Below are 144,179 nucleotides of genomic sequence, written 5' to 3' on the forward strand. Positions count from 1 at the left end.
AAGTGACAGTGATATGGGAGGTGGTACAATCTTGTAAGCCTGCCTGCAAGACCTTGAGAGTCTGCCCCAGTTCCCTTGTTTGTACCTATTGTGTCAAATACTTAAACAAAAGGGGATTGTGTTGTGTGCACCATAGATGGTGATGTGTTGATTCCAGCCCTTTGAAAGGTCTTTAAATCCTGCTGCTGGGAGCTCTCCCTGGCAGTTTCATCCTGTCTATGCTCACACCCCTATTTCGGCCTTTTTCTTTGCTTTTGTCTTAACATTGCTACATTTATTTATTTATGTATTACACACACACACACACACACACACACACACACACACACACACATGGACAGCAGACAAGTTGTGGAAGATGGTTTTCTCTTTCCACCACATGGGTCCTGGAGATCAATCTCAGATAGTCAAGCTTGGTGGCAAGTACCATCGCCCCTGAGCCATCTCACCAGACCGGCTTCTTTCTTTTTGTTATTGGCCCCACACCCTTCAATAAATTGTGGTGGCTTTCCCAAATGGACATATCGTATGTGCCCCAACATTCAGGTTTTCCTTTCTCCTTTCTCCTCTGTTCTTCCAAAGACAGATACTAATGCACAAAGCAGGCACACACAGATGAGGACATGCCTACTCCCACTTGAGATCTAACACACAACAATTTGATTTAAGCAAGATGCTTCCAACATCTGCTTGACTTAATGCTTAGAAAATGCTATTTCTGAAAATGATGTTTTTGTTTGTGTAAGACTATTATGCCACAGCTATTTTATTGTTATTGAAGTTGAGGAATTATGAAGAAAATATATTTTTAGGAGAAGGGAAAAAAAAGAGAGTCATAAAGCAAGCTTTGGCTTGAGTTTTCAATTAAAATAAACGATGCCCGTATCTCTCATCCTAATGTTTCTCTTGTGGACAAATAAGTGGCTGTCAGATCCCTGTGGCTGCCATCTCTGTGGTCTACTTGTTTGCATGCTGTTCCTCTGGCTGGGATGTGGGGCCTCCCCAGGCTGATGTCTTCTATCCCCAGCGTCACCCCTGAGTACAAGCAGAGCTTTCCTGGCGTGACTAATTGCAGCCACACTGGTCTATCCACAGGCCCACGAATCTCTCTCCCCTCAGCGTCTGTAATGTCTCGTCATTCTTCTCTGCCGGTCTGGATGCTCCCGGCTTGTGATGACCTCTGTTCTGAGGCCATGCTCTCCTCGCAACTGTCCTGCTAGGTCTAGAGGTTTCTTTCTCCTGTGACTGCCCAGGGCTGCTCAGGTCACCTGGAGTCCTAGTCCTGCTTTGTCGACAGCCGTCTGTGTGTTTTCCAGGTAGATAGTTCACAAAGTAGTATTCTATCTTCTTAAGTGTTTCCGGGTTCCTGAAGGCTACATTTCCAATCTTGTTTTATTCCCCAAGATTTATTTAGCATGGTATCTTTTCAGAGAGACGATCATTTTCAATTGTACTCTTAGGGCTTTGCTCTTGATTAGTTTACTTTGGTTTTGGTGCCAGGGATGCTATCCAGGGCCTTACCCACAATCACCAGGCAAGTGCTTGCCCACTGAACTACAACCACAGCCCCTGCACGTTAAGTGTAGCCCAAAAGCCCGTGTGTGAAAGGTTTGACTCCCAGCATGCAGCCACTGGAAGGCGGTCGAGTCTTTAAGAGGTAGAAGGAAGTTAGGTCACCGGCGGCATGCTCCTGAAGGAGGTTGTAAGAGCCAACCCAGTCTGTCAGTCCATCTGTCTGACTATCTTTCCATGTGAAATGGGGCACAGTGAGATATGGACTGGAGCCTCAGAAAACTGTGAGCCCAATGAGCTTTCATCTTTGCAGTTGATTGCCTCGAGAGCGAAGGAACACTGACTTACACTGCTTGGCAGGGAGAGAAGACATGGGTGTTTGGCAGTGTCGTGTTTACCAGCAGCAGGCTTCCCCATGCGACTCTGGGCTATTGGCAGCGCCTTCTCATTCTTCAAGACAACGGAGTCTGAAGTGACTATGGCATTCTCACTGGTAGCTTTTGATTGTTGAGGCTTGGTTCTTCAGTATCTCTTTCCACGCTGCAGTGATAGCAAAAGACACAGCTGACATGGCCGTCAGCCTGGTCCCTAACAACGGTGATGGTTGGCTAGAAGGTCACCATGGCAGCCGACTTAGCATTACTGAGACAGCTTCTGTTATGTGGGATTGTTATCTCGGTATAACTTTGCCCATTTAACTTAACTCTGTAGTGACTGGGACTTTAACTGAGTGGCCATGAGCCAAAGTAAGTTTGTGGGAACCACGTCCCTCAAACACAACAGATCTGAAACTGAGTGTGGTGTAGCCCAGTTCCACGAGGAAGAGAAAGGACTTGGAGTGGATCTAGATCCACTTCATCAACTTCTAAACTATGCCTCCTGAATTGGCCCTTCCAGATAAAGAAGGTTTTCACCTCAAAACCCTCTTTATATTCTGAAACAAACAAACAAACAAACAAACAAACAAACCTGAGGATCCTAAAGGGAGTTTGCTTAAGTGTTCTGTTTCTGGGAATATTTACTGTTAGATGCAAAACTCAGAAATTTAAATATGTTCATCAAATCACCCAAAGTTAAATAAACAAATGCATCGTATAAGTACATTTTATTTTTATGAAAAATAGTCTTTCAAGAGGCAAAGTTAGTGAGATAGTGTAGTGTGAATTCTAATTGGTCTTAGTAATAAGAACCGGGAGTCAGATATTACGGGTGAAAGCTGAAAGATTACAGAGTAGCCAGCTACTAGTTCTTACCTCTACAAAATCCTCAGACCAAAAAGGGGCCAAGTTCCTGTCTTCTCCCACCTATATTTCCCTCTCTGCCCAGTATATCACTTCCTGTCTCCTCCTCCCTAGTGCTGGGATTAAAGGCAAGTACTTCCCAAGTACTGGGATCAAAGGCATGAGATCCCAAGTGCTGGCATCAAAGGTGTGTGCCACCACTGCCTGGCCTCTATGGTTATGTCGGTTATGGTTATGGCTAGTTCTACTGTCTGATCATCAGGCAAGCTTTATTTGTTAGAGTACAAACAAGATATCACCACAAGAAAGTCCATTGATTTATAGTTTGTAACTCTCTTCAGTGTCTGATTTACTAGACATTCTCAAACTGGTCTTTCACCTGCTGAGCTATATTATTTTAGATGAAGTAAACGAAGAAAAAGTCCTGCTTCATGCAGACATGCAGTTGAGAGAAGTTGAACGTTTTATCAATCTTTTCTATGGTGATGAGTATTCTTTGATTTGACATCCAAACTTGAGACAATTGAAAATTTCAGGTTTATTACAATGTATACTATGAAACTGTTATTATTTCTTGTTGTTTATCTTACAGTCCATTTATCTCTCTTATAACTGAATCTAAATCTTATCTGTGCATGCTTTTATAGCTCATTTGGATATTAGCATCTCACCAAGTGTTTTGAGAAATTTCCCTTGAGAAACTTTCCATTTTAGAGGGAATCTTGTAAAGTCTGGGAAGTAAACAACTTAAAGGTTTCAGGAAGTTCCTGAAACTGACCAGATTCACAGGGCTCCTCCACAAGTCCATAGAAGCAGTACATACTGCTGCAAAGACACTCTTAGACCAGCAGAGGGCTACCTAGAAAACCCTTAGATAAGCCAGACTGCCTAGAGCAGTGGTTCTCAACCTGTGGGTCACAATCCCTTTGGGGGTAGAATAACCCTTTCACAAGGGTCTCCTAAGACCACAGAAAACACAGCTATTAGGGGGCTGGAGAGATGATTCAGAGGTTCAGAGCATTGGCTATTTTTTCAGAGAACCTGGGTTCAGTTCCCAGCATCCATATGGTAGTTCACAATTATCTCTAACTCCAGTTCTAGGGGATCTGACACCCTCATACAGACACACATGAAAGCAAAACGCCGATGCACATAAAATAAGAATAAACAAATCATTAAAATGCTTTTTAAAAAGAAAGCAGATATTTATGATTCATAACAGTAGCAAAATTACAGTTATGACGTAGCAACAAAAATAATTGAATTAGTTGGGGTCACCTCAACATGAGGAACTGTATAAAAGGGTCACAGCCTTAGGAAGGATGACAATTACTGGCCTAGCAGCTCAGATCAGCAGAATTAACGGAAAGGGACAGAGAGAGCCAAGCAGCTTGCAAGAGCCTCAGGCCACCTGAGCCACCTGAAAGAGACTCCCCACCCAAGGAGCTGCCTGCAGGCTGTGCAGTGCTTTCCAGGTTTCCTGTTGTTATCTGTCTTTGGCTGGGCTGTGGTGATACAGCTGTCTTGAGCTGTTTCTGTTCCTGTAAGGAACACCTCACCTGTATCCTGTAAGTAACCCCAATAAAACTCATTGGTTCACCGAGTTGGGCTTTGGTGGTATGGGTACTCTGATTTGCCATGAGTTTCCTATATGGGGTGAGTAGGTGTGTGTTCACACCTCCCTAGGAGCAGAGTCACACAGCGCTGAAGCATGGTGTTTGTTCAGATGTTGATGCTTTTCACAGTGTGATATGAAGAGTTCAGTTTTTTTTTTTTTTTTAACTCAGCCACTGGTCCCATTACAAGGTCTTTAAGGATTGGGAAGGTTTTGCATTCTCAGCAGCAGATATACAAGTTTCTCAGAACTCTAATTTTGCACCAAGACTTGTGTTTTATCACTGGCAACAAATTTTACCAAGAGTTTTCCTTGCAATGACAGGCTCGCTTTATTTGTTGAGCATGTAAATGTTTGGCTAGGCCCTAACCCCAAGCAACTTCTGTTTTCGGTCTTTCTCTCAGTCATACCCAACTTTCCCAGAAATAAGCAGCTAGCTGAGCTTGTAATTCAAGGAGGCGTGCAAGTGTTTCTTCAAGGGACCTCATGTTATCTGTGACATGCGAGGACTTTCATGTTTACCTCTCAACTTGTCGCACAAACTACAAGGGAAAAATGTGTATTCAAGGGTGTAATTTAATAAACCAGGTAGTTTCCACTGCTTGTCAAGGACCTACAACTTGGCTCCTCAGCCCTTTCATGGTCCAGTCTGGTGTCACTCTGGTCAAAATGCTTTTATTTGTGGTTGCTTCTGTGCCGTTACTAGAAAAGTCTGCATCGAACAAGCTAATATTTTTGCATTGATATAAAAAAAAATAGTAAACCCAGATACTCTGAGGTGATTTCAGGAATCCCCTTAGGAAATTATTCAACCATCCCAGGTGTGTTTCTGTTGCTGTGATAAAACACCCTGACAAAAAGCAGCTTAGGAAGAAAGAGTTTATTTGGCTGACAGGTTATGGTCCACTACTGTGGGGACGTCAAGCAGGACTGTGGTATTACAACCACAGTCAAAAGAAGAGAGAACGTACGCATGCATACTAGCGTTTAAAGCCCCTTCCTGTTCTTACACAGTCCATGACCCACACTCTGAGGATGGTGCTGCCCACAGAGAACTGGGTCCCCACCTCAATTAATGTAATCAAGGCAGTCACTTGCTGTTGGTTGTTTTCACTCTTTACTCTTTGGCGGTCTGCCACCCAGATCCCAAATAATTACATGGAGTCTTATTCTTAGTTATGATTGCCCAGCCTTAGTTTGACTTGTTTCTAGCCAGCTTTTCTTAACTTAAATTATTTCATCTCTCTTTTTCTCTGGGCTTTTACCTTTCTCTATTTCTGCCTATCTTTATTTCTTTCTAACTCTGTTGCTGGCTGTGTAGCTGGGTGGCCAGCCCCTGATGTCCACCTCTCCTTCTCCTTTTCTTGCTCCTTACCTCCTCCCAAATTTCTCTGCCCGACAGCCCTGCCTGTCCTTTCTCCTGCCTTGCTTTTGGCTCTTCAGCTCTTCATTAGACCATCAGGTGTTTTAGATAGGCAAAGTAACACAACTTCACAGAGCTAAACAAAAGCAATTTTATAAAACGCAATATATCTTTGCATCATTAAACACATGTTCCATGACATAAACAAATGTAAAACATTTAAAATAATATTCCACAACAGTAACTCGCAGGCTTGTCCACAGGCCAGCCTGACCTGGATACTTCCTCAGAGACTCTCCTCCCTGGTGAGTCTGGATTTCTTTAACAATGAAAACCAACCACCACACTACCCACCTTAGACAACCTGACAATAGTAATAAAACTGTTTGGAGAATTGAATGGCAGCTTAGTAAAAGAACACATAACACGCTTAGGCTGCTGCCTGGCATAGAGAAGCCCCCAGAGCATCACCATACACCAACTGGTGCTGGGAAGGCATCCTGTTCGTGTGCTGGTGTTGATTGTAACCTTTCATTCTTCTCCATAAACTCATCCTTCTGGCAGATACCCACTTTAATTAATTGCTCCGTCGGTCCCCTTCTGTGTGCTCTTTCTTAGCGCCAGTCAGTATCCTCTCACAAGTACAATTGGTCTGACCTCTGTCACACTGTCAGTGATGTCTTCCTTCCATTTCACAGCTGCAGTCACAGGCAGCTCTGGCTTCTGTTGTTAGACCCTCTTGAGATTCATTTACTAATCTAGAGAATGGACGTCTGTCTGAGGTAGATGGACTGAGAGTTCCCAGCAGGCCTGGGACACATACATAATAAGACCCCATCTCAAAGGAAAACTTGAGAAAAAAAAGAATAATCATTTTATGTCTTTGGGATTTTCATTGGAGGAGGTAAAGGTTAAATGAAATAATATACTTAAAAGTAACTTCCAGAGTGCTTACCTGTGGCATTTATTTCTCATATGTATCAGGCTTTTTTTCTCTTCAGCTCTGTCTCGTCCCCCATAACATCACCACCGAATTGATTTTCTCATATATTGTTCATTCACATGGGCATCATCTGTGACTTCATCACCTCATCGCTTCTGTGAGAGAGGCTGCGCTTAGGAGACAAAACAGGCATCAAGAGCTATGGACCACGTTGGAAGGTGTGTTCTTGTTGGCAGCCAATATAGCTTTTCCGACAGCCTTCGTGCCCTTCCATGAAGGTCAGCCTCCTTGGCAAGACAGCCAGGATGTGGCCCTAGCCAGCTTCCCTTTGATGTTCCTTATGAGATCACTCAACTCCTGTCTCTGGATGGTTCCAGTGTCCAGCATACAGCCAATGCCTGCCTGTCCCCTCTGTTTGGAATGCCTTTCTTTATCTGCCACAGCTTGCTGGTAACTGTGCCATCCATGAAAGCCCTTCCCCGACCCTTGCTCCATGACTTCCCTTCTCTCTTGCCCTTCCATCTCATTCTGTGTCCAGGCTTCTCAAAAGATGTGTGCTCAAACATGAGCTCATGGTCACTCTGTGTGTCTTGGTCCTCCTGATAGGGTATGATACACCAGGACAGAACTTCCCCCTCCCACTGTCATGCCATAGGAGAGTCTGGAACATGTAGTTCCTCCGTGAGTGTTTGTCTCTGGATGCGTGGAAATACTTCCCACTAATTTTGGCCAGATTATTTAGTCAAAATCCTACATCTGCAAGCAGTTGATATAAATGACCAACTAGTTTCTAGCAATAGCATCGAATTTCACACTGACTGTGGAATAAGTGGACCACACACCTCACTTGCTGATGCTCCTGCCTTTCATGATGGATTCTTGGTCTTTATATTCATGGGAATGGGGAGGAGGTCTGACTCTGGGAAGGAGAACAACATAGCAAAGTGGATCATTTAAGTGATCATGAGAAGGCCTAGGAGGTAGCTCCTCTGTGGACAGACAACTTTATACTTCTGGGATATCAAGAGACTAGAGAATCAGATGTCAAATAACTTCATATTTCTGGGGCTTGTTTGGAATGTCTCTAGAGGTAAGATGGTGACCTGGGTTGTATTTCTTGGCTCTGGGTTTGGAGTTGGTAGGCTGTGAATATACTTTGGTGAAACCTCTTTGGGTGAAACTCTTGGCTGAGTGTTTGGTTTGGCAAAAGGTGTCTGCCTATGAATTTTAAATGACGTTTGAAGTAAAGGGAGATAAGACTCTTGTGCTTGGAGACATCATTTAGGTCATCCAAGTAATTTTCATGAGCACTTGCTGTGGGCTGTGCTCACAGGATGAAACATTTTGTTGGCAAAGTTAGCCACTGGGCAAGAAATTGCCCTTGCCTTGACTGCTGACAGTATGTTGTACAAACTGGACAAACAGGACACAAAAGAAGGTGACTGCCAAACTTTGCCAAGACAAGGTCAGATAGTCCTTCAAAATTCCTGCTTCACAGAAAAGTTTGTCAGATATTCTAGGCCTGTAGGCTGAAGATAGATGCCCCAACAATGCAGAAGAGCCTTGGGTGACTGTCCAGGCAGCTAGCTGTTTCTGTCATTTCTGTCAGTTTTGGAAATTTCTTGCTCTGCACTTTCTGTTTACTGAGACAATATTATCTCGTTCTTGGGTCTTTGATGGGGTTGAAGACTAGATAGTTATAGTTACAGTTTTCCTTGTTACCAAATTCAGTAAAGAAACTCACAAAAGAGGTGTAAAGTTTATAAGGTTGAGAGACATAAAAGCTTAAGTTGTTTATTTAAGAAAGTGTTTTAAGGTCTAAAAAGATATTTTTAGGATGGTAATACAAGTTATGATAAAAATAGCTTAGGTATTAGTTTAGGTATAAAACTTTAGACTCATCAAGATAGGATAGATAATAAGGTAACTTCTCTAAATTTGTCAAATACGAATGAACCAGACATTGTGAATGTAATTCTTACTTGATAATTGTTCTTATTGTATATAGTGTTGCTGTGTTAGAGTTCAAACCGTTTCTTTTTATTTAGTCAAAAGGGGAAAACTGTATATTTTTGCACATATTTGTACACTGCGTGAAGATGCATTGCTGTGATTGGTGTAATACAAAGCTGAAAGCCAAAGCTAGGTAGGGAGGATGGGCGGGACTTCGGGAAGAGAGAGAACTCTGGGAAGAAGAAAGGTGGAGTCACCAGCCAGACATGAAGAGGAAACAGGAGGTGCAAGATGGAAGAGAGATAATGAGCCCCATGGCATAACGTTGATTAGTATAAATGGGTCAATTTAAGCTATAAGAGCTCATGGAGACAAGTCTAAGCTAAAGGCCAAACTTTAATTATCAGTGTCTCCACATCATTATCTGAGGGCTGGCAGTCCCGGTGGAAAGTACTGCACTCGTCAGTGGTTAAGGTATTACAGTATGGGTCTGACTTAATGATCTGAAGTCCTAAAGAACTACTTCTTGCCTTGTCAGTCCTCCGTCAGATTCCAGGCCTGGTTTTAGTTTGGGAAACAACACCTCATAATTCAGAAAGGCACTTCCTGGTCTGGGAAAGGAATGGACCTCCCGGAATGTGCTGGTTACTAATTTGTTGCAGGCCTGAAACTAGGCCTGGAGGGAACAGCAAGAATCTGAACCTGTCCAGTAACCTTCGCCAAACAGGAATGGGAGGCCTGAGGGCCCATCAGATTCATGGCAGAGAGAGGCGGCACTGGAGGGAGCCCAGCCGGAAGTCTTTCCCCTCGTCCATCATATGGCTGTTGATTGATCAGCCACATGCATGCCATACCTCTGCCTAGGACCAAATCCCCCAGTCCCTCGGCTTGGAGACTTGCTATTTATCCTTTAAGAAGTTACTCAAAAGTCATTTCTGTTTTTATGATCAGTTCCAAAGGGCTTGATAGACGTCATCTACTCCTCTGTGTTCCAGCATGTTCCTGCCATCTGCCTGGGCTGCAGCATCTCCTGCATAGCAGGTTACGGACATTCTGTCTCCCTAACTGGACTAGGGAGTGCTTGGGCTCAGTGCCAAGTACATGTCTCAGGGCTTAGCAAAGGCCCATCAGCCAATAGTACACTCTCATTTGAACGAAGAGTATTGCCTTAGGAGCCTGGCATTGCTCTGCGATCAACCATCCAGAGAGAATCAGTAATTTACAGTTTAATTAAACTTTGATTACCAATGACTTTATGAATATGTATTTACATTATTTTCCTTAGGTATTTATACAGGTTGCTTTAAATTACTTCAATTTTAATGATTTTACAAACCATCATTCTTTTCCAATCATGTGTCTGTAGGGCCCTCGAGAAGAAATGGCCTGTGCTAGCTTGTGTTTCTCACCCTGTCCTCCAACAAGGGCAGCGGGACAATCCCAGAAGCCAGCGTGGAGGTGACAGCAGAAGGAGGTGAGAGAATCCCAAGCCAACAGAGCTATGGCCCGCTCTTCTCCAGGTCACTATATTGGAGTTCAGGAGATTTACTTTTTTTCCCTGTGGAGAACTGTCCCCTCACAGTGTCTGTTACCAGCAAGCCTCATCATGTGTCTGTTGGTACCAATGTGAGCAGGTTTCCTCTGGGAGTCTTTCTGTTAGTGATCAGGAGACAACTTCCAGGGAGTCTATTTATCACATGACCAGAGTCCCTGAAAGGTAATCCTTTTCCAAACGTGAGTTATGGAGCTGTGCATCAGGCCATTTATCAGAAGATGGGCAAGTTCATGTCTTGAAGGATGTTCTCTTGTTCTCATGGCCCAATTCCCCACGCTTGTCCTGGAATGCAATAATGTTGTATCACGATTAGGTTTTTAAATTAAAATTCTGCATTTTCTTGATTTTAGTTACATGAACCTGTGTGAGTCTGTAGGCATGTGTGTATGAGCGTGCGGGTGGAGCCAGAGGTATCAGATCATCCCGGAGTTTGACTGACAGGCAGTTAGGAGCCAACAGATGTGGGTGTTGGGAAGAGAGCTCAGGTACTCTGGGAGAATAGTACATGCTCTTAAACACTGGGCCACGTTATGAGATACTTGTTCACGGTGTGGAGCTATATTGCTGTGACCGGCATCATAAAAGCTGAACGGCCACTAGATAGAAAGACATTAGGTGGAAATTCTGGGGGCAGAGAGGATTCTGGGAAGAAGGGTGGAGTGGCCAAGTCGATGGAGAAGTGACAGGAGGTGCAAGATGAAAGAGGCACGTGACAGAATGGAGATGACTATAAATGGGTTAATTTAAGTTATAGGAGCTAGTTGAGACAAACCTAAGCTAAAAGCCCAACTTTCATAATTAACAGGAAGTCTCCACGTGGCTGGTGGTGCGAGAGGAAGTCCATCCACAGAGCAATCTCTCCAGCCTCTCAGGTTCAGTTTCGATGGCCACTCTGATCCACTAAGCTCCCAAAGTTGTCTGCCACCAAAGCAGAGTCTTCAGTCGAGTTACTCAGCTGCTAGACTCTTCTCTCAATTTACATCTTCTTTATATCATGTGGTGTCTAACATAGGGATGGAATATTTGCTGTGGAGAAAGCCAGGCGACTTTGGAAATGGGAAACAATCTAGAAGTTTTAGAACTTTCCAGGAAGGGTCAAGGAGTCAAAACAAGTCAGTCAAGAATTTAGAAAAAAAGTCTACAGCTGGTCTTCTTTAAATGTAAGCTCTCAGTCAAGAGATTGGCATTGGGCACCAAGAGTTGAGTTGCAGACACTTCGAAACTAAAAAAATGTGCTGTTAAAGTCCTTATGAGGAGGCGTCCTCTGAGACTCTACCTGTGATTGGACGAGAATGTCCACTGGTCATCTGTCCTATGATCAGACTCTGAAAGGCCACCCTGGCCTGCCTCCAGACCTGCACGGTCTAAACTCAAGCCGGGGAGGCACACTTGGTCGTATTCACGTCCTTAGACACTCAAGGGAAAACCTGTGTTTCTGGGAAGGGTTCGACCTTCTTCAGTCCAGTACAATGTGATTGGCGAAGCCTGTAACGCAGCAACACTTCCTACATGGGAAGGAGACTCTTCATGGTTCTGTGCTAGAAGGGACTCTGTCTAGGGAGCCTTTCCCACATCGCTACACTTCTGTATTTTTAATTGACTTATTTTCATCAGGTATTTTGAATCAAAGTGTACCCTCCCCCCTTCCATCATGGTGAACACTCAAAATTACATTTATAAAAAATTAGCTTTACATCAACATCTATTAAGAGCAAAACTCCGGGCCAAAGCTATTGATCAAATTCCACTTAAAAGGAGGATATTAAGTAAATTAGTTGAGCTGATTAAAAACACCTTCATCAAAGTGGAACATCGGTGCCAACGATATTAAGAGTTGAATTATCGATTTTGCTTTTTATAAAAACAGAATATAGTCCATTAACAGGGAGGACAAACGATCCTTCCTCCTTCACTTTGAGCACAATAAGGGGAGTGAGAGATCTGTTGCTGGGGATGGGGAAGGAAGTACGGGGGAGGGAAGTGTATGAAGGCAGAAAGGAGGCCCTGAGGTCAGAAGCCCAGAGGAGGGCGCGGTCCAGCTGGGCAGCAGGACCACCTACAACCACAGCTGCTGCGAGCGCACACTGGGGCGCTCCCGCTCCCGGCCGCCAGAGGGCGCAGCCCGAGCCGGCGCCGTGCCGGGAAGGAGGAGGGGAGCGCGAGAAGGGTCAGGCGCGCAGGGCGTCCGCGCAGCTCTGCTCCGGGAAGGGCGCGCAGCTTCCACTGCCGGGATGCGGCCGCCCGCGCTGCTGGCGCTGCTCAGCTGCTCCGCGGGTAAGTAGCGCGCGGTCGGGGCGCGGCGTGGGGAGGGAGTCCGGGGCTGCCGGCCGCCCCCGCGCAGTTCCGGCTGCCGCCCGCCCCGTCCCGCCCCGTCCCGGCCGCAGCGCCCTCTAGCGGCGCCACCCCTGGCCCGCGCCCTCTCCGTCTCCGCCTTCTTCCGCCGGGCCAAGCGGGCTGGTGGGGAGGGCGCGGCCGGGTCGGGAGGCTGCTTCGCGCAACTGCTAGAAACTTTGCAAGAGGTCGCGCGGTGCCCGCCCCTGCCGGCTTCCTGCACGCCTTGCCGTGCACACCCTGCGCCCCACTGTGTGCACCCCGCCCCGTGCGTCCCCACCGCCCCGGCGTGTGCACCGCGCGTCCCTCTGAGTGCCCCACTCCGCACCCCACCGTATCTACCTTGAGTTCCACCGCTTGCATGCCACAGCCCGCTGTGGGCACTCTGCGCCCCACTACGTGCACCTACTCCTCACCTTGTGCGCCCCATTCTCTACCTTGTGCACCTCCCGTTCCTCACAGCTATTCACTCATGGGCCCTCCTAGATGTGCACCCCTTCGCTCAACCACATCCCGTGTATTCCTGGTACCCCCGCCGTGCATATCCCGGGTCCTACCTTGTTCTACCCCTCCCGATCCTATGCATCCCGCCCCCCACCCCCCGCCAACGCCTCATGGTGCACACCCCGCATTCCACTGTGTGCACCTTGTTCACCCCCTGCGTCCGGCCCTGTGCACCCCGTTCCTCCGGTTGTGTGCAATCTGAGCACGGCCATGGGCATCCCTCTTCCCATGCTCAACTGTGTGCACCCTGGATTCCCAGCTGTGCATGACCTGTGTCCCACTATGTTCCTACCAAGTCCCCAGTCATCACATTCTGTCCTGCCTTGAGTACCCCACACGCCCCCCCCCGTGTGTTCCTTGCGACCCCACCCAACCTTATACAACCTTCATCCAGCCCTTAGCACACTCTGTACCCTACTGTGACCCCTGTGTCCCTTGTTCCCCCCACCCTATATCCCTAATACTCCTAGCCCTTTTAATTTCCTGGGACTCTACCCCCCCCCCCCCCCCCCCCCCCCCGCCACCGGCCTTCTTTCTAATACATTTGGGCGAGGAGGGGAGGGGAGAGCCCTGCTGAGCCTTGGGGCTTGGGGAGGATTCCCTGGGAAAATCAGAGAACTGATCTGAGGCAGTCCCGCTGCTGCCCATTCCTTCTTTTCCGTTTTCCTGAAGGCGTTTCCTCCCCCCCCCCCCGTTAGCTCAGATGATGTGAGAAAAAGTTAAAAAGTCACTGGGAATGACTTTTTATGATATTTGTTCAAGTTTGAAAGCGTGGGTAAAAAAGAAAAAGCACTCCTCAGCTTGTCATTATAATACTTTCTCTAACCCCGACTTGCCTGTGCTTCCCGTTTCTGAAAAGGCAGAATTTCAGATTTTTAGAAATGGCAGAACAGTGCAGTTTAGGGAAAGACGGTCCACGAGAGCCTTGGCAGCTTGTTTTTATTTGGATTTATGCTTTCCGAATAGGGACATTTTTTTGTTTTGCTTCTGAATACCCCTGGCATTTCTTCAGGTGCTCACTAAGTGTGCGAAAATTGAGCTAGATTAGCTCATAATTAATTGTTCACTCACATGATTAACTTGGCAACACTGTAATTTAAAATGCTGGGGCACCTTGGACCCAGAAAGTGACAATTGACCATGGGGAATTTGGCCAGAGATCATTAACTGAAGAAACTATTGTGGAGCCTGGCAGAGGGCAGGCAGGAGGGTGGGAAGCTGGGTGACTGTGGCCGTCTGCCTTATCGCCTGAAGGTTTCACAGCTAACCGAATGGGTGGGTGGTGACTGAAATTAGCCTTCTATTTGCGGCATGTATTTAATAGTAATATTTGTATCTCACAGATGCAGTATATAGGCTGAAAGCTGGGCTAGTTATTTTTGCATCTACTTTTTAATACCTGTAAGGGGAGATTTGGTTTGATAATACAGGAAAGGATATTTCGAATGAACTAAAATGTCAACACATTTTTAGAGATGCCGCCGAACCTCGTGAAGTTGTTAGATAAGCACGGTAAAGGAAACAGGAAATTCCTTAAAAGGTTTCTATGGGAGGCTGGAGAGGTGGCTCAGTGGTTAGAGCACTGGCTGCTCCTGCAGAGGACTTGAGTTCAGTTCTCAGACCCACATGGCAGCTCACCACCGTCTGTAACACCAGTTCCTGGCTTTCTGATGCCTCCATGGGTACCAGACACACATGCGATACCCATACATACCACATGCAGGCAAATTATTTATATGTGTGTAATAAAAATAAAGTAACCTTAAAACAATCCAAGTCCCTGTGAGACTCTTGGGTCTTGTGAGCTGGCTCCTGTGAGCTGGTACAGGAACGAAAATTCTTTCTTTCAGGCCTGGTGTTTATTGTTTGATTCTTTGATATCAGGGGAGGGACATCGAAATGTCTAAAGATGTGCCCCCACCCCAGTTAGGAATCTGTTGAAAGAGAAAAATGTGACATGCGCCTGGAGTCATTGAATAATTCTGGTAGTTTAGAAGTATATTGTATCCCACCCCCACCCCTTTTTGATTTTCTTGATTGGGTTTCTCTGTGTAATACTTGCTGTCCTGGAACTCCCTGTATAGACCATGCTGGCCTCGAACTCAGAGAGATCCGCCTGCCTCTGCCTCCTGAGTGCTGTGATTAAAGGTGTGCGCCACCACCTTCTGGTTTACACACCCCCTTTTAGAAGTGGTCCGACAGGCAGTTTTCTCGCACACTACCAGAGTTTTTTCTTTTTGAGGAAAGTCCATATAGAGATTTTGTTTTCATCCTCTGTGTATGCAGACAGTTCACGGCTGATTCAGTTCTAGGGTCTGGAATGAGTTCCAGAGTGAGATTTACAACCTCTTGGTTGCCATTCATTAGCTGTATGGCTTTTAGTGGCTTTGAACCTTCATTATTTTATATAGAACTTGAGTCACGGACTTGGCAGACCCCTGGAAATTTTGCTGTCTCCTACAGTTTGAACATACAGAATCCATCATAGAAGAGGCGACTGTCTACCTTGTAGACGTTGGCTCATCTTTCTCTAGCCAGGTTTATTTGTATTACATAGGATTTAAAAGGATGGCGGGGAGGGGGTGGTGATGATGTTGCTATGGGATATTTCTCAGTGGCTTTTGTAAATGGGGTAATCAAGGAGCTCTCTGTGAGGATTATGGGGACATTCACTTAAAGTGGCCGGGGAAGCCAGGGTATAGCGCTTTGGGGCTTGTATTTTTTTGTCTTTCTCATTGATTTTTTTTTTTTTTCGAGACAGGGTTTCTCCGTAGCTTTTGGTTCCTGTCCTGGAACTAGCTCTTGTAGACCAGGCTGGCCTCGAACTCACAGAGATCCGCCTGCCTCTGCCTCCCGAGTGCTGGGATTAAAGGCGTGCGCCACCACTGCCCGGCGTTTCTCATTGATTTTGAGTGGACCTGATGGCTTGAACTCTGGAGGTCACGTTGTGGCCATGAGGTTACCTTAAACATGGGGGGCAGGTAGAGGGAAGGAAGCAGCTGGATACCAGATGGACGCAGAGCGCTACGCCGGCCCTGTCTGTCACCCACTTGCAGCCTTGCATCGCTGGAGATGATATGCAGCCAAGCCCACTCTTAATTGATACCTCTGCGGAGAAGACGATCTGAACCAATGGTGAAATAATAGCTATTAGCGTTTTTCTTTCACATCCCTGTCTGTTCTCTGAGGGAGCCAAGATTCTATTTCTTAGCACCTGCCAAATTGGAATGATTTTTTTTTTTCTTCTGAGCCAAGTCTTGCTCAGATTCTTCTCATTATGGTGAGTCAGAAATTTTAAGACAGAGTCAAACCTAACTCTGAGTTGTTTTCTGTGTGGGCTTTTTTTTTTCTTTTTGATTTTGCAAATTCCCCTGTTGTTTCTTAAGGCCGCGTGTAGCTATTGATGACAGTGGTTTTAATTCTCCAGATAGATTTGTCGTCATTTGGGACCCACCCCTAGCAAGTTGGCATAATCTACTTGGTCATGAACTTGACCCTGTAGCTCAGTCAAATCCTATAACCATGATGTCAAAGTTCTTCCCAACCCCCCAACGAAACCACATTCACTGGAGGAATACATTTGAATTGCTAGATAGAGTTGATTTCAAAATCATTAAAAAAAATTATTAAACTGAAAGACTATTTGGATTCATTATTCAAAGGTAACTTTTGAGGACCTACTATGTGTTGGGTACTGAGCTGTCCCCAGGAACAAGACCGCTAGCTCCACCCTTGTGGAGGTGGCTGTGTAGGAGGGAAAGCAACATTCAGTAATTAAACCAGAACCCAGCTGCATCCTGCTAAGTTCCGGACACTTTGAGAAGGTGTGGCAGGGAGGTCCTTGCCTCTGTCTGCTCAGGTACAGCAACACTTGTTAAAGATGCCACTAGGTCACCCATGTAGCATTGATAGCCAGGGATATTGTGAAGTAGTGGTTCTCAAACTTTCTAATGCTGTGACCCTTTAATACAGTTCCTCATGTGTGGTGACCACCCCCCTCCCCCACACACCATAAAGTTATTTTAGTTGCTACTTCATAGCTGTAATTTGCTACTGTTGCGAATCGTAACGTGTGTGTGTGTGTGTGTGTGTGTGTGTGTGTGTGTGTGTGTGTTCTGATGCTCTTAGGTAATGCCTGTGAAGGGGTCTTTTGACCCCTGGGGGTCGCCACCCAAGGGCTGAGCACTGCTTTTATAAAGCATCCTACAAGCCATAGACATAGGACCGCCCTGCTGCCATTAGACAGCTTAGTTATCGGGCTCCAAATGTCAGTAGTGTTGCGCTTTGAGAAACTGGTAGATCCATGAAGGCTTCCTGGAGGAAGTGGTGGCCGCTGTAAGCTCAACCCTGAAGGGAAAGGAGAAACCAGACAACTGGGAGGGAGAAGCAAGCATGCCAGTGGGAGGAGAGCGGGGGAGGAGGATTCAAGTAGAGAAATAGCAACCTGGAGAGTTTAAGAAAAGAGGCAGAAAGGTGTCGGGGCCAGGTGAGGTGGGCCCTGCATATAAGGTCGCAGACTCGTGAGTGGCCTTGTGGAAGGGCTTGTCGTGCGTGATGCTCGTTCTGGCTGTTCTGTGAGACAGGGATTCCAAGGTTCGTGTAGACCTGGGGAAAAGTAAGCAGAGAGCAGCGTAATGACACATGGGTATGAAGACGCCATAATGAGACACATTGCTTCGTATGGTAATTTTAAAAACTCCTTTTAAACAACGAGAGAAGCTTCCAGACTCCATGATTGATTGGGACAGTGGGCTGAGAGTGGAGCGGGGTAAGAACGAATCCTTGTTTCATCTTTTTGTTTTTGTTTTTCACCTGGAGATCAGACCTGGGGGGCTTCACACTGGAGAGATGGCTCAGGGTTTAAGAGCACTTGCTGCTCTTCCAGGGGACCAGAGTGCGGTTCCCAGCACCCATGTCAGCCAGCTCACTACCATCTGTAACCAGCCTCCCCACCTCCAATCTTTTCAAACAAAAATCCAGGGTCTTTGTGCACGGTAGGCGTGTGCGCTGTCGCTGAGCTACACCCACGCTCTGAAATAAATACCGCTCTCTGTAAGAAACGGGCCAGAGGCTAGTGTCTGGGTTCTGATGTGGGTGTTTAGAGGAGGGCCAGAATTAATTTTTTTTATTATGGTTAAGTATGTATGATAGAAAATCCATTAAGTATATTTTGAGTATATATATAGTACCTATATATATGTTTATATATCTATGTATATATACACACACACATATATATATATACCTATTGAGGTATATAGTTCTGTGGGGTTACATAGCTTGACTTTTAATTTTCAGGGGGCTGGGAGGTGAGGGTGATGAGTTCTGGACAAGTTGAATTTAGGGTGCATGTAAATTTTTCAAATCTGGTTAGAAATCTGGGTCAGAGCAGGGCATGGTGGCACATGCCTTTAATCCCAGCACTCTGGAGGCAGAGGCAGGTGGTCTCTGTGAGTTCCAGGACAGCCAGGGCTGTTACACAGAGAAACCCCATCTCCAAACAAACAAACAATAAACACAAATGTAAATTAAAAAATAATTTGGGTCAGGAGCTTACCTACTTGACAAACTTGAGGGGCTGTTTTTGTAGGTGGCATTTTGAGCAGTTTGTGCATATATATATATATATATATATATATATGTTATATATATTACTTTTTTAAGGAAGAAAGGCTTTGGCAAAATAATTCTTTTGTGCTTCGCTTCAACTGTATGCATGCTAGAGACGTTTCGACTTTTGGGAAGACAGCCGTCTTTGTAAATATGAAACTGTGGGTTTAGGTGAAAGAGTAGAAGTCTCATTAGAGGGAATTTGCATATATCAGATATGACAGCACCGGTTTCTCCGAGGGGTGTGGCTTATCTGCACTTCTAATAGAATCTGCTGGCAAAGGGAAAAGGTGATCTATTGCTGTTTGCATTATTGCTTGCTGTGAGAAGCTCAAGGCTTCTCATACTTCACGTTGAATTTATCTTCTGTAGATCCTTGAGGGTGGTTATGCATGAGTTTGTGTATCGTTTATGAAATGAATGAAGGGAAGAGTTTGAAAAGGACAAGGTCGTTATGGAAATCCCCCATGTAGCTCGCTAGCTCCCTTGAGTTCTTGGGTAGCTGTCTGTCCCGATGTGTGTCAGGCTTTAGTATACGTGATAGTCATATCAACATTCCCAAACTCCTCCGTCTGTTCAAATGGAGATTCCAGGTAACTTAGTCTGTAGGATAATGCAGTCTACATGAAGCTGGGGTTAAGACAGCTCTTGAAGCTGAACAATGGTGGCGGGTGGTGGGTGTGGAAGGAGTGCGCACAGGCATGTAGGGAAGGGGCACATGGGGTTGCCTGTTATGTCACAACCCAGATCCAGTACCTAGAGGCCTGGGCTGCTTCCAAGTGAGGAGTACTGACCCCTTCTTCGGTGAGTGCCTCCTGACTTACCATCTCTCACTAGGCCTCGCCAGTCTTCAGTGCTCGAGTATAAGCAACTGTACACTGTTGTAGGAGAGGCTGCTTGTTTGTCCTGGCCACCCGGCTAGCTTAGCCCCGAAATAACCACACAGAAATTGTATTAATTAAAACACTGCTTGGCCCATTTGCTTTAGCCTCTTATTGGCTAGCTCTCACATCTTGACTTAACCCGTTTCTATTAATTTGTATATCGCCACATGGCAGTGGCTTACTGGGAGAGATTCCAACCGGCGTCTGTCTCAGGCAGAAGATCCATGGCTTCTCTGACTCTGCCGTTCTTCCTCCCAGCATTCAGTTCTGTTTTCTCCGCCTACCTATGTTCCACCCTATCAACTAGGCCAAGGCAGTTTCTTTATTCATCAACCAATGAAAGCAACACACAAACAGAAGGACCTCCTACACCAGTACATGCTAGTAGTTTTTTGTCCACCTGATACAAGCCAAGTCATTTGGGAGGAGGGAGCCTTGGTTAAGAAAGGGCCCCCAGCAGATGAGTTTATGAGCAAGCCTGTGGGGCATTTTCTTGGTGATGGATGTGGGAGGGCTCAGGTGACTGTGGGTGGTGCCACCCTGGGCGCCGCGGTAAGAAAGCAGGCCGAGCAAGCCACGAGGAACAAGCCAGTAAGCAGTGTGTTCCTCCATGGCCTCTGCATCAGCTCCTGGTTGATGGACTATAAGCTGAAATAAACCCTTTCCTCCCCAAGTTGCTTTTGGTCATGGGTGTTTTATTACAGCAGTAGAAACCGAACGGGCAGCAACCAAACCTCCAGTGTATTAGCCTTGGAGGCCAACCTTCTCCAAACCTCCCTTCTAGAAAGCTGATTTTTTGAGCTCTATTTGAAGTGAGCCTTGCATATGTGTATTTTTAACAAGGGGCCCAGGTTATCTGTGTGCACAACCAGGTATGGGAATGCCGTGGATCAGTCCTTTTCTACACTAGGAATATGTCTTACTCTCCTTGGTTAATAAAAAGCTACCGGTAGCTGAACAGGAAGTTAGTTGGGAAAGCCAAACTGAGAATGATGAGAAGGAGGGCGGAGTCAGAAGAGGCACCACCCAGCCACCCCAGGAGCCAGACATGCTAGAGGACGGGTAAAGCCAAGAGTCATGTGGCGATACATAGATGAATAGAAATGGGTTAATTTAAGTGTAAGAGATAGCCCGAGCTATTGGCCAAGCATTTATAATTCATATAAACCTCTGTGTGGTAATTTGGGAAGCAGCAGCTGGGTATTTGGAAACGGGTGGTCAGAGAAAGTGTCCATTTACATGGGAGCTCTTCCTGGTCCACCTAGGCTCAGGTACCAACTGTGACCATTACTGGGTGACTTTCATGAACATCTGTAAAATGTGGAGATGCCTCGGAACTGCCCTGCCTTGAAGATGAGCTGGGTAAATTTTATGGAACAGAACCCCAGCTCGTATCGGTCAAGGGGGTTTCTCTATTTAGGAAAGAAGTAGAAACCCCAGAACTCAGACCAAGAAGTCTTTCTCTGGTTCCAGCACCATGTCCTAGTTGGCTTCCTATTGCCATGATAAGCACCATGACCAAAATCAACTTGGGGAGGGGAGGGTTTGGCTCACAGGTTATTGTCCATTATGGAGTCGGGGCAGGAACTCAAGGCAGGAACTGCAGCAGAAAGCACGAAGGAGTGCTGCTTACAGACTTGCTCAGCCTGCTTTCTTATACCACCCAGGACTGCCTGCCGGGGGTGGCCCCACCCACAGTGAGCTGGGCCCTCCTACATCAGTCATAGCCCCATCAGCTGACCGGATGGAGGCATTTTCTCATTTGAGGTTCCTTCTTCCCAAATGACTCCAGCTCGGGTCAAGCAGACAGAAATATAACCAGTGTATATAATTTGGCAGATTTTTGTATCCTTCTGAAGAGACTGCTGTGATTTTAAAAAGCACTAGAGCCGTGAGTTGTTCTAGCGAAGCCTTGTAGAGCAGGCACAAGGAAGTCTCTGGGCTTAGACTCTCTCAGATTGTATACAGCATGGATTGCTGCTGGTGGGGACTTTCCATCTGCTTTTTCTTGTGAGGGACAAGCTGCCCGTCAGTTAATTGCCCATTGTGTTTTTCTAGAGTAAGCCTGGCAGTTATCATTCAACAATATGATTGCTATTTAAAGGCGTTTTACGAAGAGCTAATTTCCTTGTGTTTGCATATTTGCTTTGTGTTCTACTGCAGTGTGTTTTGGAGAGGGCTGTGTGAGCAGGGTTTTTTTTTTTTTTTTTTCCGATTCTGTTTCAGACCATGGACATCCTTATAAAGATAGGTTTTGAATCTCAAACTGTTGGAGTGAAATTTTTGCTTTTTCCCCCCATCTTGACTGACTTCTTTAATCAAGATGTAAATCAGAGAGGCGAATTCTCTTGCTTTGTAAATGTATGTGGTTATTCCCATTTCTGTCCCATGTGCTGTGCTTGTAAATTTAATTATCTTCCAGCTCACAGGGTCTCTGGGCCAGGCTGTCTTTCTTCCTTGTCTCATGCTACTTTTTATAGTCACGCAATGCTGGGGCCTCAGGTCTCCTCTACCACAGCTCCTTTCTCTTGTCAATTCGAAGGACATGGATCTTTTAAAGAACTCTGTAAAAATTTCTCTTAAAGGGTACTAGAGAGACGGCTCCATGGTTAAGAGTACTTACTGCTCTTGCAGAGGGCCTGAGTTCAATTCCCGGCATCCGTGTCCAGAGACCCACAATTGCCTATAACATCAACTCAAGAGATTCTGATGCCCTCTTTGGGTCTCCTTGGGCACTACACGTGCGTGCGTGCGTGCGTGCGTAAGTGCGTGCGTGCGTGTGTTCCAGGGGTTGCCTGGAAGGGCCCAGAGTCTTGACCGCATGTCCAGTACTGAGTGGGCAGGCTGTGGCTTCAGTCTTCTTGCACTATGGAGACCCCAGCAGTGCCGGTCTCTCTGACTCCACGCTATGTACTGTTCCGTGCAGAGGAAGCTGCTTTCGGAGTCTTGTGCTTAATTCATTCAGTGTCCAGGAGCTGGCTTCCCTCGTATCTGCTCACCCCATGGCCTATTCTTCCTGCCAAGTCCCGAAGGTGGGGGTCATGTGCTCTGTTCTTCTGCACGGCCTTTTGACTTGTCCCTCCCAACTGTAGCCGCTTGCATATCTGCCTCTAAGGTTATCTTCGGCAGATATCTTCTGTCCCCTCAGCCTGACAGCCTAAGGTGCTGCCTTGCAGTTCCCCTATCCTGACTGAGGCCCAGAGATAGTCGTGCGCCAGTAGCCTCCCAGCTGGCACGTGTGTGCCCGTTCTTATCCCCTGAACAGTCGTTCTGTTCACTGTCTTGAGAAGTCTATCTAGAAAACACAGCTCCATTTTGCATTTCCTTCCTCAAGATGCTTTCATGCCCAAGGGTGGAGGGGGAAAGACTAGGTTCTTAAGGCTCCCCTTCATTGTATTCACCTGCCCCATAACTCCTGCCCTCCAGGTGCTCCCCCATCAGACTTCACTCTTCCCAGCCATTAACCCCTAAGTGCCCCTACTCCATCAACTCTACCCTCTCAGGTATGCCCACCCCAGTCATCCTCCCAGGTGTCTCTGCCTTGGCTGCCCCCTTAAGCCAAGTGTCCCCTCTCCAGCTAATGCCTAGTCACCCCCTCAGGTGTTACCACCTCAATCAATCACACCCCAAGTTCCTCACCCAGTCAGTTCCCCTGCATAGGTGATTCCTCCGCATTCACCAGGTATCCCCAACACAGGTACTTCCCCTACCAGTCACCCCCTCTCACAAGTTTGTTTCAGCTGCTGTTACCCCTTCTCCTTGGTGTGCTAGCCCTCTCATTCCCCCCTCAGTGCCCCTGCCCATCCTCTCTCCTGCACTTTCTGTCATCCCTTGGGTGTCCAGGCACTAGGCGCCTGGGCCTGTGTGTGTGGGAAGTCTGTTTCTAGGCCTCTGTGGTACCTTACCACGTGCCCTCTGGGCGAGGGCCACCTCCAAGCTTCAGGACTCTTGACAGACTCAGCTGGAGACTGTGGGCTCCTCTAGGGGGCAGGGCCTTCATCTTTAGCATAACCTGGCACAGACAGACAGACTTCTTGTCTTTTGAACAAAGGAAAGTCTGAGCGAGTGAGGTTGAAGAAGATGGCCCTGCACACATGCCAGGGCCTTTTGCAGAAGATGACCTCCTCAGTCCCTCAGGGGCCACTGGTTCAGGCCCTTCACCCTGTAGGTTGGCAGTGCCGGCTAGAGCTGCTTCCCAATGTGTCAGCGACTGGGGTTGATGCATCTGTCCAGGGACGGTAAGGAAGAGGAGGGTTCTGTGCTTACGGCCTTTCCCTGGGCCGAGTCTGCTGGACTCGGGATTGCTTTTGCTTCTCTGCCCTCAGTGGAGTGGGTTACCCTTAAAGCTTTCATTAGAACAAACCCCAAATGGGCCTTGAGCTGTGGTCCTGAGGTGAAAGGCTCCCTCCCTCCTGGGACCTGCAGGGAAATTCAGAAAGCTCAGGGAAAGGAAGGGTCAGCCCCTAGAGGCCAGAGCTGCCTGGGGAAAGGAAATGTTTGGTAAGTCGGGGCACAGGGAAGAAAGAAAGAAAGCCACAAGGCTTTTTCTCCCACAGGGTGGTAGAAGCCAACAACCCAGGTGGGTTGGTGATTGCATCAGATTTTCTGCCTCCCTCCTGGCTTCTCGGCAGGACTTGCACCCACCTGACAGATAGATGGACAGTCTGCATTGTCTTGATTAGTGACATAACTTGCACATTGCAGGATGTTTTTGTTTGTGTTGTTTTGGAGACCGTGTCTCTGTAGCCCAAGCTAACCTTGAACGCATGACCTTCCTGCCTCCAGCACCCGAGTGCTGCGAGTACGGGTGTGTGCCACCACGTTTAGCTTCCCTGAGGTGGGAAACTGGATGCAGAGCGTGTTACTGTTTTCTGTGGTTTTCAGTTTTGTTGGGTTTCTCTGATGGACGTTTCTGGAAAACTTGGGAATTAGGGGGCACGAGCGCATTCCCTGCACGGAGGCAGGGTCCTCCATCCACTCCCAGGACCCAGGCCAGCCAGGTGGTGCATACTACACACACTGCAGTTAACTCCTTCGGGTTTCTTCAGCATTGGGGCTTCATCTAGCCTGTAAAACTGCATCCCAGGCTACTTGTAAGATCTCGATTTTTCTTTCCGCTATAGGTGTGCTCACACATCAGTTGGCCTGAATTATTTAACGTTATCGTGGAAAAGGCCTGATTTCTATCGCCTGCCCTGATTTGCACTTTAAATATAGTTCCCTGTCTCAGTTCACCAGAACTCGTGTTGAAAATAGAAGAGAGAAAATGACTCTTAAACAGCAGTATGGCACGTAAAAGCGTGATTTACCTTGGAATACTTCTCCAACTCCACGTTAAGGCACTAACGCCACATTTTCAGAAATGCTTTCCCCTGCCAAACCTAGGAGTCATGACGCCTGAAAGGAAAACAGTGGCCAGTGAGCCCCAGGTGGCCATTCCTGGCGCTCCTTTGGCCGGCAGGGTATGTGTTGGAGAGGGTCCCTCATCTCCTTCTCCCTCTCAGTCCTCCCCACCTCTGAGATCGCCAGACCTTAATATTAAATCAAAAGCAATTCAACCATGAACATTAGAAATACAGGACATCTCATGTAGATCCAAAGCCCGACGGCAACTTGGGGGACTTCGCGTCAGTACAGCACACTCCTCGTGCAGTGCGCAGAGCCCGTCATTTTCCACTGAGAATTATTCAGCCTCTGTTTATATTTGTGTTTTCTATATTCTGCTTGCTTTTCTGATTAGCATACCCCAAATCTGCAGTGCGTCAAAATGCTGAAATTAAAAATAAAAAAGAAAAGGAAAAACAAAAGCAAACATTGACCTGTCTCCTCTCACTTGTGAAAATGAGACGCTGGGTTCTATTAATATCGAGATCTAATTTAAGACAAAAAGTAGTTTAAGAGTTTTACACTTAAGCTATTGGGAAATTATCTTTGCTTCGGTAATACAAAGTCAGTGTTTGTTAGAACTGCTGGAGTAAATGGACAGATTTTTAAGCCTTATTTACTCTGTTTTCTCACTCTTTTAACCCATTTACACCCCTCTTTCATCATCTTTTCCCAAGAAAGCTGGGTTTTGTTGGGAGGAATTCTGCAAATGACTCATCATTCTTTGCTTTGATTTATTATGTGCCTATGGAATACATTTGGTGCCTGCATGGTTTTGTTTGTTCAGTTTAGGTGATAGAAGACAGTCAGGGTGAGGGAGAGATGGAGAGCGATGGCCATACTCACGGTGTCGCTTTAAATATTATGTCATCTTTGCTGTGGAAAAAGATTTTAATTTCACAATAGAGTGATGGAGACGATGACAGGGTTTTTATTTTTAAAGGATTTTTTTTAAATGTCTAGATCTGTGTATTTTGGGATAGAGATAGATGCGAACAGTAAGCCTTGTCTGCATGAAGGCCTGGCATCTCCTTCTTAACAGGCAGCATCTTTGGGGCTCGCTTGACTTATTGGTGGTGTGTTCCTTGGTGTGTAGATCTTATTTACACAGCGACACTGGGAAGTAGTAGCTGCCTTTTAAAAGGAGAGGCTGCACCTTGGTGCCTCCTGGAGCCCATGCAGAAAGGGACCCCCTTCTTAGCAGGCACAGCCCCACGAGTCATAGCCCTTCAGCTTTGCAGGCAAGTCAGCTGAAAGAAAATTCCAGATGTTAGATGGTGCCATTGGACCTTTTAAACGAGAAAGGTACTTTATTTAATAACAGAGGAAATGATAACCAAGAGACCTTAGATGATCTAGGTTTGAAATAAGAACTGACTGGAAGGAAGGGAGTTTTTTTTTTTTTCTTCCAGTGCTGGGGATCAGCCGAGTTCTGCATGTTAGGCAAATATTCTGTCACTGAGCTCCATCCTCAGCAAGATGGATCTCTGAATGGAAAAGCACGTTGGCATTGCTCCTCGGATGTGAGGCCATACTGCTCGGAGACAGACATTCATGGGTGGAAACAGGCTTGTTCAAAACCCATCCTAAAGAAGACAGAGGCAACTCTCAGCCTCAGATGTCCATCTCTAGGTGTTTAAGGGGGCAGAGAGCTTTTATGGGGTGAAGACGGGGAGTTATGAATAGATAGTGGGCAAGAGAGCTTGTGTGCTGGCTAGTGTCTAGTGTCTTTTCTCTTCTTTGGGATGACTTTTCTTCCTTCCACAAAAGGATTAAGGGGAGGGAAGGTAAAAGAAGAAGAGGAGCACTGGATTATTTATTAATTTTTAAAGATTATTTTGTTTTATGTGTGTGAGTGTTTGCCTTCATGTATGTATGTGCTCCATTTGTGTGCAGTACTTGCAGAGGCCAGAAGAGGGTGATGGGTCACCCTGGAATTGGAGTTACAGATGATTGTGAACTGCCAAGTGGGTGCTGGGAACTCAACCTGGGTCCTCTGCAAGAGCAGCCAGTGCTATTAACTGCTGAGCTAGCTTTCCACCTCTCCCATACTATATGTCAGTCCATCCATCCATCCACCCATCCATCCATCCATCCATCCATCCAGGATCTCCCTATGTAGCCCTGGCTGGCCTAAAACTCTATATAGATCATATTGACCTCAATCTGCCGAGATCTACCTTACTCTTCCCCTTGAATCCTGAGATCAAAGGTGTATGTCATCATACCCCAGCAAAGGACAATTTAAAATAAACTGCTATAGCTTGACCACAGTTTTATAGCCTGTAAGTTCTCAGCATGTTTATTTTCCAGAATCCAGTGCTGCCAACTGATGTTAACATGTCACCATGATGTTTATTTCTTCCCTATTTTAGGTTAAACTCATAACTTTGTACATACAAAACACATACTCTCCACTGTGCTGTAATCCCAGCATCTATATTTAATTAGTAATTCTGGTTTTGGTATCTCCTTGAGAATTTAATTAATTAATTAAACTATTTAATTTTTCTTCTAATTATGTGTATATGTTTGTGTCTGTGTGTGGGTTTGTGCCAGTGGGGACCAGAAGAGGGTGTCAGATCCCTTGAAGCCAAGTAACAGGTGGTTGTGAGCCCTCTGACAGGGGTGCTGGGAATTGTGTCCTCTTTAGGAACAGTAAATGCTCTTAACTGATGAGCCATCTCTCCAGTCTCCTCCCTGACTGTTTCTAATGTCTCTTGGGAGCAAATGAAGTAAGACAAACCCCAAATATTAAGTACCCAGAAACAGGACTGAATGACATTTGGGTTAAATGTCTGCTTTATTAATGATTTGAGCCTTGATATGTGTGTGTGTGTGTGTGTGTGTGTGTGTGTGTGTGTGTGTGTGAAGCATGGAAACAGATCATATCATGGTGAAAATAGTTGGGCATGGGCAATAGGCTGTCTTCTGCTGGATTAGATGGGTGTTGCTGGTAAGGGAAGCCTTTCAGTGAGGGGACCCCATGGCCGACACATACCTCAGTGTGCTGTTCGCATCCTAGTTAGCCAATAAAATTATATTTCTGTGTGTGAAGCTTGTAATAAGAGTCTTTTAGTAGTGGTCCCCAAATACGTATTTCCAGCTGGTGCCGAGTTCTCTAATGAATGGGCGAGCCAAGAGGGGAGGACTGAGGCAGGTGTACCGTCTAGGCAGTTGCGGGACCTCGTTCACTGTTTGCTCTTATCTAAATTCCACACACTGAGGTTCCTTTGGCTTGCACTTCAGTTTCAACCCTGCCGTTTGAAATGTCATTCTGGAAATGGAAACGATGAAACTGTGGTAGTCATTTACTTTTTAGTGTGGACAAGTTGTAGATGACTTCTTGTGAGCAAATGTTAATGGGTGATGTGAGGCAGTGGATGTCTGGGGGTGTACTGGGGGAGGGGACAGACTAGACAGGGGTGGGGTGGGGATGTAGTGGGTGGCGGGGAGACCCGAATGGTTGGGTTGTCTCCTGCTTGTCAGTGGCATTCTCCAAGGACCCTCCCATGATGCTTCTTAAACGTCATTATTGTCTTGGTGTCCTAGAACACTCTATGCCATGTGCCTGCCCTGGTACAGTGCCCACTTCCTCTGGGAATGCTGCCTGGAGGACCCGAGTCCCCAGCCTGCAATGCTGCTCTCCTTTAACTCCTTCGGAGAAACTCATTATGCAGTTAGTGCTTGTGTCCCTTGCCCTTCCTGACACGTTGTCTTTAGCATTTTGCTTCATATTTTCAGTGCTGTCTTGCATTGTCGTTGTTATTATTTTTAATGCTCAGCCTAAGTGTGCCTCTAAGGAGATCTTTGCAGTAGGATCGGCGTCTTCTCCCGCTGGTTTGTCAACAGCAGCGTCTGCGATTCTAACCCTGAAGCCCCGAACAACAAATGCACCCCAAAGATAGTTCTGTTGCTTTGGCAGGGAAGATGGAGGTAGGAATTCGTACCACCAACCCCTGCATTCTCAGGATTTTTTCTATGTTAAGAAGGTATCTAAATCAAGTGTTTAAGGAGGTATTTTTCTACATTTTTTGGTTGTTTGTAAAGGTTTTAATTACTCTGTTTTTTTTCTTCTTTGCTTGGTAACCCAATCTCATTAACTTTACAGAGATAATAATTTCAGGTCTAAGATAGAGAAAACCTGGAATCCTTGTTTGTAGTGATACGGCTGTTTAAAAATGAGCAAATGTGTCTCGCTAGAATATTCCTCCCCTCTATTTTCAGCAGAATTATTAAGTGTGCGAATGAACCCAGATTGCTAATCGTAATGGAACCATGTTTCTCTTTTCCCTCCTAGCTTTTGCCGTGGTGTCTGAGGAGATGAAAGAAAAGGCCACGCCTTCCCAGGTACAGTCTGACCACTCTCCTGACATTCTTTTAGATTTAATGAGAAGTGTAAAGATTTTGTCCTTAACAGTTTTATTATTTTTTGCTCATGCATATATGGGGAATACACCCAAACACACACACACACACACACACACACACACACACACACACACACGCTGAGCCTGAGGAACAACAGACAAAGCTTTTTTATTTTTTGCTCTTGTATGGAGTGAGCTATTGTTCAATATCTGTTTCTGTATGGGTATGCTTGTGTGGGGTACTTGTGTAAGTGTTGTGAGTGTGAAGGCAAAGGGGAGCTTTGTCTGTTGTTCCTCAGGCTCAGCCTGTGTGTGTGTGTGTGTGTGTGTGTGTGTGTGTGTTTGGGTGTATTCCCCATATATGCGTGAGGAAGCCAGCAGAGGACATCAGGTGTCCTGCTCTATCACCCCCCACCTTATTCCTTGGAGGCAGGGTCTCTCTCTGAACCTGGGGCCTGGTGGGCAGCCAGCAAGCCCCAGCCGTCCTTCTGTTTCTGCCCCTTGGCAGCTCTAAGGTTATAGGCGCACATCCCCACACCTGGATTTGTAGATAGCTTCTGGAGATTTGAACTCAGGTCCTCACGCTTGGGTGACTAGTGCTTTACCAACGGAGCCATCTCTCTGGCTATCAATATGGATTTTGATGCCCTAACAACCTGTGAATAAATTTGATTGTTTTTGTTGTGTGGGGGCGCATGTGTGTTGTATGCATGCTCACATGTATGTGTGTACGTGTGTGCGTGTGTTCCTCCATCACTCTCCACCGTTTGTACCGAGGCAGGGTCTCTCACTGGTCCCAGGGCTCACTGTTTCAGCTAGTCTGGCTAGTCAGCTTGCCCTGGGGATGGTTTATCCTTTCCTCTCCATGCTGCACCCCCAGCTTTTCTGGTCTCTGGCCATCTGTGCTCTGTAAGCACCATGCTTGTGCTTTTACCCACTGAGTAGTGTCCTCAGCCCCAGATTTGTTCTGAAAAGTATGATTTAATAGTTCCAACCATTTTAGGAAAAAGGGTTTTTTGATAGAGAAGCCCTACCTGGGTAGCTTTGTTTTGCCCCAGTCTTGGACTATCCTCCCCTTGGCTTCATCTTCCAGTCTGTGAAAGGATTCTTGGGGAGAGGGCAAAACCTGATCACTGTTGCCTTGAAGATGGAGCCGTGTGGGGAAGAATCCTGAGGACAGGATGAAGGGCTCCATAGGTGTCCAGGCTGCTGGGTTCCTTGGAAACTCAGAACCCGAAACCGGGCCCGGAGGCTGGGCAGAGTGGGTCGTACTTTTCCAAAATCTCTGAGCCACCTCCGTTTTTGATCACTGATGATGTTGGAGAATTTTATATATAAATTATCTGTCTATCTATCTATCTATCTATCTATCTATCTATCTATCTATCTCCACTTGAGCTTTGCCTGGGCTTAGTTTAACAGGTGAGCAAGAACAGTATTTAAAAACTGCGACTCATTTTGTCATGGTAATTAGGGCTCCATTGAGCCGACATTTTACTCTACAATTGGTGTAAAGTCTTTTGAATAAAATATTTCTTTGATCAACAGAGCATTATCTAACTGTGCCCTGGGATCCCTCCAAAGGGGAAATGATGCTAATCATTTCTTATCACGTTAGGACTCTTTAGGCCTAATAAAAGCAGTTGAACACATTTTATTTAATTTGATCTTCTCAGTGGCGCTGGTATTGCTAAGCAAAAAAAAAAAAAAAAAAAAAAAAAAAAAAAAAAAAAAGATATTCCCAGTTAAACAGAGGAAATTCAGCCTGAAAGAAATTATGTGATTTTACCAAGGACATAGGATTATTAGAAGTCCAAGTTAAATGTTCTAAAGTCTGTATTTTCAGCCTGTACTCCATTTTAATTATAATGTGTGTGTTGGGCAGGATTGAGGCCTGCTCCTAAAGAGTTTAATGTGCTGCGCAACGGTTATTAGCAGAGAATTAGAATTTTTTTTAGTGAATTTAGAAATTATGCATACTTAAAAATGTTAAGATGATTTTTAAATTTTATTTTTATGTGTATGAATGTTTTGCCTATATGTATGTATTTTCACCACATGTGTGCAGGTGCCCGTAGAGGCCAGAGGAGGGTGTCCGATACCCTGGAATTACAGATGATTGGGAGCTGCCGTGTGGGTGCTGGGAACTAAAGTCAGGTCCTCTGCAAGAGCAGCCGGGCTCTTCACTGCTGAGCCTCTCCTATGTGAAAAATTTGCAAACTAAGCATTGCAAATTTGAATTGTCACTGTTCAAACCTCTGTGGCATAAGACAATGAAGCCCAGGTAGAAAGGCTGACTTGGTCTTGTCGGCATGTCTGAGTTGGGATAGATGCGCTAATAACAGGTCTCTTTCTTGTCTGGTGGTCGGTGTGCAACCTTCACAGCAAGCATGTTTTTGATTACTAAGAATAGTGGCAGAAACCTGTAGCATCAGAGATCATAAACAAGCCCTGCGCCTTCCTCCTCGGAAAAGCGGAAGGCAGGGTTTTCAGTGTTCTGTCGTTCCTTCATTTAGCCCAGTTTTCTTTCTCAAAGGGGAAATTACTCAGGACTGTGTTGGTTCCTTGGGTATTTTATTTTTAACAGTTTACCAGTTGGGTTGTTTGAGAAAGCTAATCATTTCCCTAGCTTTGTGTCAGCCAGTCTGAGCTACAGGGCTTAATACCAAATAAGAGGATCCGTGATCCGGGTCGGTCTTTGATGTCACGAAGATGCGTGGTTGCAAGTGCAGCAGGTGTCCAGGGCTGTTGAAATGACGCTGACTGGAGGCCCTGGGTCTGGCTGGTTTTCATCTTTCCCTGTGTGGGAGGTGATTCCAGTTATGCATAAATGTGTGTTGTATTGATTGTTTTTCTGAAGACCTGCAGGCTGGTGCTGCGGGGAAGAAAGGACTAAGAAGACCCAGACCTTCATTCCGGGTTCATGGCCAAGGATTATTGAACCCTGGGAAGTTCCTTTTTGTGTCCTGAGAGGAATGGTTGTCTCGTTTGGAAGAGGGGAACATTGGCTGTAATCATCTCTGATGTTTCTTCATCTAAATGTTCTGTTTTCCCACGAACCACACAGCAGCTGGTTTGGTGGCTTAAGGAGAAGGATCAGGTACCTCAGGTACCTTAGGCAGGGGACAGGGAGCAGCCCTGGTGGGACCCATTGGTGGCCTTGTGCCCAGCACAGCTGCACTGTGGGCGGGTTCCCTGATCAGGTGTAGCCTCTTAATGTCTGTGCAGGCCAGCTTGGCGTGCTGACCCGGCTTGAAAGAACACCTTCAGAGGAGGAGTCGAACTTTCCAGTCTTAGAGGTTTCTTCCAAAGTTAATTGTTTCATCAGGATGTAATGGTTGTTTGTCCCAAGGTCCGACAGAGCAGTGTCCAGGGGTGGCGTAGTCTCTACTCAAGTGGCCTTTCTGCTCTTTGGGCAAGGACAGTTTCATAAGATGCAACCTATCAAGTCACAGCCCTGCCTTCAGCTCTGTCACTGCCTCTTCTCATGGACCCTTTGGCATCCTTTGAGGACCTTCCTCTTTGTGGCTTTGTCTGAGCTTTGTTGGTAAAGGCTCACAACCGTGTTAATTATTTCAGCCCGTAGGAAAATCGAAGGCTATTGGTGGTGGCTAATTGCTGTAATTATAGTGTAGAGCTGCCAGAAATGAAAAATGAGCGCTGAGGAAGAAAACGTTGTCCTCGTCTGAAGGGAAGGTCCTGGAGGTGGCAGGTTGAGCTGTTGACCCAGCGAATTGTCAGAGAAGCCGTGAGTCTCCAGTGAGTTACCCAGACTCTGAATCAAGTTATCTCTGTGCCTGTGTCTGGATCTGTGTGGTGGGGCTCACCAGCCCTGAGGCGCCCTTTTGTGCCCAAGAGTTCTAGTGACTGCATGTTACTGTAACAAAATGCCTGAGACTGGGTGGGTGCTTTATAAATAACTGGCATTTATTTCCTATAGTTCTAGAGTCTGGGAGTTCAAGGTATAGGAGTGGAGGCCTTTTGTGCGGGATCATTCCGGAGCAGAAAGCAGAAAGGCATGGCGGATGTGCCAGACAGAAAGAGAGGGCTGGACTTGAATTTATAACAGATCCATGCTTGATAGTGAACTCACTGCCCCAATAGCACGGTGCATCTGTTACCTCGTGAGGGTTGCACCTCAACATTGTGGAGTTGGGGATGATATTTCCTCCCTCCCCTCCCCTCCCCTCCCCTCCCCTTCCCTTCCCTTCCCTTCCTCCCTTCCTCTCTCTTTCTTTCTTTCCTTCTTTCATTCATGTGTATGAATGTTGTCTGTATGTATGTGTGGTGTGTGGTGGCAGTGCCCATGATGTCCAGAAGAGGACATCAAGTCCCTTGAAACTGGACTGAGCAGATGGTTGTGAGCTGCCATGTGGGTACTGGAAACTGAACCTGGGTCCTCTGCAAGAATATTAAATTCTCTTAATAAGTGAATCACCTCTCTAGACTCAGGGATAGCCTTTTCTTTTCTTTCTTTTCTTTTTCTCCTCCCTGAGACAGGGTTTCTCTGTATAGCCCTAGCTGTCCTGGGACTCACTCCATAGACTAGGCTATCTTTGAATTCAGAGATCTGTCTGCCTCTGCCTCCCTAGTGCTGGGTCTGAAGTTTGTGTGCCATCATGCCTGGCTTGGGATGTCATTTTCAACACATTTTGAGAGACATGTTCAAGCTGTAGCAGTTGCCATCTGTCCTCCAAGGCTCTTTGGGGACCTTAGGGGTGCTTCTCAGACAAGAAAGACATGTTAATGGTCTTTTAAAGATGACATTTTAATTCATTGTGCATTGGTATTTTGCCTGGAAGTATGTCTGTGTGAGCTGGCATTACAGACAGCTGTGAGCTGCCATGTGGATGCTGGGAATTGAACCTGGGTCTTCTGGAAGAAGAACCAGTGTGCCTAACCATTGAGCCATATCTCCAACCCCATGCATTAACATTCTTTATGACATTGTGTCATACTTCTCTATGTGATGACAAAACACCATGATCAAGGCAGCTTATGAAGGAAAGCATTTTATTTGGGGCTCATGGTTCCAGAGTCTGTGACCATCGTGGTGGCGAGCATAGCAGCAGTTAGGCTGGCGTCGTGGTGGAGCAGTAGCTATGAGTTCACATCTGTTCCACAAGCACAAGTCAGAGAGACATAGGAAGGATTTTTGAAACCTGCAAGGCCATCCACAGTGACACACCTCTTCCAACAAGGCCACCTCTCGTGATCTTCCCAGCAGTTCCACCAACTGGGGGCCAAGCTTTCAAATATGTGAGCCTATGATGACCATTCTCATTCCAGCCTCCATACATGATGTCTGAGCTTCACAGATAAAGATGATAGCTGGGGGGCTGGAGAGATGGCTCAGGGGCTAAGAGCACTGGCTGCTCTTCCAGAAGACCTGGGTTCAATTCTCAGCACCCATTAAAAAAAAAGATAATAGCTGGGAGCCCTTTCCATCCTGAGGCAAGTCCTTCCAGCATCTGGACTACGTTTGATATTCATAAAGCATTTTAGAGTTGACAGGTCTTTAGAATCAACTTTTCACAAAATGTAGTTTTATACAGGAGGAATAAGTTTTTTAATCCAAATAAATGACTTGCCTAAAATCACATGCAAAGGACACAACTCATGCTGGAGAGATGGCTCAGGGGCTAAGAGCACTGGCTGCTCTTGCAGAAAATCTGGCTTTGATTCTCAGCACTTGCATGGTAGGCCATGAACATCTGTAATTCAATTCTAGGGGATCTCATGCCCTCTGCTGGGCACAGTGGGTACTGCACACACACGGTGCACATACCTACGTGCAAGCACTCACACACATAAAATAAAGAGAAAGCAATCAAAGGCACAACCTTGTTGCAGATTCTAGAACAATGCAGGCGCTCATGGTTCCTGCTTTGCCCCCTTTCGACCTAGCCTCCTTACTATAGGGAAGCATTTAGCTCCATCCTCAAGTCTTGTCACCACGTGTTAATCCATATTATTCATCTTTATTCACTGTGTTGCTAGTTCAGTTGAATGATGGAATTCATCTTTGCCTCTTTCATTTTAAACACAGGATTCGGAGCAGAGTAGTCTATCAAGGAAGCGTGACATAGGTAAGTGATGAACTTTTGTTCCTTTTACATCCGTGTGGTATGGCGAGTGTGCATATGTATATTTGCATGTGTATGGGTGCACGTGTGTATGCAGATGGATGTGTGTGTGCAAGTGATGGAGGCCGTCTTGTGTCTTTCTCATTTGCTCTCCATTTTATGCACTGGAAGAGGGTTTCTCCCTGAACTGGTAGCTCAACCGATTTGGTAAGCCTAGTTGTCTATCTTGCCCCAGGCTTTTCTGTCTCTGCCTAATGAGTCTCGTTTTTAAGTGGGTTCTGGGGATCCAGACTCAAGCCCTGTACTTGCTCAGCCCGCCCTTAATCCTCTGAATCATCTCTAAGAAAGATTTTTTTTTTTGATTAGCCAGAGGCCATACTTTATTAGCTCCTGATAGTTCTCCTTCTCCTGAACAGTTTTGGTTCCATGTCGTCATCCAGCCGGGCCAGCAGCCACAAGACCCACTTTGCCCCCAGCACTTTGCCCCACTCTCTTTGGATAGTGGAGGGTTTGCCAATGTGCTGGCGGTTCACACCTCTGAGGGCTGCGCCACAGGATTCATGGCTACATCCCATACTTGTGGCCAGAAGTTCCTCTTGGCCTTGTATTTGTGGTAGGCACGGCCAGCCTTTAAGAGAGGTTTGTCAGTCCTGTGCACTCTTTGCTGCCGAAAACTAGATTAATCTGGTTCTTCTCTGGAGTGGGTTGGAACCAAGGAGCACTTCAGTAATCTGCCAGTCAGTATTCTCCCCTCAGCTCTACCACCCAGACCCAGATAACTCCACCAAACGGATCCTGTCCCCAGGACAGTTCCTATAGTCCCCTCTGTGGAAAGGCCACGATGCCTCAGGTTTTATTTGACTCCTGGTACCATTTACACTTTGAAGGCAGTTAGTCCATAGTCTAAGCATCTTAGCCTGGGCACTATATGTCTTTTTACAGAATGTTTCTTCTATGGGGAAGCTACAGAGATAGGGTCGACTGTGGGCTCTAGGGTAACCCCACTTCTTCCTCAACTACTGTATACAGGGGTATACCGTGATCTAGTGTTGAAAGCTGCAGCCCTTCCAAAAAAATTCAGCAGATCCTCTGTGAGCAGCCCCACTGCCTGCCCTGTTCCCACATCCCCCCATGGTCGCCTCTGACTCTTGATCCAGTTCGGTGTTCCCAGGTCCTGGCACTGGACTGGGCTCTGATGCATCCACACCGCCTCTGAGCAGGTTACTGACAATGTCTGCAGATGGAGTGTGTAGCCTACATGATTGTAGTGCACAGAAAAGGAAGGGCCAGTATGATCCCAGCTATGTGAAGAAGCAAGGGGCGAACATGGCTAACACGATGAAGATGCCTGAGAAGGGAGGAGTTTTCTTTTGTTTTCCTCCAGTAGTCTCTTCCCTGCGTTGAGGATCTGTTGTCTTAGTGAGAAGATCAATGGGAGCTTTGCTGCGCTGGCAGAGGCAGCAGGTCTTGCTTGCTATGGTGAGCAGAGGATTAGCCTTTTGACAGGTGGATTTCTGCAATAAAGAGTTCATTAGGAAATAATCTGGATTTAGGAGGTGCTATAAGGGTTAACGCAAAGAACGCCTGTGTATCCACAGCCCAGGTTAAGAAGTAAAACATTACTGAGAGTCCATATCACGAGTTATGTTTATTGCTCATGGAAGCTTTGACACTTTTAAGGGACATATGCATAGTGTGTATACTGTGTTGGGGACCAGCCTTGACAAAATATCACTTGCCAGGGTAGGGGTATGGGGATCAGAAAAATCAGTAAAGAATATGAAAATGCGAGTAAAAATAATAAGACAGAAACATAGGATAGTATTGGGAGGGCATTCCAGTGAATACCGAAGTTGCCTGTGTTTAATTTTCCTTACACTTTTATACTCCTGTACCAAATGGGGAAGAGGGCAACAAAAGACTTCTTTAACATGATACAAAGGACAGCTCGAACAGTTAATTACTTCAACACTTTGAGACATCAAGTCATTAGCATTATGTTGTTTAGGCAGTGAAGCCACACTAGACACTGAAGGCAGCCAGGTTAAACTTCCTGTTAACAAAAGAAGGAGCAGAAGTACACATATCCTGACCATCTGTCAGGGTGGAGTGGATCTACCTGTGTGTGCCATCTTAATGTCAGAAGAACCAAGTGACCACATCCTGGGTCAGGATGTGTAGCCCTGGTTGTTGTTAACAATGTTGAACAAGCCCAAACTCTTTGATCTTCAGACAAGGTGGACATAGGCTCATATTTTTGGGCCTCCACAATACTGGGTAGTTTTTATTGTAAACTTTGCACAAACTAGAGATGTCTAGAGAGAATAAACATCAGTCGAAGAATTGCCTTCATCAGCTGGGCTCATGGGCACATCTGCGGGGCTTTTTCTTGACTACTAACTAATGGAGAAATGCCTTGCCCACTGTGGGCAGTGCCATACTTAGGCAAGTGGACCTGGACTGTATAAGAAACCAGCTTGAGCAAGCCAGGGAGAGCAAGCCACTAAGCAGCATCCCTTCGTGGTCTCTCCATCAGTTCCTGCTTCAGGCTCCTGCCTTGAGTTCCTGCCTTGGCTTCTCTGGATGCTGGTCTGTAACCTGTCAACCAAATCAACCCTTTTCTCTGTAGGCTGTCTTTAGTCATGGTGTTTATTACAGTAACGGAATAAATCAGAGCAATATTATCTACTCGATGGATATTTCTGCTTATGTTTTGTAAATTACTGATTTATACAGTTTTTTCCTTCTCTTTTTGTGTCTTGTCAGTATTACAGCATTCTACCTATGAGATTTATCTAGAGTATCTTGATTTAGACATGTTGTCTTAGCTACTGTTTTAATTAATTAGTCGTAGTTAATTTAAACCATGCTAATCAATTTTTATTGCTGTATAGTATTCTGATTTATTTATATTGCTGGTGAATAGTCTGGTTGCTTCCATTTTTTTTTCTTTCCATGTGCTTTCTTAAGGGCGGCTAAAAGGGTGGGATTCTGGGTCACTAAGAAAAATACATCTTTACAGGAAGTGATGGCATACTCTTTTAATCCCAGCACTTGGGAGGCAGAGGCAGGTGGAGCTCTGAGTTTAAGGCCAGCCTGGGCTACAAGAGTTAGTTCCAGGATAGGCACCACAGCTACAGAGGAACTTTGTCTTGAAAAACAACAACAAAAACAAAAAGAGAAGAAGAAGACATCTTCAATTTAGTTAAAATTTGAAAGCATATCAATCCCCTAAGCTTATTTATTCCATTCCCTGTTTTAGTATTTTTAAAGTATTTATTTTATGTTAATGAATGTTTTGCCTGCCTGTATATTTGTTTACTATGTATGTTCTGGGGCCAAATCCCTCACAACTAGAGTTACAGATATTTTTGAGCTTCTGTGTGGGTGCTGAGAACTAAACCCTAGCTGTGCAAGAGTAATAAGTGCCCTTAACCGCTGAGCCATCTCTAGCCTCTATTTCATGTTTAACAAAAGCCACCTTTACAACTTGGCTTTGCTATGTTGGTTTCTATCAGTGATTCTCAACCTGTGGGTCGCGACCCCTCAGGGGCAAATGACCCTTTCACAGGGATCTCATAGCAGATACCCTTCATATTAGATAATTACATTGCAATTCATAACAGCAGCAAATTACAATTATAAAGTGGCAAAGAGGTAATTTTATGGTTGAGACTCAGCACAGCATGGACTAAGGGTTGCGGCGTCAGGGAGGTTGAGAAGCACTGGTTTATATCAATGCTTCAGGGGGAGCCGCTCACAGGTAGTGTTTGCCTGAGATGGGAGACGCCCCTTAAGCCCTACCCCGTGCTCAGTGTATGGAGCCAGGAAGCCAGCTTAAAATAGAGTATATCTGTGGACTGTTCCCGTTCATACCGACCGGGAAATGAGGTTGGCCGTATTCAGTAGGTTGCCCAGAATTTCCTTTTAAAATTTTTTATTGAGTTTTATTTAGCCAAAGAGCATTTCTGGTTATTTTTAGGCCCTAGATGGCTCACTGTGGAACTATCAGTTGCGTGACTATTTAGACAAAAAAAATGAATGGAACTCCAGAACCAAATGGAACAATAAAACATAATAGAATACAATTAAAGTCCAATTAGCATCCTTGAGCTGAAATGTCGAAGATGGAGGCTTCTGGTGGGAGGAAGGCCCTCATGTCGATTTGCCATAAACCAGGCTGAAGGCCACAAGCGACATCTCGCCGTACCCTGGCACTGTTGTCTCGACTCTGTTTATTTCATTGTAAGTTCAGAATCTGAGGCGGTCTTATCCGCCTCCGTGACACGTGACCTGAGCAGCCCCATTGGTTTTGGGGGTTTTCCCGAGATAGTTGGAGGCTTGCTCCCTGCTCACTGTTGTAAAGCTGAGCATACTGAGGCAAGTCCTGCCGTCAGCGTGGCGTATGCCGTCAGCATGGCATGTGCTGTCAGCGTGCCGTGCGTGCACCGTACTCAGCGTGCCGTGTGCCATGCGCTGTGCACTCTTGTGCGCTGCTTGCTACCAGCCCGATTCTGTGGGATGGTCATGGCTGGTTTCCTGGAGACAACACCCAGTCTTGGCTAGGTGCCTTGCGAATGAGGGTAGGGATTATTGCCTTGATTATTTGAAAATCCTTGTGACCTCACGGGATGTAGACCGCCACTTTTAAGTATCATGGTAAAAGGCCGCCTGGAACATTCTTGCATATTGCGATATTAGTTTGCCAAGGTTGCTGTAGTTTAAATATGACATGTTCTCGCAAAAGCTGTATGTTGAAGGCTTGGTCGCCAGCCCACAGCACCACCTGGAATTGTGACGCACTGAAGAGGGGAGAAGCTAGGTGACTGGGGCAAGGTCCTTGAAGGGGACATTGGGATCCTGGCTTCTTCCTGGCTTTCTGTTTCCTGGGCTTCAGTGAGGTAAATAGGCCCAGTGTTTGTTGTTTTGTGCCCCTGTGACCACAGTCCCTGGCAGAAATGGCTTATAGGAGGGGAGGTTTATCTGGGCTCCCGATTTCAGAGCGTTTCAGTCAGTGGGGAAGTCCGTAGTACTGGGACTGTGCAGGTCACAGCCAATCTGGAAGCAGAGTGTGAGCCAGGAACCAGGGATGGGGCTAACTGCCAAAGGCTCTCCCTAGTGACCTACTTCTGCAGGAGGCTCCACATGGTCATGAAGGTTCCACAGCCTCTCACAGTAGCAGTGGCTGGTGGGCCCAAGCTTTCAGAATGAGCCTGGGAGGGACATTCCAAATTTGAATCCCAACGGGCACCACACACCCCACATTCCCTTCCACGACACACCGTGTTGCGGTCTCAAAATCAAGGCCAAGTGAGCATGTGTGGGGACCACCAAAACTTGAGCCAAAGGAAACTTCTGCTTTCTATAAATTTGCCTGTGTCCGTCTTTTGTTATCTCAGAATTTTGGAGGCTAAAATCCGCAGTGAAGCTGTCTGCGTGGTTGGCTCCCGAGGGCTGTGGTCCTTTCTTGGCTTACAGATAACCATGCCTGTGTTTTCACACCATCTTTCCCCTGCGGTGTGAGTGTCCCTTCCCCCTCCTCTCTAAGGACAGAGTCATACCTAGGGTAAGGAGCCTCAGTTTGGCCTGATGACTCTTGAACACTCAACACCAAATGGGATCGTCTTGTGAAGTCTAGAACTCAGAACGTGCTTTTTGGAGGGGGACACAGTTCACGCCATAGCACAGTGTAGGGTTATGTTGGGACCATTGGAAGGTCCCTGGGTGGTGTGGCAGGTTTGTTTTGCAGATCCAGAGTTGTCATTTGTTCCCCAAGGCTCCATCTAGTGCAGTGAGCTTGTTTGTTTGACACTTCTAAGAAGGAAGTTTTGGACGTTGCTTTAAAAGCGGAGAAGATTTTGGTTCTAGAGTTATATAAATGAAATATTTCCAGGACTGGGGGAATGACTCACTGGCTGTCCTTGCAGAAGACCTAGGTTCAGTTCCCAGCACCCACAGGGCAGCTCACGGCTGCTGTAACTCTAGGTTCAGGGTATCTGACACCCCCTTCTGGCCTCTATGGGTACTGTATGCATGTGGTGCACATACACACATGCAGGCAAAACACCTCTACACGTAAAAATTTAAAAAGTGTACAATTTTCTTGTCTGAATTGATTACTTGTATGCTTGCTTTAAAACTGCACTCTTACACTTACGTTCAAGTTCATTTTAATCAAGGTTGAAAAAAATAATTTGGGAACTTTTTGTTTGTTTTAGACTTAAAAGAAATTGTGTTTGTCATCCAGAGTCAAAGTAATTCTTTTCACGCCAAGAGAGCAGAAGAGCTGAAAAGGAGCATCTTAAAGCAGGCTGCAAATCTGACACAGGTATGCAGAGAAGATCCGGGGTATGTAGGGGTCATTATGTATGCATTGAGATAGTTATGTTTTCCTGAATCTGTAGAAAATCAATTTTATTTAGATGAGAACAACCCTTTGGACTCATTATTCTAATTTCATGTTGAATATTGCTGAAAATGTTCTCTCATGGTATGTGTATACTTAATTACAAGAGTTCTGTAATTCTATAGGACTACCATGACTTTGTCATGGAAGAAATAGCATTTTTTTTTTAAAGAAATAGAGATAATTAACATGCAAACTTTTGGCAATAAGTTCTAAGGCAATTTTCATGTTGAAATAACATTTTCATTAATCTTACTGTAGCACTGCCTCTATGAGTCTCTTCCTCTGTGGTTTTTTAATTGGATGCTATTAATTGAACCTTTGATCTGATTTATAGTGTAATACCCCAGGATTATGGAGAGAAAAATATACACACGCAGCTCTATTTTAATGACATTTAAAAGAAGTGTGAACTGAATCTCAGGTTCTTCTGAATAATGTAGGTGTTTTGAACAAACTCTACCTTCTTGTAGGTCATTTCCTTTGTTTGATGAGGACACAGTTCAAGCCTCCTAGTGGGTATCTGAAGGCACAGACGGACCCAGATTATTCTATTTTCCATGTTTTACACACACACACACACACACACACACACACACACACACACACACACCCCTTTATTACCTAAGGTAAAATTAATGTATAAACTAAGCACAATAAGAGATTAGCAGTACCTAAAAGCAGAGTAATTAGAACAGTATGTTCTCAGTCCATTGCCGAAGATGCTTTGAGCGAGGACCAGGGGGCACTTGAATGACAGTAGTCAGCTCTGTATCACGTGACTGACTGTTACCAGGGGGTGAGCATAAACTGTGAGGATGTGCTGGATGCCTGATGGGTGTCTGGCAGGGTATTGAGACAGCACAGTATTTTACTGTATGTATCAGAATATCACACAGTTTTAAGGCTGACAGTTATGTATGGTATTTTTCAACCATAGTTGACCCTGGGGAGCCGAGACTGAAGATAAGTAAGTCTGCTGTCCTGTCTCTGGACGCTTTCTTCTTTCTCTCTCTCCTCTTCTTTCCCTTGTCCCTTTCCCACTTCCTTCTCTTCCTCTCCTTCTTCCTTCCCTTCTACCTCTATCTCCCACCTCATCCCCTTCTTCTCCCTTCTCCATTTCCCTCTCTTCCTTCTTCTCTTCCTCCTTCTATCTTTTCTCCTTCTTCTTGCTTTGAGACAGGGTCTCACTATGTAGCCATGGCTGACTTGGAACTTGTTATGTAGATTAGGCTGGTCTTGAACTCACAGAAATCTGCACGCCTCTGCCTCCCGACTCTGGGATTAAAAACAGGTACCAACATGTCTGGCAGACATTTTCTTCTTTAAGAAGCCCAGAAACACACATGCATGCACGCACGTACACACCCCTCCAAGTCCTCTGTCTGCATGGTTGCCTTGGCCCTCAAGACTGCCCATCTGTGCTCTCTCTTGCTTCTTATCATGCTCTGCTCCACTCTGCTGCACTGGAGAAGCTGCTGAGATGCAGTGTAGGGTACCACAGGGAGAAGGGGACACTAGTGGCCTGAATGAACTCCCCCAGTGAGACCTTGTGTAGTTAGTGATGACTTCAGACACACCGAGACTGGATCGCTTACTCTTGTGGGAACCACGGGCACACCTTACCTTCCCCGTCATAGAAGCAGTTTTATGTGTTTATGTGATCATTCTCTGTTTAAACGGTGCTATGGTTCTTGTCAATCATGTGGCTGTCAAACATTACTCTGTGCCAGCCAAGCCTAGGTGGTTGAATTCACTCTGTATTTTCTCTTCTGTACGTTCACCCCACCCTTTTGTTCTTTCTCTTCATGTCCTGATGTGTGTGTGTGTGTGTGTGTGTGTGTACATGGATGCATGTGTGTATGTGCACACATGTGCATCTGGCAGTCTCCTTGACACTTTGTAGCAGGGCAGTGCTCCTCGGACTGGGCTCATAGTGGTGATGAGACCTCTTTGAGTATTTGTTGATGGGAAGCAATAGAAATTGTAAAAGTGCCTCCTTTATACCATATATATATATATGTATATACACGTATATATATGCACGTATATATGTATATATACGTATATACGTGCATATAGATACGTATATATACACACACACACACATACATATATGGAACTGCTGTTTGGGAGTGGCTGTGCCTGTTTCCTTTGGGGTCTTGGTTACTGGATACTTAACATTGATTCTAGGCTCTGGGAGAGGGTGGCTTGAGGTTCCCACCAAAGCGAGACCCAGTAGTTGTGATTAGAAATAGAGAATGTGTGCCCCTTTATGTCTCCAGTAGTTTCGTTTTGTTTCTGGGAGTTGAGCATTAGCTTCCTGCACATGGGACACATACCTGCTCTACTGCTGAGCTTCACTCCCAGCTCCTCCAAAGAGAGGGAGTGGATCCAACAAAATAGTGGTGACCTTCAATAGTTCCTGTGTGTGTCCGAGTGAGTGTGTATGTATATATGTATGTATATATGTTTGTGTGTACATATGTGTGCATATATGTTTGTGTTTATATGTGTATGTATATATAGGTGTGTATATATGTGTGTATATGATTGTGTATATATGTGTTTGTATATATAGGTGTGTGTATATATGTATATGTCTGCATATATTATGTAAATGGAGACTGTGCTTTCATTTCCTGGCCACCCAGACCTGAATAATCACACAAAACTATATTAATTACAACTGTTTGGTCAACGGCTCAAGTGTATTCCTAGCTAGCTCTTATATCTTAAATTAACGCATTTCTGTTATTTTAAATTTTACCACGAGGCTCATGGTTTGTTGCCTCACATCTTGCTTCTTGGGCAGTTGGTCTGACTCTGCCTTCTTTCTCCCTGCATTCAATTTAGTTTTCCTGCCTAGTTAGATTTTGCCCTGCCATAAGCCAAAGCAGCGTCTATTTATTTATTTATTTATTTATTTATTACCATTGGGTAATAAAACATGTTCATACCATATAGAGGGGAATCCCACATCATATATGTATATGTATGCATATGTGTAGGTGTGTGTATATGTGTGTGTATGTGTGTGCATGCATATACATATGGGCCTGTGCATGTGTGTATGCCAGTAGACAACCTTGGTGCAATTCTTAAGCAAGCTTCCCTCCCACCCTGCTTTCTTCCCTCCTTCCCTCTCAATCTCCCTCCCTCCCTCCTTCCCTCCCTTCTTTCCTTTCTTTCTTTTTTGAGACAGGATCACTCACTGGCCTGGAACTTATCCAATAGGCCCAAGAAGGCTAAACTAACTGCCTTAGCCTCAGAATCCACTCATTCCTAGCCTTCTTCCTGGCCTTGGGGTTTTAGATGCATCTTGCCATACATGCCCAGCTTTTATTTGGGTGTTGTGGACCCGAAGTCAGGTCCTCCTGCTTGAATAACAAGCATTTTTAAACAACTCCAGCTTCAGGGGGATCTGATGCCATCTTCTGGCCCCAGAGGGTAACTGCACGGGCGTGCACATAATCCACATATGTGCACACATTGGTGGTATGGTGATCCTGTGATTATGAGCAGGTGCCACCATGCCTGGATTCTCTGTACCAGCCTGACCCACAGCGTAAGTCACTCCTTGCTGGCCCCACATCTGTGTCATGTACAAACCCATTGTATTCTTTCCAGTGTGTGCTATTGCTTGTTACCTAGTTATCTTTCTCTCCCACAAACTTTGAAAGCAGAGAACAGGTTGAATCCTGTTAACTTCTGATTACTTAGAACCAAGCGGTTCTCTGGGTTACTCTGACTTCCCCAGATTCATTCCCTTCTCTGAGTTGTGTTCTTTTTGTTGTAATAAATGTTTCTTTTCTTTTCAAAGCAATTGTAAAAGGATTCATTTACTTTATTTTAGGTGTATGAATATTTTGTCTACATGTCTGCCTGTGCACCACTTACACACAATGAAGAGGCCAGAAAAGGGTGTCAGGTCCCTGGAAACTGGAGTTACAGATGGTTGTGAGCCCCCATTTGGGTGCTGGGAACCAAACCCGGGTCTTCTGCAAGAGTAGCCAATGTACTTAATGGCCGAGCCATCTCTCCAGCCCACAAATGAACGTCCCAAGGGCACAGTTCAGTATATTTCTGTTGGCAGTATATCTCCAGAGACCCTTTATTCCATAAAACCAATACTGTGAACTCTAAACATCTCCCTGCTCCCCTCTCCTGTAGCCCCCAGTAACCTTCATTTAATTTCTAGTCTGTGAATGCGAATGGTATGGCTGTCCTAGAAGGGGTGGGGGGAGTCTTGGAGGAATAGTCCTTTAGGGGGGACAGGCTTGTTTCGCTTACTCGTGTTTTTAAGGCTCCTTTTTTTCCCAAGAAGAATGGCTGGGAGCTGGAGAGATGTCTCAGTGGTTAGAGCACTGACTGCTCTTCCAGAGGACCTGGGTCTGGTTCCCCACCCACATGGAGGCTCACAGCCACCTGAAACTCTGTTCTCAGGAGGTTCTGACACCTACTTCTGGCCTCTGTGGACACTACATTCATAGATACAAGGCAGGAAAACCACACATATACATCCGAATAAATGAAAAAACAGCTGTCAGTGTTTGCTGAGGCTAGTGCCTTCAGTCCAGTGTGATGGAGATTTTCATCTGTAGATGCTTTGTTCCTGCTGTCTGACTGGCATCCCGCCAAGGCCTCTTCATGGTACCTCTTGTCCTGGTGTCTCTCTGTCCTCTGTTCAGATACAGGGTAAGGCAGGACCCACCTCTACTTTTCTTGTGTGTATCCCCCCCCCACCCCACACCTACTGGCATGCCAAATACAATATTAGAGACCACGTTCCCATTGATGTTTGTCTCAGCTTTTAAATCTTGGAAGCAGACCCATTTATTTGAAGCGTTAGACTCTTTTAGCTCTTTGCTTCTCTTTAGTTTTAAAATTTGTATTTAATTTTTATTCTTTTCATTTACATCCTCAGTGAGTTAGGACACTGGTTGCCACTAGGTGGCGATATTGGTTTTACATTTAAAGAGGTGTAGTTAAATAATGCCCATTAAGTACCCCCGGCCCCCAGCGTTTAATTTCTGTGGTAGTAAAATAGAATCTAAAGTGATAAAGAGATCCCCCCTCCTAATTATAAGATCAATTGTTACTGTTACCCTGACATTACATCCCCGGGTAATGTAGAGAGGACAGATTTGTGATGCTCAGATTTAATTTGCCGAGGAGCACTGGAGTGTGCTGTATGTTGCCTTAGGCAGGTTCAAATGCGGATTAACAAGGCTTTTGTTAGTCAAAAGATTGCAGAATTTGCAGCTATGCTCAGTCCTGGATCCTTTCCTCTTTATGCAGCTTTTTATCTCTCATATGGGATTAAAACTTTGGTTCAATTCCATGAATGGCACTTTGGAGATTTTAAAATACTTGACAGCTAGTACCGGATCTGTAGACAGCTCTCGGGGTGGAGCCGGGTACAGTGATGAGATACTTAGCCTTGGGACTCTATGAGCACTTGAGAAAGGTCATTTTCTGAGAATTAATTGTCGAGCTCTGCCAACCAAGCAAGGAAACCACGTCTTCCAAAGCAGGAATGCTCCCTGGTCGCAATCAAACTGGAAAACAGTGTCAAGGAATTGACATACATTTGGGAACGTGTTGACAGCTCAGCCTGCCTCAGAGCTGGGATGGGAAGTGGGACATGCAAGGGCCGCAGATAAGGGGGCCATGGCGACCACAGTGTGTGCGGGACAGTGATGGATACTGTGATGGATGGGTTGGGGGCACTCTCCCAGGACCTGAGCATGAAGCAATCATTCAGCTTACAATAACCAGTCTCTCAGAATGCATTCTGAGATCATTCCTGAAAGTCCTCCCGGGAGGGGCAATCAGTGGTTAACTTTTTATCACTTGAATTTTTATCTGATAGCTAGAAATACCTGTGCCTCCCACGGCAGCAGATCCCCAGAACTGCTGTTTGTTTATTCCTCATTCCTGTCAGGTGGCAGGCACGCTGCTCTGCAGCCTGCCAAAGAATCGAGGCGCAGCAATGGAATCAGCTCTGTGATTACACTTTCCCTCCCGCTGCTCTCTTTGAGTAGGCGGGGCCGTTACCTGGACCAGCTTTGCCTCAAGGTGCTGAAACATGGTCTTATTAAAACCACAGACATTTCTTGTTATTACAGTGTGACTAAGAACTAGGCGCCTGCACTAACTCTGTGCAATTTAGTAGTGTGTTCCTACTGGTTGCTGGAGTGACGAGACTATTTTCCTTGTGTTCTAGAATATTCCTGCTTGAAGCATGGCGAGCAGTTTATAGTCGCTTTGACATTTCTAATATGTATATATATATATATATATATATATATATATATTATTATTTTTTTTTTTTGGTTTTTTGAGACAGGGTTTCTCTGTGGCTTTGGAGTCTGTCCTGGAACTAGCTCTGTAGACCAGGCTGGTCTCGAACTCAGAGATCTACCTGCCTCTGCCTCCCGAGTGCTGGGATTAAAGGCATGCGCCACCATTGCCCGGCATTCTAATATATATATTTTTTATTTTGTTTTGTTTTTTTGAGACAGGGTTTCTTTGTGGAGCCCTGGCTGTCCTGAAACTCGCTCTGTAGAGGAGACTGGCCTCGAACTCACAGAGATCCACCTGCCTCTGCCTCCTGAGTGCTGGGGTTAAAGGCATGGGCTACCACCATCCAGCTGAAGTTTATAACTTTTAGCATCTTTTTTGGTTTTTCTTTTTGGTCTAATCAATGAATTACCAGGTTTTGCCCACTGCTGATTGCAGCTGTAGGTTGCTCTGGTGTGGAGGGTTACAGAGGAGTCTTATAAAAGGGGCATTCTGATTTTTGACTTACGTTTAAGGCAGGTGGTAACTGTTTCCTACTGTGCATGATGTCATTAGGTAGAGATTGGGCGTACAGAGCACACATGCTACTCTACCTGTGTAGCGGGCATCTGTAGCTTCATTAGGCCTGCCTGTCTGTATGGAAAGGAGATGTTAGCCCACCCACGGGCTTGGGGAAACCGTGATGCCAGGGCCTGGTGTAGAGAGTGAAATGGTTTGTACCAGTTTTGCATTTGGGGCTGGAGCCGATGGAGGGGCGAGAGTCTGTGAAATTAGGTGGCAGACGGAAAAGCAGCCGAAGGATGTGGATTTAGATCGCAGATCTGGGAGGTAACCACGTGGATTTGCACAAAGCTATCCTCTGGGCTGCCTTGCGGGTTCTGGCATTTGTACAGCCATCTGCGGGATGGAGCAGGCACGTGCTGGGGGCAAAATCAGTTCCTTTCAGGTTAGAATGGAGGGAGGAGAATGCCAGGGCAGTGGGGACCATAGCTGATGAAATATGAAGTCCCCAACTTTGAGGGAGACAGATGCAGATTCCGAAGGAATGCCATTTCCCCTACAGACTTCTCTCTTTTTTCTTTCCCTGCTCTACAGCTGGAGAAGGGATGTGAAATGGTAAGATTGTTGTCTCTCTCAAGAGGCATGCAGAGCTAAGTGAGGAAGGGCCCTGGGGAAGCACTTCTTTGGTGCCTTCCCAATAAATCAGGACCGGAGATGACTTCTGTTTAAATACACGTTAGATCCGCAGCATCTGGCGCCAATTATGATTTGAATTTTGGTTCTTTACCCCAGCACAATTCCTTCTCAAAGGAATTGCTTGTGCGAGGCTCCTTTTCGTGTTTGTTACAGCTATGTTGGGACACAGAAAAAGGCTGTCACCTGAGTCCCCCATTTTTTGTAACCTTCTGGAATGTGGTATTTAGTTACCAAGTGTAGCTGCCTAAGATGACGGGGACTGAAGGGTTTGTTTCACTGTCAGAGCAAAGGAAAGGAGACGTGAAGCTTACTGACATCGTGTGTTGTCCAGGCGTCCTGGAAGGCGCTGTGATGAGAATGTCTGTTATGTGTAGCGTAATGAAAAAGTCACTGTAGGTGGGGGTCAAGGAAGAAAGTGATTGTAAGAGGACTGGGTAGGTGGGGGGTGGGGGAGCAGAGACAAAGCCTAGAATGATGCCACAGGCTAAAAGAACGGTTGAACCGTGGACAAAGTAGACTTTCCTTTCTCCAGGCAATCTACCAGTAGAGAAAACACACTGCAAGCAAGAGATGCTTGATTTGGGTCCGGGCAGATCATTCTGCTTCAGGCCACAGCAGGTCTGTGCCAGCTCTGTTAGAGCCCTCTCCCCTGCTCCACTCCTACCCGTATAGCTTCTAATTTCACTGCCTTTATTGTGGGGAGACTCTAAGGCTTATTTAAAACCTGGCAGAACCTCAGCCTTGCCAATAAATTATTCCTTTTGCCTCTTCACGGAAAGTTGTGGAAATTGCCATTTTCTGGAGCCGTGTTAGTTGGGCTCTGGCTCATTAGATTAAAACAACCCCAGCTCCATAAAACCAGCCGGGTGAGCTGGCAGAGTCTGGCTCGGAGAGCCTGGAGAAGGACGGCCTCACACTTTGGAATTTTAGAGCTTTATTTTATTGGCAGGGAGACAGTGTGAGGCACTTCATTAGAAGATTAGTGTTGAACATCAGCAGTGCGATTTTATTGCCTTAGTTTTTTTCCCTTTCTGTTTTTTTTTCTCCTTTAGATGCAGTCTTTTCTGTGTAGTCCTGGCTGGTGTGGAACTCACTTTGTAGACCAGGCTGACTTTGAACTCAGAGAACTACCTGCCCGTGCCTCTTGGCGCTGGGATTAAAGGCGTGCGCCACCATGCCTGATTTGGCTCAGCTTTCTGATGCTATCACTATACTTGGCTTTTGAGATGGGTGCTTCATTACTCAGGACCCCTTCTTTTGGGTCGAGATTGATGGGTGTTAATTTGTCATATAAGGTCTTTTTTTATTATACTGAAGACTTATTACACTGCTTTTGAATCAGAAATTATCCATCCTTTCATTTGCTGGATGTCTAGTATTCAGTTTATGAATAAATATTAATAAATATTTATTTCAAACAATAATATAATAATATTATATACAATGAAAAATATATAATAAGTATTATTATTAATAAGTATTTTTTGCAAATATCTGGGCAAAATATTCCAGGAGAAAAATAGTTTTTTTAAAAATAAATTCACTAAAATATTTTTTAAAAATTCACAACTATAATTTTTTTTTAATTTTTATTTTTCCATTTAATTATTTATATTTCCTTCCCTCCTTCCAATCCCCTCCCACTCCCCCACACTCCCTCCTTCCTCTCCTGCCCTGCTTGAGAGAGGGCCAGGAATCCTGCCCTGTGGGAAGTTCAAGGCCCTCCCCCCTACATCCAGGCCTAGGAAGCTGTGCATCCATATAGACTAGGGTCCCAAAAAGCCAGAACATGCCATAAAAACAAGTCCCAGTGCCTTTATCAATTTCTCAGTCAGCCTCCATTGTCAGCCACAATCAGAGAATCTGGGTTGGTCACATGCTCATTCAGACCCGGTCCAGCTGGATTTGGTGAGCTCCCATTAGAACAGGCTCACTGTCTCAGTTGGTGGACCAACCCCTCGCGGTCCTGACTTCCTTGTTCCTCTTCTCCCTCCTTCTGTTCTTCAACTGGACCTTGGAAGCTCAGTCCGTTGCTCTGATGAGGGTCTCTGTCTCTATCTCCATCTGTCATCGGACTAAGATTCTATGGTGATATTCGAGATAATCATCAGCGTCATAGTGGGGCAAGGACAGTTCAGGCCCCTCTCCTCTGCTGTCCAAGGATCTAGCTGGGGACATCCTGTGGACACCTGGGATCCCCTCTAGAGCCAAGTCTCTTGCCAACCCTAAAATGGATCCCTTACTGTAGGTATCTTCTTCCCTGTTCCTATATCCACCCTTCTTCCATCTCCACTCCTACTCCCCCAAGCTCTTGCCAGACATTCCCTTCTCCCTTCTCTCTCCCCCTCTCCCCTTCCACCAAACTCACCCCCCCCTGCCCCCACCCCCATGCTCATAGCTTTTGCCCTGCAATCTTCTTTGCTTCCAATTTCCAGGAGGATCTATATATGGTTTTCTTTGGGTTCACCTTGTTATTTGACTTCTCTGGGCTTGTGGACTATGGGCTTAATGACCTTGGTTTATGGCTAGAGTCCACAAATGAGTGAGTACATACCAAATTCATCTTTTTGGGTCTGGGTTATCTCACTCAGGATAGTATTTTCTATTTCCATCCATTTGCATGCAAAATTCAAGATGTCATTGTTTTTTACTGCGTATATATTCCACACTTTCTTTATCCATTTTTCCATTGAGGGGCATCTAGGTTGTTTCCAGCTTCTGGCTATTACAAATAATGCTGCTATGAACATAGTTGAACAAATGCTTTTGTAGTATGATTGGGCATCTCTTGGGTATATTCCCAAGAGTGGTATTGCTGGATCCTGAGGTAGGTTGATTCTGAATTTTCTGAGAAACCGAAACACTGCTTTCCAAAGTGGTTGCACAAGTTTGCATTCCCACAAGCAATGGATGAGTGTACCCCTTACTCCACATCCTCTCCAGCAAAGGCTATCATTGGTGTTTTTTATTTTTGCCATTCTGACAGGTGTAAGATGGTATCTCAAAGTTGTTTTGATTTGCATTTCCCTGATCGCTAAGGAAATTGAACATGACCTTAAGTGTCTTTTGGCCATTTGGACTTCTTCTGTTGAGAATTCTCTGTTCAGTTCGGTGCCCCATTTTTTAAATTGGGTTAATTAGAATTTTAAAGTCTAGTTTCTTGAGTTCTTTATATATTTTGGAGATCAGACCTTTGTCTGATGCGGGGTTGGTGAAGATCTTCTCCCATTCAGTAGGATGCCTTTTTGTCTTAATGACAGTGTCCTTTGCTTTACAAAAGCTTCTCAGTTTTAGGAGGTCCCACAACTATAATTCTTAAAGGCATCATTTATTCATTTTAATGCTTTAAGATGTCATTATGTATTTATTTATTTTGTGCTTTGTTTCTGATGCATTCCTGCCATGCTTGTGTGCACATGGGACACAGAGGGCAACTTGCTGGACTCAGTTATCTCTTTCCATAGTGTGGGTCCCAGGGATCCATCTCAGGCCATCTTGCTTGGTGCCCGACTCAGAAACATCTGTATACACACATGCCTTTACCTAGTGCATTCCGTGCAGCCCAGGAATAGAACCCTGCGACTCTAGGTGGGGGTTGCCCGGCAGCAGTGACGTCTTCTTCTGGTTGAGAAGCCATCTCGTTAATGTTGACTGTCTGCTTTTGGATGGCCAGTACCTCAAGTATTTACTGTCCTAGATACTGGTCCTGTGTGAGTCTGGAGAAGCATGGGACTTGGCCATTGTTCTCATTTGCTTTCTATTGTTGTGATTAAATATGGTGACCAAAATCAACTTAGGAGGACACAGGGTTTCTTTGACTTCTGCTTCCCAGTCCATCACTGAGGGAAGTCAAGGCAGGAACCGAAGCAGGAACTTGAAGGAGAACCTGGGAAGGAACACGCTTGCTGGCTCACTCTCTGGCTCTTGCTCAGTCTGCTTCCTTATACAGCCCAGGCTCACCTGGGGCTGGTGCCATCCACAGTGGACTGGGTTCCCCCACGTCAACCATTAGTCAAGACAGTCTGTTACAGGCATGACATAGGACAGTCTGACCAGACAGTCCCTCCTTGAGACTCCCTCAGAGACCTCTAGGCGATGTCAAAGTGGCTGCCAAGGCTTCTGAGAAAGGTCACGAAGGAAGCAGGGGGCAGATGCCCCATTTTTCCAGATATGCTATAGCATGAATTCTAATTGGCCTTAATAGCAAAACCCCATATTGGTTAATGCTGAAAGATCAGAGAAGCAGAGCAGCCAGCCATTAGTTCTTACCTCTACTGACTCTTCAGACCAAAGGGCGATTTTGGCCCTACAAATCCTCAGACTGAATGCTGAGCTCCTGCCCCCTCCTCCCTTATACTCCTCTCTCTGCCCAGCCACATCACTTACTGTCTCCACCTCCCTAGTGCTGGGATTAAAGGTGTGCACCATCACTGCTTGGCTCTGTTTCTCTTTTAGACTGATTCAATTTCATGTAGCCCAGGGTGACCCTGAACTCACAGAGACCTGTCTGCCTCTGTCTCCTGAGTGCTGGGATTAAAGGTGTGCGCCACCCCTGCCTGGCCTCTATGGCTAACTAGTGTGGCTAGCTCTACATTCTGATCTCCAGGCAAGCTTTATCTGCTAAAGCACCAACAAAATACGACTGTAGTCTGCAAAACGCCCTGTGATCCAGCGTGGTCAGTGGGATGATGCCATGTAGGGTTTGGAGTCAGGGCCCTGAGAAAGCAGATTGCTTTAGGACTCTGTCCTCGAGAGGTAACAGTGTCGGTATCAGTGGAGACAGGAGGACCAAGTTAAGAGTCAGTACATGTGGGTGTGCACACGCAGATGATGAGGTGATGTCGGCAGGGGCAGTCTTTCTTGGCTGCATTTCTTTGGGTATCGTACCCTGCTCTGTGGCGGGGTACCTGCTGTACCAAGGGGAATACGTGCCTCCAGCTGGGTCACTTGCTACATGGTTCTATACAAGCGTAAGACTCTAAGAACACAGGCAAGGACGCGTCTGGCCACACCTGGAAAGACATGCCAGTTACGGCATTTGAAGCAAGCCTTGAGTTTGTAAGTTTCCTGGGCTCCTGTGGCTGGAAGCAGGAGGAGAGGTTTGATTGGATGTATGTGTAGATGAAGAGGAAAAAAATGTGCTACTCCGAGCTGAGGAGCTGGGCTTATGTGTGAGCAGGTGGCATGTAAGGGACCAGCGAGGCGTCTAGTGTGGAGGGCCAGGCCTGGGGTGGAGACAGCTGGGAACCCTGCTGGAATCCTAACTGGTTTTCTCCGGGTATACATCACCAGCATTCTTGTTCTGGGTCCTTGTTGCGCGCTATGTTCTGCTGTTTTCAGGCAGGAGCGCATGCATTTCACTCCCAGCCAGCCCACATTTTGCAGAAAGGAACCCGCTGTTGAGAGGTGCGGGATTTCCTGTACCATCTGTGGTGGAACCAGGCCAGACACACCCGTCAGTAGGTCTCCATGGCTGTCGTTCTGTGTTCCTCACCAGACAGCAGCCTCTTAGGCCAGCCCTTTACGTGGGTACTACGATGCCCTAGCACAGGTCCTTGTTACTCTCCTGTAGATTTTTTCTGAATGGCTTGACCCTTACTGGAATGTGAGACCCCAGTGGGCAAGAGACTCCATTGTTCTCTTAGCAACTCTTGATAGTAATCTTATTGTCAGGCCTGGCGTGTTAGTTACCTTTCGGTGCTGTGATCAAACAACACAACCAGAGGAACTTAGGATAGAGACTGTGTGGGCATGTGATTCCAGAGGGAGTCCGTGGTGGCGAGGACAGCGTGGCTGCAGGTGGCAGGCTGCAGGCAGCAGGCCTGGTGGCTGGAGCAGCAAGCTGAGAGCTTGTATTTTGAAGGACAAATACAAAAAAGAGGAGGAGGGTGAGAGAGGGATGGACGGATGAATAGATAGATAGATAGATAGATAGATAGATAGATAGATGGAAACAGAGAGGCAGACTACTGGGAATGGTACAGAGGTTTTGAAGCCTTAAAGCTGGCCTGTGGTAACATACTTCCTCCTGCAAGGCCACACCTCCTAGATCTCCCTGAACAGTCAACAGTGCTGTGAACAAGGGAGGACCAAGTGTTAAGATACGTGAGTACATACATGAGCACGTAGGGACATCCTCATCTCATTCAAGCCAGCATCCCTGGTGCATAGTAGATGCTCAAAACACACTGTCAAACAACAATAATATTAACAGTTACTTAATTCCCCGTCTGTCGTGTTAGCTCATCACAGGAGACAACAGGCCCACAGCTAGTGCAGAGAACTTACTGAAGGTCACATGGCTGAGAGGGGAAAAAACGCTAAGATTCAGATGGAAATACTTGGCTTCCAAAAATCGGGTCTTTAAACACCAAGGTTTACTGCTTTTATGAGGAAATGATTAGTTAAATATATATGTGCTATAAAAGTATATTTAGTAGTTCAGTTCAAAGTACATGGCTTATAAATAAAATTTATAATGCTATAATATATTTTCTTTCTGGAAAACAGTTAATGATTAAGACAGGTATATGGAGGAGATATATATATACACACATATATATACATATACTTGGGTTCTTGGAAAGAATATTAGTATACTGTCACTCATAATGTTCTAACCTATAAATGAACACTATATTTTAAAGAGTATAAATCTGTCTCATATATGTTCCAAGAAGCATATCATACAGCCCCATTATGACAATAAGTATATATCTCTTACAGAAGGAGTTATAATAATAAGCAGATGTGGATTTTTATTATAGTTTACTTGTTGATCTGTCAGCTCAGTTCAGTGCCCCAGGGCTATACGAGAGTTGCGCTTAGATATTGGGATCTTAGCCTCTTTACCTAATACCTACAAATGTCTTGGCATCTGCTGTCCGGTCTAGCTCTCGGGTCTGCATCGTGGGGTGAGGGAACCATAAAGTTTTGTTCTTCAAAGCTTAGGCCAGTGAAGGAAGGTAAGGGCAAATCACAAAGACTGAGAAATATCTATGGACAAAGAGAGACCAGGGGCTGGAAAGCTGGCTCAGCGGGTAAGAGCATTGGCTACTGTTGCAGAGGACCTGGGTTCACATCCAATTCCAGGGGATCCAACGCCCTCTTCTGGCCGATGAGGTCTCCTGCATGCATATGGTGCACATACATACTTGTAGGCACAAACAGAAACATATAAAATAAATTTTTGAATGGAGAGATAAGCAATTGAGTTAAATCATTGAACTTTTTTTTTTTTCCAGACAGAGGCAGGAAGATGAAGGTGGTACAAAGCTAAATCTATGAAAGGTTAAAATTATTGACAACCGTTTAAATTTTCATTTGCCTTGATATATTTTCACGTATTAGCCTCTTTATTTGTCCCATTAATATCCCCAGATATGAAATCTTCATGTTAAGAGTAGTGGTCTTGGGCTGGATATAGCTTAGTGGTAGGGTACTTGCTCCATATGTACAAAGTCCCAGGTCTGATCCCCAGTGCCACCAAACAAAATCAAGCAGACGAATAAGTCATTTCTCTACTGTGACACTGACCTCAAGGCCCCTTTCCAAATGAGGAAGATGAAAAGGTGTGTGTCCTGGGGCCCACCAGGGAGTTAGAGCCCTGGCTTTACAGTTGTTTGCTTTCAGTAATCATTGCCTGCTTTAAGCATGAGCCTGTTCCTTGGGACAGATGAGTTCAAAGGAAGAGTGGCGGCATCATCTCGGGGACTGTCTTCACAGAGATGGTGACACCCAGGAGGTACCGCTGAGGCAGAAGTGGGCTTTGGTTCAAACATAGCAATCTTATTGACAGGTTAAAAGTCTCTGTGGTTCCCCGACCCTTTGATTCACCCACATTTGATCAGCAGCATTCCTCATCCCTTTGTGCTGCTTCTGCTCGAGCCTCAGCTCTCTCTCCACAGATTTGCGTAGCCTCTTAGATTTGAGATAGTGGCATGCGAGGGGCAGGTGGCCTTAGATTGTGGGAGCACCTCTATTGTCCTCGGAATACCATACACAGCATTTTCTTTTCTTGATTTTTTTATTTGGAAACTCTCTTCTGCCTCCCTCTTTTTTCCCTTCTCCTTATCTTCTCATAGACTTGGTACTCAGAGCATAGCCCAGGCTGGGCTTGAATTGGCAGTAGTCCTCCTGCCTCAGCTTCTCATAAGCTAGGATTGCAGGCACGAGCCGTGAGTGGCTCTCAACAATGAATTTTCTTTTCTTTTTGGGAGCATGTGTGTGCATGTGCATGTTTGTGGGTCTGTGTACATGGGTCTGTGTGCGCATGTGTGAGTGTCTGGGTGTGTGTTTATGGGTACACACACCTGTGTAAGCCAAAGGAAGGTGTGAGGTCCTGCCCTCTCTCTCTGTTTTATTCCTCGGAGACAGGGTCTCTCACTGAACCTGACGCTTGCTGTTTCTTCTGTTAGGCTGGATAGGCAGCAGACTCCTCTCTGCTTTCCACACATAGTTGGGGTGACAGCCATGCTCAGCTTTTATGAGTATGCTGTGGACTTAAGATCAGGGTCTCATGTTTCTTCAGTGAGCACTCTTACCCACTAGGCCTTCTCCCTAGCACCTCTTTTTAATTTTTCTTTTTCTTCTAATTTACTTTTCAGTGCTGGAGATCAAATCCAGGGTCTTGGTTATACTAGGCAAGCATTCTACCTTTCTGTTGCTTCTCTGTCTGCAAAAAAATGCTCTCTTTCCAATGGCTTGTTAAAACCATTTGTTTTGTGTCTAAAGGTGCCTAGAGCTGGCGACCTAACACCTTTAAAAGCGGTCAAAATCTTATAGTGATGGATTAAACACAGATTGAATCATTTGATAGAAAATCTTATTGTGACCTTTTAAAACAATTCCTTTGATATAATTGTACCTGCTCATGTGTGTGTGCAGGGGGGTATCACACTTGTTAGGATGTGTGTATGGAGGTCAGCAGACAATTTCATGGAGTTGGTTCTTTTCTTCTACCTTTATATAGGTTCTGGGGATTGAATTCTGGTTGTCAGGGCTGAGCAGCAAACACCTTTACCCACTGAGCTCCCTCCCCAGCCCCTATTGTGACTTTTGATTATTAGAAGCTGTATATATCTGCTTCTGTCATATATGATGATGATATATCTGAGTATGTGACAAAAATAAAAGCTCTTGGACTTTTTGACTAGAGTAGACTAAACCTTCTTTATAATTAAGATGAGCTTGCCTTCCTGTCACAGCACTCAGGATGAGGTTTATAGTGTGGCAGCTAGAGCCTGCTTGTCACTCTTGAGCGCATAGTCGGGGACTGTAATCCATAAGACACGTTTATTAAATACGTCTTAGAGATGCATGGCCACAAAACAAAGCCTGACCCTTCTTGCAGTAACAAATAGAAGTAGATAAGAGGCATAACAGACGATTTAGTGAATTAAAAATAATGAAGTCAGGAGTTGGTTTAGTTCACTGTTAATCCATAGAATCCATTTCAGAAGAGGATTTGACTGCTGTTTTGTGCTGAGCAAACTCTTGCTGAATTTGTATTGTGGTAGAAGTCATTTACAAGCTGGTGTCTAGCTTCTACCAGCAAAGTGGTCTTGCCGTTGGCGGGGAAGCCTGGGTCTACATGTTGATACCGTACATGTCCCACAACTGGGATGTGGAATCATTTTTGAGTGAAAACGTGAGGAATGGCCTGTTCCTCTGATGGTTTGGATGAGAATGGCACCCATAGGCTCATATATTCGAACAATGGGTCCCTCGTTGATGGAACTCTTTGGGAAGGATTAGGAGGTGTGATCTTGTTGGAGGAGGTGTGACACTGAGGGTAGCTACGAGTTTCGGAAGCCCACTCCACTGCCTGTTAGCTTTTTCTGCCTCATGATTTTGTCTCAAGATGTGACCTCTCAACTGCCGCCCAAGTGTCTTGCCTTCCTGCTTCCTGCCACACTCCCAGCCATGATCGTTGTGGACGCTAACCCTTTAAAATTTGTGAGCCCTAAATAAATGCTTTCTTCTATAAGTTGCCTTGGTCATGGTGTCTTAACATAGCCATACAAAAGCAATGAAGACAGAAGTCAGTACCAGGAGTGGGGTTTAAACCCACAAAGACGTGCCCATTGAATACTGTAAGCCCAAACTAGGCATTTTCTTTTATAAGTTGTCTTGGTCATGTTGTTATCACAGCAATAGAAAAGTAAGACACATCTCAGTTTACAAAAAAAGTATAATCATATGCCAAGTTTACTGAAGCCTTTGGAAACACTTAGCTCATCCTCATGGCATGACAAAACAAACTTTGTCACTTCCTGGTTCCTTCAATTCCTGCTCATACAGGAAGTTGCTTTATTATAGGATTCATACCGTTTCTCTATTTGTCGTTAAGATGCTTCCATTGTTATAATGCTTATATCATAATTTTATTTTGTTTTGCTTTTCAAGACAGAGTTTCTCTGTGTAGCTCTGACTGTCCAGGAATTCACTCTGTAGACCAGGCTGGCCTCAAACTCAGAGATCCATCTGCCTCTGCCTCCCTAGTGCTGTAATTAAAGGTGTGTGCCACCACCACCTGGCTAACTTTTGTCATAATTTTAATGGCTACTTTGTGACTCATTAGCACTCGCTTTCCAGCTCAAGATTCTAACAGATTTCTATACTTCTTATTTAGTTTATACTACCATTCACATATAATTATTTTAGTATTATGCAAATATTAATGTCATTAGTTTATACATGATTTTTGCTCTTGTATATGAATTTATATGCATAATGTGCATACATTACAATTTTTAAAAGGTGATGGAAATTTGTGCATAATTCAGAAGCAACAGAAGAGAGGCCTTGAATTATTGATTTTGTTCTATCTTGGATAACTGTTAATTCAGCCTTTAGGCTTGCTTTTTTTCTGAACATGTCATATCGTGTGTCTGATCTAGCTTTTGATTGTGTTTTTTTTTAATTTGTACATGAAAATTGAAACAAATACTACATAGAAGAAGGAAATGAGGTGAATTTGATATCCAGTGGCAGCAATTTATTTTAAAAGCTATGTCTTTTTCAATAATAAATTTATATGCACTGGAAGAAGAGTGGCATGGAATTGAAATTGTTTTGCTGCTGTCTCCAGGGCGGCGTGTATGGGCGGTGCAGTCATGGGTGCAGTTGCCCCCCTAGCACTCCAGGTGTTTAGGAATTCATCCTTAAAGTCTTTGTCGGGCATGGATTTATTTTATATCTAATGCAGTTGGAGACACAATAGCGTGTGCTGGGGGCGAAGGCTCAAGCATGTGAGATAAGAAATTCTGACTGTTGGCTTTCCCAACTACTTGAGATACAGCAAATGGTAGTGAGATTTCAAGTTACCATGCACAGCCTTGAGTTCACTACGCTTTGTCTGTATCCATGTATATTTATGGAGCCATGGTGCGTTATTTTAGGCTCTTTTAGTTCTGTCTATGTTTATCAATTTGTAGGTCGAAATTTCAGTAAGCCATTCCTACTGCCTGGGTAATTAAGGTTGATACTGCTAGTATTTAGACTTAGAGTGGTGTTCCTATGGTGCTAAACAGCTTTAGGGGCATTTTGGGTACTTTAAGCGAGAAGCTGGCATGCGATCGATGGGACAATGCATCCTTTTGCTCAGTCAGAGACTTCATAGGACATGCTTTACTTCCCTGTCTGTAAAGGTTTTTTCCCGTGCCCCGGAGACAAACAACCCTGGGGGCTTCCCTCTCTTACACTTACAGATCTCCAGTTAGCTCCATGAACACTCTTGGGGTCCCGGCGAGGGGAGGGGGCTAAGTTGGTTGATCTTCTCTGAGGCGCATCATTACTGTAGCACCTGAAGCAAATCAGGAAGCAGAATGCTGTTCAGGATAGCATGCCAGCTCTCGGGACCACAGCACCATTTGGCATTTTTCAAAGGGCTGTTGTAATCTTACTTTTCCTCTTTGATTGTTATATTTTCAGGATCTTCCCAGAGTCCTCCTTCTTCATCAGCTGGCGAAGCAGGAAGGTGCTTGGACCATCCTTCCCTTGTTACCGCAGTAGGTACCTTTAACTTAAACAGTTTCAGTCATTAGCATTTGGGCCACCACACTCTTGTACTCCTTAGTAAGGTTTTTCAAGTTAAGAGGTGGTTTGTTTCCTGAGAGGCTAAGTGAAGTCAATTTGAGTTTTATATTTTGTGATCACTGGATTAAGTAGATGTTTTTCAATGATTGGTTCTTTATCATAGTTTGTGTTTGCTTATTTTCTTTTAAAAAATGATTTACTTTAGTTTATATGCATGAATGTTTGCCTGCGTGTGGGTATGAGCACTACCTGCTTGCAGTATCCACAGAGGCCAGAAGAGGGCATTGGATCCCCTGAAGCTGGTGTTACAGACAGTTGAGAGCAGCCATGTGGATGCTGGGACTCAAACCCAGGTCCTCTGCTATAGCAACCAGTGCATTTGACTGCTGAGTCATCTCTCCAGCCCCATAGTTTTTAATTTTGGGTGTGTTTCTTTCTTAAATGATGCAATACTTCAAATTCATGTTTGAAATTGTAATTCTAAACTGATGTTGTTATGGGCAGAATGAATTATAAGCATTTTCTCCTTTTGGGGTCCTTTAGTCCCTGGCTTGCTTTGCAGTCAAAGCTAAGACACAAAGCTAAGATACAAGGGGACTGTGCAGAGAACAGGACAGTCTAGACACCTTGTCTTCCCCTTCACCCATTTCCTAGAGCCAGGTGGTTGTGGTGCACACCTTTAATCCTAGCACTGAAGAGGCAGACTCAGGTGGGTCTCTGAGTTCAAGGCCAGCCTGGTCTACAGAGTGAGTTCCAGGACAGCCAGGACTGTTACACAGAGAAATCCTGTTTTGAAAAACAAAACCAAAACAAACAAAATCTTACTGTAATTCATTCTGTGTACTATACAGTATCTACACCATGACTCCATGGGCCTTAACCTGTTTCTTCCCATCAGCTTTTCTGTAACATATAGCAAGAATTCAGCGTGGATCTTCTTCTGTGAAGAAGAGACGAGAATACAAATCCACAGACTCCTAGAAACACTCAGGCGATATGATCCATCTAAGGTGCGCAAACTTCAAAACTATGTTTGACTTGGGCGGGAACAATAATTCAGGGTAAATGTGATTTTGGTTAAGAGGTATTGGAAATAATAGCTTGATTTCTGAAAACTGTGTTGTAAAATTCTCTGAGGTTTATAGCGTATGGAGAACATAAAAGGAACCATTTTATGTGAGAAATCTACATCTATATGTCTTGACAGCATAAGGAAGTTAAAAACAACAACCCCTTTTTAGTGTTACCCACCCAGTTTCCATAGGAGTATAATTAAATAAGTTATTTTTCCCCATCAGGAAAGGACACACATATAACATACAGAAGAATTTTATTTATTTTTTATTTTATCTTGTGTGTAGGGATGTTTTGTCTACGTGTGTGTGTGTGTGTGTGTGTGTGTGTGTATTTGTGTGTGCACCATGTGCAAGCAGTGCCCACAGAGGCCAGAAGAGAGCACTGGAACCCCTGGAGCTGGAGTTACAGATGGTTGTGAGACATCACATGGGTGCTGGGAACTATGCCTAGGTCCTCTGTAGCAGAAAGAAGTGCTTTTAATCACCGAGCCATCTCTCCAACTCTCAAACTGATTATTTTGATGTCTTGAGGTCCTGGGTCTGATATCTACATCCTCAGCTCACAATCTGATCACTTGGGGTAAGAGGACTTGGAACCTTCCTGGTATTCTTAGGACTGGCTCCATCCAGACTGGAGTGTGGGGATCGAATGTCTGGGAAATGCAGGGCGTGTGTTTCCCAAACACTGCATTACTGCCATGAAAATCACTGAGTTTGGAGGCTTTTAAGTGTTGGAAGGACCCATTAGGATTTCTTTCTGCTGTTGATTTCTGAGAAGCCACGGATAAGCCTGCATGGGAAGGCCATTAGGGGAGAGAAGGATTAGGAACATGTTTGGTCCAGCCCTTCCGAATGATGCTATTCCCCAGCTATGGGCCTCACTGCAAACGCAAACCATCTGTGAGACTTTTGTTTCCTTCTGACTTGAATGTTGGGGTTCCAGCCTCTTCCCCGCTGTTCATATCACCTGGAGACTCTTGCCCTGTTACCCATGGTTCTGATTCCGTGGGGAGATGGTGACTCACAGTGTCTTTTTAATGAAAATGAGAGTAAAAAGTGGAAAAAGTTCAAAGCGAGTTCACGAGAAGCAAGTTCAGAACCAAGGCAAGGGGAGACCTTGCCCTTCCTTTCTGAACTCTGCATTGTGGAGAGAAGAAAACGCTAAGATTTATTTCTTTTGAAAGTAGCAGGACCGAATATAGATGACATAATGTTGAGGTCATTTCAAACCAGTGGGGCCTTTTTCCTCTACTGTTTGAAATCTTTGGAGGGGAAAAAAAAAGCCCATACCGACACAAATAAGCCATATCAAAATAACTGTCGCGTGGGGGGGCCTGGGCATTTTGATTCCGGCACTGTTTTCACTGTTATCTCCGAGTCATTCTTACAAATGCAAACGTAGGCTCTTGTTCAGTGTTTTAAATGTATAAGTTTAATAGCTATCAACGTTAAAGTGCCTCCCCTTTATTGTTTGAACCCCGTCTTTTCCGCTCCATAGCATGCCTTTAATATCAGTGTGTCTGATGAGGCGTATTAACTTTGATTTATTTTTAACAGCAATGAGGCATGGTGCTGGTTAAAAGCGATCCTAGCAGAATATCATCAGTTATTTTTCCAGTTTTCTCTTTTTTACTATTGTTCTTTCCATAAAGCCACTAAGAAAGCCATTCGCCAGGAAGAAAGATGTATGGCTCTTTCCATAGTCTCCACTGAGTCCTTCCTAAGATAATTTATCACCTCAATAAAAATACTCGTAGACTAACATATGCGCTTTGTAATAGCTGGGCATTGTAATGAGGAGATAAAGTATGATGCTATGTTTTACGTAAAGCTTCAGTGTTGTCATGGAGATCTAATAGTGACAGCTCAGTGTGGGGAGGGGGTCCTGACAGTGAGGCTTCCAGGCCTGGGAGCGGCTCTTCCTGTCTGTCCCACCTGCCAGTGCTGTTGTCTGCACATCCCATCGTCTGCTGGACGCGTGCCTCCAGTGTTTCGTTTTTCTCAGTGGCTGTGGAGGTCTGAGCCAGGTCATTTTGTTGTGGCTGGATGTGGAAGTTCTTCATTGCTCTTGAAAGCGATGATATTCCTCTAGCTGCATGAGTCCAGCACGTGGAACCCAGCCCAGCCCGGCTGCCTCTTTCCTATCAGGTTCCCCACACCTGCTCTGTGCCAGGTGCTGGGAGCGGGTGGGGAGGGGGAGGGTCTTATCGTTCCAGGGACTTCACCCTGACAACATTTACTGTTCTTTTTCAGGTTCTTCTTCTTACCATGGGCTTTTGGATGTTATTTCACTATTGTTTGTTTGTCGTAAGAGGTTTCCTTCTCTTTCCAGGGCAGCCCCACCAGCTATTGTGCTTTCTCTAATGTCTCTTCCTTCTGTATTGCAAGTGCATCCCTGCTGTTGTGGGTTCCTGATCCATGCTGAGTGAATGAATGAATGAATGAATGAATGAATATGATTCTGGGAGGAAGTTTTCAAAGATTTGTTGAAAACCCTTTATGGTTGGGGCTGGAGAGATGGCTCAGTGGTTAAGAGCTCTCTCTGTTCTTGCAGAGGACCCACATTGGAATCCCAGCATCCACTGGCTCACAGGCTTTTGTAACTCCAGTTCTAGGAGATCTGACGCCCTCTTCTGGCCTCTATGGGCACTGCATGCATGCGGTGCATAGATAAACACACAAGCAAAAGACTCGTTCACATAAAAGAAAACTAAATAAATCTTTTATATTCGTATGCGGGATATCGTATAATATACCACTCAGGCTGGCAAAACAGCCCAGGGGTAAAGGCACCTCTAGCCAAGACTGACTGTCTACGTTTGAGTGCAAGGACCCACAGTTGTTCTATGATTACCACATGAGCGCGCGCGCACACACACACACACACACACACACACACACAATCTAAATAAATAAGGCAATTTAAAATTAAAACATTCTTATATTTATGGCACACATGTATACACACAAAAATTTTAGGTAACAAGACAGTTTTTGAAAATTAAAAAAATCTTGTATTTATAGTATAACGATGGCTAATATTTTTCACACCAATGACCTGATCCTGAGTTATTTTAGCTATAAAGAGTGTGATATATTTATTATCATACTTGTATTAATTATACTTCTATTTGGACTCTATAGAAATACATAATTTATCCTAACTTCATCTGCCAAGATATTTAGTTAACTAAATAGTTTATCTTTAATATTTTAGTTAACTAATTCACGTGCTGTAATTTTGCTTTTAGGCTGAACATTAAATGGCTTGTCAAAAGTGATGATGTTTTAACTTTTTATTTAACAGGAGTGGTTTTTAGGAAAAGCTTTGTATGATGAAGACTCAACGATCGTTCACCATTACGCCTTCTCTGAGAACCCTACAGCCTTTAAATATCCCGACTTCGCTGCTGGCTGGGCCCTTAGCATCCCACTTGTAAATAAGTAAGAGCTTATTAGACATTTTGGGGCATGTGTGTTATGTCACCGAGTTTTGTTACTGGTGAATCGTAGGTTCTCAGATGAGTTTTTTCAGCCCGAGGTGTTCCACGGGAGGGGAAAAAAAGCGAAGGACAGGAGGGTCTTGCCTCAGCTGGGTCCCTTACGAAGCCCTGGAGATACATCACACCCCTCCTCTCTGCTTCCTCGTAATTTCTGTCAAAATAAAGTGACTAATAAATCTGGAGACTAAGGGAGGGTAGCAAAGGGCCAGAGAACACGGAGGAAGCATGACCTTTGTGCAGGGACCTCATTTGTGACCACGCACCTTTGATCACCAGTAAGAAGAAACAGTGACTGCAGGGATCGGAGAGGATGCCAATTAAGGGAACGGATATGTAGATGCTGCGTGGGCAGACTCAGGCCAGCTCCCGAAGGCGCCCTGGGCAATCTTGTCTCAGGCCAGCTCCTGAAGGCGCCCTGGGCAATCATGTCTCAGGCCAGCTCCTGAAGGCGCCCTGGGCAATCATGTCTCAGGCCAGCTCCTGAAGGCGCCCTGGGCAATCTTGTCTCAGGCCAGCTCCTGAAGGCGCCCTGGGCAATCATGTCTGGCTGTTTGTGTGCCTCGCTGCAGCAAGCCCCGTCACAGTGTGGCATGGAGAGTGAAGGTGCAGAGTTCAACCAAGGAGAAATGTGGTTGTCTTTAGGTCTTTGTTAGTTTATATTAATTATGCACCTTTATTGGAAGATGGAAAATGGCCTTTGTTGTCATTAGAGATGGAAGGGTTTCTCTAATTTTTCATTGCATGTCCTATTTCTAGGATTTGGGTCCTTGAAAGTGTTTTGGGCCATTGTAGAGGAACACATACGTGTGAATTTGCAGCTGTACTAAACACCTGCCTGATGCAATTCACGGTTGGTAGTTTTGTACACTGTAGCTCTCCTCTGTCCCAGTACAGACTCCACAGCTGCCCCTTTCTACAGGGGTGTAGCTCCGTGGCGGGCGATTATCCAGCCTGCACGATTTTAATTTAAATTGGAGTTGGTTGGCTACTTTTCACTGTGGCAAAGAACAAATGACACCGAATGCGGAAAATTATCTGACACTGTGTTTCTCCATCTTCTTGGAGTAATGTGAGAAATTCCTGAACTGCTGTTAATTATCACTAGAGGTTTTTAATTCAGTTAGTTTTTAAGTGACACATATACACACCGATGGCCACGTACAGTGCTTCAGTGTGCGCAGAGGCTGTAATGTTTCAGTAGGGCTGTACGTGCGCTGGAGAGATGGTTTGGATGCTAAGATTACTGTCTGTTCTCGCAGAAGACAGAGGTTCGGTTCCCAGCACCCACGTGTAGGCTCATAACCACCTGTAACTCCAGTTCCTGGGGATCAAATGTCCTTTTCTGGTCTCCTTAGGTACTCAGTGTACACACATGGTTTACTTAACATCCATGCACACAAAATACTCGTACACACGAAGTAAAAATTAATATACAAGCTAGGGTATGCATATTTGTCTTCTAAAATATTATCATTTATGGTAAGGGCATTCAAAACCCTTTCTTCTGAGCTTTTTAAATGATTACAGTATATAATTATTAGTTTTTGTTTCATTTCTTTTTTTACTGTGTTTTTAGAAGGTTTTGCATCTGTGTATAATGAATGTGTGTTTGTGTGTGCACACACGTATGCATGTGGGTACATGGAGCCCATTGAACTCATTTGTGGATTGGGGAGACTGCCAGGTGCACCTTCTAGAGTGTCTCCCATCTCTTCTTCTGGCTGAGTGTAAGCACAGGTCTTGCTGAGATGGGGAGAACTCAGGGTTTTATTGTGGTAGCTGGGTGTGTAGGTGTCTTGGCCTGGACTGCTATAACAGAATACCACAAGCCAGGTCATCTGTGAGAAAGAAAGGTGTATGTCTGTAAGTTCAGATGTAGACAGATTCTTCTTTGGGCTGCCAGTTCACACACCCAAAAAAGCAACACAGGAACTTAATATTAATTATGAACGCTCAGCCTATAGCTTGGGCTTGCCCCACTAGCTTTTATAACTTATTTAACCCATTTATATTAGTCTATGTTTTGCCTCTTGGTTTTTTACCTCTCTTCCATCTTGCACCTCCTGTTTCCTCTCCGAGTCCTCCGGCATCTCCTTAATCTTTTCTCCTAACTTCTGGCCTAGCTATTGGCCATTCAGCTCTTTATCAAGCCAATCAGAAGGTGCCTTTCAAAGACACATCTTCACAGTAGAAAAAGATTATTCCACAGTATTTGGAGGCTGGGAAGTTCATGGTGAAGGAATTTACAGTTTCAGTAGCTGGCAATGTCTCCCCTGTAGTTTAGCGCTAACACCCCTCACTGTGACCTCTGAAGAGAATGTTGTGCCCAGATTACGACCCCCATGGAGACCACCAGAGAGGCCCAGTGAGGTAGAGAGGAGTTGTAGCTCCTCCGTAGGGTAGGCTTTTAAAGGTGTAACTACAAAGAGGCCTTTTGAAGCTGCTTTGGCACGGGTGCAAGGACTTTTGGTCTGTCCCATCCTGCTGTGTCAGCTAATTCTGTGTTCTTCGAGCAAGGCCACCCTGTTCCGAGTCAGGCCATCTTTATCAGCCTGTACCAGGTGGCTGGCTGGGCTGAACTGAGTGTCCTTGCGCTTGGAATCTCCCAGGTGGGAGAGGGAAGGAAAGTGCTGTCTTTCTGAGAACATGAGGCTAGTCTGTGTTTCTAATTTTAAAACATTCTGCTAGGAAATTCCTTCTTGTCCCTTTGAGAATAAGGGGTGAGGGTCCCACAGAGAACACATCTCCCTTGGGCTTCTTTTAGATGGCTACAAACCCCTTTGTGATGGCTACTGACCTCCCCAAAGATGAAAGCCCCTCCTCCTAAGAGGAGTTTTATAACATAGGAATATAAGGACACAAACGTTCATCGGAAGCTACAGTAAATTACGGCTGATGGGATTCGGGTCAAGAGCCTGATTTTTTTTTTTTTACACAGAGTTCAGAAAGCTCCCAGCATGCCCCCGTAATGCTGGCACGATAGAGAAACATGCACCAGGTGACCTCAGCATTCAGTGACATCGGCTCCTTACCACACTGAGTACTGACAGTGAATGAGAGCTGTCATCCATAACCATGCTCTCTTCCTTCTCCTGCCTTTTCTCCTGTCAGCAAAACAGTCAAGTTTAAAAAAAAAAAAAAGTAGACTCTACCACAGCAACAAACCCAAACTCTGGTCCTATTTTGCTTCTCCTTGATGTAGACAAGGAATAAAAAAAAAAAAATAAGATAATGTAGCCCCATCTAGTATTGCAAACTATCTGTGGCAAGATTTATTAAACTATTATTATTAAAGCTTGTTCCTTCCCTTCCCTTTCTTCCCTTCCAACCCTCCGTGAGCGTTTGCACACACACACACACGTGTATGTGTTGATCACTCACTGAAAGCAGCTAATAGTTTGAAAGCAACCGTAAAGGAAACGGCTGTTCATCATAACTGTTGGAAGCAGCATGTGGATATAGATTGATAGCATCTGTTTGTGATATTGCATTCTATTGTGGGTCAGAAAACTCTTTCCTAATAAACTCTGGTAAAATTTGATTAAAGGCCTGGAGAGAAGGCTCATTAGTTAAGAGCACTGGCTGCTCTTCCAGAGGACCCTGGTTTGGTCCCAGCACCCACATACCATCTCATAACTACATGTGATTCCAGTTGCAAGGGATTCAATGCCCCCTTCTGGCCTCTATGGGCACTGTATGCAAGTGGTACACAGACATACCTGCTGGCAAAACATCCATATAAATAAAATAAATACGAATTTAAAAAATTAAGTTGAGATGTTCTTCATCCCTTTCCCTGCAATGTCCTTTGCTAGAGACAGACAGGCAGCACAGTGAGAGAAGTGGAGAATTTATTTGGCTTGCTCTTGGTCTGAATTATGCGAAGAGGAGGAGTCTTGTTTTCCCTCTGATGTGGTACTGTCACCCTCGGGGATCATGGCAGTGTTTGTGCTGATAGCCTTCCAGGGATGGTTGCTTAGGCTTGGTCTTAAAAACAAAATGGTTACTCAGTGAAGGCTGGATGTAGTAGACTGGATGGGGCAGGGAGGGGTGTGGTCCAGGGAGCATGGGGAGGTTAAGACTCTGGATGCTGGTGGATGCAGAGCCCCCCAGGCCAGGCAGAAGTGTGGGACTTTATTTCTTGTGGGAAAGGAACCATGGAGATTTTTTTTTTTTTAAAGTGACCTGAAAGAAAACCGGTATTTTCCTTCCAAACCCATACATGTTTTTAAAATTTTTATCTGTTTTTTAAAAATCTCTTTTCAACTATTAGAATTGATTATTTCTAAAAAAAATATCATATGTCTCTTTTCTAGGCTTACCAAGAGGTTAAAGAGCGAGCCCCTGAAGTCTGACTTCACCATAGATTTAAAGCATGAGGTATGTCATGACTTGACCAAGTCTTAGTGATCATTACGTCACCCCTTTTGTTGGGGGCGGAGTTCAATGATTGCACATGCACCCCAGCTGGAAAGGTCATGACTCTTGCCACCGACTCTGTACCAAAGAGAAAATAGTCATGCAAAAAGTTGTGTTTTAAATTTTATATTCACTAACGGTTGTGAATTTTTTATTTTATTATACCCTAATATACCTTTCCCTACACACACTCATGTTCTCCCCACTGAGGTAATTTCACAGCAGTAGGTGGAGAAGTGGGGGTGGGGGGAGGTTGACTCTCATGAGTCATATTCCTTGCTTTTTTAGGTAAGTAGATGGGTCCAGAAGTGAATGTTTAAATGCGTGCCAAAACATCATTGAAAATATCTCTATATTGCTTGGTGCTTAGGTACTTTTGCACCCTTCTGGACTTCGTGGCAGTGGAATTGTACCAGGAACATTGCTGTAACTGGAAACATATATATATATGTTGATGTATCACTCTGGTGCTCTCTGTCTCTTTTTTTTTTAAAGATTGATTTATTTTTACCATATGTATAGTGTTTGTGTGTATGCATGTGCACTGTGTGTGTAGTACCCACAGAGGCCAGAAGGGGGCATCAGATCTCCTGGCACTGGAACTACAGGCAGATCTGAGCCACAGTGAGGGTGCAGTGAACTGAATCAGGGTCCTCTGTAAAAGCAGAAAGTGCATGGAACTGCTGAGCCACCTCTCTAGCCCCATATAGTGGTCTCTTGTATTAGCATGCTATTATTCCCTCTTGATAGTGTTTACATGGCTCCTGGTTGTTAACTATGGCAGTCATTGTTTCTGTGAATATTTTTGGTATGCACACAATTATCTGTGAGTGTTCTCTATTGCAAGATAATATAAAACTCTTATGACTATAACATACTTTAAACAATACATGTTTTTCTAATAGGTTGGGCAGGTGGCTTAGTTGGTACAGTGTTCATTGTATAAGCATGTGGGTTGAGTTCCGATCTCCAGCACACCGACACACATAAAGAGCCTGGTACAGTAGCCCAGCTGCCATCCCAGTGCCTGGAGGCAGAGATAGGCAGATTCCTGGAGCTCATCTCTAACCAGGCCACACCTCCAATCCTTCCCAAGCAGTTCCACCCACTGGGGTGCAAGCATCCTAGCATACAGCCTGTGGGGACCGTTCTCATTCACTGCACCTCGGGTGTTTCCAGCAAGCCAGCTGCTGGCGGTTCCTCACCCCAGACTGCACTTCCTTGGACTCCTTCCTGTTGTCTGTGTGATTTTTTTTTTTTTTTTGGCATGGTTCCTGGTTCACTGTTTATTGCATATAATTGATCAGATCAATCAGTGTGGCATTATCATTTTTTAAAATAAATCTGCGGGGAAAATTCTGTTGAATATTAACATATTGGCATTGTTCAACCTAGTGGTCTTTTTAGAAGGTGTATCCTGCTGTCCTTGGGCATTTTGTACCTTCCTGTATTTGTAGTTTTTGCTGAGCTCTCTCCTCTCTGCCACTCTCTTGTCCTGCGACAGATTGCCCTCTACATCTGGGACAAGGGCGGAGGACCTCCTCTCACTTCCGTGCCTGAGTTTTGTACAGCCGAGGCTGGCTCCCACTGTGCCACCATGTTCCATTCCTTTCTACCACTCTGTGTAAGTAACAGCGGCAATACTTCCTTGCAGATCAAAGGAGAATGCATATATTGTGTGTATAACATTTTACATTGTGGACATAACATTTTCCTAGTAATTCACTTACTTAAAAATAAATCAGCGTTTGCTCCGGGGAAGGCTACAGCCATATGCCTGATAGGTAAGCACGGTTGCTGTTCCCCTGTATTTAAATGAGAGGTGCATGGAGAGTTAGGGTTCCTGGACCCAGTCCATTTGCTTATTACTTGACAGCCAGTGCTGGGGAGATGGCAGCTGACAGGGGACAAGTGGGTTATTCAAGGGCTGGCGTACTGGAAGATGGGAAGTGTTGTCTCCCAAAGGGACCTGTCTTACAGAATGCAAATGTGTGAAGAGGCTTTTGTTGGTAGGAAAAGGAGGTGCAGTGGGCGATGGGTAGGGAGAGGAGGTGCAGTGGGCGATGGGCAGGGAGCGGAGGTGCAGTGGTGATGGGCAGGAAGAGTATGTGTGCTGTGTAGTTGGTGTTTTGTCGGGAAAGGCCTACCACTCAAGGCAGTAAGAGCATCACAGAGCAAACGGGTTGTTTGTTTAGAAAGGGGTATTTACCCTTTGGGACCTGCAAACATTACAAGTCTCCTCTATTGTCACACTGTGTGTGTGTGTGTGTGTGTGTGTGTTCTATTGTCACTGTGTGTGTGTGTGTGTGTGTGTGTATTTGTGTGCGTACCATGAACCTGAAGACTCTGAAACTTACTGTTAATTTCTTGTCAGGGAAAATAGATTCAACACCCTCATACAGTTATGGAGAAGGCTGTGTGTACTATCTTAAAAGTTACACACATACACACACAATTACACACAGACATGGACATGACAGATGTAGACACACACAGACACCCCCACACATACAACACAGTGTATCAATAGAGGGGACTTGTAGTGTTTGCAGTTCCCAATGGGCAACTATTCTTTCTAGACATCAAACCTGTTTGCTCTGTGATGCTCTTGGTGCCTTGAGTAGTAGGACAGAGCTAGGGGACATCACTGTGAACCAATCCCAACCGCAAAGTGCTGGCATCACCATGACTGTTCTACAGGCTGAAGACAGATAAGAGGGGGTGAAGCAAATGCATCAGGTGGGGGAACGCGAATCAAATAATCCCACACCAGCTCCGAATAGGGTATACTAAGGTTTTTCTTTATTGAAAGGAAAACTCACAGATCACAACGATGAAATAGGGATGGGATCCAACATCCAGGTGTGGCGCGAATGAGGGAGAGGGGCGAGGGGACGGGACCGCGGCTTTTTTGGCAGCCAAAGCTGCACTCCACCTGGTCCTGCCTCTCAAAGGCCATTGGCTGAAGGAGGTTCTCCATCAAGGTAGTGTTTAGTTGCTGTGATAAACCGTGATCAAAAGAAAGTTGGGGAGGTAAGGTGGATTTGGCTCACACGTCCTGATCACAGTCACCATTGATGGTAGGGAGGGCACTCAAAGCGGGGACCTAGAGGTAGGAACTGAAGCAGAGAACATGATGAAACTGCCCACTGGCCTGCTCCCCATGGCCTGCTCACCCTGCTTTCTTATAGAACACAGGGGCATCTGCCCAGGGAGGACGCCACCCACGGTGGACTGGTCCCTCCCCCATCAATCTTTAATCAAGAGAATGTCCCACAGGCCAGCCTGATGGAAGCAATTCCTCAGTTGAGAGCTCCCCTTCCCAGGTGACTCTAGTTTGTGTCACATGGATGAAAAGTTTAACCAATAAGTGGAGTCAGCATGCCTGTCCCCAGGAAGCAGCCGAAGTCCTCAGCTGTCATGTGCACTGTCATCAGATTCCCCTGGGCCTGCTTCCCACCTGTGTGGTTTCCCTCCCACCAGGGGATTGAAGCAGTTCTCTCCTTAGCAAGGATAGAGCATCTCTGGCCCAGACTTGAGTGAACAATAAAGAGGTCACCCATGACTTTAGTATGGCCAGACCCAGAGAAGCATTCATCTCCCACTTCTGCATGAAATCATCCTCCAGTCTTCTCCCTTTGTCAAAATCTCCACCCTCTGAGAAAACGAAAGGGGAGTAACTAGCATTTATTAATCATCTGCCATGTACTTAGTAGTTGTGGCGCCTGCACCACCTGGAACCGCTATCGGGCAAGGGCCTGGGGATTAAAGAACACACAGAGACGTGAGTCACTCTTGAAGCAAGAATGCCAATTTTATTGTGTTTCAGGACAGTTTATATAGTGCTCTCCTTGACTAAAGGCCTTGCCCTAGTTCTTGGGATTTTTCACCTGTAAGCCCACCAAAAACCATTCCCTTGTTATCAGAAACTCATGAGGGTCTCGTGCTCAGAGCAGCTGCAAGCATAGGAAAACAAGTTGTTTACTCTGGCAGTCAAGAGGTCATAAAAAGTTCAGGGTCTGAGGGTCTGCAGTCCCCAACCAGTACTAACAGCAGCTTCTGATGCTTCTCAGTCCTGCTTTCTAAGTGGCCAGACAGAAGTTCAGAGAATTCGAGGGATGTGTTAATATGACTTGTGGTCCACAACTATTAAGCTCTGGGATATAGGACCAGGGCTGAGCTGGGGTACAGGACCAGGGCTGAGCTGGGGTACAGGATCAGGGCTGAACTGGGGGGCAGGACCAGGGCTGAGCTGGGGTACAGGACCAGGGCTGAGTTGGGGATACAGGATCAGTACTGGCTCAGGGTACAGGCCCAGGGCTAAGATGGGGTACAGGTTCAAAGCTGAGCTGGGGTACAGGCCCATGACTGAGCTGGGATGCAGGACCAGGGCTGAGCTGGGATGTAGGTCCAGGGCCCAAGGTTGATCTGGAGTACAGCTCCAGAGCTGACCTGGGGGTACAGTTTCAGGGATGAGATGGTGTACATGTCCATGGCTGAGCTGGGGTAGAGGTTCATGGCTGAGCTGGGATATAGAGTCAGGGCTGAGCTGGGATATAGGAGCAGGGCTGAGTTGGGGTACAGGACCAGGGTTGAGCTGGGAGTACAGTTTCAGGGCTGAGCTGAGGTGGAGGTTCAGGGCTGAGCTGGTTTGCAAATGTAGGGTTGGACTGGGAGATTGGTTCAGGGCTGGACTCCATGTAGGTCCAGGACCAAGCTGGGAAGCACTTTCTGTGTTGGTTGACTCTAGAGCCGTCACTGTTAGTTTCCATATATGTTCTCTTTCCTCCCTAAACCTATCACAGATAGGATAGCTATGGCATGGATTAATTTGTACTAAAATGTAAGATCTACTATGAGCATGAAGTCTAGGTAATACTGACCCACAAATGTATATAATTTTTCTCTTTTCTTTCTTCCCCCCTTTCAGGGAACACCAGTGGAGAAGGCGGCAATTTTTGTTGCAGTGAAAACATGCAAGAAATTTCATGGCGATAGAAGTATGTTTTGGGCTATTCATTTCCCTTGAACTTTCAAGATCCAAAATGTCTTTCTTTGAGACAGTGCAAGCCAGGTGCAAATTCAAGATGGGAGATTATGATAGTGGATGCCGTAGGAAAAGTGGCTGTTTAATCAGGGTTCCTCGCTGGGCCACTCCAGTCCCTGAGAGATCACTTAGAAGAGGCAATTTTGTATTGATGCATGAGTGGAATGGTTATAGCTCTTCTAAATACTGTTGAGATCAGTACCTTAAATTGAAAATGGGAAACTCAGCTGTGGCAGCCTTGGGGACGGCGTGTGGGTGATAGTCTGTTCTGTAAAGGGTCCCACTGTGTGCAGGCTCAGTGTCCGAACCATAGGAGACTACCAGAGGGGCTTCCGAGGTAATACAATCCCAACGAGTTTATTTCACTTGTACGCATTGGTACTTTTTAAATGAAGATCCACAGGTTTGCTCATTGGTTATTTATATTGGAAAATTGAAAAAAAAAACTTACCTAAGAAACAGTGGCCTGATGTATGGAAACTCTGGTGTGCAGATAAACATTGTTTTGTCCATTTCTGCTGTTTCATTATAGAATTTTGCTAGTTCCAGTGACAATGTTAAAAGGAAAGAGCCATCCTAAATATAATTGGCACAATTCCCTCTTATTTTGTTCCATTTGAATCAGCACTCTCTCATGCTGAGAAGCAAGCATTCTTTGGCATGATCTAATTTTAGCATATTTTATGAAGACTGCACAAGGTATCGTGTATATGTAGAAAGCTTCCTAACACAGCCTCATGATCATGGGATTTGAGTTTTGGGAACTTCATACATATTTTTATGCAATAATGCAATCCATACAAGTTATATTTTAAGGGAGAAGACAGTTTTAAATGAAAAAATATACTAATTGGGGTTTATAGTGTGACCTATGGCATCGGCACCAGTTAAAAACTAGGAAAAGTGGTCATGTTTTTAGACAGTAGGCGTGTTTTTAGACAGTAGGCGTGTTTTTAGACAGTAGGCGTGTTTTTAGACAGTAGGCGTGTTTTTAGACAGTAGGCGTGTTTTTAGACAGTAGGCGTGTTTTTAGACAGTAGGCGTGTTTTTAGACAGTAGGCGTGTTTTTAGACAGTAGGCGTGTTTTTAGACAGTAGGCGTGTTTTTAGACAGTAGGCGTGTTTTTAGACAGTAGGCGTGTTTTTAGACAGTAGGCGTGTTTTTAGACAGTAGGCGTGTTTTTAGACAGTAGGCGTGTTTTTAGACAGTAGGCGTGTTTTTAGACAGTAGGCGTGTCCTTCGACTTGCCTGAATTTGTCATGCCAAATCCCAAATCTGTTACATCTGACTGAGTAACACATTTATTATACAAGGAGGCCCATGGTACTGTTAAGAATCAATAAAGGAGTTGAAATAAGACTTTTACTTATCATAAATTTAACCCAAATTTAATATCTGAAAGGGTTCTGTGAGGCAGTTTTGAAAAATATCTGATGGGCTAAAGTGGTTAAGAGCACTGGCTGCTCTTCCAGAGGACCGGGTTCAGTTTTCAATACCTGCGTAGCAATTCACTACCATCTGTAATTCTAGTTCCAGGGAATCCGGCTCCCTCTTCTGGCCTCCGTGGGCACTGTACACACATGATGCACAGACATGCTTGTACACATACACTAAAAATAAATCTTTCAAAAAATTGAAGAAAAGGTGATAGATAAAATGCGCTAGATTTTTAAAAAAATTTTTTTGCTGGAAAATATTTACATCAATTTAATTGATCTTGAAGGTGCCCTCAGAATAATGATTATTTTTGCAATATTGATGTTAAGAATAATGTGGCTAGTCAGAGATGACACTGTAATTTTTGCTTTAAAGCATATTTTTCAGATGATAATGAAACAAAAATTAAAGGTCTCACCTGTTATATTTTTCATAATCTACAGATTATGAATGTTTGTTCATTTTGAGTTATAATTTGAATAATTTAGTTTTCTTATTTCTTTAAGATTGAGATCATTTTTTCAGATGTCTATGAAATTCTTTTCTACTTGGATTTGGAGTTTAAACATTTTTTAAAATTATAAAAATCTTAAGATTCTTTTCTGGATCTGTGGTGCCTGAGACACAAGTTCTAAGTGTGAAGCTTTCGCACGTGGGCTCTGTAGTGCGCTATCTTTAAACTCCGTGCTGTGGTTTGTGAAGACAGTTTTGTGGGGGTGTTGGTTCGGCCTTTTGCTGGGTGGAAACAAGGGCTGTCTGGCCACTGGGCTCTGCCCAGTCTCCTGTAAACATCTAGTCCAGACTGGAGAGGTGACTCAGGTTAAAAGCATGTCCTGCTCTCCCAGAGGACTTGCACATCTGGTCCCCAGCACCCATGTCGGTCAGCTCACAGTCTCCCAAAACCCCCAGCTCCCCGGTATTTGATACCTTTGGCACTCAAGTACATCTACCCACATTCAGGTACACACACACACACACACACACACAAACACACATACACACACAATTTAAAAATAATAAAACTAACTTTGTTAAAAAGTCTCATCTACCACCAGTTGGCTCACAGACTGACCAGTTATCTTGTTCTAATGGCTATGGCTTCTCTCTCTCTCTCTCTCTCTCTCTCTCTCTCTCTGTGTGTGTGTGTGTGTTACAGCCACACCCTAATGTGATCTTTTGTTGGCAGTTCCTATGCTGTGGCAATAGCTGTGATACCCTTGAGTTTATAAAGACAGGCGATCCACATTGCGCAGCCTCTTGTTACCAGAAATGTGGGGAGTCCTGCTACAGTAACCACATGTTACCAGGGCAATCAGGGTCCCCTCTTGGGGTTCTTGTCTCATTAATAAAGAATTTAAGGACAGACTTAAGCAGCTTACAGCTTAAACTTTAACGTTTAAAAAGAAAAATTCCAAAGTAGGCAAGCTGTAAGTCTTCTTGGCAACTGCTTGGATGTGGGAGAGAGTGAAGAGGCCAAGGCATTTGAGTTGAGTGGGCATGGAGGTCAGCCACACGATGGACAAGGAGCCATGCCAGGGAGGGTGCTTTAGAAGTGTGAGAAATGCAGAGTCCCAGCGAATGCACACTTGGGCTCCCGCCAGCATCTGGAGAAAGGAGAGAAATAGGAAGAGGAGAAGTCGCCCTTTTCTGAAGGTGGGCAGACCCAGCAGAAGCTCTGGGAGCAGGGGATGGGTGGGTGGGTGGGTGGGTGGGGAGACAGGGGGGCTGTAATGGCTGTCCAGGGGCAGGAATTCTGGAAAGGAAGAGTACTTTGTCATATTAAAGGGATAATGATCCCCACCTCTTTAGCATGATTGCAGGTGAACCTGTCTTCCTGAGGGGAAGTGAAGGAGACAATGGCATGCCTCCATCCAGGGGTTGAGTCTATGACTTATTTACTTTGTGCCCAGTGCCTGTGGAGGTAAGAAGAGGGCATCAGGTTCCCTGGAACTGGAGTTAGGAGGGTTGTGAGCCACCGTGTGGGTGCTAGGAATCGAACACAGTCAACAGCAACAAGTCCTGTGAACTGCTGAGCATCCCTCCAGCCCAGATATTCCCTCCAGCCTTGGGTATTCTCTCCAGCCCAGGTATTCCCTCCAGCCCAGGTATTCCCTCCAGCCCAGGTATTCTCTCCAGCCCCAGGTATTCCTTCCAGCCCAGTTATTTTCTCCAGCCCCAGATATTCCCTCCAGCCTTAGATATTCCCTGCAGCCCCAGGTATTCTCTCCAGCCCAGGTATTCCCTCCAGCCCCAGGTATTCTCTCCAGCCCTGGGTATTCCCTCCAGCCCCAGGTATACTCCATTCTTTTGGCTCAGAGGTAGCAGCCTCCTCTTAGGGAACCTCAAGGCTACTCTCCTACCTTTGAGAACAGGAGGCTGGTAGAATCTGGACTTTTTGCTCTAGCCTGACCATACTCTTTGGATATATTACAAACCTCACTTTGATATTCATGTTGATGCCTGGCCATGCTCAAGGGCAGTCAGGGGTTTGACAGAAACTGTGCAAGCAGGCTTTTCCTTTATAGTGACAAAGAGGAAGAATAGCCAGAAATTGGAGACCCTAGGTGACCTATAGCATGCATTGGGGCCCCGCCAAAGCGTATTACTGTCCAAGTGTAACGCGGCTGTGGACTAGTGTTCCTCTTTCCCTCCTCTCTGGGGTAGAAGTCCTTGAAGAAGCAAAGGCCAAAGATGACAGTGAAAAGGAGAAAAAAAAAACCGATAAGAAAGTATAGTTTTGAAAAACTGAGACTGGGCCATGCTGCAGGCCAACCTGCTTCTTGATCTCCCATCACCTCCGTGGAAGATGATGAGGGACAGAATGGCAAGGGTTAATGTGCATGGAATATATATTTTTACATCAGTCTGATGAACTGATAACAAGACCAAGTTCAAATATCTAATGATTTTACTTGTATCCCTAACTGTTGCAAAAGAGCAAAAGCTATTGAATTCGCATGGATTCTGACAGGAATAGAATAGAAAATTCTCAGAACATAGCAAAAAGTATTTTTTTTTTTTTTTGGCTCCAAGGAATAATACGTGTTGACACCATTTGAAGCGTGTGAGTAGGGAAAAGACCCCTGAGTCTTAATATGAATCTCAATGATTTCCTCTTGTGTTAAGGGATCTTCACTGTGAGGTGTGAGCTGTCAGAAGCCCTTAAGTGTTTTCTCTTTGCCGTTAGTTCTTCTTGTCTCGTGTTCCTGGAGTAGGCAGTTTTTGTTCATCACATTAGATAGGGTGTGACGTAGTCTCCTGTGGGCTCTCTAATTACAAAGGTTAAGTGCCATTTCCTTAGCCATTAATCCCTTTTACAGCTTTCCCTAGATCTTAAAAACAAACACTATTGCTTTCAGACTTAAAAAAAAAAAAAAACCCACTACCACCACCAAAACATCTGCTATCTTTCCTGCTGTGGTCTTGTCCAGGGGAGGCAAATGGGGGTGGCTTTATTAGACAGTGTTGTGGGTGCCCCCTCTCATGAAAGAGGCTGGAGGCACAGCAACAAAATCCACTTCCTTACGAGGTGAGACTTGCATTAAAATGCCTCCAGATGGAAGGCCACGCTAATCAGACAAGGTGATTGTGACTTGGCTGAGGGGAGTCACGTGTTGTCTGACTCTGCGTGGCTGTGAATGGCTGAGATGTTCCAGGTGTTGTTTTTGATCTGCTGGGAGGGATGGTTTTCCAGCATAGGGCCATTCAAGTCTTCAAACATGAGGAACTGGCACACCTGTGTGTCCCTAACCCCCTCCGGGGAAGCAAAACACCACTAGGACTAACCTTTGGCGGGCACTGACTTGCACCTGGAGAAGAAAAGGTCTGTTTGCTGGTTGATAATCATGAATTTCTCAGAGTCGGAGCAGCCCTTCGCTCTTGGCTGTGTGGCACATTCACATTTGATGGCTTGAATGCTTACAAAATGTTCCAATGTCACTTGTCACATGAGGCAATTTTGCAAGTTAATTCATAGGGGTAAAATGGGTTATTCTGATGTCCCTTACAGTGAGATATGTCTTCGATTGCCTCTAGGAAGATTTATACTATCTATACTACTGGGATTTCTTCTTTTTTTGAATAATAAATTTTGAATACTAACTCTTTGCCTTGTTCCAATTTAAAATAACTCCATGGCAAGCTTCCCTGATTCGCTCTGATTTTATTCTGTAGTGCAAAGTTTGGATGTGCAGTGTTCCCCCATAGGCTCGTGTGTTTGAACATGTGGCCTAGCTGAGCAGCACGAGCTCCAGGCTCAGTGAGAGACCCTGCCTCAGAAAACACAAGGCAGATAGTGATAGCTGAGAGCACCCCAAGCCCTCCTCTCGCCTCTGGACTGACAGATGCATACACGCACAAACAAGCATGCAGCTAAACCTCATATACATGCGTGTACACATACATACACACAAAATCCATTTCACTTTTATTTGATTTTATGTGTGTTAGTGCTTTGCCTGCACGGATGGATGTGGACCTGGTGCCCAAGGAGGCAAAAAGACGGTATCAGATCTCCTGTAACTAGAGCTACAGATAGCTATGAGCCACCATGTAGGTGCCAAGACCTGAACCCTGGTCCTCTATAAGAGCAGCCAGTACTCTTAACCACTGAGCCTCTCTCCAGCCTCCAGAAATATCTTGAGAATCCATTTATGGATGAGGTAAATGAAATAGGCTTTTGGGAGAAGAGAAGCGGTTCACAATCCACCTGAGCAAGGCAGTGTATCTGTGTTTTACTGCACGGAGGTGAAATGGATGTGTACGTGAGGAGCCATCATCAGTTCTTCACGCTGAGTGTCCTGTGGTCATCAGCAGACGACACTGACGTTCCCTGGGGTGCAGAGTAGACACCAAGTCTTGGAACACTAAAGAAGCCTGGCTGCTTCTCCGTAGGGTCCTGCCGCCCTTTGAACTTTCCTTTCTCTCTGTGTCATGCCTGTGATGGTCCCCTCTGTTGTGTTTCCAGTCCCCATCGTAAAGAAGACATGGGCAGCGCAGGCAAGCCTTCTTGAGTACTACAGTGACCACGCTGAAAGTGCCATTCCTACAGTGGACCTGGGAGTCCCCAATACGGACAGAGGTGGGTCCTGGCTTTACTGTCCGCTTGGAGTGCAATCCCCAGGCTGTGTAAATTCTGCAAGTCAGGATAAGCGGACATCTGAGGACTGGGGCTTCTTATGTTTTTTTTCTCTCTTGTTTCCGCGGAGCACCTTTCCCTGTAGATATGTCCTGGCTCTCGCACGGAACTTCAAGTGCGGACAGAAGCGCTGCCTTTCTGGTAGGATGTGCTCACCCTAGCACCGAGCACTTGGCAGTCACGATACAGTGGAGCAGTAGTGTTTTCCCAGCCCCAGTCGTGGCAAGAATGGGAGGTGCCAAGTTAATCTGCCATCTTCTCGCACAAAGCTTGTGTCCTCCCAAGTTACGGTCTAGTTCGTACTTTGAATCTCAGAGCGCCTGGCACATTCTGTAATGCTCAGACGTACAGTGAGCAGTGTTATAGTATTAATATTTTGATTAGAAAGGGGTCGCGGCTCTACCGGGTTTTCTTTCTAGATGGGAGAGTTCACTCATAATGAAAAACATTTTAGACAGAGTCTCGTGTATCCCAGGGTGGCCTTTAAAGCCACTGTGCTGGTCTTGAATTAACAATCCTCCTGTATCCACCTCCCAAGTGCTAAGATTATAAGCATTGCCTTATTTAGCGCTTCCGTTGCCATGATAAAACACCATGGCCAAAAGCACCTTAGGGAGGAAAGGGCTTAATTCGGCTTACATGAGAATTAGGGAAGACTAATTTCTGGAAACATTCCAAGTTATTATTATACCTATCAGGCTCTTCTATTACTTTAAAGCTAAAAAAAATAAATAAATAAAACATATGCTACGTATTTAAAGCGAATAATACATTACAGTTTTCTTCTTCCCTCTTCTAGGTCACTGTGGAAAAACTTTTGCCATTTTGGAAAGGTTTTTGAATCACAGCCATGACAAAATAGCGTGGTTGGTGATTGTGGACGATGACACATTGATCAGGTAGGAGCCCTTCTCATCCTGAGGCGGGCTCAGGCGGCTGTGTAGGCATGTCTGCGTCGGGTGATGCTAGAGAAGATACAGGTCACTGCCGCGCCGACTGCCTTCTGACCATGCTCGGCCATTGCTGCGGGAGGAGACACCAGCTGGAGCCTACACACAGCTTATGTTAAAGGGTGGAACTGAGAGGCTCAGGGGACCAAGGCTGTTAGAGTTTTCAGGACCTGGATCTAGAAAAGAGACAGATGTCCAAAAAGACAACCCTGGTCATCTGCAGAGGGCCCTCCTCAAGTGTTCAGTAGAGTAGGGTGTCTGTGTGAGGAAACTTCTAGATGCTGGGACAGAACCTGCCAGACTGTCAGAGGGAATGATGGGCACTCACGGGGGACTGGGCATGGTCTCCATTCCCACAGGGCAGACTGAGGTACCATAGCCCAGTGACACTGTCCCAGAGTTGATAGTATTAGCATCTGTTATTATATTGTTATTAAATAACCATCACGGCTATTTCATATGTTCAAAGGAGATGCATGGATGAAATAATAGTCTTATAGACATTTTATCAGGGATTTTAAAAAGCCTTTTGAGCAAGGTTAACAGCAAGGTAAACATTGCAGAAGAAAAATAGAGGAATTAAACAGTATGGTAATAATTACTGGCCAAAGAAAAACACAAGGCAGAGGGGGGTAAAGTGCTATAAATGACATTATTGCACCAATTCATAAAAATTAGAATTATTAGTTAGCTTAGATACATTGTTTCAGTGTTTTGATTTCAACTTATTATAATTAAAGCTATTTAATTATAATTAATAAAAATTATATATATTTGCTTTTTCAAGACAGGGTTTCTCTGTGGTTTTGGAGCCTTTCCTGGAACTAGCTCTTGTAGACCAGGCTGGTCTCGAACTCACAGAGATCCGCCTGCCTCTGCCTCCCAAGTGCTGGGATTAAAGGTGTGCGCCACCACCGCCCGGCTATATATAATTTTTTAAAAGATTTATTTATCTTATTTTATGCTCGAGTGTTTTGCCTGTATCTATGTATATGTACCACATGTGTGTAGTGCCCATGGAGTCCAGAAGAGGGCGTCAGATCCCTTGGACCTGTAGTTAGAGATGTTTGTGAATCACTCCGTGGGTGCTGGGACTCAAACCCTAGTCCTCTGCAGGTGCAGCCAGTGCGTTTAACTCTGCACCATTGCTCTAGCCCCTACTGTGTATTTCCACACAGAGTCACAGTGTAGTCTTGATTTCTTTCTCTTGGTTAAGCACATAGGAGCAGAATGGCTGATCTCTGTCAATGTTAAATTTCCTGAAGTCGAGGACTTTTTCTGCCCTTAGGAAATAAACAGTGGGTTGGTTGGGGACGGTCTAACGTATGCACTTTCAGGAAAAAAAAAAAGCCCATATTGTGTGTGATTGTGTTGTTTTTTTCTATTCTCAGAGGAGAGCCCGTGAATGAGACACTAGAGTAAATGGGATAATTGGGAAATCTGGGGAAAGGCTGTTTGAGGCTTTCATTCCGTTTTTGTAACTTTTGTATAATTATAAAGTGCAATACCATAATAGGCCAGAACGGAGCATTCCCTGGCATCGAGAGGTTGGTGTTCTGCCGGTGAAGCTCGCCTGCACTGCCAAGCTGTGCTCATCCGGCACGGGCAGTACTTGCTAGAGAGCCCGGGCGTGCTGTTTGCCTACCCGTCTAGGACTCAGCAATGCCTGAAATGGGAACAGATTGTTAAGTGCAATGCTTTCCCTGGGCCAAATCCCCATAGATGGAGCTGAAATCTCTCTGCTTCATCCACGTCCTTACTCTTTAGTGAACGCGAAGAGGTGATAATTATCAGACTTCATTTGCTGTCTCCAAGCCCTGTTGAAGATATTCCATGGTATAAGAAAAGGAAGCCCAGAGAAATCTTAAATTACTTTAACCTTAAAATACTGAATGTCGTAGGTGGAATTGATAATTTCACAATATGTGGGAAGAAGAGAAAAACAATTCTCTCTCCCTTTTTAAATTTTTACTATTTAAAATTTTTTTATGTCTATGAGCGCTTTGCCCCCATGTATGGATGTTATGTGTATCACATGCATGCAGTGCCTGCCAAGGTCAGAAGAGGGCGCTGAATCCTCTGGACCTGGAGTTAGTGGTTGGGAGTCGTCATTTGGTTGCTGGGAAGCAAGCCTAGGTCTCTGCAAGAGCGCCAGTGCTCAGCTGCTAAACCACCTCTCCAGCTCTCTGTCTGTTTAAGCTCAAGGAATACCCCTGTGCTGCCCTAGGAAGTTTGGGGATTTTGGTCGTTTACAAACTGAACCCTTAGGAAATCCCAAGCATGAATCCTCCGTCAGCAAATACAGTCAGCCTCTTCGTACAAATTAATTTCTCAGACGGCGTCTTCATGGCAGATTCCGAATGAGGTGCTTAGTATGTGTAACCCTCGTGCCGGGAAACAGAATGTGGAAGGATAGTGTTTTATACTCACTCAGAAACTGCCAAGGTCAGCAAAGCCCTTGGCCCCCAGACATTCTAAACCTGCCTGTCAACCTGTAAGCCCCTGGAAAACACACTCGTGTGGAGGGCTTGCAACTGCTTTTATCAGTAAAGTCGTGTTCCTTGCTCTTGGTTTCACCATTTGCTTTGTTTGTTTGTTTGTTTGTTTGTTTATATTTTTTGGTGTCTAGAAAGGGTGATGAACCAGTCACTCTTGTATGTATGACCTCCTCCTTGTCACCTCCATTCCCCCCAGCGAGGGACCCTGCATGTCTGGGACACCGGCTGCCCCTGTACTCTCGTCCCAGTGTTAGGATGCCCCTCAGAGCGCATGCCACTCACCCAGGAGCCTATGAGCTCATGGATCAGGGCCTCGGAGGCAACTTGAAGCTTAGCCCTTTTCACATTTTAACCCAAAGTTACAGGCTATTGGGGAAGTTGTTCTAAGGATCACTGGTCAGTGTTATAAGGGACGGTTAAGACTTGATGGTGGGTGACCGGGAAATCTCTATAGTAGAGGAGGCCTCTGGAAGGCGTTCCTAAATGTTATCATTGGTTTCCTTTTCTCTTCCTCGCCCTCTCCCCTCATCTATCTTTGTCTGTCTGTCCCTCCTTCCCTCCTTCCTTAGCTCCCTCCTTCCCTACTTCCTTTCTTCCCCTCCCTCCCTCCTTCCCTCCCTCCCTCCCTCTCTCCCTCTCTTTTCCTTTCTTTTCTTTTCTTTTTTCTTTTCTCCTTCCTTCCTTCCTTCCTTCCTTCCTTCCTTCCTTCCTTCCTTCCCTAGAACTTGTTGTGTAGACCAGGCTGGCCTCAAACTCTCAAGAGATCTGCCTGTTTCCTGCTCACAACTGTTGAGATTAAAAGCACGGCCCACCCACCCAGCTCAAAATGGTCTAATGCTTTGTTCTATCGACCTGTATGCTGGCTTTTAAAAATGACTTTTCTATCTTCTTTTCCCATGGTCTGGTTTATTCACCTTGTTGCAGCTGTGCTTGTGGTTGTGGGTATCCACACTGGCCTCCGTCAGCTGCCATCCTTGGCACTGTGCAAGGACAAGTGGGCCCCCAAAATATTTAAAGGATACACACTTATACCTTAGTTCATTTCCTAGGAAGCCTTGTTGAGGAAAGGCAGTACAATTCGAGGATTTGTGGGGGAACCCGTGTAACCTCTCTCTCTTCCCCACTTGCTAGCCTCTGCCTGATAGGAAACCCCAAGCCCGCTTGCCTGGAAGCTCTTTTTTGCCCATCAAGAGTTAAAACAACCTTGTCCATTTGAGAAGAGAAGAGGTTTGAGTGATGCTCATATGGGAAGAGCCTGGGAGAGATTTACAGCCATCTGACCACCTGTGGGCAGTCATTCCTCTGCCACCCCACTGCCCCAAGGGAGGCTCCTGTCCCTGGCAGGGCTGAGTTCAAGTTGGATGGAGGGTACCTCTGATGTCTGGCCTTCTCTTCTAATGGGCAGTGTTCTTATTGGGGGGGGGTGCTTTTAAAATCCATTTATTCTACACTTGAATTTCACTTCAAAATGATTTATTCTGAAGCCACGTTAGAGTTAAATAAAACCTCTCTTTGCATTTCAGCATCTCCAGGCTCCGACATTTGCTTAGCTGCTATAACTCCAGTGATCCCGTGTTTCTGGGTGAGCGCTATGGCTACGGCCTGGGTACAGGCGGCTACAGCTACATCACAGGAGGAGGCGGGTGAGTGAGCAGAGTGGTCTTGCCTGCAGCCGTCTCTTGCCTCCCTGTATCTCTGCTAATCCCTGAAGGGTAGGGTCCAGGAACCCCTGCAGGCACTCAAGGCCTTTAGATAAAATGTGACATTGGTGTATGACTGTGCCCACACCTGTGCCAACTTTAAATCTGTTCCCGATCACTTCTAATACATACCACAACATAAATGCTGCGGAATTCCCTCTTTTGAGGAGAGGATCTGATTGGGTGGCTTCAGCGAGCCTAGAAGGCCTCCTTCCTCTGCCTCCAGGGGGATGAGAGACTTGCAAGCCTGTGCCACTCTGCCAAGCTGGAAATAGGTTTTATGGTGTGTTCTTTACGGGATGATGAAAAGACTAATACTCAATGAATGGTTTTTTCATCCATGGTGGGGAGAGCCCATGGATGCAGAGCCCATGGGTGCGGAGAGGACCATTGTAGATGTTAGATTTTCTTTCCATGTAGGCAGGAATGGTCTGCAGTGCTGAGCCTGTTCTGACACATGGGTCCTTCCAATGGTGGTTGCTCCTATAGCAGAAATGTAAACATTATATTTGAGAAATGCGAGCAGAACGCACAGTGAAGAGCTGCTTATCCTTTGAAGGAGGAATGTGTAATTCAGGTCAGCGTACTTGGTAGGAATCTCCCTGGAATTAATGCTCGATTCTAGACAGCCAACTAGTTTTGACTGTCTTTTTTAGATGGACAAAAAATGCTTAGAGACTTTAATTCCAGAAAAAGTCATTAAAATTTTAAATTATCTAGTGCCTAATAAATCATATTTGATGAAAGAAAAATATAGAGTCTTAGACTTAGGCAATTAAATAGTATTTGTGTAGGATTCATAGGTTTTAAATAATAGCTAAAAAAATCAATCGTTTTAAATGAAGCACCTGCCTGCACTCTATGGGGAAAGATTTTAATTTGATTTTTTTATGGGTAAATCAATCAAGCAGTTAATCTTTTCTGCTATTGCTGCAGTCTTTACTATTCGGTGTTAAGGGGGGCATTAGCTGGTTATCAGCCGCAGGCATTTATGTTTACTGTGTGCCAAGCAGAATTATATAAAGTGTCTGAATTATTATAAAGTGTTGGACCAGGGCCTTTTCTTCTATGCTCTAGTGCCTGGGTTTGGAATGCTTCTGTGTTAGACCATTTTACCTGCCGCTGTAACAAAAGACTTGAGCCTGGGTAACTTTTAACAAGAAGAAAGTTCTCTAGTTCACAGAGTTAGAAGTCCAAAGTGTGGCCCTGACTTCTGCTCAGCCTTGGTGGCAGCCCTCTGGTGACATCACACAGAGGATGGCTTCACGACTGGAGCCCACGCATGAGAAACTGCTGAGACAGGAAGCAAGAGAGGTCGAAGGGACGACTTCTTCCTCCTGATCACCCGGGAGGCAGCAGAGAGGAAGCTTCCTGCTCCATACTGACTTGATTTCCCCATGGCCTATGACCAGAGTGTAAAGCCCACCACTTACCAAGGTTCTTGAGGCCCCTCGTGGCTTGGCATGTGTCCTTTGGACCTTCTAGCCTGATCCATCTGTGTTCTCATCCTAGTGGGTCCATGTTGAACTTGTTTCCTTTCCTCTCTGAACACGGTCCCCTGAAGCACTGTTCCCCACCCCAGCTTTCTACATCACCAGTTCTCCTCGCAGACTTCGGTTGCTGTCATTTGCCACTCCCCTTCGCCAGCGGTGCAGCCTGCCTAGTCCCCGTAGTCACGGCTGGGCGCCTTTCTGGTGCATTTGCGCGGTACATTCTGCAGTCCATTACCATCTAATTGCCTCGTTGCTCACCCATTTCCCACTTAGGTTATGAATTATTCCTAGACAGCACCTGTGTCCTCCTTCTCATTACGGCCCCACTTCGTAGCTAAGGGACTCATTGCTTTTCAAGGTACAGAGAGCAAGTAAATAAAGAAACGCATAAGCACTGGCATTTCATTTCCCCATCGTTGACGTGACTCATGCAAGGTTTTTTTTTTTTTTTTAAAAAGTTCCTTCATTAAGATGCAGAAGTAATCTTTGTGAGACAATCCCTTCAGTCAGTCTTTGATAAAATATACAAACAATATTGTGCACTCTGTCCAGAGCCGCTTAGGATTTCCTAATGATTTGGTTGAAGAGTGAATGAGGCCAGGGGCTGGAGAGATGGGTGAAAGAGCACTGGCTGCTCTGCAGAGGACCCAGTTCAGCTCCCAGCACCCACATGATGGTTGATCTGTTACTTCAGTTCTGGGCATATGATGCCCTCTTCTGGCCTCACTGGGTATACATAGATACATGCAGGCGAATACTCAAACATACACATAGAATAAAAATAACTACTGAGGCATCTTCCCAGCACCCACAGTTTTTAATATTTCAAAGTTGGCAGGTAGAACCCTCAAGTCTTCTTTCCTATCAAGCTGGGATTGGCCACTTTCCCTGTGGGCGGTCAACTTTATTCAGAAAGAACTTGTGAAGAGTACTACTAACTAAATTTTGCTAACGCCTTTGTGTACATGGTGTATGTACTGTGTAAAGTTGCTCAGTGTGTGTTGTCTAAAGTATAAAATCGTAGCTGATGGGAAATTTGATTTTACCTTCCCATGGAGTTGGTCTTCCAGAAACCGACCGCAATGAAAGGCCTTATTTATTCCCATTCTACTGGAGCTGGCAAAAGAAAACGAGGAAGTATTTGGTGGATGCTTTTCCCTCCCACAAACCCCTCCTCCAGGGTTGGGAGGCGAGGGCGGGGGGGGGGGGGGGGGGGGGCAGTTGTAGCTCGCTGACTCTGCTGGAGTCCGATGGGGACCAGAAAGCATGTGGACCTGGGTCAAATCTGTAAGAAAGATCTTTGCAGTTGGCAAACTTGCACTTTGTGTGTGTATAATTGACAGGACTTTTACCTCCCCGCTTTTGTTTTGTACAATTGTGTTTCCTTATAGATCAGCTATAAAGGGCTTCTGTTTCCATTGTTGTTGAGTCTCATCTGGCATTTTAGCAAGACCAGGAGCACTGTCCATCCCCGGCGTCTGCATGGTCATCCGTCATCCCTGGTGTTTGCACTGCTCCCACCCCCCCCCCCCCCCCGTGCTTGTACTGTTGTTCCTGGTGTTTGCACCGCTGTCTCCGGCGTTTGCACCATCGTCCCTGGTGTTTGTACCTCCATCCCCTGTGTTTGCACCACCATCCCCTGGTGTTTGCACCGCCATCCCCAGTGTTTGCATCATTGTCCCCGGTGTTTGCACTGTTGTTCATGATGTTTTCACTGTCATCTCCTGGCATTTGCACTATCATCCCTGGTGTTTGCACCGCCATCCCCGGTGTTTGCACCGCCATCCCCGGTGTTTGCATTGTCGTCCCTGGTGTTTACACTGTTGTCCATGATGTTTGCACTGTTGTCCCCTGGTGTTTGCACTGCCATCCACAGCCTTTGCACTGTCGTCCTGGGCGTTTGCACCATTGCTCCCCAAGTTTCTCTCTGGTGTGTAGCTGCATCCAGTAGACCCCAGTGTGGTGGGGAATTACTATTTTAAATTAGCATCTTCAGACTCCTCCTCAAGTGCTCTGTCCTGCTGGGTGGACTCGGGAAGATCTTTGCAAAGGAAGCTTTCTGGGTTGTTTTATACACTGAGCTTGTTTGATGCCTACTGTGTGCATGCTCTGGGTTGTGGGAAGATGTGTGTGGATTTTAGTTCATCTGTGTCCCCTCTGAGGCTGTGTGATCCAAGGAGGACTTTTATTGCTCTGGGACCAGAAAGGAAGCCAGAGACCTGTTTCTCAGCCATGGAGAACTGCTGCAGCCAGGGGTGGGTGCTTTCCCTCCGCCCACGGCTGCTGCGGGATCTCCATGCTTGGATACTCATTTAAGGATCACCTAGGGAATGGCTCCCTAGACACTAAGAATGTGGCTGCCCCTGCTGCACAGGCCAACAGTTGGTGGGGGCAGCAGCTAACTGTCTTTCCTCAGTCTTAGGCCCCCTTCTGTCAGATGAACCAGGGGCCCAGCTGTCAAGGGAAGCCCAAGAGGGTTGTATGAAAAGAGTTGGCTGCCTGGGATGCTGAGGGAAGCATAGAAAGGCCAGAACGGGGCTGGAGCTTCCCCCAGGAAGTAAGGCCTCGCATCCCAGGCCAGATGGTGTCACTGATCAAGACGGGTCACGGTCTGTCCACCCTTGTGTTACTTTTCTGTTGCTGAGACAAACACCATGACCAAAAGCGACTTGGGGAGCAAAGGGTTGATTTCATCTTATGGCTTGTAGTCCATCATGAAGGGAGGTCAAGGCAAGAGCAGGGGCAGAGACCATGAAGGAGAGCTGACTTTTTCCCCATGGCTTTCTGGGACCGTCTGCTCAGAGCTGTCACTACCCACGGGGCTGAACCCTCCCATAGCAATTATTAATCAAGAAAATGCCCACAGACTCGCCTGCAGGCCAGTCTGATAGAGACATTTTCTCAAGTGAGGTTCCTTTTCTAGATGATTCTAGTATGTATCAAGGTGACAAAAAATGAAGACAGTAATGTTAGAAAAATAACATCATATAGTGTTTGCTTATAGGAGATATGCGTACAATTGTCTGTTAGGTAGGTAAACATCTCCTAAGGTGATTTCACTTTCGTATAAGTGTAAAACCATCGTTTCCAGTGGAGTCAATGGAAGTGTGCCCATGTGAATCACCTGCACAGTTCTCAGGAGCGCAGCCCCTAAGCAGAAGCCCTCCGTTTAGGTGAACTGCTCCACCGTTCCACTCCTCACTCCCTTTCCTGTCTGCTCCCACCAGCATGGTCTTCAGCAGGGAAGCCATCCAGAGACTTCTGGCCAGCAGCTGCCGATGCTACAGCAACGACGCCCCCGACGACATGGTCCTGGGCATGTGCTTCAGCGGGTTGGGGGTCCCCGTGACACACAGTCCCCTCTTCCATCAGGTGAGGAAGCGCTTCTCTGCTGTCTAACTTCCAGTCTGTTTCTTTCTCCTCTCTGCTTTGGAAATGATCTTAAAGAGAATAGGGTAGGTTCCATGCGGGATGTTCTTTTCATATTTTATGCATATGCATGTGTGTTTTGCCTGTGTGTATACATATACACATATATACATATGTGTATCCAGAACCCACAGAGTTCAGCAGAGGGCATCCTAGTCTGTGAACCTGGAGCTAGGGATGGTTGGGAGCTGCCATGTGGGTGCTGGGAACTGAACTTGGGTCCTCTGAAAGAGCAGCTGATGCTCTTAACCACTGAGCCATCTCTCCGGCCTTTCCTCCAGGGATGTCCTTACCAGATCTTGTACTTTTCATGTGCATTATAAAGAGAAGGAGACAACACTCAGAAAACCAAATGATACTGGACCAGAGGCCTTGCAAGCAGAACTAGGAAGCACACATTCCCTCCCCTCCTCTCCTGTCTTTTCCCTCCCCTCCTGTCTTCTTTCCCTTCCCTTCTTTCCCCCCTCCCCTCCCTTCCCCACTGCTTCCCTCCCCTTCCCCTCTCTTCTCTCCCCTTCCCTCTCCTGTACTCTTCCCTCCCCTCCTCTCTTCTCTTTGGGGAAGATAGACAGACATATTGTTTTGGGAGACAGGAAATGAAAACCCAAAACTGCTGACCTTGATAGGAAACAAGAACCTGCGTCTTTATGGGCTTGAGGCCGTTGTTTAGATATGTTTATGGTATCCTCAGTTTTTACTTTGGCTTGTTGAGTTTTTCTGGGATGACTTTTAAACAGGTGACTAGAGTCCATTAAATTTCAAGGTGGTGTCTGGATGTATTTTCTAGATTACAGATAATCAATAAAACGATTACATTAGTCAATAAAAGGATAAGATGATGTTTATAGAGGTGATGGTTTTCATGTATTCTTGATATGAATTTCAGAGTTGGAAAAGGGAATTATTCCTATTAATTTTAGTAATATTTTAAGAACTAATGTTCTAAAAATAATAGCATATATGTCATTTTTAATTCACATCCATTTAATATACACATATCCTTTTTAAGAAATATGAAGCTTTTTGAAATTTGAATATGGATGCATGCATATTAAAGGGCCCACTATATATTCAAAACAGGGCTTCTATGCTTTTTAAATTATTTAAAATTATTGTTACTATTTTAATGTATATGGGTGTTTTGCCTATGGGTGCGTCTGTGCTCTACCTGTGTGCAGCACTCCCAGAGACCAGAAGAGGGGACTGGATCTCCAGGAACTGGAGTTACAGATGGTTGTGAACCACCATGTGGGTGCTGGGAACTGAACCCAGGCCCTCTGCAAGAGCAGCCAGTGCTCTTAACCACTGAGCCATCTCTTGGGCCCTTACCTCTGAGTCTTTCTTTCTTTTTTCTAAATCAGTAAGTAGCAAATGCTAGCACAGCAATATAGAAAATTGAGCATGGTAGAATTTCACTATAGAAAAACAGCTTTGAAGAAAGCAAAGGAAGTGTAAACATTAGCAACAGAGATAAAACCCGTACCTGTGTCAGGGAAAGCACGGGGAAGTTAACAGGAAGCCTTTGTGAAAGGAAGCTCCTGGGAACCCTCTCTCCACTCTCATTCCTGACCCTGGGGGAAGGCACATGAAGCTCACGAGAACCCTCGCTCCCCACCCCCTCAGAAGGCACACATGCACCCCAGCCTCCAGAGGGCTTTCCATTTTAAGCCTGTGTCTTATGCTATCTTTACGATAATTCAGAAAGTGAATTATTCTCTGTCCCTCCCTCTCAGAGGCTATGTTATGATGTTTTATGTCACAGTGTTTTACTCATGGAAAAATAATTAAAACTGTTTGTGTATAAGGAAAGCAATTTATCAAGATTAATTAGATTTTTCTATCTCAACCCCTTCCTCTTAGGATAAAATACATTAGTCAATAAAATGATGAAAGAGAAACAGAAAGATAACATAATCCTGAAGGGAAAGTCTTTTGAAGATAATTCAGAAATGATTGTGTTGTTCCTCATGGTGTTTTCCTTAATTCCTGTGGCAAACCTGAACCCCATGTGAATTTAGAGTGTGCTTGTCACCTGTGCCCCCAGCTGACCCTGCTGGATCTGCTGTCTTCAGCATCTTCTGGAGTGTGACTGGATTCGAGCAGGGCTTTACATGTGCTGTGCGGTGCTGGCGCCTAGCTCTTGACACTGTATCCGTACTGAGAGGATGTGAGAGGTTTGCCCACACCTCAGATCCCCGCTATGTGAGAGATGGAGGGGTCTTCGGGCGTTCTCGGGGCAGCATTGGCCGATTTCTGTCAGTTTTGGAAGGGAACTCTAAGGAATGTCTAGATCATCCCTTCCAAAATCCTACTTCACTAGTGGAAATGGATCTGCAATTGCCAGTGAACTCTCTGCACAAAACACAAATATTAAACTGGACAAGGATTTGTAAAAATAGATAATGATTTCAGGACTCTGGACATCAAATGAAAACAATAGATTGAGAAGCAGTGATTTAAAGGAAAACCCTGCTGTATGTCCTTTTGAATATGAATAATGGAATACAAGTCCTTCCTGCCCAAAGTCATTCCCATTCTACCTGCTCCCTACCCTTTCAGCTTGGTTACAGAGAAAATCATTTTTTTACCTGATGTGCCTCATCACACAAAATAAAAAATAAAAGCTCTGCTTCCAGAAGAGATGACGTGGCATGGGGAAGAAGAGATGAGAACATACAAATAAATCAGCCAAAATAGTCGGTTTAGATATGGAGCAAACAAAAATATAGGCCACATCTCCACTGCTGTCCCTATAGATCAGTGTCTCACCCAGCTCTCCTCAGAGAAGCTTCTTACTGTTCTTGTAGAGGACTCGGGTTCGGTTCCCAGCCAGCTCACAGTCATTTGTAGCTCACATTGTAGGGCTCCAGTGCTGTCTTCTCACCTCTGTGGGCACTAGGCACTCATATGACGCACATTCATACATGCAGACAAACACTCATAAAAGAATCTAAAAGGGTTTGTTACATATATTCACATGTATATTACATATACAAAACTGAGACAATTTTTATACCGTAAGCTAAATAATTTACTACATAAAACAAATCTCCGTATAAATTTTTTTTAAATATTTATTTATTTATTTGTTATGTATGCAATAGTCTGTATGTATGCCTGCAGGCCAGAAGAGAGCACCAGACCCCATTACAGATGGTTGTGAGCCACCATGTGGTTGCTGGGAATTGAACTCAGGACCCTTGGAAGAGCAGGCAATGCTCTTAACCACTGAGCCATCTCTCCAGCCCCTCCGTATAAATTTATAGGCAAATTAAGAACATTGACAGAAACCGAATGCTTTGGTTGATGCCAACAAAACCATGTCTGGTTTCCATTTGCCTTTGACTGTTGGAGCTTTTGTCCCTAACCCTGTCATGTCTAATTTTGCCTGTGTTTCATTTTCTGAGGTGCAGAGAATTTGAATGGCAATAGTACTAAACCCTTTTAGTTTTCCTTAGGTTTAGTCCTTGTTTTCGTTTGTCTTAGTACAGCTAGACCAGAATTACACTGCCTTTCCCTACAGTGAACTCATGTTTTCTTTCTTTGAAAAAGCTGTCACCAGGCTATGTTGGGGCAATAGGTAGCCAAGACCTGAGAACACCTTGCCTCAGCTCTTATATAACCCATGCCTGGCAGTTTCTCTGAAGAAACCCAGTAAATAAGGTTTTTCCCCCCTTTTTAAAAAATCAAATACCACACACCGCTGACTTAAATGAATCATCAAGGAAACCTTTTGTGTTTATTACCATGCTGGAACAGTCTTCCAGAAGGGAAGTGTGGAACACAGACGTAGAAGGTAAAGAAACTGAAGGCCATGAACAGGGAATTCAGGAGCATTTGAGAAATTAAAGTAAAGGCCATGGATAGGGAATTCAGGGGAAAATAGTGGAAAATGAGTCCCTTCTTACTTTAAGGCTCCCATAGTCACTATCACATGTTAAAGCAAAGTAGCTGCAATGTGGAACAGCATTTATCTTGGGCCATTTTAAATCCCAGCGTTTAGGAGGCAGATCTTTGAGTTCAAGGCCAGTCAGGGTTGTGTAGAGAGATCCTGTCTCAAACAGCAAAACAAAATGTTATTCTGAAATAATAATGTAAAGATTTCTGTGTGCTTACTGTGTATGTGGCTGAAGGATGCCTTCACAGTGTGCATATGATGGCCAGATGCGCCAATCAGTTCTTCTTCCAATGTGTGGGCTCGAGAGATGGATCATCTTTTTAAACTGACAGTAGATTTTTTTTTTCATACATTGCATTCTGAGTACAGTTCCTCCCAGATCCTCTCCACTTCCCTACCCACACTAATCCACACCCTTTCTTTCTCTCTTTAGAAAACCAACAGGGGTCTAAAAATACACAAACAAAAGATAAAGTAAAAACAGACAAACCAGAAAAGGACAAAACGAATAAATAGGAAAAAAAAAAAGACCCAAAGGAAAAGCACAAGAAACAGATGTGCAGATGCAGACACACACATTTACACACACAGAAGTCTCCTAAAAACACAAGATCGAAACCATAAGGAAAAAAAAAAACCCAGACAAAGTATCGAGACAAAGACAAAACAAAAAAAACCAACAGTAAAACCCCTCTAAAAATAGCGATGGCTCATTTTGTCTTGACCATCTACTGCTAAGCTTGGGCTCACCCTTAAGGGTGGTTTGTGTACCCAGTGAGGCTCCTTTGGGAAAAAAAATAAGTTTTCCTTTGCAAATAGTTGTCAGTTGGAGATAACTTCTGGGTTAGGGATGGGGGCCTGTGTCCACTCCCTCCCCCCATCTGAGACCTACACAGGTCCTGTGAGTGAGGCCACAGCCTCTGGGAGTTCCTGTGTGCCTTGGTCCTGCTGTGTTTAGACGGCCTTGTTGTTTCTTTGGTGTCTTCCATTCCCACTGGCTCTCTCCACCTCATGTTCTACAGAGTTCCTTGAGCCCCGAGGGGAGGGATTTGAGGGAGATGTGATCTCTGAGTGAGTGTGGACCTCTGCCCTTGTTCCCATCACCGCAGGAGGAATGAGCCAGTCAGTCTTAATCCCTGGGAAGCCATAACACTGTGCTCTTTGTGCAGGCTCGGCCAGTGGATTACCCCAAGGACTACCTCTCCCATCAGATTCCTATATCGTTCCACAAACACTGGCACATTGACCCGGTGAAGGTGTATCTCACGTGGCTGGCACCCAGCGAGGAAGACGGCGCCACGCAGGAGACACAGAAGGATCCACGAGAAGAGTTATAGAACAGAACCTGGGAGGAGCCGAGAGAGAGTCACCCTTTGTGCCGAGCTGTGGTCCAGCTGCTTGGGTATGCCACATGAAACAGACACTTCTCAGCCTTCGTGGAAATAGGGTATTTTTTGATGGGTGGACTCGGGGGAACCTGGGGAATTCTTTGTTTTGAGTGATGTCGTTATTGTAACACAGTGATTACTGTGCCTCTTTTTTTCTGGGCTATGACTCAACAGCTTTGTGACTGTCACAGGAAATAAATGGTACCCAAAGTCCTTTTCTGTTCTCTTCATCGTAACGGGGATTCTAATACAAGAATGTGACCGACTGTCATGCTATATAAACATTGAGTCTTTTGATATGGATAGTGCTAGTGGGATGAACCTTTAAGCCAGCAGTTCTCAACCTGTGGATTGCGACCCCTTTGGGGGTAAAATGACCCCTTTACAGGGGTCACCTAAGACCATCAGAAAAACACAGAGATTTACATTACAATTCAAAACAGTAGCAAAATTCCAGTTATGATGTAGCAACGAAAATAATTTTGTGGTTGGGGGGTCACCACAGTATGAGGAACCGTATTAAAGGGTCTCAGCATTAGGAAGATTGAGAACCACTGCTTTAAAGGGTCCTGTTGATGATGGAAATTAGTTCCCGGGAACTCAGTAGGAATGAGGTACTAAGGCTGATTCATAAAACGTAAAAGTCATTGTGAAATCCCCTCGCTTGTACAATCATGGTTGCTGTGTGTTACCTCCTCTGCTGGTTACACCCCAGAAATAGAGACTCGAGAACAGCTACTGACGCTCTCCCGGAAGTCCTCTGCTGTAGCGAGTATCAAGTGTCGCCAGGAGTTCAGATGTCGGGCCCACAGGTCTCATCTGTGTCAGCAAACCCCGTGGTAGTCCGAGGATTCTGTGGGAGTCCGAGAATCCCGTGGGAGTCCCAGGACCCCGTGGGAGTCCCAGGACCCCGTGGGAGTCCGAAGATCCCGTGGGAGTCCCAGGATCCTGTAGAAGTCCGAGGATGTGAGCTGCACCGGGAGCTGGAGTCATGCGCGCTTTTCTCCGAGTCTTCCTTAATAACTTGCTTCTGGCTCAGGATCAACAGCGTTCACTCTGGCCGCTGCAGCTTGGACCTCATGGAAGGACAACATGGTGTTTGGCAATTTCCCTGGGTTCTTAAGTAATGAAATGGAATAGAATGTTTTGAAGCAGCCTTCATTTCCAAACCATACCTTTTAAAATGTAGTAGTTTAACAATTCAGTATTGATGTATAAGAAACACTGCGTGTTAACATTTAAAGCGAGATGACTGTGTTATAAGAAGGTATTTGCACATTGATTTGATCTTGAGCTCCTAAGTTTTGTATATTGCAATGCTTTCTGTTTCCAGTCCTCAGTTCATTAACCTTGCTTAGAAGGCTTCCAAACCCCACAGGTTTAAAGCCATACCACCAGAAGTTCCTGTGTGTTTATTTTTTTTTAATATTGTGTATTTCCCATGTAGCTTACCTTTGACTCGTGTCCAAGTTCCTGCAACAGTGTTTGTCCTTCTTCCCAGCATCATTAAGTATCGGGACTAGTGTATAGCAGCCCTGTACCTGCTACTTCTGGTCTCTGGCGGAATGCACTGCGCTCTGTCTGTGAGAACTAACTTTGTGGTCCAGCCAGCAAGTGGACTGGGGTCAGTTGTGTGAACGTAAAGGACCGTCAGGGTTTCTGGGTGTTGTGCTGAGGTTTCCAGCATCGTTGCTATCACGGCTGTGAGTGTGACCATTGCTGCCATAGTACTTGACATTGCAATATTAGCAATGGGGGACCTGACTGCTACTCCAGTGCAGTGCAGGGAAGTCCTCAGTCATCCCCACTCCTGTCTGCCTCTGCTCATGCAATATCCCCAGCCAGAGAAGAGAGTTCCCTTTAACAGGATGGAAGCTGTGTGTCTGAACATGAAGACCTGAGTCAGCCTTTCCTCTCTGTTGTGACATGTGCCTTCATCTGGCTCTGGAGATTCTTCCCCGGTATGTCTAGATGGGTGGTCAAATTTCTTTCCTCTTTGGAACCACAGAAGTCTAACCATGAATAAAACCTCTTCAGCTTACTTCTGATTTTGCATTTTTATCTATTAGTTGAGGTCAGAGGAGGAGTGGGGAGGAGTGTGCAGGACAGGCATTGAGAAATTGGGAGCACGTGCAGATCAGTAAGACAGTCAGTGCCCGCTAACCGCTTTAGGAAAAGGCAACAAAGTTAAAAACATGGCTATAAAGTTAGTATGCTTGGATATATAGCAAATGACAAGCCCTATTTGAGCACCGAGTGAGAATTGATGTCTAAAAAAAAAAAGCAACCTTAATCTCGAGCCTGGATTTTTCAGGGTACATACTATCCTCTTCGACATTCTTTTTCTCTTTAAGGATTTCTTTACCACTGGATATTTTTATCCTGAGGATTTAGCACCGAGGATTTATGTGTGAATTACCTGGTAGGCCATTTTTTCCTTTTAAGCCATTTCTCATGACCTAGCACATTGCCCGGCGGTGTAGGATTTTTTACATCTTACAGCTAAATCGGAAGTCGAGACTCAAAAATAACCTTTGTCGAATACTTGGAAACATAATCACGTGCCAGCCTGAGTAATGGTGCCATGCAGGGCGTGGAAATGCCAGTGTTCTCTGCGCGTCCCAATTGATTGAAGCCATTCAGCGCTTCTGCCTCCCTTGTTGTTATGGATGTGTGTGGAGAACTCAGATTCACAGTGCGGTAGACATTTGTAAGAATGCCTGTGGTGCTCGCATTCATAAAGATGTCATTTCTGCGGAAGAAAATCAATCATTACCCCATGAAGTACGCTGTACCAGACTTACAAGAGTGCCCTTTCCCCCACTCACTGCCTTGTTCCTGCCATCTCTGAATGACTGGCATGAAAAGGTGCTATGATTTACGTCCCCGAGCCCTCTAAACAAATCACCTGTTAAATGTGTTTTTCCTCCATTCTATAGAATAGAATAAAAAAGGCTTTGTTTGTCGTATGGTTTGGTCTGTGTTCTCTCTTTAAAGGCTTGGATATTCCAAGCGGGGGGAGGATGATGCTCAGGAATAAGGTTCGTTGACAAAAAGCTGGCTTCTGAGATAGTATCACTGTAAACACCCTCGCAGCCCAGGACTGGAGGGGGAGCTGAGCAGGCTGGGTGAGGCTTGGGGGTTCTGTGGAGGGGATAGTCGGAGGGTCTGTCTGAGAAGGTGACATTGGGGCAGAGATCTGAAAGACCAAGGCAGCTGAAACTTCACTTGTGGATACAGTGTTATGAGCCAGGGGGACTAGGTACAGTGCAGGCCTCTGACATGGAAGCAAGTGGGGGCTGTTCCTCAGCCACCATTGTCGTGCCATGAAGGGCAGGTGATGGCCAGCCCTCAGTTGGATGTGGAAGTCTGGGGCTCAGTGAAGCCATTGAAAACCACAAGCATTTTAAAAGTTACTTTCTTTTTAAGTTATGTGTAGTGTGTGTCTGTGCACGTGGGTATGTGTGTGTGAGTGTAGCGCTCTCTCATGAAGGCCAAAGGCATTATTACATGCCCTGGAGCTAGAATTACGGACAGTTGTGAGCCTCCTGACATCAGTGCTGGGAACTGAACTCGGGTCATCTGGAAGAGCAGCTAGTGCTCTTAACCCCGAAGCCATGTCTCCGGCTAGACCAGGAGCCTTTGAAAGGCTTTGCCATCTCAGGCATGGATAGGATAGGCTGCAGAGAAAGCAGAGTGAAGGAAGGAGACACATTGTGTTTCTGTGACGTGGGTGCTGGATGCTAGGGGTGTGTGGTAAGGGAAGCCTTGGGAGGTATTTCAAGATGCAAATGTTCCTTTGCATTCAGGCTGCCAAGAGGTCCATTAAGAGGGGACAGAAGTGACTCTGCGTCAGTGGCTTGGAAGTCACTAGTGACTGGACACACCTTCTCCCAGACAGTGAGACAGGCACAAGCACAAGTTGAAGTTGGAAACAATTGTAAACCTCTCTGTCTCTGTCTCTCTCTGTCTCTGTCTCTGTCTCTCTCTCTCTCTCTCTCTCTCTCACACACACACACACACACACACACACACAATTCTGGGTTTGTTTAAAGTCAAGAGGACGAAGATGACTCAGACATGAGGTTTTTGGAGTTTGGTTTTCTTGATGGAAAGTCCATGACAGTATTCCAGTAGAGGGTAAGGTCGACTTCCCCGGCCGTGTTAGTGAATGGAGCTGGAATTCAGGGCTCTGGGTTTGTGGGGATCTGGCTGCCAGGAGAATCTACTGAGCAGCGGAGAACGGCAGCAGATAGAGAAAGACTCACTGCAGTGACTGTGGGCCGTTACAGCTGTTCACGTCTGTCACATTTGAGACACGCCTCTGCTGTGTTTATTTTTGTAACGTGTGCTTTTGTGTAAAGCAGCCTTCTGAGTACTCCGAGGGAAACTGCCCCATATCACAGTCCCTTTACACATCACAGGCGTGCAGTCAGCAGCAAGTGGTGGAACTAGGTTTGAATTGATTTTTATCTTATGTGGAGATGACTCTTTTGCCTACTTGGATATCTGTGTACCACATGTGTGCCTGGTTCCCCTGGAGGCCCAAAGAGGCCATCAGATCCCCTGGAACTGGAGTCACAGCTGATTATGAGCTGCCATGTGGGTGCTGGCAACTGAACCCAGGTTCTCTGTGAGAGCAACCAGTGCTCTAACCACTGAGCCACCTCTCCAGACCCAGAGCTAGATTTTGAACTTAGTCAGGCATTTTGGCTGCAGAGTGTTTGTGTTTAAATCCTTCTGCAGTCTATCAAGAACGAGTAGACTTTCCAGACTGAATGTCTGCCTACTTCTAAATGCCAGCTCATGGGAAGATGAGGAAGAGATCACAAATTAACCCCACACACTAGAGATGATTAAGCAAAGTATGATTATTTATTGAATGAGTTGTAGGACTACTATGTGCTGTCAGATTAAGACAATAAGAAGCAAGCTACTTGAGAATAGGAAACATTCGTTCTGCCACTGTGGAAAAGGTACACTGGTGGTGGGGAATGTGCTTGTCCCCCTTGACGTCACAGGTTCACTCTGTCTGTGCCTTAGTGAACTCAGTGTGCACACCAGGACCCAGGAACCTGAGTATTCACAGTGGCGTTGGCTCTTTCTGAGGCTGGGAGCTGCATCTAGCCTATGTGTCTATTGCTTTGAAAGAACAGGTAAATAAATTTGTGGCATATCTTTGTGACACCTGCACATCTTCACAGAGCAGGGACTCACATGAGTGACCTACGGGTACAGGAGACATCACCATGTAGGCCACATTAAACCATCAAAGAATAAGATTTACATAGGATTTCAGTGATGTAATTTGAAGTCACAAAAATGGAAAAAGTGAGCGTCGTGGCACATGCATATCTTTAAATATATATATACACGCATATGTATATACATATATACATACACACATACATAACATATGTACAAACAAAAACGAGAAAATATAAGCACAGAGTTCAAGATGCAGGTTGCTCACGGGAAAGAAAGGGAGAAAAGCTAAGCACCGAGAGACACAAAGCGGGCTCGGAGGTAATGCCACTTCTGGTTGTTAAACACGTTGGTGTGTGTATCAGTTACTTTTCTGTTGCTGTAATAAAACCCCACATCCAAAAGTGGTTTCTAAAAGACGTTTATTTGGGCTTAAGGCTCCAAAGCGAGAGCTCACAATGGTGTGAGCAGCTTGGCAGCAGGCAGCCAGGGCAAAAAGTTAAGAGATCACATGCTCAACAGCAAAGGTGAAGACTTTCTCCAGCAAGGCACCAGTCACCAAACTGTGCCACCAGACTGGGACCTGGCCAAGGCAGTGGGTGGGTGGGCACAGGGACAGGATGGGGGGATGGGGACAGAGGGGGCAGGGAGACAACATTTCTCATTTGGGCTACCACAATTTGTACACAAATGGTTGCCTCATAAATATTTTCTTTTTTTGAAATAACTTTTTGTTTATTTTTATTGCTTATTTGAGAATCTCACATCATGCACCCCAGTCAAGTTCACCTCCCAGTCTTACCATGTCAGCCACTCCAACACCACCCTATTTCCCACAAAAAAAAAAAAAAGCCAATTTTGTATTGTCCGTATATTCACTTGAGCATGGTCAAATTCCTGGTGGCACTCCCCCCAAGGGAGAATGAATCTTTCCATCTGCATGCATGCCAGAAGCCCCAGCTGAGGAGAGCTGACTGGTGGGCTGAGTTGGGCGGGGCTAGTTCTCCCATGCCCTGGGACATTAACATGGCCTCAGGCAGCAGCCTGGACCACTGCAGGCATCCAAATGGGTTTCAGTGGTAACAGGGGCTGCAGATTTTACAAGGCCCTTGACTGTAACTGTATCAGGATCACTGACCCACACATAACTTCACGGCTGTACAACTGTGAGCCTCAACATGGTCTCAGATACACATGCCACTCACGTCAGCATGGCTTCCTAAGACCGTAAAGCCTGAGGACATCGCCAAGGCACTGGGCAACAGCACAGGACATACATCCACATGGATCTCAAACCTCATCACGGTCTCGGGCAGCAGCCTGGACCACCAACACCAATATGGCCTCCGGTGCTCTGTTGGACCACGGTGGTCCTTCAAGGAGGTCCAAACCAGAAAGTGAATCTTTCCTCATCTCGGGACTCCGTCGTTGCCCAGAGCCAGGGAGAATCCCGTGGCTGGGTGGCAGGTTCCGAGACCGAGGTTTCATCTGCATGAGCTCCAGGCCGGTACACGCCACCCCACCGATCTTCCTGGGCAATGGCAGCGTGTCAACCTCCGCCCTCTCTCACCCGGCACTGCCATCACAGCTCCAGTTCGGCCGCTCTCCCTGGTGCATATACTGCTCCGTTTTTCTGTCTTTCCCACCTCCTCATCACATACTTGTTTGTCCTAGTGGGCGGTTGTCGTAATGGGACCCACGCATCCACTTAGGGGGCACTTGGGTGCCTTCCACCCACCCCACCTTATAAATAGTTTTAATACTGAGTAAACAAAGTCCAGCCAGGGAAGCAGGTAGGCAAGCTTCAGATCTTTACTCTGCCTCCTCTCCTCCAAACCCAACCCCCCAGTGTGGTGGTTTGAAAGAAAATAGCCCCCAAAGGGAGGCATACCATTAGAAGGTTTGGCTTTTGTTGGGGTGGGTGTAGCCTTACTGGAGGACGGGTGCCATTGTTAGGGAGGGCTTTGAGGTCTCCTATGTGCAGGATCCCACATAGTGTCTCAGTTGGCTTCTTGTTGCCTGTGAGATGTAGGACTCTCAACTCCTTCTCCAGCATCATGTCTTCCTGCACACCACCATGTCCCACCGTGATAATAATAGACGAAACCTCTGAACTGTAAGTCACCCCCAATTAAGTGGTTTCCTTTATAAGACTTGCTGCGTCTCTTCACAGCAGTAGAAACCTTGACCAAGACACCAGTCCCATCCTCATCTCTATGGTAAACTACCTGTTGTGGCCGGTCCTCACTCTCTGCCACCATTAGACTGGACCAGAAGAGAAAGTTCCCTTAGCATATAATGATCAAAATACCAAACTGAATAAAGAAATAATATTAAAATCCACAGGGAAACAAGACCAAGTGACATATAAAGGCAGACTTATTGGAATTGCACCTGACTTCTCAAAGGAGAGTCTAAATGCAAGAAGAGCCTGGGCAGATATGTGGCAGACTCTAAGAGATCATAGATGCCAGACCAGGCTACTATACCCAGCAAAACTGTCAGTCACATAGGAGAAAGAAATAAGACAGTCCATGATAAAACCAAATTTAAGCAATATTATTCTATAAATTTAGCTCTAAAGAAGGCACTAGAAGAAAAAAATTCCAACATAAAGAGGTTAGCCACACCCAAGAAAGCACAAGGAATAAATAATCCCAGACCAGCAAATCAAAAGAGGGGAAACACACACACACACACACACACACACCACTGCCACCACCACCACCACCACAACAACAGTGATCAGAAAACACTGCTCGTTGTTGTCTCTCAATGTCAATGGTCTCGACTTTCTAGTGAAGACACAGACTTAGAGAGGATGTGAAAACAGGATTCATCCTTCTGCTGCATCCAAGAAACACACCTTAACATCAAGGATAGACACCAACTCAGAGTAAAAGGGTCGAAACAGATGATCTAAGCAAATGGACCTATGGAGCAGTCTGGGGTAGCCACTTTTAATATTTGATGAACAGACTTCAAACAAAAATTAATCAGAAGAGCTAGGGAGGGACTCTACATACTCAGAGGAAGACTCCATCAAGATGTTGCAATTCTTAACATCTATGCGTCAAACACAAGGGTACCCAAGTTCACAAAAGAAACACACTACAGCTTAAAATTACAGATTGACCCTCACACATTGATAGCAGAAGTCAATACCCCACTCTTGCCAAAAGACAGGCAATCTAAACAAAAATGTAAATATAAGCCGGGCGGTGGTGGCGCATGCCTTTAATCCCAGCACTTGGGAGGCAGAGCCAGGTGGATCTCTGTGAGTTCGAAGCCAGCCTGGTCTACAAGAGCTAGTTCCAGGACAGGAACCAAAAAGCTACGGAGAAACCCTGTCTCGAAAAATCAAAAAAAAAAAAAGTAAATATAAACACCAAGTCAGCCACAAACTCTTTGATTTACAATGGAGTTCTACTCGCAAGATCAGCTTGGAGCAGTGGCGACACAAAGCTTGTGGGAGTAACCAATCAATAACTGATTTTCCTTAAGGTCCATTCCATGAGATGGAACCCATACCCAACACTGTTTGGGTGACCAAGAACCCAAAGAAAGCCCAGAGACCTAGGGTAAAACCAAACACTACTGTTCAAACAAACAAACAAACAACCTAGAGCCATGAAATGACTCCTAATGACACTCTGCTATACCTACAGATCGGAGCCTTGCTCAGCCATCATCAGAGAAGCTTCCTTCTGTATCAGATGAATACAAATACACAGACCCATAGCCAGACAGGATGCAGAGAGTAAGAGACCTTGGAACACTCATCCATAAATGGGATGTCTTTATGAAATCCCCACCCCTGCAGGGCTCAGGGAACCCTGAGGAAGAGGAAGCAGAAAAAGCATAAGGGCCAGAGGGGATGGAGGACACCAAGAAAACAAGGCCCTCTAAATCTATAGGATTGGTGCACATGCAAATCCAAGGAGACTGGGGTAGCAAGCTCAGGGTCTGCACAGGTCTGCACCTGAAGAGAGTCTAGAGCTGAAGGGAGAAGTGGGCACATACCTGCATCCCTAACCTAGATGCAATCTCCAATTGATGAGCACTTGGAAAACAAAATTTTCACCCAAGGGCGTTCTATTGAAAAAACAAACTACTCTTAAAGGTAGGCTGAATGTTCTGTAGTAGATGCCCTACAGAGAATGAACCCAACAGCATCTTCAGAGGAGGTCCCTTGTCTCATAACGTCAGATTAGGGATTTTTCTCTTTTAAAATTTATCATATATATATATATATATATGATATATATATATATTCCTTTCTCTTGTTTTTTGCCCTGTAAGTGCTTTGTATATATACGATTGCTTCCAGTTTAGTGTTTTTATTAAGATTCCTGAGTGTGTGACCCAGTGGGTCTCTGAGTCTATATATTTTTTTCTTTTCTCTTTTCTTTTTTTTTTACTTTCTTTTTATTTATTCAATGTGTCTTTCACATCCTGTTTTGTGATCCCATTCACTCCCCATCCCTTTGCATCCTCTGCCCATGGAATCCCCTCAAATAAAACAAAATTTAAGACAAAAAAAAAAGGAAAAATTAAAAATCTCATTATGAAAGCTGCAGTGTGACCCAGTGAGTCGTGCAGTAAAGCCCTTTGTCCATACGTCTTTACTTGCAATTGTTCATTGCAAAGAGTCACGGGTCCTGTTCCAGACCTTAGGTTTCTACACTGTGCATGCTGGGACCTCACTGAGACTCTTTTCAGATATCCTGTTGTTACCCTGTGTCGTGGAGATCCTGCAGCTTTAGGTCTGCGGGTCAGGCCCCTTCATGTGCTCCAGCAGATCACAGATGGGGTGGATGTTGGGGCGGGTCAAGTCATAACCTGGTTCTGGGCAAAAGCAGCGGTAGGGTTGGTCAGCCAGCCAGCTCTTCCCTGTCCTTACCACCAGGGGGAGCTCGCCCATGTTGCTCTGACCAGTTCACCCTCGCAGCAATGAGCAGTAGGGAGGGTGTTAGGAGGGCAACAGCTCTCCTGCTTTCATGTCCTCAAGATCTGCTCTCCCGACCTACAGCATCAGGGCCAGCTCTACTGTGTTGCCTAGGCAAGGTATAGGTGCCTGTTGTTGTTTTTTGTTCTTTTGGTCCTTTGGCCCTTTGGTGGCCTGCCATCCAGCTCCCAAATAATACACAGTGGCTTATTCTTACATATAAATGCTCGGCCTTAGCTTGCCTTCTTACTAGTCAACTTTTCTTAAATTATTCTACCTTTTGCCTCTGTATTTTTAGCGTTCTCTATTTCTGTATACCTTTCTTTTTCCTTTCTTCTTTCTCTGTGGCATGCTGTGTGACTGGGTGATAGCCCTTGGAGTCTTCTTCCTCTCCTCCTCTTTATCACTCAATCTTTTTTCTCTCTCTTTCTCCTTCTGCTTATTCTCTCTGCCTGCCAGCCCCACCTATCCCTTCTCCTGCATTGCTATTGGCCATTCAACTCTCTATTTGACCAATCCGGTTTTAAACAGGCACAGTAACACAGCTTCACGGAGTTAAACAAATGCAACATAAAAGAATGCAACATGTTCTTGCATCCTTAAACAAATGTCCCACAGCATAAACAAATGGAATACATCTTAAAATAATATTCTATAGCAGAGGCCACAATCCCGAGTGCTGCAGCTGGTGAGGGACAGGGACAGCCTTCCTGTTTTTATGTCCACCTACCTCAGGCATTGATGGAGCGGGGAGAGGATCTTTCTCCACCGGTGCCACCATAAGACTGATGAGTAGCGGGAACGGTTCTCCCATGCCCACAGCTTTGGGGCTGGCTCACCCACGCTCTGCCAACAGGGCTGGCTTTATTGTGCTGCCCTGGCAAGATGCAGAGCTTACTCTCTTCAATGTTGCAGCTGGTAGGGGCCAGGGAGGCCTCCCACCTGCCTTAGGCACTGATAGATGGGGGTGGTGTGGGGGAAGGGCAGGTCTCCCCAGCCCTTGCCACTATGTGGCGGATGAGAGGTGGGGCTAGGTCTCCCATGCTCCTGTTCCCAGGGTTGGCTCACCTGTGCCCTTATCAACAGGGTCAGCTCTACTGTGCTGCCCAGACGAAGTGCAGGGCTCACTTTCCCTAGTATGGCAACTGGTACAGGGGTCGGTCAGCTCCCTCACCGGCTGGAGGTGGTAGGGGCAAGGGTGAAGGGCATCTTTACCGCATCCCCACCACCTCGCTGCAGATGAGGGAGGTGGTACCAGCTAAGTCCATCTTGAGCTCTCGGGACCCTGAGTACAGGATAAGCTCTATTGTGTTGTTCAGGTAAGGGGTGGGACCATTTCCCCCTAGTGTTGCTGCCAGTGGGGCCTGGGCCAACTCTGTACAGCCATATCCTCTCTGTTTTCAGTGATATAAAGGGCCAGGGACATCCACAGAGACCGTGGCTTTGTCAAGCTAGGAACCCAGACATGGATCCCAGCAGAAGCCCAGGCACAGACACCACCTTGGTCCTGGGTGGCAATCAAGCCATTCATCTCTTCTCTCTTCCTCTCTAGCCTCTTCAGATATGCCTCCATCCACAGGACATGAGTCTCTCTCTCTCTCTCTCCTCCCTATACCACAGCATATCTCTGCTCACTGTAATAGTGCCCATCTGACTTGTGATGCAAGGTGCCAGGCGGGCCCATGTTTGAGAGCCGGGGAGATAATCCCCAGGCTTGCCAGTCTTGCGTGTTTGTCTCCTCATGCAGCTCAGTTTGCCACGGCACTGGCTTGGGCCGTGCTTCCTCAACCAAAAGGCTCCTGGTAGGTGTGGTGGTGATGCTGGAGACCTGCAGTGAGCTGGGGCTAGAATCCCCAGACCTTGTTTGGCTGACTTCTGCCCGCCTCAGTCGCATGGTGTGGGGCTGAGGCGCTGCTCTATTTGTTTCGTCTACCGTTTCTTGGACTCTTTTCCTTCTGTTGATTTTATCCTGTTCTTATATGTTGGTTTTTGTTTTATAATTTTATGTTATATTGTATGAGAGATAGAGCGGGATGGATCTGTATGGGAGAGAAGTGGGGAGGAACTGGGAGGAGTAGAGGGAGGAGAAAATTTGTAATGGGGTATGTTATGTGAGAAAAAAAATCTCTTCAATAAAAGGAAAATATTGTATAAATGAATCACAAGGACTTTGTATATGCATGTTGTTGTGCTTCATTGACACAAGCTGGGTCATCTGAGAGGAGACATGGATGGGTAGTACAGTTTCTGAGAACCTCGGCTGAGAACATGGCGCCTCCCCCACAATGACCCGTTGGCGAGTCTGTGGAGCATTTTCCCCCTTAGTGACTGGTGTGGAAGAACCCAGCCCAATGTAGATGGAACAACCCCTGGGCAGGCGATCCTGGCGGTATAAGAAAGCAAGCCGAGTGAGCCATGGGGAACCAACCAGAAAGCAGCAATCCTCCATGACTTCTGCCTCAGTTCCTCCCTGACTTCCCTCCAATGTGGTGTGGAAGTTTAAGTCAAATAAACTCTTTACTTCCCCAAGTTGGTTTTGTTCAGTGTTTATTAGGACAACAAAATCATGTAGAAAAATGTTCACAGGTTCCAAAGATGAATGCACGGGGGGGGGGGGGGGGTGCAGCATACACTTGCTACCAGGCAACTTCCCCTGTTTTACTGTTTCCAGACGCTGCCAATGAGTAACCTGGTAAGTCTAGGGATGTCATGCTTATTTATTTATTGGTTTGATCGACAGATGAACAGTACCAGGCAGTGGGGGCAGTGTCAGGCACAAGGTACTTGGAATTCCCACTTCAAGTACCACCTTTCCCCGATACAAGCTTTCTGCACACTAGTGAACTGGACATCTGCAGATGTTCCTAAGTCTAGAGCTTCTCTTAGTCCCACGCCTGCACTGGGCAGTTTTCCCGCTCCTCTCCACTGATGTAGAGAATGAATCCTCCAGGTCCTTGATCCGACTTCTCCATGTAATCTCAGACACTTTGCTTCAGGTCTCTGGGCACCAGCTTTGTCATCATAAGAAGCAGTTATGATTGTATTGTCCGCATCTAGAACCCGCCTTGCACTGTTAAATGTCCTCAGCGGGACCACATCTGTACTGCATTATCAAAACTCATTCATTTCAAGACTTTGACATTTTCTAATTAGAATAAATCACCTGCTTGATACATTTGGAAAACAACTGTCATTGAATTTAATCAATTGGAATTATATTTGACGTTCATTCTCAGGCTCAGAAGCGTAAGGAGAGGCTGCCTTAAGACAGGTAAGGCAGCAGTATTTCATGGATGCAAAAGTTAACTGTGGCCCACTCAATAAATATTTAATAAGTATTTATTATCTCCTTGATCCTAGAGGTGGAAGAGCGAGTGAAAGTAAGCATACTCTCTGCTTTTGTTGAATTTGCAATCTTGAGCACAAATAGTGATTAGAACCTGCTTCATAATAAACTATATAATTGCAGGTTCTGGTAAGAGCTGAGGTTTGTATTCAGACTTTTTCTCTTATATGTGGAATCTTGATTTTTTAAAATAATATAAAAATACAAGAAATGAGAGTAGAAGGGGAACTATTTAGAGAAAGAGAAGGGGCAAGAGAGGGTAATGAAGTGCATGGAATCTGCTCACAGTCTCAACATCTGTTCTTACAAGGTACATGGTGAGTTCATCGGGCCAACTTGGATAATTCGGGACATACTTTCCATCTCAAGATCCATTTGTAAGGAAATTGTGTTCATTCATTCATTCATTCTGTGTGTGCACAGACACCACCGTGCTCATGTGGAGGACAGAGGACAGAGGACAGCTTGTGTGTGCACAGATACCACCACGCTCATGTGGACAGCTTGACAACTTAGTTCTTTTCTTCAACCAAGTGGGTCCCTGAGATTGAGCTCAAGTTCTCAGGACTGAGCTCATCCTTAGTGGCAAGCCCCCACTTCTGCCAGCCGAGCCACCTCACCAACCCTCCATCTCAAGATTCATAATCTCATCTGCAAGTCCACTTTACTGTTTAATGTATTCATAGGTTTTGAAAATTCAAATGCCAATATTCTGCCTTTCACACTGTATCAGTTCTTTGTCTTACTAAGACAAGAAAACACTAGATAAAAAAGGGGAGGGCCCTCAGTATAAGGGTACAGTCTGTGGGGAAGTCATGTCAATGGCAGCTCAAGGCAAACTGGCAACATTACGTCCATAGTCAAGAAGCAGAGAGTGCTAGGTGCTGCGGCCAGTTCACTTTCTTCTTTTTACTGGGACTGGGGTCTTGGCCACCGGCGTGTAGAGTGGGTCTTCTCATTGCTATTAGCTGAATAAAGTCTCCTTCAGAACACCTTATGCCCACAGGTTTGTTTCACGGGTGATTCTAATTCCCATTGAGTTGACGGTCAGGATGAAGTTACACACTAACCTGTGTGGAAGTCAAATTTACCTGAAGATCCCCTTGTTAAATCCTTCTTTGGACTGCCCACATGCTTGTGTTGTAGTGTGGCCATGTTTTAAAATTTTTATTTCATTTTTCAATTTATTGTGTGTGTGTGTGTGTGTGTGTGTGTGTGTGTGTGTGTGTGGTTATATGCACATGAGTACAGGTGCCTAAAGACACCAGAAGAGGGCATTGATCCCCTGGGACTGGACTGGACTGGAAGTCCGCTGTGAGTTGCAATACATGGGTGTTGGGAGCCCAACTCAGAACTTCTGGAAGAGCAGATGCTCTAACCATGTGGCTATCTCTCCAGCCTGAGTCCCATGTGTCTTATGTCCACCCTGGACTCTGTTGGCATTGTTCTCTTGTCTGTTTTTCTCTGACAACGGTGCATTTTCTCTCCTTGTCACTGCACAGATTTAAAGCTCACATACTAGATCCCTCTAACATTTCTGTCACACCTCATCAACGTGCCTCTTTGCGCACCCTCATCGCCTGTTGGGGGTCTCACACTTCATTACGGAAAGTAGAGGAACCACGAGAAACTCGCAGCAGTTGGAAGGACGTGCCTCTTGACAACAGAGCTGGAAGCCTGAATCGACTATCGTCCTGCTACATTCGAATGTTTGGTTTTAGATTTGGGCTTCAGCTGCTCAGCACCTACTGGTTTAGAGAAGTCTCACATTGGATCTGTCCATAGAAAGTTTCTAGCAGTTTTAGAAGACCTCATAAAAAAACTGACACCATTGATGGTTTCCAGGGAGCTGCTAGTCCAAGAGATGAATCTAAAAGCGATTCCTTCAGAGATGATTAGATCAGGAAAGGCCAGAAAAATCATAAATAAACCAGTTGGGCATTTATTCTGTGTGCCATGAATGACTGGTGGGCTCTCTGTGGAAGGGAGAGCTGGAGTTGTCAAGTGAATGCTGTCACTGCGCTCAGGTGACCACACAAAACTCTATTCTTTGTACTTGGAGGAGCAAAAACCCAAATGCCCCAGTGTTTTGTTTGCTTCATTGATTTTGAGGCAGTCTCACTACAGAGCCCAGAACCCAGACAACCTTAGACTTACACTTGTGATCCTCCTGCTTCTGGTTTATGAGTTCTAGGACTATGGGAGTGCCCCTATACCTGGGCCCAAATGCATGTTTAAAGAGATTTATTTTATGTGTGTGGATGTTTGCCCGCATGTCTGTACACGCTCCATACACCTGTACCTCCAGAGGCCAGAAGAGGACACTGGATTTTCTGGAACCAGATTTATAGTTGTGAGTGCCACGTTGCTGATGGGAAGCAAAATCGAGTGCTTTTAGCTGCTGCTCCATTTCTCCATCCCCAGCCCAGATGTTTCTTGTGGATTTTGTTTATTTGTTTTGTCTTGATTTTCAAAAGAACTTGCCAACCATCTATGGGTAATGGAGAATCTAGCATCAGATTAAAAAGGTCTGGATGGACCTGGAGGGAGGTCTTGGCTTACAGATCTGGGGGAATCTTGGCTTATAGATGGGGGGGGGGTCTTGGCTTACAGATGTAGGGGGTCTTGGCTTACATATGTGGGGGGATCTTGGCTTACAGATGTGGAGATTCCAGTCAAGGATCAATTTCCCCATTACTGGGGATTTACAGCAAGGCAGCACATCATGGCAGGAACTCACCAGTAAGCTAGACTTTTCCTGTGTCCGGAAGACAAACAGAAAAGGGTTAGACTCCCATGGTCTCCTTCGGAGGCATTTCTTTCCACCCTCCAGTGACTTAAGGACCTCTTAATAGGACCCATCTCCTAAAGGTTACATCACCTTACAGTGGCACCTCCACCAGCCCTAGGTTTGACAATTTAGGAAGACATTTAGACATCAGCCTCCACATGTCTTTGCACGTGTGTGCATGCATGTGCACACACAGATGTCCCCCAATTGCTCATGGGTAAGGGTAAGCAATGGTCAAATGGACCTCTGCCATAAAGAACACTCAAGGGATAGAAGTGGACAGGGACCAGAGGGACCATTGTGTCGGGCACTCTCTAAATGGGAAAACAGACAAAGCCCAAAGGGACAGTTGTGCCCCTGATGGTTTATGCAGGTTTCCAGAGTCTGTGACTTCCCCTGAAGGGTGTTTTCCTGCCCCATGCCTGTTTAGATGAATTCTTAAGGGAGTGGGCAAAGTGTATGTTTGTTCTCTGTCAAAATCCTCCAGCTAGGTACCAATCTCATCACCTAGGAAGTTCAGATACAAACCAGACCCCATGTGGCCACATCTGTCCACATCTGTCTTGCTTCAGTTCCTGGTTTTACAGGCTGAGGATTATGAAGGCTGCATTCATCTCTAAGGACCGTCAAGCCTGCTGATAGCCCACTGGCTACCCACTGCCAAGTTGTGAGACAGGCAGTTTTCCTTAGGGACAAAGGAAAGGAATGTCGCCTTTACTCGGAGACTAAGGCCTTCCATGGTTGTTGGAAAAGTCTTTTATTACATCGACCAACATCAGCATGGCCTGGGACATGTCTCATGTCTTTTAGATAGGATTTCTGACAACCAACTTCAAAATTACAAATTGGTCCAAAACCTTTGATGAGAAGACAGCCTTCATCATTCCATTGAATTCCTTAGCTCTCGTGTTCAATATATCATATGAAAATGTATTTTCAGTTTGCCTTTATATTTAGAATATGTTTAAAATATCTTATAATATCTTTAAAGTTATTTATTTTAGCTGTAAAGTTGACATTATCTCATCATCCTTCTTAGAACAGAAAACAAAGACCTTACATTAAACACAAATTGCTAAAATAAATTCTAAAAGGTACAAAGAGACTTACTCACATTATGCCTGTAATTTGCTTTGGCTCTTTAAAGCTGTCTGTTATGAAGTCTTTGGTGTCAGTAAGGTTTATTAAAGTAAGGGAACATTTGCTCTGATGGACTGTGGTGCTGGAGGTTTAGGTTGGGAGCTGGTTACTCAACTTCAAGATTAAGGTGCTGGGAAGATGGGTAAGAACAGTTGGCACGCAATCAGGACCTGAGTGCGAATCCACAGACCCACAGAAAGCCAGACTTGCTACATCATTGAGACAGTTGATGGAGTTTGAGTATGGACGGTGGGTTAGTTAATCCAACTTGCTACATTTTCTGAATTTGATTCTGATGGTTACCTATCGCTTTCTTAGAAAATACACAGCGGGCAAAATAACTCACCAATTCTTTCACTCACAGCTAAGAATGACCCTTATATCAACAGTGTGATTGTGCACGCAGACGCCCTAAACCTTTTGCGAAGGACTATTTCTCTTCCTGGGTTTTTAAGTAGACATTTAAAATGTCTTGCGAGTTCTGCTGAGGATTGGCACTCAATACTTGTCAGTGGCATAAGGAGAGGACCCTGTGGTCTTCCGCATTAGCTACTCTGTGAGTCGAGGCTACCTAACTTAGTGAGGCTTGATCACAGGTGTGATTGGGGCACCGTTGCTGAACATGTCTCTAAGTGTCAGGATTTTAAGGACTGATAAGGCGTGCTGAGTCCCCTTCTCTGTTGCAGCAAGGAACCTGATGGCTCAAGGATTCCTCGCAGTGTGTGATAGTGGTTTTGCTTCTAGTTTAGCTTTTGTACTTTGGGATTCTCTTTCCTTGAACCACATACAACCTTCTTTTCTTACAGGCTTTAAACTCTCCCACCTCCTGCTGAGATCTTCTTCAGTGGGTCACCTGGAACTGCCTGCTCACCTCTTTGTGTGATATTTAACATCTATCTGTCTATCTATCTATCTATCTATCTATCTATCTACCTACCTACCTATCTTCCAATCGTATTTTTTAAACAATTTTGAGTCTTGCCTTGATAATTTATGATTAAAAATGAACTAAAATTGCTGAATTACGGCCTTGATCTATCTAAGTGAATTACTATGGTGACCTAATACCTCCTGGTCAATCATTCAAAACAAAACAAAACAGGGTAGTGTTCCTTCTTTACAGCCAGAACTTTTACATCATTACCTTTTTGTCTTAAACTCATGCCCCAAATCCATTTTATTATGTTTGTTTGTAGTATGTGTGGAGACAGGCACATGTGTGTCGGGCATGTAGAGTCATGCAGTTGATATTAAGTGTCTTCTGTGATTGTGCTCTACTTTATTTATCGAGGCAGGGCCGACTGCTGAATCTCGAACTTGCCAATTCTGGCCAGTCTAGCTAGCCAGCTTGCTTCAAGGATGGCCTCTCTCTGCCTCCCAAGTGCAGGGACTACTGGCATTGTCATGCTTACTGTGATGTTGCCAAGTCTTGGTTGCTAACTTGACTACATCTGGAATCAGTTTCAATCCAGGCAGCTGGGGGTGTGTATGAGAATTTTTCTTGATTGACTGAGCCGAGTACATCCACCCTAACTCTAGGCCACACTTTCTGGTAGCTATCAGCATAAAAGGATGTAGAGAAAGGGAATCCTTTGCTTTTGGCTTGCTTTCCTTCACTCATGCTGGCAAGTTCATCTGTCCTGCTGCTGTGGCTTCCCTTTGCCTGTAGTAGAACTACCTTCTTTAGGATTCCAATGTAGACTGTCTTCGTTAAGGTTTCTATTGCTGTAAGCGGACACTGTGACCACAGTAACTCTTACAAAGGAAAACATTTAATTGGGTGGCTTACAGCTTAGAGGTTCAGTCCATTATCTTCATGGTGAGACATGGTGGTGTGCAGACAGACATGGTGCTGGAGAGGTAGCTGAGAGTTCTGCAGCTTGCATAGACAACAGGAAGTGGTCTAAGACACTGGGCATGACTTGAGCATATATGAGCTCTCAAAGCCCGCCTCCACAGTGACTCCTCCAACAAGACCACACATCTTAATAGTGCCACTCCCTTTAGGGGCCATTTTTTTTTTTTTAGCCACTACATAGACTGGTTACTAGTTGCAACATCCAGTCTTGTGGATGTCACAACTTCAAGATTCTAATTTCCTTTGAGGGACAGCCACTGTTGGATTAGCTGGCCCACAAGCCTGTAAGGCATGCTAGTAAATCCACTACTTTCACTTTATGATCATGCTATCAGTTCTGTTACATTAGAGAACCCTGACATACTTGCTCAACTTTAATGTGAGTTCTGGGGATTAGAATTCTTGTTCTTGTACTCATCCAGTAAATTCTTTACCTGCTAAGCAATTCTCCAGCCATAGATCTTAGAATGACATTCTTCAGTAACTTCCATTTTCTTTTTCTCTTTCCTTTCCTCCCTTTTCTTCTTTCGTGTGTGTGTGTGTGTGTGTGTGTGTGTGTGTGTGCTCATGCGTGTGCGTGCACACGTGATTGGGATTGAATTTAGGCTTTCGTGCATGCTAGGCACATGCCCTACCATTAAGCAATATTCTCAGTTCAATGTATAAAATTGTTGAAAATCATGTATTATCATATATCACACTTTTTGACAAGCACTCATTCACACATATACATCAATTAAGGTTTTGTAAATTTTCGCCTGACAGGCTTTAAAGGTACAATTGTGAAAACTCTGAATTGGCTCATCATACTTATTGGGTTTTTGAAGGTTATTAAATGTAAGCAAATACTTTATTGGCAATGGTGCTCAGTGAGTGCATTGAGTGCTGTTTTCAGTCTGCTGTATCTACAGCGGAGGTTTGTAATTATTGATCTTTCTTTGCAGAAAGGATTTTATTGGCAATGCTGCTCACTGGTGGTGTTCTATATCATTTGATACATAATTATTCATCGCCAATAACAATATTTGGAACAGATCCATTGTTTTGCTCCCAGGGGTTTGCCCACTTTAAAGCCACATCGTCACTCGGCATCTGTGAAATTTGGCACAGGACCTCTTCCCTTCAAGGAAGCCTGCTGACACACAAGTCTCCAGGAAAATGTGCTGCATACGATGTTTGCGTATGACCTATTCCAATCCTCCCTAGGGCTTTCAATCATCTCTGGAATGTGACTAGTTATCTAGATTGTGTCGGGAAAATGACAAGAGAAACACATGTTCAGTGTAGAGGCAATGGTTTTGAATGCTTTTAACACAAGTTTGATTGAATCTGCAGACACACAGCCTGAATACAGAGAAGGTTGTCTGTACACGGTGAGATTAGGGTGAGAGAGGGGTAACCCTTTCTCTGGTGGGGTGATGCAGGAGAGTCAATATCCTCAGCACTGTGCTCAGAATGCAAGGCACAGGCATGTACAGCTCTGGAAGGGGAGTCTTTTTTTTTTTTTTTGGTTTTTCGAGACAGGGTTTCTCTGTGGTTTTGGAGCCTGTCCTGGAACTAGCTCTTGTAGACCAGGCTGGTCTCGAACTCACAGAGATCCGCCTGCCTCTGCCTCCCGAGTGCTGGGATTAAAGGCGTGCGCCACCACCGCCCGGCTGGAAGGGGAGTCTTTTAAGCATCCTTACACCTCTCGCAGTTTGAAGCTTCTTGGTCTAGAGCAGTGGTTCTCAACCTGTGGGTCACAACCCCCTTTGGTGTTGGTGGGGGGCGTGTCAAACAACCTTTCTACGGGGTCACCTGCAAACGTTGGAAAACACAGATATTTACAGTTCATCACAATAGCAAAATTACAGTCAGGAAGTAGCAATGAAAATAATTTTGTGGTTGGAGTCACATGACACTAGGAACTGTATTAAGGGTCTACAGAATTAGAAAGGTGGAGAACCACAGCTCGGTAGGGTCTGGACATGATCATGTGATGCAGAATACATGTCTCTTTTTATCTTTGAATTTCATATATATATATATATATATATACACACACATATGTATATTTTATATATATTAAATAAATTTTATATCTATTCATACGTGTGTGTGTGTTGTTTGCATGGAGGTGTATTGTGTATGCCTGATGCTCTTGGAGGCCTGAAGAGGCATCAGATACCCTGGTTCCAGAATTACAGATGTTGTAAGCTGTCATGTGGGTGTTGGGAGCTGAACCCAGGTCCTCTGCAAGAGCAACAAGTGCTTTTAAGCGTTGCATCACCTCTCCAGTCCTAGCACAAGTCTCCTAGTGGCTAACATGATCTTCAGAGGGTAACTGACTTCCCAGTGCAGGTACACTGGTTTTGCGACCCCTGTTGTGCACTTAGCCCAGACATCCCTAATACAACGACAAAGAGACTTCTGCAAAGCCAAGGAAATCTAGCTAAGGGATTCCCACCAGCATTTGACAAAAACCCAAAGCCAAGAAACCAACCAAACAGAAAAACCAACAGACCTCCAGAAACTATTTGAGGTCAGAGCACTTTTGGAAAGGTGTGAGGACATACCCATCATCGGGTGGTGAAATTTGATCCTGACCTAGCAATACAAAAGTTTGCAGACTTGCCTGTCTAGAGTTAAGACGCAGAAACCTGCCATTCACCAAGTGGAAGGAGAAAGGCATTCAACCAAAGCAGGAGTTGAACACAGTGTCTGATGGTCTAACAAAACACCATCCTTTGTCAGAGAACTGATTCGAACACATAGGCAGATAATTGTTGCTTTCCTCTTTCTGCTTCTTCTTCCCCCAACATGCTTTTAGGGAATTCATGTCAAAATAGTAGTCAGTTTGTAATTACATTTTGAAAACTGTCAAATAAGTAGGCTCTTATGTTCTCTTGTCTCCGTTTATTTCCAAATCACTTTTTCCTGAAATCTCACCTGGAAGTTAGGCCTAATTGAATTACCTGTAAAAAAATGTAAATGTAAAAATGTGAGGACCACTGAAGCTCCCTACACTTGCCCTAAGGCATGCCACATTATCAACTCCTTTAGTTTGCTAACGAGACCGTACATATATGTCAAGATCTCAGATCATATGTTTTATTTACCCATTCATTTGCTTCAGTTCTAAGCCTACTGCACGCTAAGCAAATGTTCTGCCAGGGATCTGTATCCCCAGGCTCCTAGGCATTCGTTTTAAGAAGGTTATTTGGGGCTGGAGGCGGCTCAGCAGTTAAGAGAAATGGCTGCTCTTGCAGAGTACCCAGGTTTGGTTCCCAGCCCCCACGTGGTGCCTCACAACAGTCTGTAACTCCAGTTCAAGGGGATCGGATGCCCTCTTCTGGCTTCTGCAGGCACTGCATGCATGTAATTCACAGACATGCAGTGCTTCAGGCACACAGACACAAAATCAATAAATCTTTTTTCAAAAAGGATGGTGATTATTTCTTCTAGACCCATAAATTTAGAGATAACATGACTTCTGTTTTATATAAACAAGAAACCTTGTTGTGGATGGAACGTTAGTGCTTTGTCAGAATGCTGAAGCCATCCCAGTGTGCTATTGTTATAAGGCAAAGTATGACTTACAATTACGTTGGGGAGATAATTAGGTCTCGAAGGTCGTTCCCACAGAAATGACATTGGAGCTCTCATCTCACTAAGATCTCTCAGCAATGTGCCACCTGGCAGAGAAGCCTCTGCACACTCAGCTTAGGTCTCTCCGGTCTTTAACCATGAGCTGCTCTTACGTCTATGCCAGCAGTACTTCACCATGACAGCCTGAACCGAGACAAACATCTCTCTGTTTTCTTATGATTATGAAATACATGCTCATCATGAAAAATTCATGCTATGTATAGTTTATATATATATATGTTATACATTTTTTCTTGTATATATATATAAACAAGAAAAAAATCACCTGGAGAAACTACATCTTTTCTGAAATTTTGGATATTTTCATATCCTTACACACACACACACACACACACTCATACACGGGCACACACTCATACACAAACACATATCATACTCATGCACACACACACATGCACACATACATATACATGCACACATGCATAAATATTTTAAAACTCTTTAAATAAAAAAGAATCAATGAAGAGTAAACACAAGTTCATACCTAGACCATGCAGAAAATTCCTGCAAACCAAGAAGAGAACTCAGACAAGGTTTCCAGTTCTGGCAAAAATAGAAGCAGGACCATTTCCCGAAGGCCTTCTAAATGCTTGACAAATGTGCTCAACCCTCAGTTCCCACAAAAACTCAAAGCTGAGCCACCCAGACATTGCTATGCACTGGAATAGTGATAGTGCAAATACTATTTCCACATGAAACAGGAACTATTCCAGTCCCGTGAAATGGCATCTTACATGGAAGTGCAGTCATCTTTAGCAAGGCCACTTGATCCTGAATGTCCATCAATGCTTTGCTTGCTGATGCATCATTAGATCAAATGTCTGCTGGCTTCTGTTAACAGACAACCCAGCTGCCAGATGCGTGGGCACAGCTGGCAGAGGAGGGATCTCAGACTGAGAAAATATTCTCAGTCCATTTTGTTTCTCTCCCTAGTAATTGGGCAAAGGCTATTATCATAATTTTAGCATCTGAACATATTTGCTCAATTCATCTGTGGAAGTCCCCTCGGAGGGCTGCCGTGTTAGTGGAATGCGGTAGCAACACACAGGAGTCAGAGAGCCAGCCCTGCCCACACTCCCCTCCACCCTGTTGCAAACATTTGCTCAGCTCAAGGGCAATTTCTTTGCTATGTTGACTCTGAAGTCAGTGGAATTCTGTGTGATTTAATAGCCTCGTTAGGTCTTGCTACAATTTAAACCAACAGAAAATAAGCAAATAGTGCTATTCTCACGCCCATACCTGTTTGCCCTACGTAGAATTGAGGGGTAAACGTGAGTGGGAAAACTTCTGCCGCCTACATAGGTGGATGTGAGCGTTGCAAGTGGCATTGGGAAGAAAGCTTCTGCCTGTGATGACCACGAGAGGACAGAAGGATTCTGGCAAGTCACCACAGCAAAGAACAAAGCTGTAGGAGGTGCTGAGTTTTGGAGACAATGGTACCAAAAACTGTGACCTTTTTGCTTTCCTCTCCGAGATGGCTCATCTTGGTTGTCCACCTGACACACCTGGCTTGGCCTGTAGCACACCTGGCCTATAGCATACCTGGCCTATAGCATACCTGGTGTGGGCAGTTTCTTAATTGCTGATCGGTATGTGAGGGCTCAGCCCACTGTGGGCAGCACCTTCTCTAGGCAGGTCCTGGGTGGCTGAAGAAAGATGGCCGAGCACCTGAGTGTGAGAGGAAGTCCATGAAGAGCTCCTCTGTGGCTCCTGCCCTGACTTCCCTCGTGCAGGGGACCAGCTTCGACCGGTAAAAGACTTACCAGGGAAGTGGTGTGGGGATTAGAAAAGATGGTAATGAGTTCGAAGACGTGAGTGAAAATAATAAAACAGAAGCATAGGACACAGGGAGGGAGCTCCAGCGAATACTGAAATCTGCCCCTGTTTAATTTTCCAGACACTTTTATACCCAATACAACAGAAGGGAGAAGACAAAAGACTGCGTTAACATGATACAAAGGACAATACTTTGAGTCATCAAGTCATTAATTCTTGAGAAAAGTCTTCTGTTGTTTAGGCAGTGAACCCACCCTAGACCAAGTATCCTGAAGGCAACTCTCTCGGTTAAACCTCTTAATTCAAGAGAAGGAGCAGAAGTATGCTTGAACTTCCTGACCTTCGGTCGGGGTGGAGAGGCTCTACCTGTATGGGGGGGGGGGGTCAACCACACCCAAGCTCAGGGTGTGTAGTCACAGTTATTAATAACTTTGAGCAAGCTGAAACTCTCTGCCCTTCAGACAAGGTGGGAACAGGCTCACGGTGTTTGGGCCTCCACACCCCCGATGACAGACCTTCTAAGTGAAACAGCGCCTTTTCTCCCAAAGCTGTTTTGGGTCATGGTGTTTATTGCAGCATCAGAAAACTGTGGACGCCCTCCGAATATGTCAGGGCAAGAAGGTGGAGATAGATGATTCTGACTCTTAAAAACTGTTGGAGTCACTGGACTGGAAATAGAATCCAATCTACTGAAATTCCAGGCAGAGAGCTGCCTACCAAGTCCAAGACAAACAAAACACAAATACCCCCCAGCCTCCCTCCCCCACCCTCTCACCCCCCACCCCTGCCTCAGGAGCAGGGCGTATCAGCCTCCTGCTGGGATTGCTTGGGATGACTGCTGAGCTGCCTGGAGATCTCTGCAAACTTCCCTCAGCGCCAACTCATGTCTACTTTTTTGGTTCCTACCTTTAAGATGTCTTTCTCTCAAGGAGATACCAAAACCAGAATTACTAAGTAAGTATAGATGCTGGGATTACAGCACAGTGGGAGAGTATGTGGTTTGCATGTACAAAGTTATGGGTTTAACCTAAAATAGGGAAGAAACAAACATCAAGCGTGGTGACATGTTAACATCAGTTGGCAGCACTGGCTTCTGGAAAATAAACATGCTGAGAACTTAAAGGCTAGAAAAACTGTGGTCAAGCTATAGCAGTTTATTTTAAATTGTCCTTTGCTGTTTCCAACAAGAGAAGCGTGTCCGACAAATCAAACCTCAAACCCAGCAGGGTAGACACCAAGTCCTGCACCTTCATGGCCAGCATCTTGGCCGCACAATGGCATCTTCTAGGCTCCAGAAGGCTTAGTCAGCCCCACCCCTCCAGCTTTGCCACCTGCATGTCACCTTATTGGGCACTATCACAGAGCCATTCTCTGAAACTCAGCTCCAGATTTCCCATACACTTAAGCAGTTTCAAGTTCTTCTATCTTACTGGCAACACTATATTTCTCTTTTTTCTTTATTTGAAGCGAAACAAAACATTTCATTGTCTGTGATTTTGAGTATATACACATGTGTGGAGTGTCTGTGTGTGTGTGTGTGTGTGTAGTTTTCTGTGTATGTGGGAATGTGTGTGTGTGTATAGGTGTGTGTAGTGTATATACATGTGCATTTGGAAGCAAGAGGACAACCTCCATCTCCTGACACAGGTTTGGCCTGAAGCTCACCTGTTATGCTTGGCTGAATGAGTGAGCATCTGTTTGGAGATTACAAGCATGGACCAGCATTTTACCCGGCTCTGGGGTCCGAACCCAGGGCCTCATGCTCTCAAGCCCAGGACTTTTCTGACTGAGCTACCTCTCCAGCTTGTGCTGGTTTCATGGTTTCTGAGGCCATTACAAATCACACTGTTTCTTGTTGCTGGCTGCTGGTGGGCAGAAACACGCTATGGCCTCCTTATTTAGTGTTCGTAGTAAGTTCATAAAGGAGCTCTTCAGATTCTCTGTGTAGAGTCAGGTCACGTGGAGTGGAGTCTGATGTCTTTTGCCTTTGATGCTGTCGTCTTAGATCTTTGCTTTTCGGCCCTGATGGGAGTCTGCTGACAGTGTTGACTAGATCCTGATCATATGCATGCCACTTCTAATGCACAGGGGAGCAAGTCTTAATACGGCAGTGTGGGAAGTAATGACAGCCCTGGGTTCTGTTGTCTCAGCAACACGGCTGGATTGAAAAATGTAACTCCTACTCTTCCTCTCCTGAGAAGATTTTTTTTCCTGTAAATGACTTTTTATGAGTTTTTTGAGAGTTATATGTTTCGATCCTATTCGCTCCCTGAGCTCTTTCCGGTAGCATCTTGCCCTACTCACTAATTTAATGTCTTTTTCTTTAAAAAAAAAAGACACCCCCACACTCTCAAGATCAGTTTGTGCTACTCAAAGATTATTGGATGTGTGGCATTCCATTTAGGGTGCGGTTGACTTACTGAAGGCTACACTCAGAGAAAACCACTGCTCCTTCCCCAGCAGCTAAGCACTGCCAACAGCTCCTTGCCAGGGGCGGTATCTCATGCCCAGCTTCCTTTCCATGCTGAGCTTGGGCTTCTTCATGCCATTGCAGTCGCTGTGGGCTCAAGTGTGCAGTTGATCTGATATGTCCAGAAGGCACTAAGTCCTTGTGGTTGTCACCCACTGCCTCTGGCTCTTAGACTCTTTCTGACCTCTTTTCTCCCATGCCCCCCCCCCCCCAGCTTTGGGAGGAGTGGCTGTGGCCCAGATGTCCCTTTAAGGCTGAGCATTCTTCATCTCTCATTCTCTTGGCCCATTGTGTGTCTCTGCATTTATCACCATCCATTGCGAATAGGAGTTTTTCAGGTGAGGGCTGAGCAATGCATTAATCAACGGATGCAACCGTAGGTCCTCGGGAGATAGTTTGATATGTGTCCATTTTGTGAGACCGTGTTTGAAAGACACGCTTAGCTGTTGTCTTAGTCACTGTCCTATCGCTGTGAAGAGAGCCATGGCTATGGGAACTCTTAGAAGAGAAAGAATTTAATTGGGGCTGGCTTACAGTTTCAGAGGTTTTATCCCGTTATCATGGTGAGGACCATGGAGGCATGCAGGCAGCTGCTGGAGCAGTAGCTGAGAGCGCTAGACACACACTCAGGTAGAGAGAGAAGGGGGTGGGGAGAGAACTGGGCCTAGTAATAGACTTTTGAAACCACAAGGATCTTCCCTAATGACATAAACAAGGCCTTCCTCCAACAAGGCCACACCTCCCAATATTCTCAAATAGTGCTCCTCCCTGGTGACAAGCATTCACATATATTAACTTATGGGGTGGATTTTTATTCAGACCATTACAGTCATTTTAATGAAATGCCCCCCACTTTTTTTGAAGTTACTGAAATTATCCCATAAGCTTTTGCCTTTATTCCTTGACTGTTAATGTGTTTAACACTCCACCTGCCTTTTGGGATAAACCCTGTGGTTTGCCATTTCCTGTCCCTTTTCTTCTCCACCAGATAAATGTTTACAGTGTCACTCACTGGATTTCATTTCATTTAGAATCTCTGTCATTATATCCATGAATGACATGGATTTGAAATATGTTCTTTGGTTTTGTTTAATTTTTCTGATTTTGTTATTAGAGAAATTCTATCTCCATAAATGAACTTGGAAAATATTTTCCTTTTACTATACTTTGAATACATGTCTGCAACATCAACAGGTATGTAATATTTTTTTCTCAAATTCTGGGTAGAAATTACTGCTGAGGTGCCCTCTGCCCAGAGTTTTAAAAGAAAAAAATCTAAATCACACAGTTCTCTTCCTTATAGTGTGGTCTATTGGGCTTTATGTTTTTGTTTTTTTTTTTTACTTTTTTTTGATTTATTTATTTATTAAATATTTCTGTCTCTTCCCCGCTTGCTGTATCACATGGGCTATAAGTATTATGTTGGTCACCAATCTTGCATGGCAAGCACCTTTACCTACCTGTCCCAGTTTTTGTTGTTAGATATACATTTTTAGTTGAGTTGCATTTAAGGTTAATTTGTTTAGCTTCGGTCTCATTTCTGCTTGTCAGTTCTGGTCTTTAAATCTCCTCTCTCTCTCTCTCTCTCTCTCTCTCTCTCTCCCTCTCTTGTTTTTTTGAGACAGGGTTTCTCTGTAGCTTTCAGTGCCTGTCCTGGAACTTGCTCTAGTAGACCAGGCTGGCCCCGAACTCACAGAGATCCGCCTGCCTCTGCCTCCCGAGTGCTGAGATTAAAGGTGTGTGCCACTACTGCCTGGCTTTAAATTTCTCTTGTGTTAGTAAAGCACTTTAATATTCTACCTTAGCTCCTCACCAGACTTTCTAGCTTTTTTAAATTTCATTTTTCATGATTACTCTGTGACAATATCCATTTTTCATTTGTTACTACACCACAAATTTGTGCTTCACCACTTTATGACCAATGTAAGAATCTCGTAATAACTCCATTTACTATCTTCCACCTTTTGAGTTTTAGTTGTCATGTAGTTTATCTCTCTTTACATTTTAACTACCCTGTGGTTATTGTGGGTTTAACAAATTGTTGGAGATTGAGGCCAGAGGACCATCAGTTCAGGGCCATCCTAAGTTATATAACGATTGTTAGGCTAGTCTGAACAATGTAGTAAGACCCTATCTGGCCTTAAAATTGTATTTGCATTTGGTAACCATTGTCACTAAATCAAAGAAGTTCATATGAGTTCATATGGCACAAAAGATAAAGTGATTGTTTTGCAAGTATGAGGACCTGAATCCATTCCCCAGCACTGATGTAAAAGTCAGATGACTCATATCTGTACCACAAATATCTGAAGGGGCAGAGGCAGACAGATGACGGGGACTTGGTGGCTACTTTAGTCACCACACTGGAGGAGAGTGACAGAGGCAGGCACTGCTGTCAACCACTGACCTCCAAATGTGTCATGAGTGTGAGCGGGATCCCTGTAGTGAGTCTTTCTCATTTCACTTTCTCTGTCCCACCAGCCCCTAAGTAATGACATTAATTAGCAAAGCTTGGCCTTATCTTAGGCTTTTTCCAAACTAGCTCTTATGACTTGAATTAACCCATTTCTATTGATCTACGTTCTGCTACATAGTTCTTTACTTTGCTTCCATTCTGTATGTTCACTTTTTCCATGTCTCTCTAGTGAAACCCATGCACTTCAGATTCTTTCCGAGTCCCTCTCTCTCCCCAGAAATCCCACCTATCTTCTCCTGCCTAGCTAGTGGTCATTTAGTTCTTTATTGTACCAATCAGAAGGTGCCTTAGGCAGAGACACATCTTCATAGTGTACAAAAATATTATCCCACAACATTCCTCCCTTTTTGTCTAAATAAAAAGGCAAGGTTTTAACTCTAACACAGAAAAACTATATATAATAAGAACAATTCTCAGGTAAGAATTATATTTACAATGTCTAGTCTAATACTATTTGGCAAATTTGGAGAAAATACTCTTATCTATCCTATGAGTTCAAAGTTTTGTATCTAAACCACTTTCTGTCATAACTTGTATTATTGACCTAAAAATATCTTTTTAAACCTTCAAATATTTTCTTGGGTAAACAACTTAAATTTTTATGTCTCTCAGACTTATAAACTTCATATCTCTTTTTGAAAGTTTCTTTTCTGAAACTGGTAGCAAAAAAGAGTATAACTATCTTGTCTTCAACACCATCAGAGACACAAGGAGAATAATATCTGACAGAATTTTCTATGAAGCAGGAGTTTTGAAGGACTATCCTACCTTGTCTTGGCAAAGTTCAGCAATTACCTTTTATGTCCTGCTTATCCAATTTGGACAACATACTGTCAGAAGTTAAGGCAAGGGCAATTTCTTACCTAGTGGCTTTTCCACAATAAAAGCAAACTCCTTATGGAGGTTCTTCAATTCCCATCATCTTTTTTTTTTTTGAGTAGATTGGTGCTGCCAGAAGCAGACATGTCTCATTGTCATAAAAAAAACCTGTTTTATTAAAACATTCTAAATGTCATATTCTGTATATTTCAGAAGTGTTCAAAGATGATCTATCTATCTATCTATAGATGGAAGTCTGTCCTTCCCAGTTCTACTGCCATTCAGTCCCAAAGAAACACACAGAGGTATATTAATTATAATTTTTTTTGGTTTATTAGCTTAGGCTTATTGTTAACTGGCTCTTATGACTTAAATTAACCTGTAATTCTTGCCTATGTTTAGCCATGTGGCTTGGTACATTTTCTCAGTCATTCTCATCTTGCTTCCTCTGTGTCTGGCTGGTGATTGGGTCTCTGCCTTTCCTCTTTCCAGAATTCTCTTAGTCTTGTCTTCTCACCTATACTTCCTGCCTGGGTTCAGGCCAATCAATGTTTTATTAAACCAATACAAGTGACACGTCTTTACAGCACACAAGAGCATTATCCCACAGTGTGTGTGTGTGTGTGTGTGTGTGTGTATCCTTGAAAGCATACCTAACATGACTACAAGTTTGATTGTTTATGACCAACCACTAAACAACATTTCTTAACTATTCTAAACAATTTGTAATAACAACTTTCAAGGGCCAAAACTTTGCATTATGTTTTTACATGAGCTGCATAGGGACAGTACCTTAGGAGTAGAAACATATATACAGTACTTTGCAACAAAAATAACCTTAAATTGTGTCATTATACAAAAATCCATACCAATGTAAAATATTTGAGACTAGTACTTTTTAGTTTAAAAGCATATTCAATAATCTACCTTTTATCTTATCATTCCCATATTCCCCCTATTTTCTTTCCAGAAAGATTCCTGAATCCAATCTTCTTTGCTTAGTTTTTTATTTCTTGATCATGACCAGTAACAATTTGCAACACCCCCCATAACCCACCAAATGAACCAAAGCCACCCACTCTACCTCTTGGGAATATGGGTGCTGTGTTCTTAAAATTGCTTCCTGTTGTCTGGAATCAATTGGTATCTTTAGGGGCTCCTGAGAAAATTAGCATAATGGTCAAGTCCTGGGAGAACTGTTTGTTTAGTCTCAGTGTGCTGGGAAAGTGCAGAGCTTATCTAAAGTCCTGGCTGGTGTAGTCCATGAGGCTGGACCATCTTAGCTACCGGCTAAGTTGTTCTGGATGCAGAGTTTTGAGGAAACTGTAGCAGAAGTATTCTGAGAGGCTGGGTTACCTGGGTTACTTCCCTTCATTGGTATTTGGTCCCCTTTTACACTTTTAAAGGTAACATAAATATCTGCATTAACACAAGCATAGATTGTGTGGTGTACACAAATAAGCCAAAGATGATTCTCTGTTTTATGTTTGAGCAGGTAAAAGGCATCTATCAACTTTATCAGTGGGTTTGGACTGCATGATCAAACTGCAATATAAATCTCATCCGTATGATAGGAAAGAATGGCATGTTATAGTAAATCATGAGGACTCTGTGACCAGCAAGATTGATCATGTCTCATCCAGTTTCAGAGCCTTTCTAAATAGAGAGGCCAGCATACACATCACCTGTCCTGTAGTCCTCCTGGTTTCTTCCTTTATGTCTCAGCCAAAATCCTCTGGAGGCCTCTCCCAGTTAAATATAATCTTTATTAATTTTAAAGGAATCTACAGCTTTTCATTTCCCATGGAAACAAAAGCATAACCTCTCCCCCAACACAATACATTTTCTGACTTCCATTCTGAAGTTAAAGCATCCTTAAAATATACAGGCTGGTTTAATTTAGCAGACTTTTCTACTATCTAATGTCTCTCAACAGCTGTCATTTTGTTCATTAGCATTTAAAATTTTTAAATTAAAAAAGCGCAATATAGCATACAAATGTCCTGTGTTATTTTCCATTTTTACACGGCTTTTTATAATACTTTACTCTCTTTAAGACTATCACTTTTAAATGATTTTTTCTATGATTGTCTATACTCATTTTCTTTCTTCAGCACCTACGTACATTTTCAAGCATACTGTACCTGTTCAGAGGTGTTTTTTTTCTGGTCTGGACCTGGCTTTTTGCATGCCTGTAGTATTCTCTGACCATGCGAGGCACACTTACAGGACCAGGCTACCTGCCCCCATGGTTCTGCTTAGCATGTGGCACTGGTGGCTGGTTCCACCCCTCTAGGGTTGGTCCAGTAGGCTACCCCAATGATTCTAGGCTGCAGCTGCTGTCTGCCCTTTTGTGAGAGCCAAGCCTCATGCCCGTGGGTACTGGCAGGAAGCAGTTTAGCCACCCCATCTTTGGGAAGTTGCTGGGCCCACACTGAAGCAGGCTTACCAAGTACTCAGCTGCACAGCAGGATCTTTTAAAGGAGTTGTACCTCTGTACATCACAAGTGTTGGGGCTGCTGGGGAGACAGCGGTTACTAAGACTCTGTGTCCAGCTCTATACTTGTTCCTTTTCTCAGCTTTCTCAGGCCCTCTGGGGATATATGTGGCCTGCATGTTGAACACCAAAGATTGCTGGTCTTTCTTGTTGGACTTTCTTTGACTCACCAGTCTCAAGATGACATGGAGACTTACTAAATAGGAAAGCTTGGTCTTAGGTTTGCTCCCAATTAGCTCTTATAACTTAATCATTTCTATTCCTCTATGTTCTGCCACATGACTCTCTCTCTTCCATTTCGACTCCCTCCATGTACCTCTAGTGAGATCCACGCACATCAAGATTCTTCCTGAGTTCTTCTCTCTCTCTCTCTCTCTCTCTCTCTCTCTCTCTCTCTCTCGAAATCCCACCTATCCTCTCCTGCCTAGTTAGTAACCATACAGCTTTTTATTAAATCAATCAGAAGATGCCTTAGGTAGAGACACATCTTCACAGAGTACAAAACCCACCACACTCCCCTATTCATACATGGGAGTTAGAAAAGACAAAATTCACCAAAGGATACAGAGTCCTGCTGTGGACAGGGTGAAAAATGTATGCTCTGCACATTTGTGGTAGGGATGCATATGAAATAGTGCCGTACTCATGAAAGTGCCCGGAGAGGCTTCTCAGACATTAAGAGTGACCACATGGTGTGCTAATGAAAATAGATGTTGTGGATACGAAATCAATCTGAAGGAGACACAGCGGCACCCTCAAACTCACTGTAGCTCCCTTAACAATACCGGGAAATGGAAATCTCCCAAGAGTCCATCAGCTGATGAGTGGGTAAAGGAAATGCAGGACATACACAGAAGAGGCCACCATTTAATCTCAAGAAGATCAAAACACGCCGAGTCTGACTTGTGATGAGGTATACCATGTTATGTCACACAAAGTGAGCAAGACGTCGGTCGGGAGATGCTGCAGGATCTTGGAGGTAATCCGAGCTGGAAAGAGTGAGTGGGAACTATGAAAACTGAGAGCTCGATGTTTCCCAGATGTGCTCTATGGGACGAAGGAAGTTTCTCAGGGGAACTTTGACACCATTAGCAACGAGAATAACTGGTGCTCTGTTGCACAATGGGTTGATTATAGATGATAATAATACGTACATTTGTCGAGAGCCAGAACTTATTTGCATATATTAAGCCCAGAGAAGTAGATGAGGAGATATGCGTGCTTACATTGAGCTTTATGAAGATTGCACAATATGTACACACTTCAAAATGTCACGCATGAGCGCTGCAAGACGGCATGGTTGGTAAAGCTCTGGCCACATGAGCCCGAGGGCCTGCGTCTGAGTACGCCTCACTGCCCACTAACAACTGTGTGTGTCAGTGCAGGCGTAGGAGTGGGCACAGAAAGATCACATGACTTGGTCAGCCAGTCTAGCAGGATCAGCCAGTTTGAGGTTCAGTGAGAGATCCTGCCTCAAAAAATGTAGATAATGACAGAGGAGGGCGGTTGACATCAATTCCCGGCCTTCACGTGCACGTACGCACGCACCCTCTCACACATCAGGCCATCATAGTTTTGAATGAAAAATAAAAGGAGGGGCTGGAAAGATGGCTCCGAGATTAAGAGCACTTGTTCTTGCAGAGGACCCGGGTTCTGTCCCTAGCACTATGTGGTCACTCACAACCACTCACAAATCCAGTTCCAGGGTTCTGACACCCTCTCCTAACCTCCTTGGGCACTAGGCAGCATGCGGTACACACCCATACAAGCAAGCAAACATACATAAAAGAAATTTAGATGGAAAATATGGACATTAGCTCAAAAGAATCAAGTCTGTGGTATTAATAAAATTACATGTAAATTATAGAAATAGTGGATTACAGAAACCATCCCCATGTGTAATTATCACAACATACCACAATTTGACAGGCTCTTTGGTCCCCCCTCCCCCGTGATAACAGACTCCCAGGAAGATAACCTGTCAGATTCAAAACCTGTGTCCAGTTAAAAGATACCAAAGTCAAGGAGTACTATAGAACCGAACTCAGATCTTTCTAGTTTCAAATTCCTTAATCAGCAATATCAATAAGCACGAGATTTTTCAATAAATCTTATGTCTATTGTAGTGTTGGGGCGGTATAGATACTGAAGGCTCCCGCAAGACTGTGCTGACTTGACCCTCTGGAAAGCAATTAGACAGCCAATAGGCTGAGCTCGTGGGTTGCTTTACATCATTGCATGTTTGCAGCTTGTCTTGGCTGCAAAGGTGAGCTCTAAGCACCTGTTCTTATTAAAACTGCACAATACCAAGGAAGTAGCAATTCTCTATATAATTATGTACTTCTGTGCCAGAATGAATATGCTGATTGGCTTCATTGTGGTCACCATTTCAGAATATACACATCCATAAAAACATGTTGCACACAGAAAGTTTATGTATTTTTTGTTGGGTAAACCTTAATAAAGCTGAAGACTTGTCAAATGCCTAGAAATAGCTTAATAAAATAATTGCAAGATCTTAGCATTAGAAATTATTAAATGTTGCCCAGGAATATCTGAAAACAATAAAAAGATGCTTTATAGTTTCAAGTATCCAAACAGTCCTGCTTGGCCTGCATCAGTCTCATATTGATCTGCAGGTGTTATTCTAACAAGACTCCCAGAAGAAGGCTAAGTGGTACCCACTGGTCCAGCACTGGCCTAGGATGCACAAGACCTTGATTCCATCCCAGCATCATAAAAATCTACCCCATAGGGTCTGTGTGTGTGCATGTGCACAGGCGTGTGTGTGTGTGTGTGTGTGTGTGTGTGTGTGTGTACCTGGAGAATGGGTAGCCTTCTTTTGTGTCGCAGACTTCCTAGGAACACACACACACACACACACACACCCCTACTCACCACACAGATAGGGAACCCATGACAGACTAAAGTATGAATTGCACCAAAATTCAACTTGGTGAACCAATGAGTTTTATTGGGTTTACTTACAGGAATACCGGTGAGGGCTTACTCACAGAAGCAGAAATTACTCAGAGACAGTTGCATCATAAAATCTACCCCAGCATGGGTGATTGCTCACAAAAACTGGAAATCACTGTACAGCCTACAGGCAGCTTAACACATTGGACAGTGTCCTTTCCCAGTGACCCGCCTGGTCTGAGCCTCTCCAGGCAGCTTGGCTAGTCTCTGCTTCTCCAAGAGTTTGTCAGGAGCGACTCCAACACCTTTATTGATTATATTTTGGTGGGTTGGGCAGGGAGCCTAGTGAATCTGGTCGGTTTTCAGGACTTCCTGAGACTATTTGGAGTTCTTTAACACTCGCGCGCTTCCTCATAGGATGAGATGCTCTGATCTCAGAAGAAACAGTTGCATAATATCCAGAAATGAAGAGAGCCTTCCTCTGGCTAGCTTGGACACATGGTCATGATGGGGAACCCATGTAGTAAGACACTCAGGACAACCTTTGGAACCACGAGTCACTCGGGCCCATGACCTGACGTCTTTCTAGGAGCTCAAGTCTGCCCTCTGCCATGTGAGACTGCCAAAAGGCTCTTCTCCACGTGAGACACACTTGAGACTTCCGGTTACCAGCCTGACTGCAGCTTCCTGACAGGCCCTGGGCAGAGGACCTGGCTAACCTGCTCTGACTCTTCACTCAGAGGTTTTTGGTTTTTTGTGTTTTTTTTTTGTGTGTTTTTTTTTGTTTTTTTTTTTTTTGCCACACATTGCTTAGCATGTTAAAGTTATAGTCTCTTTGGAAAACCATTTTTGCACACTCAGCTAGAGCAAACTAAACACCTACACCAGCATTGCAGTGACAGGATGGGTTTTGTAGACAAAACTCCCTTTGTAAATAAAATTTTCTAACCCAGGTAGGCCCATTATTCTGTGCATTGCTTATGACTTGTCACAGTAGAAAATATGGCTTGCACAGTCTAAAGGGTTTGCTGTCTGGCTCTTTACAGAAAGGTTTCCGAGCCTCAATCTTCACTCCATCCCTGCAGCTCTTCTCAGCCTAGTTCCTCGAAGTGACGTGTTCAAGGGACTCCAAGAGGAGGATGGGCACTGCATGTTGCAGTCATGCAGCAGCACCCTTCCCAACTGTTGAAAGGGAACACACGGCCCCACCCTTCCCAACTGTTGAAAGGGAACACACGGCCCCGTGTCTGGAAGCAGTCTGGAAAACAACACATAAGTGCCCGATGAGACACACAAGTTCCCGCCCCAGTCAACGAATAAATAATGGAGAGACCAGAGAGAAAAAGAAGCAGAGCAGTATGTGTGCTGCGGTAGAGGGTAAATTGGAGATGCAAGGGCGGTGTGGAATGGACCACCTGAAGCCATGGGAATATCGGGGCTAGGCTGCCCATGAGGGCCACGTGTGGGGCCCTGCCTCTGCTACACCCGGGTCTGTGTTGATGTCCATGGCCCCTGTTACCACAAAGGATCACTCAAGATATCCATTGTCTGGGCTGCCGCCTGAAATCACGTTGATGCCACAGCACTGTGCTTAGGTGGTTCCGTCCCTCAAGGTGTGAGCATGGGAGGGCTGGTCCCACCCCTAGCCTGGGCAGCACGGGGTGGGGTGGGGGGACTGGCTCCGAGAGCTTGGGCTCCAGAGACCTGACCCCAACCCTCGTGGGAAAGCTGGCCCTGAGAATAGGAGAGCTGGTCCTGCCCCTAGCCGCTCGGCACCTCATCTGGGCAGCACAGCAGAGCAGGCCCACAGCTTTCCAGGCTCTATTTATTTTTTATTATTTTTTTTCTTGTTTATTTTCTTCTGTGGTTTTGAGGTTGCAGGTGAGAAGGGCGAATACAGATGGATAGGGAGATGAATGGAATTGGGCTGCAGGACATGAAATCCACAAAGGAGCAATAAAAAAGTTTTGTTTTTTTTAAAGGACATCAGACTTGAATAATTCTCACAGCTGTATTGAGCAAGAGAAGACGAGACACAGACGCGATCACAATCCGGCTCCACTTACAAGAAGTTCAAGGACAGGTGAAAGTGGTTGATACAAGTCGCAGGTGTGAAAATGACAAAAAAGATCATAAAAGTCTACACAGCACCTAAAGATCGTGTCTACACAACACCTAAAGATCTTGTCTACACAACACCTAAAGATCATGTCTACACAGCACCTAAAGATCATTTCTACACAGCACCTAAAGATCATGTCTACACAACACCTAAAAATCATTTCTACACAGCACCTAAAGGACACATCTTAGGTCCTGGAATTCATTGTTGGGTGTCTTAATTTATATTTCCAAGTAAGAAATGAAGTTCTGTGTTTTCTGTATGTGATGCCATCATAACGTCCTTTCTTTAGAGAATGTGTGTCTCTTTAAAGAGTGTTAAAGATGATAGCCTAGCAAATTAAACAAAGTATTTAATAGGTCTTGGGTAAGCCCTGTCCAGAGGTCAATTACTCAGAGTATTTTGTGACGTGAAGCCCCCTTGTGGTTTTAATGTTCTGGTTTACTGGAGAGATTTCAAGAACTAACAAAAAACCTCCGTGGGCCTTTCCCTCAGATTCCTCATGACTGGGAATGCTGGGGTTCAAATGTGTCCCCCAAATTTTATGCATTGGAAGCTGAATCCCCAGTGCAGCTGTCTTGGCGAGTGGAGATTTGGAAAAGGGATCCAATGGGGATGGCTGTGCACCCTGGAATGAATGAATACTGTTGTCACAGGAGTAGGCTCCTTCTTCTGGAAGTTTCTACCCTTGCAAAAGATGGGCCCGGTCAGTACCCACCCTCTTGCCTTTAGCTATGGGATGGTGCAATAAGAAATGGCCTTGTCAGCTGCCAGTACCTTGATCGTGGACCTTCAGGCCTCCAGAACTCTGAGAAATAAATTTCTGTTCTTTATAAGTGAACCATTCTGTGGTGTTCCATTATAGCAACACAAAACAGATCAAGGCAGGAGAGATATTCTCCCAAGCAAAGAGACAGGCTTACATTATAACTGTGTAAATTTGAGAGGCTCCAGTGATAAGCACACCTCACACAACAGTCAGCCCACGGCTGCAATGCCTTTTACCCATTGCCCACCTAGCTGCCTCCTTTCTCTCTTACTCTCACTCTTCTCCTGGGCCAAGACCCTAAGAGAATAATGTTGTTCTTGTCATGTCTCAGTCCCGCTTCAGCTGCCGTCTTGGATGAACTTAAAGAATACAGGACCCCTAGCCTGGCTCCTATGCTCGGTTGTCCGTATGCGCCCCTCTCTAGCCATCTCCAAATCACATTTTTCTTTTAGGTAGAAAAAATGTGGAAAGGGTGCTGATGCCCATAGGTGGGCTCATGGTGCCCACCGATCCCTTGACACTCTTGTGCCTGCCAGCTCCCTCCACATGAAGCTACTATTTAGGCACCAGTCTTCCCTGCCTTTTGTGGAGAAATCTTCCGAAGGATTTTCCTTCATCTTCCCTTCTCTCCTCTTCACTTTTCAGCAGTCAACGAGTCCTCTGAGAACCAACAGAGTCTGTAATTCTCTCCCCTGCCCCCTGCCAGCATGTCTGTTAGTTATCCACGCCAGGTATTTCCCTTCTAAAGGGGCAGGACTTTCCACCGCCACATTTGTTCACGTTCATATACACCCGAGGGTTACTATTTCATTCAGCTGCTTGTCATTCCAAACTGGGTAGACAGCTCAAGGCAGGGCAACCTCTGCAAGCCCAATCTCTTTCGACTTTTTCAAGAGGTACAGTTGCCTGCTTCATTAATTAGGGAGGCAAAAGAAACTTCAAAACGCAGACAGATCTCCTTGATGGTCCCCGTACATGCCTGGTACATACGTACCATGAAGGAAAGCGGGGGCTGGGCAGGTTCTAGCCACTTTCAGGAAGCTCCATCCAATGTGGCGCCCACCAAATGGGGAAGAGGTGAGACATCTATCAGAGAGGAGAATGTGCCATTAGAGACATTTCTGGAATCCTCCAGAACACATTCCTAACGGAGCCGACAGGCTCCAAGTGGGGGATACATTTTAAAACCAATCTAGCACATGGAGCAAGCATCAATTCTCCCTCCATTGCACAAAGACACCCACTTTCTAACCTAAGAAAATAAGAACTAGGGAGTACAGTCCCTCTCAGTCTGTGACCGGGAGGTTAGGCTCGCTGTTCAAGTCAAGAAGTTGTCTATCACAAAGACACTATGAGACTTACTTTGTTCTAACAATGAAAAGCTACTTGAAATGAACCAAACAAATGGCTGTCTTGCGTTCACACCCACTTTTGTGCACTCTTCACTAGTATTTATTTAATGGGAGTGACAAGTGAGCCATACTAAGCAGGTGTGTGTGTGTTGGTCTGTCTTTCTGTGTCTGACAAAATCACGTGGGGCGGGAGTCAGGTATTTGTCATTATTGTAAGTTCAAATTTTAATTTTTTGGCATTTCGTTTGCTTTAGGTGTTGCTTTGAGTGAGACTCGGGCAGGACTTGTGGGGCAGGGACTCTGGGAGGATGCTCATGCCCGCCGTGACCTGCTGTTCAGGTCCCGCTCAGCTGCTCTGCCTCTGCCTTGGAGACTGCAGGGCAACAGCATAGGAGCCTTGCCCGTTCACCCACTGGGCCTTTTCACACACTTGGCAGCCTCCTGTGGGGTGAAGGGGGATGGGTTGTCTGTCCTTACTAAGTTTTCCAGCTGGCAAGGGGACAACTCTAAGTGTATTGGTCTCCCCAAGTAGCAGAGGGGCTGTCTTAAGGATTAAGGTATTTGGCCAGTGTTTCCTGTATTAGTGTTAAAATTGTCAAGTGTATAACAATGTCTGTGTTTGGCAAAAGGAAAACGCCTTACTTACTAGTCAGAAGAAAAGATGAGTAACTCAGCTTCCCATTTTGCGTTCATATTGCCCTGGGACGACAGAGAGAAGCCAACCAGAGAAGCAGACTACAGACTTATATCTGTATAGAGCTAGGTGAGAGGGCCGAGTGCAGCTCCAAACACGGGCCCTATGGGTCATGTGGCCTGGCAGGGCCACAGCTCAAGAGTCCAGTCATTTCTAGCTGCCTTCTCCCGTGTTTTTCAGGATGGTTCAAATCTTTGCCCGCCTAAGTTTTGGAGCCATTTCTTATTTTCTATATTCACGTATCTGCTTCCCCACCCCACCCTACAAAAAAAAAAAAAAAAAAAAAAAAAAAAAAAAAAAAGGAAAAGGTTTGTATTTTCCTAACTCAGCCATGAAACCAGGTGTTTCCAAGGGACTGTGTGTGTTTCTTTGTAGTGGAGGGTGCGGCTTAGATACCAAGTTCGAGAGCCACCAGCCTTTGTTATCAGGGCTGTCAGTGCTTCTAGGCTTTTCCAACAGTGTGTGTGAGAACATATATGTCTGTGCTCATCCAGCCACGATATATATTGATATATACACGCAGGGAGTTGGCTTGGCCTGGCCTGCCGCCTTGAGTCCATGGCTCATGGGGCGCAATGTGCCTTCCGGTTCCCGAGACTGCAGTGCACAACCTCAGGCAGAGAAGTGCTCGGGCCACTTAGTGTTTCTCTGTCTGTTCCCTTGGAAGTCGAGGAAACATGGGAGCTGACAGGATAACTGGACTTAGACACTAATCTTGCGTACCCTATACAGCTTGCAAATATCTTTGTATCATGGCAACCACAGTATTGATCCTTGCAATTGCCATTGTATTCTGTTTCTGATAAAGGTATATAAAGTCTGATTGCTCTCAATAAAATCGCCATAGCCTCAGTCTTGTGATGGACTCTCCAACCCGCCTGATTTAGACACATATATACACATATACAAAGTCTACAACAGTTTGTATTTCTGTTTGCGTATATATACTACAAATTTATGAGCTAGCACCAGTGCATCTAATTTCTTACAAATTTTGAGAATTTCAGTGCATCTAATGTAAATCCATCCTAAGACTTGTATTGTGGTACGCGTTTCTGCTTTCTGTGGGGAGAAACCTCTTTTCGGATCTGAGCAGAGGCAGTTTTCGTTTCTTACCACATTACATACTTAATGAAACAGTGTATGAACACATTTCATCTCAAAATAATGCATGGTTGCCCAAAATTACAATACGAGGGGGCCAAACTTAGGGTAGTAATTTTGGAAAAGCACATGCGAACCATCTATACAAAGGCCCACATTGGGTGGATAAGACAATTCAGCGAAGCCTCAACTCCTTGCTTCCCTTATCTCTGCAAGGTCTCTTAGTCAGTTGCATTTTCACAGCTGCCTGGTGTACCCACACGGGGAAAATCCTTGCTTTCTAAAGACGACTTTGAGCCTGAGGTACACAGCATGAACAAGAATTCCCAGCTGCTGGCTCCAAAGCGAGAACATTCGTGGAGCTGAGCGCACTCAACTGCCTCACCCAGCGCCATCCATTGAGTGCACGCAGCTGTTCTGCTCTCGGTCGGTGGCCACAGCGCCTCAGTGCTTGCTTCTTCTTCTTCCTTAAGGACAAGGTGAGAGTAAGAGGTGTGTCAAGCACGCACAGCTGTGGCCACAGGGATGCTGTTCTGATAGATGCTGACATTTTTCAAACCTACTCTGGAGGGTGAGAGCGACCCTGTGACATCGCTCAGGTCAGTATCACAGTTGCCGTTTTACTTGCCTCATTATTCCTATGTGGGAAGAGGAAAGCAGTTATTTAACAAAGGAGAGTTACTCAGGAATTCTCAAACCTGGGCTCTGAGTTAGACTCATGACCGCAAAGAGCGCCGGGTGGTGCTACACTACATCAAAAAGGAACTTTGCACCCAGAAGGCCAGAATAAAAGCTCAACACGTCAATCCCATTTATCTTTTCCCTTAATTTCTTTCTTAATAGAATTGTGAATTAAAGTAAATGCATGAAACAGCTTTATCGGGGAGGGGAGAATGATTTATTTAATATCGGCTCCTAAAATCTCCATGTATCTTTTTGTCAAAACAAGAAAAAGATTTGAAAAGTATCAAGCTGTGTGTTCCCTGTCTCGTTATATCAAGTTAGAGAGAGACTTATTCCAAAAACTGATTTCCAATTTAATTTCGACAATAGATGGTTGAGCGTAGTAAAAGAATATCAGCACGTGGCAGTTTATGTCCCTCAAATTTGATTTGTGTCACTAACCAGGATTTATGGAATCGTTTCTATCAATTATCTTCTTGCCTAAGCCTAACTAAATTTGTTAATGTGTTTTCAAATTTAGAAGGCTTTCGGGTGGAATTGAGATACAAACCACAATTGCAAGCCTGGGTGTCTCCACGTAGGAGATATGCCTCACAGAAAGAAGTCACCACCTGCTCACACCCAGGCCTCTTCTCCAAGTAGAAGGGCTTTCTGAGATTGGAACAACTCATAGCTGCCTTGTTGCTAAAGTAAAGGAAGGTGAACTAAACCTGAATTTCGTCCAGAGTTTGGCAGAAGGCAAGAGGTAAAGAAAGGAGGAAAGTCGCCTTGTGAAAAGAATCCTTCACCCTCCATCCCCATTGTGTATGCTCTGTGTTGCTTACATCCGGACACAGAAGCCCAGATGTGCCACTAGTGTTTCCGGCACCGTCATAGGTAACTTGTTTCAAGATCACCTTGTGGTCTCATTTCTTCCCCTCCTTCCCATGGCAGAGGTGCAGCCAGTGTCAGGAGCAGCTACTGTCTTCTTTACTAGGCTCCTGGGCGGTGATGTCACAGTCCACAATACAAACTAGAGAGAGTCAAAGGCAGGAGACTCTTGGTTGCTTGAGCCAAGCTTTCAAAATTCTCAATGTTCAAGAAAACATTCAAGTTTCTGGCTTTCATTGAGGAATATGAAGCTGTGGAAACGGGCAAGCACCCACACACACTGAGGCGGCGAGTGTTCTCCTGAATGACACTTGAGGGGCTCCTCAGAGGGCGGGCCCCATTTTGCTCTTCATTTTCTTTGATTCCATAATCCCTTCTTTTACTTTAGGACCAGCTTAGATGACCAACCTTTTCCTTTAGGGGTAGAACTCCAGCAATGAGGCAGAAACCAAATTCTGGGCCATTTGGGTTGAGGGGTGGTGGTGAGGAAGAGTTAGACGGCTACAAAAAGGCTGCTTTTTAAGATCAGCTTTGACACAAAATGAGAAAACAAACAAGACTTCTTAAACATCCTCCCCCGTCCTTCTCCCATGTACCCGGTAAACCAAGGAAGGACAAAGCTGTGTGGCAGAAGGGCTCAGAGAGAGGGGTGGCCAAGGGGGCATTGTTCTCCTTCATAAGGATACATTTTAATTAAAACATGCCTATTCTGTAATCCCACCACTCAGGAAGCAGAGGCAGGGGGATCTCTTGTAGTTCCAGGCCAGCCTGGTGTATATAGTGAATTTCAGGCTAGCTGGTGGTACAAAATGGGACCCTGTCTCCTAAAACCAAAACCCAACAACAAAAACAATAGAAAAGCACAGGAAAAAAGAAACCGAACACACATTTCCCAGAGACCTCATTGATGAGAGCATTCATTGGAACTGGACCCAGTAGCAACTAGACAGACACAAGCAGAGGTGCTGCTTACTACGTCTAACGTGCCCCTAACGCCTCCTGTCTATGCCTCCTGTCTTCTACTCAGTTCATTCCTTTGTCTAAAAAGTGACAGTAGACGATTCTGAGGTCTTCCAAGAAGGATCGGTTCCATGCTGGCAGGAGCTGAGTGATGTCACTATGTGGGTAGGGTGCCCGCCAAGCCTCATCACACATTAGTGGGAGAAAGAAAGAAATGCCTGAGCTCCTAGGCTGTGAACCCCATGATCCTGTCTGGATCATGAACAGATTATCAATTACCAAAGTACTTCCAGAAGTTTCCTTTCAAGACAAATTTCTCAATGTCTAAGTCCTTTCTGTCCATTCACCGTGTCTTCACCAATGTCATCTCTGAATTTGAAACTCAGGCCAAGGTACCACTGTCTCAGGCGCCAAATCCAACTTTTATTGATATTCCTGCCTACGTGTGACACTGTTAAGCATGCTGTCTGGAAACTCTGCCTGTATCCTGGTTCTTCAGGTACGGTTCTGGGAACATGCTGATTTCTATCCCAACACCATCCCTCATTGAGCAGCAGCCAGTACAGGGGTGCGGGGTGGGGAGAGGGAGGGAGGAGAACCGGCCCTACCACCTGAGGAGGAACACAGAGCAAGCAGGCCTGAAGGGGAGGAAAGAAGGCAAGTTCCAACAGAGAACTAAAGAATGGTCAGCCGAGCAATCTAGAGAGGGCAATCTCTTCCAGAATTATGCCAGTTTATGCTGACATGAAACCAGCCATCATGGTATTTGTCATAGGACAGTCTGAAGACAGACTCTGCTTACCATGTTAGATCAGCTTCAATGATATTCATCATTCCAGCTTTTTTTCAGCTGTGAAACTGTAACAGGAGTAAAGAGACGTTTCTGACATCATCTAACAATTAGGGGAGCAAAGATGAAGTCACATCGTGAAACTGGGCTGTACCACTCATGGTGTTGCAGCTAGGATTTCCATTGTTGTGCAAGCAAACCATACTGTCTTCATCATGTACTAGAAGTGACCCCGGAATGCAGTAGTGAGGGACACAGAGGTTCCCAATACATGTTTTCTTTTTTATTTAGTTATTTACTTATTTATTTATTAAAGATTTCTGTCTCCTCCCTACCACCGCCTTTGGTTTTTCGAGACAGGGCTTCTCTGTGTAGCCCTGGCTCTCCTAGAACTCACTCTGTAGACCAGACAGGCCTTGAACTCAGAGATCTACCTGCCTCTGCCTCCAAAGTGCTGGGATTACAGGTGTGTGCCACCACTGCCCAGCTACATTTTCTTAATTGATGATTGATATAGGAAGGTCCAGCTCACTGTGGGTGATGCCACCCATGGACTGGTGGTTTCAAGTAGCACAAGAAGGCAGGGTGAGCAAGCCATGAAAGCAATCCAGGCACCAGCTGCTGCCTCCTGGGTCCATCTTGCCCTGAGGTCTTGCCATGACTTCCGTCAGCAATGGAGTGTAACCTGAAAACTGTAAGCTGAAACAAACCCTGTCCCCCTAAGTTTGTGGTCATCGTGTTTCAGCACAACAATAGAGAGTTGCTTTGGGCATAGTCTCAGGGTTCTGTTAGTAATGCTGAGTCAGACAGACCTGGCTCCTTCGTACACTTGAACACCAAGGATTCTCATTCTGGGGCCTTGACGCCCCTTTCTTAAACACAGCTGAATCAGGAATTGATCAGGCCAGCTTATTTTTCTTTAAGATGTATTTTCTCCGGTTGTCAGCCCCAGGACATTAGACCCTTGAGAGACATTCAAAAAGAGGGCTCCCAGCTCCTCTGATAGGTCAGGCTGGTGGGGCTAAGGTTAGTGGCGGCAGGTTGAGGTGGCGGTGAGGCAGCTAAGGTTGATTTGCGCTATTGGGCTTAATAGCCGGAGAGCTCCTTAGGACAAAAGAATGCCAAGGAAGACAAAGGGAGACCCAGGCATAGTGGCTACACTATGACGAATTGGAGAAATCCTAGAGTAAGCAGAACTCTTGATGGTGGGTTCCAGGGTGACCCTGAGGACCAACTGTGGAGCTTCTCTCATTGTCCTGCCAGAGGCGTCACGTCGTGCTGTCCCCGGGATGCCCCTTAGAGGTCCCGGGTTGTCTTCTTTGCTATGAAGTACCATTAGGGGAGATGGAGACATCTGTATTGTTTAAAGTGAAGATTCTACACTAGACCTTTTTTAAACTATTTTTTTTTAGTTAGTATACAAAATAATGGGTCTCATTATGACATTTTCACGCATATATATCTGTATCTTGGTCATATTTACCTCCTCACTACCTGACCCCCTTTTCATTGATCTGTCCTCTTTTTTTTTTTTTTTAAATATCCCCCATTTGCTTTCATGCTGTCTGTCTGTCTGTCTGTCTGTCTCATTAAATTCAACTTTTCAGAAGCGGTTATGAAATCTGAGTGCCTTATGCATCTGGAATCAATACTATATACAAATAGG

At 45.1% G+C, this 144,179-nt stretch overlaps 1 protein-coding gene across 1 annotated transcript; it reads left to right on the top strand.

Annotated features, from left to right (window-relative positions):
* The first annotated feature begins 12,327 nt into the window (after positions 1-12,327).
* On the top strand, positions 12,328-97,716 carry B3glct (beta 3-glucosyltransferase). The gene is made up of 15 exons (XM_041678321.1): positions 12,328-12,456; positions 29,197-29,246; positions 35,316-35,355; positions 41,571-41,680; positions 61,196-61,272; positions 62,199-62,310; positions 65,684-65,820; positions 70,196-70,259; positions 71,803-71,922; positions 75,229-75,298; positions 81,749-81,862; positions 82,719-82,818; positions 86,891-87,010; positions 91,788-91,932; positions 97,057-97,716. The coding sequence occupies exons 1-15, from the start codon at positions 12,414-12,416 to the stop codon at positions 97,222-97,224; spliced, it is 1,470 nt and encodes a 489-aa protein (XP_041534255.1). The 5' UTR covers positions 12,328-12,413; the 3' UTR covers positions 97,225-97,716.
* Positions 97,717-144,179: the final 46,463 nt, after the last annotated feature.

This window comes from Microtus oregoni, unplaced genomic scaffold, assembly GCF_018167655.1.
Source record: "Microtus oregoni isolate MIOR12 unplaced genomic scaffold, Mior012 000029F_ref0000214, whole genome shotgun sequence".
Classification (NCBI taxonomy): Eukaryota; Metazoa; Chordata; class Mammalia; order Rodentia; family Cricetidae; genus Microtus; species Microtus oregoni.

What these genes read in the sequence shown, in the direction of transcription:
- B3glct (XM_041678321.1), top strand. Translation starts at nt 12,414, where the DNA reads ATGCGGCCGCCCGCGCTGCTGGCGCTGCTCAGCTGCTCCGCGG. An exon ending in ATCAAGGAAGCGTGACATAG is followed by an intron (nt 35,356 to 41,570) that starts GTAAGTGATGAA and finishes TGTTTGTTTTAG; the next exon opens with ACTTAAAAGAAATTGTGTTT. An exon ending in GGCGATATGATCCATCTAAG is followed by an intron (nt 62,311 to 65,683) that starts GTGCGCAAACTT and finishes TTTATTTAACAG; the next exon opens with GAGTGGTTTTTAGGAAAAGC.